The sequence below is a fragment of the Podarcis tiliguerta genome (assembly GCF_965153285.1).
Source record: "Podarcis tiliguerta genome assembly, chromosome: 17".
Classification (NCBI taxonomy): domain Eukaryota; kingdom Metazoa; phylum Chordata; class Lepidosauria; order Squamata; family Lacertidae; genus Podarcis; species Podarcis tiliguerta.
In genome coordinates, this window is record NC_139550.1 from 8,151,374 (window position 1) to 8,295,552 (window position 144,179).

The window sequence follows — 144,179 nt, forward strand, 5'->3', positions numbered from 1 at the left end:
TCCCATAAGACGCTCCGTCCCATAGGACGCACCTAGGTTTTTTTTGGGGGGGGGGGAAATAAAGAAAAAAAAAATTCCTTTATTTCCCCCCCCCCAAACCAGGTCGGGGAATCCAAACCAGGTCGGGGAACAGCGGGATGGCGGCACTGCGCCTCCCCGCTGTCCCCCGAGCTTGTGGGGCTGGCACTGGGGAGAAGCGCGCTTCTCCCCAGAGCCAGCCTCCAAACCAGGTCGGGGAACAGCGGGATGGTGGCACTGCGCCTCTCCGCTGTCCCCCGAGCTTGTGGGGCTGACCGATGTCTGCCTGAAGCGCGGGGCGCTCTGCTTCAGCGCGCCCTGCGCTCCATGTAGCAGGCTGCTATCCCCAGGCTGCGGATGTCTGCCCAGCGCGTGGGGTGCTCTGCTTCAGGGCACCCCGCGCGCCGGGCGACAGGCTGCTATCCGCAGCCTAGGGAGTTCTGCGGGAACTACCGTGGGCTCCCCAGGCTTGCTGATAGCTTCCTGAAGCCTGGAGAGCGAGAGGGGTCGGTGCACACCAACCCCTCTCGCTCTCCAAGCTTCAGCGAAAGCCTGTATTCGCCCCATAGGACGCACACAGATTTCCCCTTCATTTTTGGAGGGGAAAAAGGTGTGTCCTATAGGGCGAAAAATACGGTACATAAAAAAAAGAAACTTAACTAAAAGTAGAAATAATCAGAATATTTGAAATTGAAATGCTCTCTGAGGTCGCTTGGATGATGTGGTGCGTTCTAGTGATGCAACTGGCAACCTGACTGAGCGATAGGTGTGGCTTCCATGAGCTGACCAATCGTGTCACAGGTAGCTCAGTTCTGGAAGCTTCTCATAGTTTCTGGCATTTTCTCCTGAGAGCCTGCACCTGCAGGGCCTGTCTAGAAATGAATTGGAAGTTTCCCACAGACTATTTATACTGCAGAAAGCCCTCAGGTCTCAATCAATGATATACCGTATTTTTTGCTCTATAAGACGCACCAGACCACAAGACGCACCTAGATTTTGGAGGAGGAAAACAAGAAAAAAAATATTCTGAATCCCAGAAGCCAGAACAGCAAGAGGGATCGCTGCGCAGTGAAAGCAGCAATCCCTCTTGCTGTTCTGGCTTCTGGGATACCTGCGCAGCCTGCATTTGCTCCATAAGACGCACACACATTTCCCCTTACTTTTTAGGAGGGGAAAAGTGAGTCTTATAGAGCAAAAAATACGGTAGTTCATTGGAGGGCAAAGGAGACATTTGAGAAGAAAGTGCTGAAATGGTTTTCCGCAAATCCAATAAAACTTGTTTTAGTTTAGATTTTTTTAAAAATTAAAAAGACGTGTGCTTTATAATTTTGCAAACCATACTCGTTAAGCGCATGCAACGTTAATTTTTTTAAAATTTAACTTCCTAGTTTTCAAATGAGTGAAGATTTTGACAGATTTTCCTGAGCACTTGGGGTCGAAAGAAAACAATTTAAAATAACTGTTGTTGAGACATTTCATTCCGAATCTGCTGAACGGAGCCGGACAGAGGATGGTGACAGGTGGATGTCCTGCTGCTCCCTCATAACATAATTCCTGGCTGCGCTCATGACCTCAGAAGGTCCCACGTCCAATCTCAAGCATCTCTGGAAAAGATCTCTGTCTCAGATCCTGGAGAGCCACTGCTGGACTAGGTGGAGCCAACGTTCTGATTTCTTAGAAGGCACTTTCCTGCCTTACCTTATTCCTAAAGCCCAGGAAAAGAAGTATCACATGACCTTGCTTCTTGCACTGCTTCATTGGCTGCCAGGGCCAGGAAATTGACTGTGGTGGCATTAATTCACACGTCTTCCTTTCCTGGACATTGCTGTGGAGGTGAAGCAAGGAGACCTGGGGCTGCTGTTCGTGGCAACAGACATGCATTCCTTACGTTGTCTCATCTTGCCTTGGGCTATGTCTGAAAATTCCCAGGGCCAGTAATGTGAAGCCTTCTTCAGCAGCATCCCTGTGGGGCAGGGATGACAAACCTCTAGCCTTTGGGTGTGGTTGGACTCTATCTCCCCTGACCATTAGCCATGCTGGCTGGGGCAGAGAGCAGCTGAGCCCATTGGTGGTTGTCCCTTCCTCCCCAGCTGATGCCAGGGCTGGCCTGCCCATGAAGTGAGTTGAAGCAACAAGCTCAAGGCAAGTGGGAGGAGGTGGCACCTCTTGCCTCTCACTGCCACTGCCACCGCTGCACCACTACCTGGACCTGCCTCCTCCTCTGCATGCTGCCTGCCCACTGCTGCTGGGCGCACAGGTGGTTGCACAGTGGAAGAGGAGGAGATGGGCACTGGCAACCCAAGAAGAAGAAGAAGAGTTTGGATTTGATATCCCGCCTTTCACTCCCTTTAAGGAGTCTCAAAGCGGCTAACATTCTCCTTTCCCTTCCTCCCCCACAACAAACACTCTGTGAGGTGAGTGGGGCTGAGAGACTTCAGAGAAGTGTGACTGGCCCAAGGTCACCCAGCAGCTGCATGTGGAGGAGCAGAGACGCGAACCCGGTTCCCCAGATTATGAGACTACCGCTCTTAACCACTACACCACACTGGCTCTCCCATGCCACTGTTGACATTTCCATTCCACCTTAAGGAACAGACATGGGATTGTTAGGTGTCACATGTCTGTTTACATTCCAGCACAGCTTGCTGGGAACTTCCATTGTGTGTATAGCTTTTGCTTTTACTGTTCTCTCTGAGATGACATGAGAGAGAGACGACATGTTTCTTTGTCCTGATTTATGATTAATAAATCTGTAGTTGTAGCACGCTTCCACAAGCCTCACGCCTATTCTGTGTGCGCAGTTCGATCTGCTGATAGTGTGCCCTGGCTTTGAAGCCTGGGTCGCTGGTTTACGTCGGAGCAGTGGTGATGGTCTTCGCAGCAGGACGGCTGGAAGGGAATGGCCCAGCCGGGGCTAGCCAGCTGGCCTTCTGGCCTTCTGCATGCCGACAATAGCCAAGCCACACCACACCACACCACACTACACCACACCACACCACGCCACTGCTCCTGAATCTTCCATATAATGTGTAATTTGACCCAGAGTTGGTTTTGCTCTGAATTGCCTGCTGGATGCCTCTCCTTTCTGCCAATAAAAATGCTGGTTTAACAGCTTTGCCAATTTATTGCGCCCATTAAAATGTTGGTGTCAAATTGCAGCTCAGCAATAATCCCATGTGACTATGATGTTCGGCAGTGTGACTGATCTGGATAAGAATAGATGCTTGGAAAGTTGGAGACGTAACAGACCTGCTCTTATTGTAGGCCCTCTTGAGTCATCTTCTCCCAAAGGACACGTCTACCTGGTGACAGATTCCTCCTGAAGCACAGCCCAAGGCGGTTTTTAGCAGCACTTGTAAGACGTCGATGGCACAGATACACATAAATGAATATGTGTCGTTGTGGGTTAAACCACAGAGCCTAGGACTTGCCAATCAGAAGGTCGGTGGTTCGAATCCCCGCGATGGGGTGAACTCCCATTGCTCGGTCCCTGCTCCTGCCAACCTAGCAGTTCGAAAGCACGTCAAAGTGCAAGTAGAAGGTAAACGGCGGGAAGGTAAACGGCATTTCCGTGCGCTGCTCTGGTTTGCCAGAAGCGGCTTAGTCATGCTGGCCACATGACCTGGAAGCTGAATGCCGGCTCCCTCGGCCAATAAAGCGAGATGAGTGCCGCAACCCCAGAGTTGGTCACAATTGGAGCTAATGGTCAGGGGTCCCTTTACTAATTATTGTTACTATTATTTAAAAAGTTGGACAGCCTGCCCAATGCATTGGGCTGATGCAACTTCTTGGCAACTTATAGGGCAGGTGTTGGATTTGCAATGGAATAAACCACTGCCGGGTTGTAGTGCCACACATGTACAGTATGATAGCATCTACTTCTCTGTAGTCTCTAGGAGGCTTAGATCAACATCACTTTGCCAGATCACACATTCATTGGGTGCTATTTGTAGATATATCGTTTGCTTATATTTAACAGAAGCAGATGTACATAAGTAGCATGGGCTGAGGTGCATCACACCAGGCTTTTTGTAAATATGGTACTGTTTTCCAATGTGGAATTTGTTAGGAGCTCTAAATAGCTCGGGATAGTTCTGCAGAATTTTATGAGCAGGCTATTTATGGAAAGGCATTTTGGTCAGCCAGGGGAAGTGTTCTTAAGAGCAAAACCCAGTCAGAAGAATACCAGTGATAACAGCTGGGAATGGCATATGCTTTCTTTTGAAGCCTCTAAACTTTTTCGTGGTCTCTCCTCCTTGTTCCTGTCTCAGAACCAATCTATGCAGTCAGCTAAATCACATGATGCAGAGTTCGTTGGATGATGCCATTTCAGATTTCAAGGGGTTGAATGGCTGCCTATTTGTTTCTGGGCTAAATTTAAGATACTGGTTCCTAACCCTACATGACCTGAGCCCGGAATATCTGGTGGAGAGTGCCTTCTCGCATATATATCTCCCCATTTGTCAAGGTCTGTGAGTGAAACTTTTTAGTAGGCTCTGGTGCTACAGAGCCATGATTTTCCTCAACGATAAACAGGTCTTTCTGGGTGGTGAGAAACTCCTGCAAAGGGGCTCCTCTTTTGCCAAAGCCTAGACAGCCAAATGTTGGTGAGGGAGGGCTCCATCAAGGGTTCTGCCATCAGATCAGTTCAAATACCTTTGGCACGATCTGGTCTCCCTTTTTCTTTTTTATAGAAGCGCCTAGGACTTGCCGATCGCGTGGTCGGTGGTTCGAATCCCCGCAGCGGGGTGCGCTCCCGTTGTTCAGTCCCAGCGCCAGCCAACCTCACAGTTCGAAAGCACCCCCAGGTGCAAGTAGATAAATAGGGACTGCTTACTAGCGGGAAGGTAAACGGCGTTCCGTGTGCTGCGCTGGCTCGCCAGATGCAGCTTGTCACGCTGGCCACGTGACCCGGAAGTGTCTGCGGACAGCGCTGGCTCCCGGCCTATAGAGTGAGATGAGCGCACAACCCTAGAGTCTGGCAAGACTGGCCCGTACGGGCAGGGGTACCTTTACCTTTACCTTAAGAGGATATTTTAATGCCACCATCACAGAGGTGTCTGCAGAGGTGATATATTGATTGAAAACGTATTGTATTGTAACTGTATTGTACCTTTTGAATAAATGTTTTTTTGGCAGGAAAAAAACCTCAGTTCTTCCCCCAATGTGGCAGGAGCAGTTCTGCTCACTTGACGCAGACAGGGGTATAAATTCATTGTTGGAGGCAGTATGCCTCTGAATACTAATTACTGTGAATCGCAGTTAGGTAGAATGCTGTTACACTCCGCTCTTGCTTCTGAGCTGCCCATAAGCTTCTTAAAGGTTTTTAAACCACTTTGTTTTTCTTCTTCTTTACAATCAAGCGGTAGATAAATTTTATGGGAGGGGAAAAAGGCACCTGACTGCTCGCTCTGAGGATAGGATGTTGGAGAAGATGGGCCTTTAGCTTGGTCCAAATGGTTCTTCTTATGATCTTTCTTCCACCTCAGTGACCATTCATGAGCCATGGGCTTGGGCCTGCAACTAGAATGATCGCTTAAGCACACCTCAAAAGATGACTGATTTGCATTAAAGATTGCATATGCCAATGTATGAATATAGATGCAAATTTGGAATTAATTAGTTCAGTTTAAATCTAAATGTAATACAGTTTCACTATTGTGGGAAATACCAGGACAATTGACAACAGTTAGCCAGCTGTCCTGTGTAAAGTAGGACAGGTTGCCACCCTGCTAACAGCACTGTGCAGAAATGACAAAAGCATTAACTTTTCAGATTAGATATAAAAACAAACAACATAAAAGCAATACGTCAGCAGGATCTGAGCAAAACAGAAAAACCCAACCAGACATAAAGGCCAACATCAGCTCATGGTTGCATATCCATTTCTCATATATATATATATAACTTCCTTGAGGCTCAGGGACTGTGTTACCACATGGTTTGCCTGTCTGTGCAGATGGGTTTTCCAAGATTGTGGGAAAAGGTTATTGTACGATTATAACACACATTGCCTCATGATTGGCTTAAACTGTAATAAGCCCCTTATTTGTTTTGGAGCTGTAGCAATCAAACATTGTGGTCCCAGGCATCCTGAAAGTTCCCACTCCTGAAAAAGTCCACCCTGGATCCTTTGTTGCTTTGTGACTACCCCCCCCCCTTTATAGGGAAGTCAATTTCAAGGGTTGTGGTGCACCAACTGCAGGTGCTGTTTTGGTGAAACAGATTATCTTGACCCATTTCCATCCGGGTTCAGGCCTTGTTATTTATTTTATGGCATGAAATTTACACACCACTTGATTATAAAAGACCCCCCTCCAAGCGGTTTGTGAAAAGATAAAAACAAGAAAATCAAGGGAAAAAATTGCAACAATCCTTTAAAACACACAGAGGACCTGATGGACAAGGGGAATGTCGCCCTGTTATTCTTACTTGAATCTCTTAGCAACTTTTGGTACCTTTAACCATGATATCCTTCTGAGCTGTCTTAGTAGGATGGATATTGGAGGCCCTGTGTTACAGAAAAGTTAAGGGGCTGCAAGCCTATGCACATCTTTGAGGGCGAGTTCCATTGAGCTTAATACTTTGGATTGTGCAGTAATTTTCTCAGCCATTGTGAAACAAATCATACATGTCTTGTAATGCCAAAAATTAATTTCTAAGGGTGGAATTCAACATCACATTATGGTGAGCGTTCTGTCAGCGCTGCGTTCTACACCCCCCCCTCGCCTGCCCCCCTGCCCATGTGCTGTTCAGGGGTTTTCCAGAGCCCCCAAGCCAATCTGTGGGGTGGAGGGCAAAAGGCGGGGAGAGGAAAGCCCTATTGCTCCAGCAACAGCCCTTGCACAGGACTTGCACTGACAGGATTGATTAGATGAATCCTGCCCAATCATTCCGTTCCAGAAGATCAAGACTGTAGCCAAGAGTGTGACAGATTCTTAGGCTTAGTGCAGGATGATGGAGAAGAATGACATACCCTTGGGGGCAAATTGAAATCTTAAATCGTTTTAGACTGGCAGGTGTGAAATGCCTCACAGGAAGCCACACGTTAAGGCTGCAATCTTATGCCCACCTACCCAGGAGTAAGCCCCACTGAACTGAGCGTCACATACCGTATTTTTTGCTCTATAAGACTCACTTTTTCCCTCCTAAAAAGTAAGGGGAAATGTGTGTGCGTCTTATGGAGCGAATACAGGCTGCGCAGCTATCCCAGAAGCCAGAACAGCAAGAGGGATTGCTGCTTTCACTGTGCAGCGATCCCTCTTGCTATTCTGGCTTCTGAGATTCAGAATATTATTTTTTCTTGTTTTCCTCCTCCAAAAACTAGGTGCGTCTTATGGTCTGGTGCGTCTTATAGAGCGAAAAATACGGTACTTCTGGGTAGACATGTATAAGAAGGTAAAAGGTAAAGGACCCCTGGATGGTTAAGTCCAGTCAAACTATGGGGTGCGGTGCTCATTTCGCTTTCAGGCCGAAGGAGCTGGCGTTTGTCCACAGACAACTTTCCAGGTTGTGTGGCCAGCATGGCTAAACCACTTCTGGTGCACAGAACACCACGACGAGTGCCAGCAGCAGAGAAACAGCGTTTACCTTCCTGCCGCAGTGGGACCTATTCATCTACTCGCGCTGGTGTGCTTTCGAACTTCTAGGTTGGCAGGAGCTGGGACAGAGCAATGGGAGCTCACCCCGTCCCGCGGACTCGAACTGCTGACCTTCCGATCGCTAAGCCCAAGAGGCTCAGTGGTTTCGACCACAGCGCCACCTGCTCCCTCCTTCTTACATGTGTAAGAACCACACTGTAAAAGCGACGTTGCCATTCTCCATAATTTATTGGCTGGTGGCAGAGGGCGACGGTTGTAAATGCTTGAGAAGGGTGGGTTTAAGGTGGAGGAAAAGGTCGTTGAATGAAAAGCCATAGAGTGCACCAAAAGACAGACACCCAGACAAAGCTGGACCATTGTTTACAAATGTAGCAGGGATTCTGACATGCAGCATAAATGAAGGGAAGGGCTTGCCTGGTCTCTCACCATGCCTACACTTATGGAATGTCTCAAATTGCCAGTTCCAATATTTACCTTACTGTAATAGCCACAGGCCTCATTGTGCTACACCCTGTGTAAACACCTAGCAGGAACCAGCCCCTGCTGAGAAGCACACCCCTCTGCAGGTTGGAGTTGCTTGGCATAGAATGTGGCTCCTGTTATGAAAAGCCAGAGAGTGTTCCTCCACCGCTACACAGGAGGTGGGGAGGGAATGTGTCAGGAGGAGATCAAAAGTACAATTGCTGTGCGAAACTTGGGGGGGAAACGATTAGGGGTTAAAAAATGGTATAGAAGTCCACTGAGAAGTAGCTCAGAAAATGCACGGGAAATGAAGATCTGTGCTTAAATTCAGAACACCTCTCGGCTTTTGTTTTATTGCTTATTTACACAGCAAGGCGATCCTGCGTATCGGTGGATATTGTGTGCTGTGAATTAGAAGTTGAAAAAGCAGCTCATTGCTCATGAGTGGTCGCTGGAGATTTGGAGTTCATGGGAAAGGGAAGACCCCTCCCCGCCACGTTGAAACACAGAGGAAACCCAATGCATTGTACAAAGGGCCACTAAGCTACGGAAACAACCGTGGGCTGTGTATCATTTTCTAGTAGGTGTGATAAATTAAATTTATCTATTTATCTATCCTTCAGGATAAATTAAATCATATGGAAACAGAGATGCAGTGGATTTCCCTGTCCTCGAAAGAGGCAGCCTGCTCTAGACCTAGTCTTGACCTTTCTGGAGCATACACAAAACAGTGCAAAAACATAGGGGTAAGTCTCTCTCTCTCTCTCTCTCTCTCACACACACACACACACACACACACCCTTCACCCAAAGGTCTTGGTGACGTACACACACATATTTGAAGCCAAACTGACAATATATGAGCTAAAACCAAAATACATAAATCACGCTATGACCTCTGAGAACAATGTCCTTTAGATGGCAGCAGGAACCAGACACTGCGTGAAAGAATTTTGTGGTGCATGTGCCCCATGCTGTGGCTTCATGGAAGAGAACACATTCTGCATGCTGAAAGTTCAGGTTCTTCTCTTTATATCTCCAGCCAAAAGGCTCTCAGGTAGCAGAATTGAGGACGTTCTCTGCTGAAGACCTTGAAGAGCTGTTATGGACAGCTTAAGCTAGAGAGACGAATGGACTGATGGCATAGGAGGCAACTATATGCTTCTGCCTGGGTCCCTCTCTCTGCCCTGGTGCAGAAGACAGGACTGACTCCCAATGTTGGTGCAAGGTAGGGAATGATTCCCTTGCACTTGGGCTGGGATAAGAGACCCTTATTCCAGGTTCAGCTGCTGCAGCACAGCTAGACATAAAGACTGGACGCTTGGCAGGTTTTGCATTGGCCTGCGTTAAAGGTGAGATCAAATGCTGTTTTTAAAAAATTGCCAAAAAATCAGATGTTATGATGCCACCCTACTGGTTAAGTCAGATACTGTACTTAAGTCCATTGCAACTATGAAAACAGTCAAATATTGGTCCACATATCTACTCGGGCAAAACCACGACAGGACCTCAGATGGTAATCCACAATAAAGGTAAAGGTACCCCTGCCCGTACGGGCCAGTCTTGACAGACTCTAGGGTTGTGCGCCCATCTCACTCAAGAGGCCGGCGGCCAGCGCTGTCCGCAGACACTTCCGGGTCACGTGGCCAGCGTGACAAGCTGCATCTGGCGAGCCAGTGCAGCACACGGAAACACCGTTTACCTTCCCGCTAGTAAGCGGTCCCTATTTATCTACTTGCACTCGGGAGTGCTTTCGAACTGCTAGGTTGGCAGGCGCTGGGACCGAACAACGGGAGCGCACCCCGCCGCGGGGATTCGAACCGCCGACCTTTCGATCGGCAAGCCCTAGGCGCTGAGGCTTTTACCCACAGCGCCACCCGCGTCCCAATCCACAAGACCAAGGTCTCATTTACTTGCTCATTTTCCAATGCCAACAATGCCCTTCTGCAAAGGGCAAACAGGCTAGTTTGCGCAAAAGAGTAATTGAATGCAAATCTTTCGTCAGAAATGGAAATACTCAAAAACTAGTGTGGGAATATTTCATTCTTCTGGTCACTCAGTAAATGACCATGCTGGAGTAGTCACCCTGGAGCAATTTCAGAGGGAGACAGCAGCATGGAGTCACTGAATTACAATTCAGCAAGAGTTTTATTGATATCACTCGTGGGCTGAACAAGACAAAGGATCATTGCTCTTTGACCTCATTGTTTACAACCTCCCCCCGACCCCTGCTGCCATGTATATATGTGCCTGCAACTTGGAAAAATGCTTCATGTATCTCATACCCTCCAACATTTCTCTGGTTTCATAATGATAATTTTACTATTTATACCCCACACATCTTACTGAGTTGCCCCATCCAGTGTGGGCAGCTTCCAACATATACAAAAATATAACAAAACACTAAACATTAAAGTAGCTTCCCTATACAGGATTCCCTTCAGATGGCTTGGGGGTCGGATAACTCCATACCCTCCAACATTTCTCCAATGAAAAAAGGGACATCCTAAGGAAAAGTGGGACATTCCAGGATCAAATAAGAAACTGGGATGGCTTCTCTAAATCAGAGACGTCCCTGGAAAATAGGGACACTTGGAGGGTTGGGAGGTGGACTGTATTTATGCTGTATAAATGTGTCACTCTTTAAGGTGTCATAAGACTCTTTGTTATTTTTATCCAACAGCGATAGAAGCAAAATGTCAGATACTGAAATACAGTAATGTTTTATGGGGTGTCAGTATTCCAGAACAAAACGGAACACCAAATTATTTTGAGAGTATCTGATGAATTTTTCGCATCAAGCTTCATACTGGAGAATTTTGGGGAGCAAATTCATATACTGTACAGGGAGAGGGAGAGGACCGTTTTGCCTCAAATGACTGTTTTGTAATTTTGGAACAATTAATCTGTATGAAGGATGGAATTAATGCAAACTTCTGAGAAACCTGTTGGTTTTTTTTCCTCAGGAGAGGATAATAGTTGGGTGTTGTGTTTAGATGGTCTTTTGGGTGGGGGTCTTTCAACAGATGTGCTACTCTGAATGCTGCCGTGTTTTCTGGACAATTCAACTTAATGTATCATTTCTTTTCCTTCCCGGTTTAATGCGGCAGAGATGACTGCTGGTTTTACAAGATATCCCAGGACCTTTCGTGCTAGGAAGGTCACTTGGAATTAAAAAGGGGCCTCTGAAACCGAATTCCAGCTCCAACACTGCTAGGCAGGAGGAGAAAAGCAGCCTGTGAACATTTGAATTCTGAAGTCTCACATCTTGACTCTCTGTTATTATCCCTGCCTGTGTATATTAGCCTGACCAGAGTGGCGCTAACGTTTTGTTTTCAGAGAGAGGTATCCAATTCTCTTTTGTTGTTGGATGGCATGAGATGCTAACCCCTTGGAAATTTTCCAGACTACCCATTTCTGGGGTACATTTGACCAGTTCAAGAATGTTTCATGAGGGCACTTTAAAGTGTCTCTTACTTTCAGTTTTCTATAAATATGCCCTCTTGCGAAAGGCAAGTCCAAAGCAAAATCCTCTTGCAGTTACCGTATTTTTTGCTCTATAAGACTCACTTTTTCCCTCCTAAAAAGTAAGGGGAAATGTGTGTGCGTCTTATGGAGCGAATGCAGGCTGCACAGCTATCCCAGAAGCCAGAACAGCAAGAGGGATTGCTGCTTTCACTGCGCAGCGATCCCTCTTGCTGTTCTGGCTTCTGAGATTCAGAATATTTTTTTTCTTGTTTTCCTCCTCCAAAAACTAGGTGCGTCTTGTGGTCTGGTGCGTCTTATAGAGCAAAAAATACGGTAGTTCCCTTGGCTTGGCCAAGCTGTGTGCAACACAGGTCCTTTCAGGAGAAGGAAACACATACACTCTTGAACGTGAGCCTGGCCAGGGAGCTCTTCTAAAAATCATCACTGGCATCTTGACCGCAGATCTGTTATCACCAACTGTACCAAGGAAGTATTCAAAAACAGTTTTCTTTGGTTTTTCTCTTTCTGTTTGGGTTGCCTGTTTTTCCAGTGGTTTCTGTAGCCATTAGTGAGAGCTTGCTCTGCAGAAGTTGGTTGGTGATAATGCTGTCTACTCCAGGGGTGAGAAAGCATGTCTGAGAAATATGGGCCCTTTCAGGCTCCCAAGCTTCAATAATAATAATAATAATAATAATTTATTATTTTTTCCCCGCCCATCTGGCTGGGTTCCCCTAGCCACTCTGGGCGGCTTTCAACAGAATATTAAAATTGTTGTTGTCGTTTAGTCGTGTCCGACTCTTTGTGACCCCATGGACCACAGCACGCCAGGCACTCCTGCCTTCCACTGCCACCCGCAGTTTGGTCAAACTCATGCTGGTAGCTTCCAGAACACTATCCAACCATCTCGTCCTCTGTCGTCCCCTTCTTCTTGTGCCCTCCATCTTTCCCAACATCAGGATCTTTTCCAGGGAGTCTTCTCTTCTCATGAGGTAGCCAAAGTCTTGGAGTCCAAGCTTCAGGATCTGTCCTTCCAGTGAGCACTCAGGGCTGATTTCCTGAAGAATGGAGAGGTTTGATCTTCTTTTAGTCCATGGGACTCTCAAGAGTCTCCTCCAGCACCATAATTCAAAAGCATCAATTCTTTGGCGATCAGCTTTCTTTATGGTCCAGCTCTCACTTCCATACATCACTACTGGGAAAACCATAGCTTTAACTATATGGACCTTTGTTGGCAAGTGATGTCTCGGCTTTTTAAGATGCTGTCTGGGTTTGTCATTGCTTTTGCACCCCAATATTCCACTTCCCCAGGATCAGTACGAGGTTGAACATGGTTGCAGAAGAGGGGAAAAGGCTCTTTAAATTCTAAATAATAATAATAATTTATTTATACCCCGCCCATTGAAAGCTTCCCTAAACAGGGCTGCCTTCAGATGTCTTCTTCTTTCTCATTGTACACCCCCTTCCATCAGCCTGAGGGCCTCATTCCTTATTGCACAACCCTTTGGGAGCCACATACAGATAGTGGGTGGGGCCAGAGGCAAATGTAGACAGAGCAAGGGAGGCAACTCTTAAACACATGCGCACACACCTCCATCACAGCATGCAAGAGGCATTATCAGGAGGAGGACACAATCCACTCAAGGAAGATGTGGAGTGAGACTGGTGATGGGTGTGGGCTGGGAGAGCCATGTTTGTTCCCGGAATCTGAGCTTCCCGACCCCAGCTCTACTCCTTCAAAGTTACAAGAGCAAATAAGGCTGTTTTTTCTCTGGCCAGTGCCAGACCCTCCAAGTGTCCCTATTTTCCAGGGACAATCCTGGATATACAGAAGCCGTCCTGGTTTTTTATTTGATCCCAGAAGGTCTCACTTTCCCTTGGGACATCCCTATTTTCATCGGAGAAAGGTTGGAGGGTATGCAGTCTTTTGTAATGATAAATACTTAGTTCCTGAGCTAGGTCACAGGCTCACCCTATTCATACACAGACATACCCTTAAGACAGGATTTGTGAACAAAAAGACAATGGGGAAGCTTTTCCATTTTCCTTCAACCTTGCTGAGAAATATTTGAGGTCAATTTGGGAAGGACAAAATGGTTTCAGGGCCTTTTCTGTGGGGTTTCAGACATGTGGTTTATATATGCAGTTATGAACCTTTAATATATATATATATATATATATATATATATGCTTTCGTAGATTTTCACGGGTACAGGAATGCAGGTTTTGGAGTCCTCGGGTGTCTTCCCGTGTAAAAGTTGGGGTGTCTAGGCGACGTTTCGACGAGGTCTCACTCGTCATCTTCAGGCTGGTGCTTTCGGCTTCTTGTTACTGGAACAGAGCAGGATCTCAGTGTTTGAGTTCCTATAAATACTGTTGAGGAGGTGTGGTGTATAGCCTCCAATGTTCTGGGCAGAGAGGAGGTTCCCAGGCTAGTGTGCCTTTTCTTCTTTTGTTCCTTAATTACTTGAGGGATATCTTGGGTGATTTCTTGAGTGATTTCCTGAATCCCACTTAGGTGGGTCATTAGGTGTGGATTAGTTGCTAAAGCCTTCGTGTCTTGAACTCTTGAACTTTGTGAAGAGTTTTTCTGAGAAGATGGCTGTACTGCACTTGGTTGTGCTCTGGCTTGGCTTCGTGTATAGGGGCGAGCTGTGGTTTTGTGGCCTGTGCCAGCCAGATCTGTGTAGGGATTGTACATGGAACACTTTGAAACCAATGCTTTAGACAAGTCAGAACACAAACCCAAACTTTGGCTCAGATATGTTGACGACACCTTTGTAATTTGGCCACACGGGAAGGAAAAACTGGATAGCTTCCTCACACATCTCAACAGCCTACACCCCAAAATACAATTCACTATGGAAATAGAAGCCAACAACCAACTTCCCTTCCTTGACGTCCTAATCTACAAAAAACCTGATGGCTCCCTAGGACACACTATCTACCGGAAAAAAACACACACCAACCGCTACTTACATGCACAATCACACCACCACCCTGCACAAATAAACTCCGTAGCCAAGACTCTCATCTCCAGAACCAAACGCCTGGCTGACGAAGACCACTTGACAACTGAGTTACAGAATCTCTCAAATGTGTTAATTGCCAATGGATACCAGCAAAACAGGGTTACGAAGCTAATCCAAAAAGAAACACCCCCCAAAAACCAAGACACAGAAGAAAACAATGGCATAGCCCTCCTTCCTTATATCAAGGGCACTACAGATAAAATTAGCAAAATCCTCCATAAACACAATATCAAAACAGCCTTTTGCACCAACCAAAAAATAGCCAATATCCTCAGAAACCCCAAGGATAAAATTCAGTTGGAAAACCAAGGGGTCTATGAAATACCCTGCAAAGTCTGCCCAGCCACGTACATTGGACAAACAAACAGACGAATAAATGCACGGATCGCAGAACACAAGAATGCCGTCAAAAAAGAAGAAAAAACTTCCTCCCTTTTCCAACACATGAAAGAAACAGGACACGAAATTAATTTTGCAGATTCCAAATTGCTCTTTAACATGGAACATCACCACAAGAGAATAATCATGGAAGCCATCGAGATAGAGAAACACCCTCACAACATGAACAAGCGTGACGACACATCCCGCTTGCCAGACATCTGGAAATTAGCCCTCCCCACAAAATCTGACACCAGATCCAGAGGCACACAGAACGCCATCACCAATCAACCACACCAGACCCAAACCCAGACCCTCTCCACAGATAAATTACAGACACCATCCAGTAGCCAAACCAGGGTGGCACCTCCGGATGCTGCACCCCCCTGCAATCCCTACACAGATCTGGCTGGCACAGGCCACAAAACCACAGCTCGCCCCTATACACGAAGCCAAGCCAGAGCACAACCAAGTGCAGTACAGCCATCTTCTCAGAAAAACTCTTCACAAAGTTCAAGAGTTCAAGACACGAAGGCTTTAGCAACTAATCCACACCTAATGACCCACCTAAGTGGGATTCAGGAAATCACTCAAGAAATCACCCAAGATATCCCTCAAGTAATTAAGGAACAAAAGAAGAAAAGGCACACTAGCCTGGGAACCTCCTCTCTGCCCAGAACATTGGAGGCTATACACCACACCTCCTCAACAGTATTTATAGGAACTCAAACACTGAGATCCTGCTCTGTTCCAGTAACAAGAAGCCGAAAGCACCAGCCTGAAGATGACGAGTGAGACCTCGTCGAAACGTCGCCTAGACACCCCAACTTTTACACGGGAAGACACCCGAGGACTCCAAAACCTGCATATATATATATATATATATATATATATATAATGACCTTAAATGTTAGAGTACGCAATTGACAACCCAGCCACCTCTTTAATCTTTAATTTCTGCAGGTGCTGCCCTATCAGTTGAGTGTTATTATTCCAATGCAAGGTTGCCACTTGACTTATTGGCCCGGTGGCTCCTGAGTCTTTCATGACAGCCTGCAGTAAGGGAATCTAGTAGATGGTGCCTTTTCCAGGAATGGAGAGAGAGAACGTGGGGGCGGGGAGATTCTTTCCTTAAATCTCTGCACCTAAGACTACTGTTGAAGCACAAAGGGAAGGCTGGGGGGGGGGGGGAGGTGGGCCCCACATTCCATAACACAATTGTGGAGGTGGGGGGGGGAGGAGGACAGAGGCTTGCCAAAGGCCTCCTAGTACTTTCCACTGGCCAAGGTGGCCTTTGAACTGGGATCAGATGTGATGTGGATGCACGCTTCTGCTGGAGGCAAATAGTGCTTATTCCAGAGAATTGGAGGAAACCTTGAAAGCAAGACTGACACCTGTGATAAGTGCAGACACCCCCCCTCCCCTGAATTTTGCAACTGCGCTGGGAAAACAAGCCTGGCAACTTTCCATAGCATCTCAAAAAGCTGCAAAACGTGTTCCACCAGAAGCTGACTGTGGGACAAAAAAAATGCCCTTGTGTCCAAGCAATAACTCTCCTTCATCACCTTTCATCACCTCTCCTATAAGCTACAGTCTTGTTGCTTTCCTTTGAATGGTGGTCCGTGCAGCCGGCTAGGTGAGATGAGCTCTGGTGATGCAGATAGAATTCATAGAATAGAGTTCATAGAATCCTAGAGTTGGAAGAGACCACAAGGGCCATCGAGTCCAACCCCCTGCCAAGCAGGAAACACCATCAGAGCCCTCCTGACATATGGTTGTCAAGCCTCTGCTTAAAGACCTCCAAAGAAGGAGACTCCACCACACTCCTTGGCAGCAAATTCCACTGTCAAACAGCTCTTACTGTCAGGAAGTTCTTCCTAATGTTTAGGTGGAATCTTCTTTCTTGTAGTTTGGATCCATTGCTCCGTGTCCGCTTCTCTGGAGCAGCAGAAAACAACCTTTCTCCCTCCTCTATGTGACATCCTTTTATATATTTGAACATGGCTATCATATCACCCCTTAACCTCCTCTTCTCCGGGCTGCAGATCCAGAGGAGCACAGATCCAGAAGAGAGAACTGCTGGGTGAGGCGGCTGCAGTCACCACAAAGGGTCCAGCCTCCCCACTGGTACAAACATCCATTTGGAGCAGGAGATTGAAACCTGTCAGCTGTGCTACTCGCAGGGTGACTTTAGGCCAGTCACAGTTTCTCAGCCTTAACGTAGCTCACAGGGTCGTTGTGAGAATAAAATGGGAAAAAATAGAACCATGTGTGTTGCCTTGAGCTCCTTGGGAGACGAGAAGGGATATGAATATGGTAAATAAGTAATAAATACAAATATTTAAGCTTAGGCCCACATTGGCTCTGGGTGGACTTGTCTTCTAAGTGTAAGCGAGTACAGTGGTACCTCGGGTTAAGAACTTAATTCGTTCCGGAGGTCCGTTCTTAACCTGAAACTGTTCTTAACCTGAGGTACCACTTTAGGTAATGGGGCCTCCTGCTGCCGCTGCACGATTTCTGTTCTTATCCTGAGGTAAAGTTCTTAACCGGAGGTACTATTTCTGGGTTAGCGGAGTCTGTAACCTGAAGTGTCTGTAACCTGAAGAATATGTAACCCGAGGTATCACTGTATTTGACCAGATTGCTGGGGAGAGGGTACTTCAGTGGCGTAGCGTGGGGGGTGCCAGGGGTGCGAGCCGCACCGGGCACAACATTTGGGGGGGCGCAAGTCCAGAGGGAAGGGACAAGCAATCGAGGCTTGGTTGGGGTGAGGGATCGTCGTCTCCGTTTGGCCGGCCCCCCTCGAGGAAGCGGGAGGGAAAAGAGCCGCGCAGCAGCAGCAGGGAGGAGGAGGTGGAGGAGGAGGTGGAGCAGCAAAGCCGGGAGGAGAGCGGGCCCGTCCAGGCGGAGGCGCGGTGCTCGGGACCGATCGGGGCTCCGGTTCGACAGGCGCCGGCGGCCGGCTACAGCCTGCCGGCCCGCGTCTTCCTTCCCCCTCGGAGAACTCAGCGGAGAAGGGCAAAACTAGTTTGAGTTGGTTCTGCGGAGTCTCTTTGGCTCTGGCGCCCCCCTACCGCTTGTCTCCCTCCTGCCATACCAGTCACAGGGGGCACCGACCCCCCACATTGACCCTAACTTCCATGTGGTTTGCTCCTGAGTAGCCTCTGGTTGGGCAGAAGAGCTTGTCCACCTGGAAAGGCAGCCCACCTAGGAGAAAGAAAACTCTTATCCTAAACATCTGCTGCCTTGGGAGAGATCTCCCAGTGGTGGAGTTTCCTTCCTTGGAGATTTTTAAACAGGTCGGTTGGCCACCTGTCATGAATGCTTTAGCTGAGATTCCTGCATTGAGGGGGTTGGGCTAGATGACCCTTGGGTCCCTTCCAGCTCTGTGATTCTATGAGAGAAGAAAAGGCTCAGGAGTAAACACTACACAAATACCGAGTGGAGTCCCCAACATGGTTGGATGGCACCTGGAACACCTTCATCAGTGAGGCCGAGAGGGGGGCTGTCATCTGGGCAGCAGTCAGTGGCGTAGCGTGGGGGGTGCAGGGGGTGCCGGCCGCATCGGGCGGAACATCTGGGGGTTAGGGTTAGGGGGCGCAAATCCACGAGTTAGGGGCGCAAATTACTTTCCTTGCCCCGGGTGCTGACAACCCACGCTACGCCACTGGGGTACTTGAGTAGAGAGCAGCTAGGTGCCACACTTTGGGAAATCTCATTTGAGGTATCTGGGACATAAATGTAATGCCCTGATTTATTGGGGAACATGTACCTCCGCCTGTAGTAAGATTTTGTTACAAATCAACCTCCTCCAATCTTTGTTTGATGACTTTTTTTGCTGTAGTTAGATCTAAATTTAGTATATCGGAAGGAGAGATTCCATAAGACAATAGTTTGGAATGGATTTTTGTTGCCCATGGGCTGGTAAATTCATCTCTCCAAAGGCACTGAATAAGATGGTAATTGGGCAATTTATGCCAAAGGGACAGCCAGTAATTAAAGACATGTCTCCACATCAGGATTTCTAAGGAGGGGGTCTTAAGTTCTAAGCAAATAGCCAAGTTGCTTACACAGGAGGGTAACTTCAAAAGGCGTCTGAGAAAAAGATTTTCATTGCACTCTGCTCTGCTCCCTCTTTCTTCCCATCCAGGGCAGCCCTGCCCTCTCCCTACCCCCCAGAGCTATTGAGTCAAGAGGGGCTGAGCCTTGGCAGTGACAGACTCTCATCCTCCTCGCCTGCACTCCAGTGGCTGCTTTGAACTGCCCAAGGGAGGGAGGCAAGGAGCAGTGGCCATGGAGATGCAATGGGATGCTCCCTTTTAGCCGCCACTGGCACTGCCGCTTGAGAGGAGCGCCAGCCCATCTTCCCTGGGCCCACTGCTGGCGGGGGAAATGGGGACATTCCAGGATCAAATCAGAAGTCGGGGTGGGTTTCATAATTCTGGGACTGTCCCTGGAAAATAGGGACACTTAGAGGGTATGAGAGTAGTGTTTTCCAGTACAGTGGTACCTCAGGTTACAGGCGCTTCAGGTTACAGACTCCGCTAACCCAAAAATAGTACCTCGGGTTGTTGTAAACAAAAATTGCCCTTTTCCCTTATGGGGTATCCAAGAGCCCATAAAAAGTCCTTACATTAGGTTCCCTATTGGTAGGAGAAAATAACAGAGGCCAACCAGAGAATACTGAGAAGCAAAGCAGCTAGTAAGCTTGATCTTTATTGATCTGTTGCAACAGGGTGCTCCCCTCACCCGCAGGAAAGGAGGAGGAACCCAGAACAATGGCGCGCAAGGCCTTATGAAGACTTTTGAAATTGCTACTCTGTAGATCAAGACCACCCCCAGAAACATCATCACAGAAGGGGTGTAACCTAAGACCACCCCCCAGATACATCATACCTACGTCACAGAAAAGGCGGTCTAAAACAGAAATTTGAATGTTCTTTTTCCTCCCCCCCCCAGGTTATCTGATTGCCTTTCCTGATTGTCTTTCCTGATAGTCTGTCACCCATTAAAATGCTGATTACTCAAGTCCTGAGACAATGGGAAGGCTCCCTGACCCCCCCCCCCTTGCAGCGAGAACATTTGGTCAGTTTGGGAATCAAAATGGTTTCAGGTCGGTCTTCCTGTGCTGATCTATGTATGTGCTTGGTTGGTACACTTATGAACATTACCATGTATCTAAGACCTCAAAATTCCTACCAGGACTTTGCTTCAGGATGAGAACAGAAGTCATGCGGCAGCAGCAGGAGGCCCCATTAGCTAAAGTGATACCTCAGGTTAAGAACAGTTTCAGGTTAAGAATGGACCTCCAGAACGACTTAAGGTCTTAACCCAAGGTGCCACTGTAAAGTGCTGGGGAACCTTGCAAGGCTTATTAAAGGTAAAGGGACCCCTGACCATTAGGTCCAGTCGTGGCCAACTCTGGGGTTGCGGCGCTCATCTCGCTTTACTGGCCAAGGGAGCCGGCGTACAGCCTCCGGGTCATGTGGCCAGCATGATTAAGCCGCTTCTGGCGAACCAGAGCAGTGCACGGAAACGCCGTTTACCTTCCCGCTGGAGCGGTACCTATTTATCTACTTGCACTTTTTGTGCTTTCGAACTGCTAGGTTGGCAGGAGCAGGGACTGAACAAGGCTTATTAGATGATATCCAAAGAGAAGATCACTTTTGACAGGCATGCTTTCTTGAGGGATAACATGCCTGCTTCCACTGAACTTCTGCAATGTTTGGCGTGTCAGGGGGTCGTTCTTGGTTCATCGTGTGTTCCAAGAATCCTGGCCGGTGCCCTGCATGGGCAGAGCATGCTTTTTCCTCCCTTCCTCCCAAATATTCTCCAGGACAATCTGTAACGCACTGACAGATGTGCTCAGCAGACAAACTAATGTGGAAAGAGTTCCCTGGAAATGGAAAGTCTGAAAACCTCTCCCTTAACAAAGTTTTAACTGTATTTGGTAAGGGTTGCTGCTGGGAATTGCAACTCCGTGGGAAGTCAGCAACAGTGCTCAGAATTCTTTGAGAGGGGGAATGTGCTTTGAAGGTGGTTGTGGGTGTATGCAGCTGTAGCTCAAAAAAAGTTACTGTTGGAAAAGGTTTGGCTGAGTAAGGTGGAATAAAGTTAACTAGTAAATGCAGTAAGACTGCCTCCATGTGGTTATCTGAGTAACGTGATTAATTTTTGGTCTTGGCTGTTGACAGCAAAGATAAAAGGAAGACTTGTATCATCAGAGATCGCTGCAATTGGTTTCAACTTTGCATTTTGACCCCTGTTGAAGGCCTGAAATCTGTGAGGCTGAAATGTATCTTGTGATTTCTCTGCTCCCCTTTTTGATCCATTTTGGATGCTGAACCTTTATCATTGTTGTTGGCATATGTTTGTCTCCAGAGACAATGGAGTGTGCCTCAGGAGGTGAAGTCAAATTGCCGCATTAGCAGGACCAAAGTGACCTACCCAGGGTGCAAACCTGGGCAGTGTGCATGGACATCATGGGCTGTACAGAAGACAAATTTGGCAGGGGGCAGTTTGGGGAGATAATTAATTATATGCTATGCTCCTGAAAGGGATGCGGGTGGTGCTGTGGGTTAAATCACAGAGCCTAGGACTTGCCGATCGAAAGGTCAGCGGTTTGAATCCCTGCAACAGGGTGAGCTCCCGTTGCTCGGTCCCTGCTCCTGCCAACCTAGCAGTTCGAAAGCACATCAAGTAGATAAATAGGTACCCCTCCGGCAGGAAGGTAAACGGCATTTCCGTGCATTGCTCTGGTTCGCCAGAAGCGGCTTAGTCATGCTGGCCACATGACCCGGAAGCTGTACGCCGGCTCCCTCGGCCAATAAAGCGAGATGAGCACCACAACCCCAGAGTTGGTCACGACTGGACCTAATGGTCAGGGCTCCCTTTACCTTTTTATGTTCCTGAAAACAAACCCCTGCTTCTTCACATTTTGCAATGTATTTCTGTGCACTAGCAAAAAATTTTTAATGTAAAAAGTTGTATACAAATTTCTTTCTGGTGTATGCATCGAAAAGCATGTATTTCACATAAAGAGTGCACACAGCAGGGTGCAAGGAACCTCTGAGTTACAGTGAGACCAAAAGCACATTGGAATTCTCTGATCATCTCATCCCTAGTAGAGAACACCCCCTGGTGACCATATTTTATATCTCACACAGTTCCCCTTGCAAACGATGTGTCGGATTCCTCTGTTGGGCAACATTAAAGCTCATCTGAAAGAGAATGCTGGATACAGCCCAGCATAAGAAATACAACACAAATTCCACATGCAAAACCAAACACCATCCCTAATCTGAATAACAGTGCCACATTTTAAGTAACATAATCAAATGAAACTCTTGATTCAACTTTGGATGAAGTTGCCTCTGTTGTTTCCAAGGCTTTTGGCTGCTCAATCTGGTAGTTCTAGAATCCATCTTGCCTCAGCTAAGGTAAAGGTAAAGGTAAAGGTAAAGGTAAAGGTACCCCTGCCCGTACGGGCCAGTCTTGACAGACTCTAGGGTTGTGCGCCCATCTCACTCAAGAGGCCGGGGGCCAGCGCTGTCCGGAGACACTTCCTGGTCACGTGGCCAGCGTGACATCGCTGCTCTGGTGAGCCAGAGCCGCACACGGAAACGCCGTTTACCTTCCCGCTAGTAAGCGGTCCCTATTTATCTACTTGCACCCGGGAGTGCTTTCGAACTGCTAGGTTGGCAGGCGCTGGGACCGAACAACGGGAGCGCACCCCGCCGCGGGGATTCGAACCGCCGACCTTTTGATCGGCAAGCCCTAGGCGCTGAGGCTTTTACCCACAGCGCCACCCACGTACCTCAGCTACCAAGGGCTTAAAGAATTCTGATTGAAAGAGTCTCCCCTTAGGTGGAGATTCCTCCAGTTATTATCACAGAATGTGGAAATGGTGCATCCAAAATAATATGCAAAGAATTAATGCTATAGCACAGAATCCTGCTATGTTATTTGCCTGAGGCACCCTCCTCCCCAGTTAGTACAGTTATCTACTGTTGTTAAGTTTTAACTGTTAGAGCAGCAAGTACCGTATATTGTGTTATGCTGCTGTCTGCCTCAGAGTGAGTCTGTAAATGTCAGTCAGTCTCAGTTAATTTTGTTTTATATAGACGCAGGAGTTGGTAAACGGACAACTGAGAGATGAAGAATTTGCTTTAAAGAAATGGATGTTAATTAGAGATAAATCTGTAAAATAAGCAGAATGAAAAAGGGGAAGAAATGGAAATATCTGGGAAAGAGACTGGGAAGCCAGTTTTTTTGGGGGAAATGTATTAAATTAGCTTTAATTTGGTGCTGATGTGTTATAAATTTTAAAAATGAATAAAAATTAATTGGCAAAAGAAGAAAGTGAGGTTTGCGGCATAAACCAGCACCAAACCAGCACACCACTTTGGCACCAGTTTGCAGTCAATCAGACATGGTTGGGTTTTGGGGTATACTGACGGCCCCCGGTTTGAATGTCAATTACTCAGTTTTGGGGCAGTGCAAAAAGTGGGGCTTACAGCTCAAAATGGCACCAAACCAGCACACTACTTTGGCACCAGTTTGCAATCAGTTGGAGGTTTAGCCATTTCCTTGTGACCCCTGTTTGAGTGTGTTATAAGAATTTTAAGGTCTCAAATATAGAATATTCATAAATGCGACGTGGGTGGCACTGTGGTCTAAACCACTGAGCCTCTTGGGCTTGCCGATCAGAAGGTCGGTGGTTTGAATCCCCGTGATGGAGTGAGCTCCTGTTGCTCTGTTCCAGCTCCTGCCAACCTAGTAATTCGAAAGCACACCAGTGCAAGTAGATAAATAGGTACCGCTGCAGCGGGAAGGTAAACAGCGTTTCCATGCGCTCTGGTTTCCATCATGGTATTCCACTGTGCCAGAAGCGGTTTAGTCATCCTGGCCACATGACCCGGAAAGCTGTCTATGGACAAACGCTGGCTCCCTTGGCTTGAAAGCAAGATGAGCGCCGCAACCCCATAGTCACATTTGACTGGACTAAACCATCCAGGGGTCCTTTATTTTTACCTTTTTTATTCATAAATGCACACATATCTAAATATATGAACCATGAGTCTGAAATAGTATGGGAGAGTAATCCTGAAGCCATTTTGACTCTCCCAATGACCTCAAATATTCCTCTACAATGGGGAAAGCCTTCCCATTGTCTTTTTGATTGCAAATCCTGTCTTAAGGGCATATTTGTGTATGAATAGGTTGAGCCTTTGACCTGGAGTCAGGAACAAAAGTGTTAAGCATCACAAAAGAATGGCCAAACTGCCAGGTAATGCAACCAGTGACAATTATCAGGTATCCTGGCAGACAGGATTTCTGCTGTATACCACCTCCTTCTGTGATGTAGGTATGGGTTTTTTTTGGGGGGGGGGGATAGTTTTGGGCTACAGGGTGGTCAACTTCAAGTCTATGTAAGGGCTTGCACCCCATTCTTCAGGGTTCCCCTCCCTCCTGCTTTTGGTGAGTGGGGACCTTGCTGCAACAGTTTATTTTCCTTCAGTAAAGATCAGCCTTACTAGCCACTCTACTTCTGGTTGGCCTTTGTTATTTTTCTCGTACAGATAGGGAACTCACTTAAGGACTTTATTTGGGCTCTGGAATAGCCCAAAAGGGAAAGGGAGCAGTTTTTTCTTATAACAAGTGTAAATTACTCATTTCGGAGAGCAGCACAAAAATGAGGTCTGCAGCAAAAACTGCACAAAACTAGCACAAAACTTTGGCATCCAGAATTTCTGGGTCACACACTAATGAAGCTTGGGATAGTAAACATCCACAGGAACAAAGAGAAGCCCAGCTTTAAAAGCAGAAGAATTCGAGCAGGCAGGAAGACTCTCAAGATTGCATGTGCCTAAACTGAGATTGCAGTTATCTTGTTGTAAATTAATTAAGTTTGGAATTGGGACTGTAAATAGGTTTCCGGCATCCCCTCCAGGCCTCTGATTTTATAGCCCTTCCTATAGAAGTGGCTGATAAAGAGGTCAAACCAGCTGGGTGAGCTTAATCTAGCAGATAACCCCTTTTTGTGTGAGAAGGAGACTTTGCATAACTAAAGAATTGGCCAAGTACAGGTGAAATAGATAGCGGCAGACCCTTCTGATGTCATCAAAGTGTGCAGGAAAGAGAATAACAATAACAATAACAATAATAATTTATTATTTATACCCCAGCCATTCTGGGCGGCTTCCAACAAAACACTAAAATACAATAAAAGCACAAAGCACAAAGAAGAGAGTCTTAAGCCCTATCTGTCTGCTTCCTTGGAAGTAAGCTCCCCCGTTCAGCAAGGCTTACTCCCAAGTCAGCAGGCAAGAAAGAGCTGGCTCACTTTTAGGCCCCGCGCAGGGAACCAGTTCCCTACGCGCTTCCGTAGCCACCCCAGCGCGTGACGTCACGTCCCCCCAGCCTGGGCGCTGATTGGCTGCGAGGAGGCGGAAGCGAGGGCGGGCGCTCCGTCGCCGTTGCCGCAGTGACAGGACCGGGCCGCTCTTAAGAGCTGGGAAATGGCGGCGGCATCGTCGTCGCGTCGCTCCCAGCAGCAGCAGCAGCAGCATCACCACCCCCCGGGCGCGACTCCCGCGTCGCCGCCGCCGCCGCAGAGCCCCAGCCTTTCCCCCCTCGGAGCTTCCCCTCAGCAGAGGCCTAGCCTAGCCGGACCTGAGGGGGAGGCTCACGGGAGCAGCGGCCGGGAGGCGGCGGCGGTGGCGGCGGAGAGGCCTTTCTCCCCGGAGAGCGTCTGCGAGGCCGCCGGGCCTCCTCCCCCTCCGGGCTCGGGCGCCAGCAGCGCCGCCAACAGCAGCACCAGCAGCACCAGCACCAGCAGCAGCTCCGGCTCGTCGCCGTCGTCCTCGGCCGCTTCCAGCCCGGCCGCCGCCGAGAGCCCCGAGCCGCCCGCCCCGCCTCTGCAGCCGCCCCCCGCGCCCGTGGGAAGCGGCACTTTCCGCGAGCTGCTGGAGGCCTGTCGCAATGGGGACGTGACCCGCGTCCGGCGCCTGGTGGATGCCACCAACGTCAACGCCAAGGATATGGCGGGGAGGAAATCCACCCCCTTGCACTTCGCGGCAGGTGAGGGGGCGCCGGGGATGGGGGGGGGGCGCCGGGCAGCTGCCTGGGGCGTGTTGCTCCGAGAGGGTCCTCTGGTGCTTGCGGGGAACGGCCCCCTTGCAGTGCTTAAGTGTGCTTAATCCGGGAAGGGAATGTCGTTGTTGTTGAGTCGTTTAGTCGTGTCCGACTCTTCGTGACCCCATGGACCAGAGCACGCCAGGCACTCCTGTCTGCCACTGCCTCCCGCAGTTTGGTCAAACTCTTGCTGGTAGCTTTGAGAACACTGTCCCACCATCTCGTCCTCTGTCGTCCCCTTCTCCTTGTGCCCTCCATCTTTCCCAGCATCAGGGTCTTTTCCAGGGAGTCTTCTCTTCTCATGAGGTGGCCAAAGTCTTGGAGCCTCAGCTTCAGGATCTGTCCTTCCAGTGAGCACTCAGGGCTGATTTTCTTAAGAATGGACATGTTTGATCTTCTTACAGTCCATGGGACTCTCAAGAGTCTCCTCCAGCACCATAATTCAAAAGCATTGATTCTTCAGTGATCAGCCTTCTTTATGGTCCAGCTCTCACTTCCATACATCACTACTGGGAAAACCATAGCTTTAACTATATGGACCTTTGTTGGCAAGGTGATGTCTCTGCTTTTTAAGATGCTGTCTAGGTTTGTCATTGTTTTGCACCCCAATATTCCACTCCCCCATCTGTACGAGGTTAAACATGGTTGCAGAAGAGGCAGAAAGGCTCTTTACTTTCTTAATAATAATAATAATAATTATTATTTATTTATACTCCGCCCATCTGGCTGGGCTTCCAACCAAGTATTAAAATACAGTAGGGATGCTCCTTCCACATAGATCAGAGGCAGAGAGGGCAGAAAACTTGTCTGTTTATAATTTGACACCCTGGTGGTTGGCTTCTTGCTGGGTGGGTAGTGGGTGGGCGGGCCTCCGCCCTGCTTGTTGTGGTCCACTCTGCTTGTAGTGGCTGGATCAACAGCTCCTCCTCCAGCCCAGAGGGCTGCACAGCAATCACACACCTATCCTGTATATGTGTGTGTGTGTGTCCCACACAGGGGCAGCGAGGGAAGGGGCATGGAGGCAGTAGTTGCCCTTTCCAGGAGCAGCCTCTGCCTATTTGGCCCTTTCTTTCTGGGCTGCCCGATTGGGAGGATTGGGCCCTCTGAGAGATCCCCACTTCCCTACTGGGGGGGAAATGTGTAACTGAACCAAGGGGTAGGAGGTGGTGGTTGCTGCCTCCCTGGGGCAGCCATCCACCCCCCTGCTCTTTTTCATTCACTTTCCCCTTTTTTGTGGGTGGTAGTCTCTGGAGGATGGGGCCTAGTATATAAGTAAGCAAGCAAGCAAGGGGAGGAGTTGCTGCTGCCTCCTATTGCTCTGTTTGGGCAATCCAGCAGGGAGGAACAAATCCTTTCAGGTAAGAGTTGCCTCTGCCCAGACTCCCCCCCCCCCCTCAAAAGAATAGCAAGGAGAATTGGTGATTACTTAGCTCCCCAGAAGGAATGCCCATCTGTTCTTTCTCTCTCTCTGCTAATATTGGACTCACAGCAGGGGTGATGAGGGAAGACAAGAAGGCCTTGAAAGTTCTCTGACTGTGGGCCTGCTATAAACTAAGCCACCCTGGAGAGATGAATGGTCAATGAGCTTTTTAAGTTCTTCATTCACCACCTCTTAAAGGACAAGGGTGTAAACTAGAGGCCCATAGGCCCTTGATGTCAATTTAAGGTGAAGCATCAGATGCTTCTAAGGACCGCTTCCCATATTGCAACACCATTGCTATTAATATTTCAGGTGTATATCGTAAAATGTTGATGAGGCAAGCACTTGTATCCTGTTGGTACAGGTTTTAGCACAGGAGTAGTGAATGTGTTATCCTCAAGATATTGTTGGACTCCAGTTCCCATCAGCCCCAGCCTGCTTTGCCATTGGTCAGGGATGATGGAGGTTGTAGTCCAAAAACATCTGGAGAGCCCCCACATTGTCTACTACTGCATTCTGTGTTTGAGGTTTTTATGATACCTTAGACTGGTATAAGTTTTTGTGAATTGGAATCTGTTATTTTTCTCTGCAGGCAACTGCTACCATGAGTTGCCCACTCTGTGTGAGCAGTTTAGTGTTGGCGTGATAAACTTGTGTGAGATTGCTGCTCTTGTCTACAAAAGTACAGTGTGATTTATTGAGTTTGCGGAATATGGAGGGAGAGTTTGCATGTTACTTTATTTGTTCGTCACTTTGTAGCAAAAAAGTCTGAAAGTGACTTAACAAGATAAAATAAGAAATAAATAAATTTAAAGCCAAAAATCTAGCAAATTATGTGCAATACAAAATTCCTAAAACGCTTATCCTAAAATGCCGCAACCCCAGAGTTGGTCACGACTGGACCTAATGGTCAGGGGTCCCTTTACCTTTACCTTTATTGTGTATCTTAGTTAGAGCTGAGGACTTTAGGATTTTTCTTGAAAGTCACACTACAAGTCCACATCTGTACTGTAGTTGGAAGGGACCCTGAGGCTTATGTAGTCCAACCCCTGCAATGCAGGAATCTCAGGAAGATCATACATGGCAGGTGTATACAACTCAGTGGTATCCAGAGTAGATCCACTGAGATGAATGGACCTAAATTGGTTGTGTACATTAATTTCAAAGGGTCTAGCCTGAATATGACTTAACATTAGATACAATCCATATTTATGTAGCTTTTAGACTCAAGAGGACATCAGACCAGTATCTGGTGTTTACTTCATATAAAATGTTTACTTTAATAACCATGGTTTTAAAGGATTTATGTGAATTGAAGAAAGTGTTAAAAAAGTTGGTTTAAAAGGGTTACATGAAAAAATTGATGCAAATCCCATGGGTATTTATTAGATTTGCTGAGCTGACAAATAGGATGTGTCTGACTGCTTGGGATTTTCTAGGGTGTTTTTCTGTGCCAAGTTCATGGAGCCTTTTTTAGTATCAAGGGCAACTGACCCACAGAAAAACATCAATTTGGGGGCTGCACACAACTATTAGTCAGGTAATTAACTGTATTCTATTCTCTTATAAATATCATAGGTTCATATATTGTAATGGCTGGAAGATGATGCTGGGGTTTTGCTTAGGTTCTCAGGTGGGGATCAAGTGAATGGCCTAAATCAGGCATGGCCAAACTTGGCCGTCCAGATGTTTTCGGACTACAATTCCCATCATCCCTGACCACTGGTCCTGTTAGCTAGGGATGATGGGAGTTGTAGTCCCAAAACATCTGGAGGGCAAAGTTTGGCCATGCCTGGCCTAAACAATATAACTACCACTCCTAGAGAGAGGCGCAAGTGAAGACACTATGAATTAATACTTCTGTTGGAGCAGGAAAGACTGGTGAGGGGGGAATCTTGGAGCCCTTTCCAGTAGCAGCACTCAATTGGTTGCTGTACCCGCTGGCCCTTTCTGGAAGGAAGTGGCTCCCTAGAGGCTGGTTGAGATTAAACATGTGACAGCATCCACCTCCTAGATTAGAAGTTCCCCATCCTTGGTGCAGGTCCGTCCTCTTCGAGGAGACATATGTTCAAATCTCTACTTAGCCATGAAGCTCACTGGCTTGCCCTCTCAGCTTATTCTACTTCATGGGGTGGTTGTGAGATAGAAGGGGGGGGGGGAGAATGCCCTGAGCAATTGGAAGAAGAGTTGGGGGGGGGGGCTGTAGTGTCTCCTGCACTACACAGATGGCTGTCTTCTGGTGGGCCAATTTTTCTTTTTCCTTTTCTCTGAACAAAACTTGTAGCTCAGTCTAGTAGCTGAACAATATGAGGAGTAAGCAAGTTTTTCTTTTCCAAAAATAGCTATTTCTTCTTTCAAGTAGGTTTCTCCCAAACATAGGTGGCCCTAATCCCATACTAGTTATCAGATTTAAGAATTCCTGAAAGGCATCCTTGTTGTCACCTTCTGTCTTGCAGCTCACAGACTATCTTGACAAGAATTGGAAACTGCTGTTTATTAGGTTATATGTGATGTGTGTTTTTTCCAAATCAAATTCATATTTTTGCTTGCATTACTTACTTTTTTGTATGTAGGCACAATTCTACTCACTATTTGCAGTTATTATTTTAAAATTATTTTGTTTACACCTTTGTCTAGGACAGCAGTTTTCAAACTTGTCATGGACCCTTTGAAAATGAGTGGGGGCCTCAGTGGATGACTTAAACATTTTTCTTCAGTGCACCATCAAAAGCAGTGCAGTATTATGAAAAACATGATAGTTGGGTACCAAAGGAATAAAACTGGAAATTTGTTTGTCTCCTTTATATGCCAGTGCCAAAACCAGACAATCCCAATCAGTAACTTTTGGGCAGTTTGAGATATATGGCTTCATTGACCAATAACTAAGAAAGCTGAACATGTCTGGTACACTAAAATTACAGGTTGACTCAAAATACAGCATTGGGCACCCAGAATATGAACCCTAGGCCTTGTTATCCTACGCAATAAATTCAGTATTGGCCCTAGCAAGCTTGATCACTGTTATGTTAAAAAAAAAAAAAATCGAGTTCAGCACCAAGTACAAATATTCTTACCAATTCTCCATTCTTTCCACAGTCTACACAAATGGCATCGTAAGCCACCAAGAGCTTCTGGACTAGGACAATTTGCAAATAAAAATCTTAGTCAAATTCAGTACTAGATAATTTAATCCTGTGCTCTTGGCAGTTAATAGCTAGTTTGGTATATGTTCTGGGGTTTCAACCCTGAAGGCAGAAAAATGTGGACCTCATAACTACAGAGTAGGCCCATTTCATTTTGGGATGTTGTAGAAAGAGACAAGTAAAAGTGCCATTATTAAAGCCGTTAGCACTGTCTCATTTGGGTTACAATACCCATCCTTAGTCAATTGTGTGCAGAAATGATGAAGTCAGATTACAAGTGAACATAATAGCAACTGGAGCTACTGCTGAATGAAAAACCTTCAAGAGATGAGACTGGAAATAAAGGGGTCTCTTTATCCTTTTTTTTTTAAAAAAAAGTGGTGAACTGTGAGAAGAGAACACTAGTGCTCCACATATCTCATAGGTTTTTTTGGGTTAAATATTCTAGTGTAAGAACTATTGATTTAAAATTATAGTTTTGTACTCAGGCTGAGATTATGCAGTAAGTGATGCTGCTTGCTCATAATCTCAGATACAAAGAATCCTCAGCCTCAGAAAAAAAACACTGGGCATACTCAAAGTAAAAAAGAAGGTGCTAGTCTCATCATGAAGTTCGGTTGTGTATGGGAGGCTGATGGAATTTACCAGCACCGTGGTCAATAAGTCACCCGGATCCCATTGGAGAATACCTGTCAGGGAACTGCCATCGGAGCGAGAGGCGGAGAGGAGGCTCCAGGACGATGGTGGAGAGGGTCTCAGTAGGGGGAGAGGTAGCCCATCCGCTGGGGAAGGAAATCAGCGTAACACCAGTGGAGAAGGGGGGCAGATGGGGGAATCGGAGAGGTGGCTCCAGGACTCTTCGCAGGAGACCAGCGGAGAGGGCACGAGTACTCCGTTGCCCACACCCACTTTGCGCAGAAAACTTCCGCGCAGGCAAAGGGGGAGGAGACTGGGCGTCAAACAGCTTCTATGCTGGAAGAGGTTTAAGAAATGCCCACTGACGGATTCTGCCAGTGACCTAGGCAGCCACAGAACTTGAGGCTGTCCAGACAGAAAGGGTTCAACCAGGCAACCTAGCCAGGAGTAACGGCAGCTTACGCACGAGCAACCCCTAGAACCATTACAATACCAAAAGAACTGAGCCATCTGCAGAAGAGTTTTGCTATAGAAATAGAGAAGCAAATAGATGAAGCATTTCAGTGGACTCTTAAGCAGGGACCTTGTGTTTGCTGCCCCGTTTTCTTGAGCATTGTTAGCCTTATGGCATGGTATTTCAGGCTGTTCAGTTCTGTGCCTGTCCTCACCTGCCCTAAAATAATTACTCATATGACCCAGAGGTGTGCCTTAGAAAAGTACTTTTTCAGTGCTCTTATACCATTGATCACATTTTTGTTATTTAGACTGATCGGAAGGAGAACTTGCTAAAATGGCAGTTTCATCAGGGATTTCATTGAGGCTGTTTCATTAGAGGAAAGGGCTGAATCCCCTTCCACATGTTGTGTGATCCTAGTCCAGATTGGGACTCCCTGTGGTTACTTCTTGAAAACCACCACCAGATACACAGATGCCAATGCCAAAATGTATTTGCTGTTGTGATTTGATCCTCTGTTGGTACAAACAGGTAGGAAGGAGCTACCCTAAACTACATGAAATAGTAAGCAAGAAAATAGTATTCCATATTCATGAATGCAATCTAAGTCTTAGTTTGCACAATGTACTAGGTGGACTATATATATATTTGTTTGTTCTAAATTCTGTATATTTCAACATTTTAATGATTTTTCTTAAATTACATATTTTTGCAGGTTTTGGAAGAAAGGATGTAGTGGAACACTTATTACAGACAGGAGCCAATGTCCACGCTCGTGACGACGGTGGATTGATACCTCTTCATAATGCCTGTTCATTCGGTCACGCTGAGGTAGTCAGCCTGTTGCTGTGCCAGGGTGCAGATCCAAATGCCAGAGACAACTGGAACTATACTCCTCTGCATGAAGCTGCTATCAAAGGCAAGATAGATGTGTGTATTGGTAAGTGCATCTTTCCAAAAATATGTCTTTTTTCAGTGGTTTTCAATAGTATCATATCTTATGGGCCCATCGTTACTACCTTATTTACTCAAGTCTAATGCGCCATCGAATCTAATGCACACCTCAGTTTTCAGAACCTTGAAACCAAAAAAAGGATTTGCTGGCGAATGTAAATGTGTCACCAATTCTAATGCGCACATCAATTTTTGCAACTTAACGTATTTTTCGCTCTATAAGACGCACCAGACCATAAGGCGCACCTAGTTTTTGGAGGAGGAAAAGAAGAAAAAATATATTCTGAATCTCAGAAGCCGGAACAGGAAGAGGGATCGCTGCGCAGTGAAAGCAGTAATCCCTCTTGCTGTTCTGGCTTCTGGGATAGCTGTGCAGCCTGCATTCACTCCATAAGACGCACACACATTTCCCCTTACTTTTTAGGAGGGGAAAAAGTGAGTCTTATAGAGCAAAAAATACGGTAATTTGGCCCAAAAAGGTGAGCATTAGAATTGAGTAAATATGGTATCTTGTAACAATAATACTAATACCAAAGCAAAAATATTCAGGTGCTACAAAATGTCTCCATTATCAGCTCACAGGTATTATCCCCAGACCAACTCGCCAATCGTGCATAAACCTCTTGTGTTTATCTTTCTTTGTGCAGCTAGATTGTTAGTGGCCTCCTGTTGGAAGTCCAAATTATGTCCTTCCTGAGAGGAGTGGCTAGCAAAAGATCAGAATATCTGACACGTAAATGGAGAGTCCTTAAGTGTTCATTAAAAACATATCTTTTTTATTTATCATGGTATAAGTTTTTTCCTATGTTAACTCTGTTGAACAGCCCATTAAACCCCCTGCAGAGAGGCTTTATTGAGAGCTGAATTGACTCTCTCTCACACACCCGTTTTTAAATATGTGATAGTTGAATGCGGTATTGAATTCTCAATTGTTTTCAGGTTTTCCTTCCCATTGTATTTTTCCTTTTATTTTTTCTATTTCTGCATGCGTTTGTATTCAGGTCTCTTTTCACTTTTAAGGTATTTTTGTATTGGTTTATATCAACAAATTTCTTTTTTTTTTTTAAATGAAGGATTTTGGTCAGATAAATTATATTATTTGTTCACCCTAAAGAATAAGGGAGAAAAAAAGGAAAAGTGAGCATAATCCTTAATTATCCGGAATCCCTTTTGAAAGAAAAAGAAATTTACATGGCTGCCTGCTAGTGTAAAACACTGCACAATACTTCAGTTTATTGCTTTAGTTTCATGCTTTCATCTGTATAGGAGTGTAATAGCTAATATATGAAAAACTGAGCTGAACAAAAATCAGCATTATTAGTAATCCAAAGTCAGACAACTTGCTTTTACTGCTGTGCTACCACCACACTATTCTATGTATAGCCTGTGCAGATTTGCAGTCTAATAATTGTCTGGTAAGGCTTTGTAGCTTGCTAGCCTTCTGGAAAAAAGATAACCAGGGATGCAATTCTGTGAGCTGTTTTCTGGTAGCTAGGCCTGTTGAACTCAATGAGACTTGCATTTGAGTAGACATGTATACGATGGCACTGCAAATCTATGTAAGACAACTATACTTGATGTTCTGGAACTGCAGGGCTAACTCCATGGGCCAAATGAGACTGCTTTTTTCTTTGAACAACAACTGCCCCCTCTTCTCCCTGGATAAGATACTTTTGAAACATGTTGTGAAGTCATTTGAAATGCAAAAATGGAGGGGGAAATGCTCTCTTGATTGTGTCCTTGTGTTTGTGTGTGTGTAATATATTATATGGCTACTGGGACTATTTATGACCAATGTATTCCTTCCGCAAGTCAGTTTTCAGAGCTTTCCTCCTTCTTTGCACAGTGCTACTGCAGCATGGAGCTGATCCAAATATTCGAAACACAGATGGGAAGTCGGCCTTGGATCTTGCAGATCCCTCTGCAAAAGCTGTACTTACAGGTGAGAAGTATTCGGGTTCTTGTTACCTTACCGTGTCTAATCAGTCTCTTAAACTACTCCTTATTTTTTCTACTATAAAACAGCACAAATGTACACAGCATGTTTACAGATTTCATTGTAGTACTTAGTGAGGACCAAAAGTTATAAATATTATTTATTCCATAAAATTTCATAAAGTTGCTTGTTGTGCTTCCTTCCTTCCGGCACTCTACAACTGACTTGCAGTTAATGTATTTTGGTTGAACTGTAGTGATACCGATATCATTTTTCTATATATTTACTTCATTTACTATAAACCGTTTCAATCCTTTACAACTTATATACAGAAAGGAACTGATGATCATTTGTAGAATTAAAGATAAAGTAGCATATCTATAAGTTTACATGACCAAATATGCTGATTGAAATTAAACGAAGTCTGCAGTTTTCCATATCTGTTTAAAAGGGCTTAGGGGTTGTAGCAAGGGATGAGAAGCTAAAATCTATATTTCTATTTTGGTGATCGATCATGATGTCACCGTCTTTCCTGAGAGAGTCTCACATTTTGAGGCTGTAAAAGACAGAGTACTGAGTGAAATGTTAGGAATGTAGTTTATTTTCTCATCTGTTTCTTTATTCACTTGCAAACAAAAAGGAAGTCATTTGAGACTCATGGGGAATAGAAATGAGGGATGGTTTTTTTATTTATGTGAGGATGACACAGTAGCTTGCTAGAATTATTATGGAAAGAAGAGTTTTGAGTCTGCAAATTATGTGAATCCCTGATGACTTTTCTCATCAGAATGATTTTATTTAGAAAAAAATTATTATTTAGAATACTTATATCCCACTTTACAGCTCTCATAAGCAGCTTACAAAAGGTTCTCAAGCTAAAATCATGCTCAAATTGAGTACAGAAACAGAAATTACAAGAAGTTCATATGGAACCGACGTTATTTAAGGCAGCATTTCTTTCCCTTGCCCTTTAAGGTGTTAGCCCAGCTCCCACCAAAATCCTCTGCAGCAAGGGTGTGGAGCTGAGCACCTGGGACCCATGCAGTTAGAGCAGGTGAAATACTCCTAGAGATGTTAATTTTTTTTTTTTTTTAATGATACCAAACAAGTTAGTCAGTTTTGGTCATTCCTTGGAAAAAAAATTCTAGTTCTGTCCTGCTAGACCTGATAACCTTGGTTAGTGCTTTAAGTAAGATAGCCATGTCTTTGTTATTTGTCAGCAGCTTGTGGCTTCTGAAAAAGTTTCTCTGCACTTTGGATCTGGCAGTTTAACTCTGTAGCCTGTAGTTTTTTAAGACAATGCTTAACCAGAGTGTTCTTTTTGGCACCATATCTTCATTATATTGATACGGCACAAATACATCAGGCCAACAATTTGGGTTGCAACTAGAAACATATCAGTTACAGTACTTTTGTTAGCTTTTACTGTTTGTTAAAAGAAAAGTGCTATTGTTGATTCCTGGAGTAACAACGTTGCTTGGTCAGGAATATGGGTGAATTGCTCCATATGTATATTGCAAATTGTTTACATCGTACCTAAAAATGCATTCTGAAAAATAGAGGGTAAAAGATCACAGATAGGAAGATGAAGGAGCACCTTTCATTGCTTTCCAAGACCCCAGTGTTTCTTCCTGCCTTCTATGTTCCTGAGTAGGCAATGAGGGTTGACTTTTGTTTCACACAAGCCAGCATTCCAACACAGTTTAGGCCACTGTGTCAATTTCACAGGCAAAGTTCTATAAATGCATAGTCAGATCCTATGTCTTCAGCTACAGCTAGTGAGTTCTTTAGTCGGATGCTGCGCATCTGCCAGGAAGGTAGAGAGATTGCTGATTTTAGGCTCAGCTAGTGCTGTAGCATGTAAGACAAGCCATCAGCCTATGTCAGTTGTTAGGGAAATTCCAGAAGTTAAAACAATTTCCTATTATTTATTTAAATAGACTGCAATAATGAATTCTGTATGTTTTGTTAATAAATCAAATTATTTAAAGTGCAGTTGATATGATTTGATCAAAGGGGATTATGAACAACCTCCTATAGCATCTCAGTTCACATCCTTGCTTTGACCTTTTAGCTAAGCTATGGTAGAGTTGTACTGTACTAAATTTGGCAGATAGTGGCAGCTAACAATCCATTGGGCTATTATTTTTATCCTTACGATAAGGTGAGGCATTTAGATGTCCAGTTAAATTGGTCTTCCAAGTGACCCCTACAATGTGCTGGGGTACAGAGAAGGCTAAGAACTCACTCATAAAGACCATTAGGTACATCACACATCCAGGTGAAAGAATACATGGAACTCAAGCCACTGAGGCCTCTGATACTATGTTTGGAAGACTCAAGATATAAACCCTAAAGAGTTACATAGAAGTTAAGTCAATACTCCACCTTGCCTTGTATAGTCAAGTCTCTACTTGGGGACCTCAGACAGATCTTTCCCAGTCATTTATTCTGAGAGTAATACCTCAGCGTGCCACGAACCGACACTGCCTTATTCCTAGCTTTTGTGATGCTGGTGTAAGAGAGAATCTGCTGTGAAAGGTATATAGACCTGCACTATTTTCAGTTTTAAGTGTTTTTGTGCTGTTAATTATATCACCCTTCAGTTTAACTTCCCTCTCAGTCTTTTATCTGTTTTTAATGAAGGAGTTTATGTTTTGGCAAAGAAATGAAAATCCTGATAATGTGAATTTTTAATACTACATCTGTTCACAGGAGAAAGAAAACGTGCATTCACCAGCTTATAACAAAGGAAAAAGAAAAGCAAATGTTCCCAAGGAAGCACATTGCTAGGTACTTAAAAAGATTAAGGGCACGGGTCCATAGGCACACATTAGCATATGCTAAATTATTTGTATAGACGCAAATTGCAATTTAAATGCCACAGAAGGCAAGCCAACTAATTTCCCATCCAAATCACCCCATATAAATTATTTCATTAACATGCACCCCAGCCCAGATGATCCCAAATCATTCCTCTTCAGTGTATTTACCCCCAATTAATTTCCCAACAGATTTCAGTCCAAATGATTTTGGTTTCCCTACATATACCCCATCATCTATATTTAATCTTAATTTATTCCTCAAATTTATACATTACCCGGTAACAAAGATCACCCTGCTCGATTCAGTTTCTTCAGCTCAATTACCCACCGAGAAAAACTTTGAAAAATATTTGAGGCTGTGGACTAATTTCTGGCAATGCCGCTGTTCCCAAGGAATAAATGCTGGGGAAAGGGAGAAAGCCCTACTCAAAAACTGTTCCAGTGTTCCCTAGCTTACTTATTTCACATAAAAAGGGTGGGTGAAGTTTTTGCCACTTTCGTTAACCTTAAAATACAACCTTTAACATGTGTCACAGAAGCAACTAGTTTTATTATAGGTTGGTATTTTGTTGATGTAGTAGACTAAAATACCTATTTTTTTACGTTTGTGTTACATTGGTTGTGCTTGGGGATCTTGGAAATGTATCCCTGTCCCAATAGAGGCTACACAAAGTAGGATCATGCATTTTGAGGGGTAGAGGGAGGGTGATTCAGGGAGGGAAGATAGCATCACTTCTGGAAGCTGTACATCCCAAGGGACCCTCTGCTCACCTGTGCTCAAATGCTGTGGGTCTGCCCTTGCCAGCCTGGTGAACCTTCTGGAGGGCACCAGGATGGTGAAAGCTGTTATAGGCTAATCTATGTTCTTACAAAGGGACGCAGGTGGTGCTGTGGGTTAAACCACAGAGCCTAGGACTTGCTGATCAGAAGGTCGGCGGTTCGAATCCCCGCGACGGGGTGAGCTCCCATAGTTCGGTCCCTGCTCCTGCCAACCTCGGAGTTGGAAAGCACGTCAAACTGCAAGTAGATAAACAGGTACTGCTCCAGCAGGAAGGTAAACGGCGTTTCCATGCGCTGCCAGAAGCGGCTTAGTCATGCTGGCCACATGACCCGGAAGCTGTACGCCGGCTCCCTTGGCCAATAAAGCGAGACGAGCGCCACAACCCCAGAGTCTGCCACGACTGGACCCAATGGTCAGGGGTCCCTTTAAAGGTAAAGGTACCCCTGCCCGTACGGGCCAGTCTTGACAGACTCTAGGGTTGTGCGCCCATCTCACTCAAAGAGGCCAAGGGCCATCGCTGTCCGAAGACACTTCCGGGTCACGTGGCCAGCGTGACATCGCTGCTCTGGCGAGCCAGAGCCGCACACGGAAACGCCGTTTACCTTCCCGCTAGTAAGCGATCCCTATTTATCTACTTGCACCCAGGGGTGCTTTCGAACTGCTAGGTTGGCAGGCGCTGGGACCGAACAGCGGGAGCGCACCCCGCCGCGGGGATTCGAACTGCCGACCTTTTGATCGGCAAGCCCTAGGCACTGAGCCTTTAACCCACAGCGCCACCCTTTACCTTTACTATATTCTTACAAGTGACAAATAACTGCTAACAGCCTTCTGCTGTCCAGTTAAATACATTTTGATTTATTAATTATCAGAGTTTTAATCTACAGACCTTGGACAAAGCGTTCAGTCCCGTAGAACTTGGCAAACATGCAGTGGATTTAGTTGTGAGGAACTTGGGCTGATAGGTCATGCTCAGAGTAGACCTTTTGGGTAAAAGTTACACTTCTGAATTCTAGCAAAAAAGTTGTTTGTAACTTGATGAATACAGCAAACTATCTGTGCCAAGGGTAGGGAACCTTTGATCTTCAGATGTTGTTGGAATCTTAATATCCATCAGCTCTAGCCAGTGTGACTAATGAAGACAAATGATGAGCGCTGCACTCCAACAGGGTCACAGGTTCCTCACTCCTGTTCTCTGCCCTCCGGAATGTCCTCCCCCCAATACCCATCAAATACATGTATGTATGCATACATAATTCCTTGTGATCTTGTTCTGAAATCATGAAGTAGAAGTTTTGCTAAGAGGTATTGGCAGTATTGTTACCTAGGTAAAAATAAGGGAGGAATCACAGCTAAGGGTTTCTATATTGGCCAAGGTACGACTTACGGTTCTTGGTTTATTTTTAGCTTCCTTGGAGTAGCATTTTAAATTTGCCAAAGTGTTTTATATTATTTTATTCTCACAACAGCCCTTTAAAGTAAGGCCATAGTGCAATGTTATCAAAACATGGTTTATTCATATGCAGCCGTTCCACATCTAAGCCATGCTCAAGGTGGCTGCAATTTCCAAAAAAAATTACATAGTTCATTCTGTTACAAAAATATAAGAAAATTTTAAACAGTCATAGACAATAAAGGGTAGGTGGAAATAGGCCGGCAAAACAGGGAGCAGGTCTTGTAGGTAAGATGAAAAGAACAGTACTACCACCTTAAGGACTATCATGTAGATTATTGCATAAGCTTTCTTGGGCTAGAATTGTCTTCATCAGATGCATCATTCTTGGTATTCCTTGACGTTTATATGCAATATTACTGTTATACACTTAAAACCAATTCATCCTGGCATAGCTACCCAGGTGGTGAACAAAAGATGAGAGCTAGTCTCATCTGGAGGTGGGAAGACATGCAGACTTGACTTGCTCTATGTGTTGTGTTATGGCTTTCAGGGGTTCCCTGGAAACCTAATAGGTAATGGGGGAACAAGATCTGTTTGACTGTTTATGCTGCGAGTCCTTCCACCTTATGCTCAGCCTCTCTCTCTCTGTAAATAAAATCATATATCCACAAAGACACTGCATTCTCAATTTGTGACCTTCATTCTAAGACATCAAAACCCAAGGTAAGCACTGGCACTGGCACAACTCACATTGGTTGGAGATTGCATTACACTGGCACCCTCACACCTAAATCAGTGGGAGAGAAACGTATTTCCTCCTTCTGAAAGCATCACTAGCTAGTTGTTTCTGTGTCAGCATACATGTACTTGTGCAGATCTTTAGACATGTGCAAAGGGTGCTTAACAAAATAAACCGGTTTGACTGCTTCTTAGCAGTACCTTCTGCTGCAGAATCTCATTTGACAGATATAAAACCAGAAGCCTGGAGGGGCCCAAGATATCATTCAACCCAACCCAACCCTCCAATCCTTTATTAATACATTTGCTATAGGCTTAAAATGCCACTGGGCTATTTTTTTTTTTCATTTCTCTTGTAAGCAGTGGCTAGTAGGATATCCCTTTGAAAATGTACCACATCATTTTAAGTAATGGTACCTCACAGCTACACCATGCAATGGGTCTAATGGCAAAGAGGAGGAATGTTAAATTATGGCTCCAAATCAACACCCCCTGCTGGGATGAATTTTCTGAGTGGGTGTTTGGGTTGTAATTCTATATAATGAAATTAATAGTGAACTATAAATGAGCCCCCCCCCCCCGACATTTTATTGGAGATCAGATTATTATTTTGGTAGACTTGGTCTGCTTTTGCAGCCTGACAAGTTGGCTATCCCCCTTTGAAGAGAAAATGTTCTATGAACATGCTAGCAGCTGCTATTCAGACAGTGGAATGTGCTATAGTGACCTAGCAAATTGAATTAAAATGTTAGATGTTATCATCTGCAAAGAATTGTAGCAATAAATGGTCAATCATCCTGACTCCAACATCTTCAGCAGTAAAAGCAGTGATGTTAGGAGTGTATTACAACCGTGAACCAGAGAACTGCTGCTGATTTGCATGTAATTGCAGAAAATTGTAGCAGCTTGCATTTTTTTTAATGAGGTGATTGCGAGGACATAGCTGATGGAGAGCTTGTACTCTTTCCTGTGATATATTTATAATTCACTGTGTGAGTCTAGACGTAACAAATTTTTTAGAGACAGTAATAAAATATGGATTTACATTTAGATATCAAAATGACAGTTTGCACACTAACAAATTTTCAGCATAAATATTTGCAATGAAGTTAAAGTGGACATCTTAATGGAAATGCATAACGTAATCTGCTGAAAGACCAATGTTTCATACCAATGTTAATACTTAACCTTTTTAGCTATATGACCAGTTGAGATGAATGGGAATGAGTTTAGAAATCATGGTAGTTGGCATGATTCAGAACTTATTAACACATATGTTTGAAAGGTGCTGATGAACATGTGAATGTGAATTTTGGACTTTGCAGTGTTGTTGCCTGATCTGCCATCACTATTTCTGTTCCTCCTCCCATGGCCCTTGTTCAACTGTCTGTTTTCAGCTGTCTCTTGCTTCCTTGCAATTTCTGTATTGTTGTCTCTGGTTATAGCATATCTCTGTATATACAGGTATATTTTGAAAGCTTTTGCCTGCTTTCTTCTAACAACTCAAGGTCCTCTGGCAATTTTGAGCGTGCGAAAATCTATCACATATTCCCCCTCTTTCCTCTATAGAGTAATGAGCTGTGGATACTGGAACTGCTTGTTTATATACAGTCACAATAGTGACATCTTACAGTTGTGTTAAAAATCTCCTGGTAGCTCTAATCCACCCAACCCCAGTTGTTGGTTAACTTACTGTGATACCATGGAATGTTTACATACACAAATATTACCAAAAAAGCCTTGGGATTTTTAAAAATGCAACTGTGTACCCTTCCTCTGCTGCTGGTGTTCTGTCTCCATTGTGCTGCACTAACCCAGATGTCTAGCATCACCTGTTGACAGTCAGAGAGGCAGTTGGCATAGTGTTATAACAATTTACTGTCACAAATAGCAGAGCACCAAAGGCTTTAAAAAGTCACTGTGTTGCATTAGATTGATGGCATCACTGTCTGTTTTTCTTGTTAGATTAAGGCAGAACATAAAAACTATTCATCTTGTAATAATTTGCTGCTTCAGATTTTTTTATAGGAACTAGATCTCTGAGAGGCATTATTGAGTTTATATCTGTCCAAGTTTGACTTTTATGGTAGTTTGTTTGGTGCGGCCACAGTTCATCCACAACTTCATTGTAACGAGCTGCAGAAGGTGTGGATATAACTGATAGAGCAGTTTTGATATGATTCTTGTGCATTGTACAAAATGCATGTGGATCTATTTTAGCAGGGGTGGCGTGACAAGGCTCTCTGGGCCAGCTCAACTCCATGACAACCATAGGACTGTCCCACGTTGTCACTGGCCGAACACATGGTTAGGACATACCCTTGATTTTAGTCTGCAGCTCAGGTCATGGGGGGTAGTCTGGATTATTTTGGTGGTGGTGGTGTGTGATTTAACCCTATTGGAATGGTCAGGCCATCTGTAGCTTGGTATTGCAGCACAGATCCCCACTGCAAAGTTGAGGGGCCCATGAGGATGGCCTGCCGCTGGATACTTAGCAGAATCTGACAGATGCATGAATGCTTTGGGAGATTTTCCACAAGTCATATTTGGCAATTGTAATATATTAAGCAGTTTATAAAGGCTAATTAATTAATTAATTAATTAACAACACCTCCCAGGTTACTTATCTTTTTGCTCCCTTGCCCCCAAGACCCATAGACTTTGGCAGCAATGACAAAAACAAAAAGAATTAAATACAGCACTGGGGTGGATGGAGAGGTTTAAGACACTCTGATTAACCGGTGCTCTGATGGAGATGCAGTTTCCCCCTTCTCCTGCCGCAATACTAATAATCTGATGAGTGGAGAGGGGACTGCAGATGTCTTAACTGCATAGGGGTGGCACATGAAAAAGTGCCTATCACAATGATATTAAATGCTGACATAGATAAAGGTGGTGGTCTCTGAGGGATGGGATAAATGACAAAATACCATCTACCTCAATGCTTAGATAATGTTTCCAAAGTCTGATAAGAGCTCATCCACCTTACCATGAATCCTCATGGAGGCTTTTAGACTATGCCCTGGTCATGTTTGTTTTCAAGGGCGCATGGCATAGCCACCTTGCTGAAGCCAAGCAGGACTGCGTCTAGGAAGCAGATGTAATCAGCTTTGAGATGTATGATGGAGGCAAGATATACACGCACTAAATAAAATACAGGTACCCCATAGCAGTGCTCTTACTTTAAGAATCATTTCCTTCAGCACTCTCATTTTCAAAAGATAAAATGTCAGACAGGTTGTTTCCCTGCAGCAAAGCCACCAGTGCTGCAGGTCTCTCCTTCATTATGTTGCTGCAATTCTAACACTACTGTAGCAGCATTGGCTATCCCCAGCATTGAGCTAAGGCAGAAATCCCTCCCCATCCAGCAGCATGGTCAATGTAGCCTCCTTTGTTTGAAGGGCTGTCCAATCATCTTGTTAAGAAGGGAAGCAAGGGCCTTGACGTTGCCCATCAACAGTTAACATCTCGATTGCTTAGGCCACCTGGTCTCAGCCTTCCTTGTAATGTTGAGATTCATTGGATTTAAAAAAAAATTCTAGTAATTGCTTCTAAATGTGCATTTATAGATACATATTAGCACATGCACATTTTATTGTGTGTGTGTGTGTGTGGATGGCCATTATACTCCCCCCAATGGTTGTTGGTACAAGCCTTAAAGCCAACAACCTTGTTCTTCATTTGCCCTTCTGGAGTGATATAGCTTACAATTTCTGGGTGCATCTTCCCTTAATTCCTCGGTTCTGTTGGCAGGCTGCCAACTCATGAGCCTGGGAGACACTCCACTCCAGTACTTCCTATATGCCTCTATAGTTTTAAAAATGGCTTCAGTGATTCACTTTGCAAGAGAAGACAAGGGGGCTGCTTGAGGCCTGCCTGATGGGGAAAAGTAGTTGAAGAAGTTAAGTTGGTCATCTCAAGGGAGTGCATGTTGCAAGTCATATGTGCAGGACATGACCCTGGGCAGTACAATCCAGTTAGCCATCAGTATAACAAGTGCCCCTTCAGGTCCATTATTCCAGTTTAAAATCCAATCATGCTAATCAAGGAGTCGCCATGTCAGCTAAAGCAACAAAAGAAAACTCAATCAAGAGTAGTAGTGGGGTAGGAGAACTGAAAATAATGCCAATATATTTCACATCTGGCAAACAAAGTGTCTCTTTGGTTTCAGATAGTACATGGGTAGATGAGTTTTAAAAGCCTGGGGCACAATTTTTCAGGGCACTCTAGAGGCTATGGTGGCTCATCTACCAGAAGGAATGTATTTAGTTTTAACTCTGGAAGTGTATATGCGATTCTGACCAAACTAAGCATCCTAGAGCAAAAGATACACCAGGAGACAGGTATTGGAAAACATGACTGCCCAGGAATTATGCATTTCTTGTATCAAATCAGTTTTGGGATTTGCTCTAAAGTCTTTGTTTACAAGTGACTATAAACTCCAGGTTTCCCAGTAAAAAATGCTATGGTTGCCTAGATCCACTCTACCTGTAATCACCTGCTGAATCACTCAAACTGCCAGGCCAGAAACTGTTGTCCTCCTTTGCTTTTCCTCCACTACATCTGGTTTCTGCTCCTTTGGGCACGTTTGCTGTATGTCAGGCTTCCTCAACCTCGGCCCTGCAGATGTTTTGAGACTACAATTCCCATCATCCCTGACCACTGGTCCTGCTAGCTAGGGATCATGGGAGTTGTAGGCCAAAAACATCTGAAGGGCCGAGGTTGAGGAAGCCTGCTGTATATAGTCCTTTAAAGGACTCCATACAGTCTCCTGCCTCCTGATGGCTGAAGGAGAGTTCTCTTTTCCAGTTGCCAAGAAGCCTTTTTAAAGGGCTCCCTCTTGCTCTTGGCTTCAACATGCCCAGGTTCTCTTTCCCATTGCCCAATGGTGCTTTGATTGGTGATTCACACTCTCTATTCTGCCTTCTGGAGAACCTTTCCTTACAAATTATCTGCTCCTTCTGTCCCCTGTGTGTGTGTGTGTGTGTGTGTGTGTGAGAGAGAGAGAGAGAGAGAGGTTTTTGTATGTCACCCTCTGGTCCTCCCTTCCCAGCTGCTCATAACTGTGCCCTAGTTTGTAAAATGAGTCCACAGAGAAATGAGTCCACTACTGTTCTTCCTTAAGCAGCACTGACCTCCACCTCACCCTTCCTTCTCTTGCACCCTGTGTGCTTGCTCTTTCTTGTATGCATGTTGTTAGGTTAGTTGTGGTTAGAATCAACTGGCTAATTCCCTCACACTAAAGAACTGTGTATTGTTACTGTGTGATCATCATTGCCATAAAAGAGATGCATTGTTGCTGAGCTATTCCTCACTGAAGTATTAAATATGTATATTTTGATTCTCTCCATTTTAAGACCTGTGTGAGTGTTAAGTTGCTGGGTAAATCTGCCAGTGCATTTTGTTGCCATTGTCTACATATCCTAATTCATGACTCTTCTAGAACATGCATATGTAAAACAAGTGTCTCCTGAAAGCCTAAGTATACAAATAATTCTGCCATTCGTAGCTGTAACCATCTTTATGCTGCCCTTTCATATATGAATATATTAAGTCATGGATCCGGTTTTCTTGGCTGGCCAGGAAGAGGGTGATCTGAGAGTGGAGGATATCAACATCAGTCCCTTGTCATGACTGCATCACTTGTTGCTGAGATTTTGACTTTCAGCAGCTTACCTTCTCCGCAGAGGCAGGGGCCCTATTTGGATGGTCTGCTTTTGGAGGTTGATGGAGCAAATTGGTTTTCAGATGACCTAGAGCCGGTGGGGCAGGGGTGGGATTTTCTGATGGGTACAGTTGATGCTTTGTTAAAGCCCTGGCTGATCTGTGGAATATGCAGGAGGATTCTGTTAACGTTATCAGCCCTAAATATCCTCTCTTGCTTCATAAAGCTCTTCTAACTTCTTGGTATACACCAGAGCTTAGGGCAATGAAGCAAGGTGGGAGATGGCTTCTTTGGAGGCAAGTGGAGCAAAACTTCAGGTGAATACAGCCAAACACCCGTGAGTGCTCTTCATCGAGCCTAATCTTTGCTAGTGAAGAAGACATACATTGCTGCTTCCATTGCATCCGCACTGTGTTGTCTGGCGGAGCTTTTCCAGGTAGTATGGGGCCTTTTACATTGCCCAAAGGAGGCAATAGAATGGACAATGGCTTGCTGTGTCTTGTTTGCCAAGCAGTTTGAGGATAAAGTCTTGTGCATCTGCCCAGGATCTTGGTTCCGCTGTTACAGATGAATCTCAAGAGGTGTCCAGAGCACTTTCTAGTCCCCCTGTTCTCGATCAGTTTCAGTTTGTAAGAATGTGGACAAAGTGCTTGGTTTGCTTTGGTCATCCACTTGTGCTCTTGCTGATAGCGAATAATGGACCACCAGCTGGGCCAGGGGGGTGATTAATGCCTCATGCAAATAGGGGGTAGTCCATACCTACCTAAAGGTGATTGTAAGACCACTCCTTAAGAAATCCTCAGTGGAGTCAAAAACGTTAATTATCTAATGTCCCCTTTGAGGGGAAGGTTCTTGAGTGTTTGGTCGTGGGCCAGAGCCAAGCTCTTTTGGATGAAACCAAATTTCTAGAACCGTATCAATGGGAGTTTAGGCCTGGTTTTCACACAGAAAGTGCTTTGGTCACCCTGTATAATGACCTTTGTCAGGAAGAAGAGTTTAGATTTGATATCCCGCTTTATCACTACCCTAAGGAGTCTCAAAGCGGCTAACATTCTCCTTTCCCTTCCTCCCCCACAACAAACACTCTGTGAGATGAGTGGGCTGAGAGACTTCAAAGAAATGTGACTAGCCCAAGGTCAACCAGCAGCTGCATGTGGAGGAGCAGAGACGCGAACCCGGTTCCCCAGATTACGAGACTACCGCTCTTAACCACTACACCACACTGGCTCTTAAGAGAAAGAGAAGGGTGTGTGTATGCCTGTTAATTCTCTTTGAACTCTCAAGATGTGTTATGGTATAGTATGTTATTATTCTGGAGTCAATGCCCTAGTTGGGGTGGGCAGCACCACTCACATCTACATGAAACCACTGAGTAAGGTCATCGGGAGTTTGGGAGTGGTTGTCAGCAATGTGTTGATAATAGGCAGATCTGTTTCTCCTTTTGATGTCGCAATGGACTAGATGAGAACCCATAAACTGAAGCTTAATCCAAATAAGTATTGGTGGGTTCTCTAGATTGGCTGGGTGGGCCCTTGCCTGTTCAGGATGGGGGTTGCACTCACTTGGAATGAATAGTTGCACAGCTCGTGGGTGCTTTTGGAACCACTACGCTTGTCTGAGACTGACATGGACTTAGTGGTCAAAGTGCTTTCCATCAGCTTTGGTTGCTGGCCCAGCTAGACCCCTATGAGGATAAGGACAGCCTAACTTCTGTGGTCTTTGTCCTGGCAATAGGTTAGATTACTGCAATGTGTCATATGTGGGGTTACATTTGGAGACTGTTTGGAAACTGCAGCTGGTGTAGAATTCAGTAGACTGATGGCTGACCTGAGCAAGATGGACTGATCATATAGCACCAATCTTGGCACAAGTGCATTGTGTACTAGTAGGTTTGTGGACTCAATTCAGGATGCTGTTGGTGACCTATAAAGCTTTATGTGGTTCAGGGCCTCGGTATACCAAGATACACCTCTTCCACATAAATCAGTCTGGACTCAACATTCATCATCTGAGGTTCATGTCTGTGTGCCCCCTCTGAGGGCCTTCTCAGTGGTGGCTTTCTTTTTGTGGAATGCTTTTTACTCTTGTAGGGGAAAGGCTCTTCTGCTCATTTTTTGAGTGGCGTGGGTTGATTTAGATCCACCCATTTATGTACTGTGTACAGTATTATGGATGAACATTTTAGGTATTTATTTTATTCCTGTTCTTATACTTGGCTTTATTTAATGTTTTGTTTTTATATTGCAAGTTGCTTTGCGTCACTTTTGTGAAAAAGCAACCAGCAAATAATAATGTAGTTCTTTGAAATCATTCTGCAGATTGAACAAAGACGCTTGTGCACTTTCCAATTTATTCATGCTTCGGCAGGATATGGTAAAGTCTGAAACATGCTTGTAAGCTCGTTTTGTGTTGTGGTACTAGCAAGGTTGTTGAATGTAAAGCAAGAATGCCAATGATCCTCAAAATGCGTAAGTGTTTTTCACCTAGAGATAATAGGTTATCTGCTTCGAATAAAATAATTATATCTCTCTAGCATTTTTAGCAGTTTGTATTTGCATGTGAATAGTAATGTTTAGTGTTTCCACTTAGGTGCTGCATACAAGGTTGTAACTGATGGCCAGGATCCAAAGGAACAGCTGGACTAGTTCCACGTGCCTAAGGGGAATTTATTGAACAGCAGAACCTTGTCTAGTTTATGATATGGTATTATCCATTATTCAGAAGAATAAAAAATCCTACTCGTTGCACAGAAGTCCTTGGACACACCCAATAGTCCCTCTAGCACTCAGGCAGCATGTTCTGAATTTCTTTTTTCTTTTGAAAGACCAAGGAACAAAAATACAGTGTAAGGGGGAGTGAATAAAACCGTATTTCCCTCTAGTCCTTATGGTGATATTACAGTATGAGAAGGATTAGACAACATACATTGGACGCACAAGGTCTCTGGTACTTCCAGCTAAAGCAGGCATGTCCAAAGTCTGTTTCAGGGGCCTAATCTGGCCCCCGTGGCAGTCCTGGGGTAAAATCCTTTTTAAAAAGCTCAGCAACTTTGGGGTAAAATTGTAAAAAAAGCTCAGCAAACTTTGATCGGCCCTCACATATGTTCACTTCATCAAATCTGGCCCTCTTTGAAAAAAGTTTGGTCACCCCTGAGCTACAGGATCTTGGCTAGCAGGGTTGGGAAACATCTCTGCCTGAGGCCTTGAAAAACCATTGATATAGTCAATGTAGACGATGATGGGCTAGCTAGGCCAATGCGCTGACACTGTAAGGCCACTTCATAGGTTGAATCCTATGAAGGCAAGTCTGTATTTATTCTTCACAGATATAAGTTGCATTTGCATGTAACACTGAGCCCAAACTGCATGGTTTCTTTTAACTATAATATGTATGAGGTGTATTACCAGTGAATACTCCTGTTTCCTCCTCCGTTGAGCTGGCAAACAAACCATAGAGTTACTTCTGAGCAAGGATTTGTGCTTTGTTTCTCTCACACTGCAACAAAGGAGCCCATGTTTTGTTTTTGGTTTGTTTGAGAGAAACAAATCATGAATTCTGATTAAGATGTGATGTTAAGCCAGCCACTTCGGGGCTTGTTTCCCCACCAACTAAGGAAGGAGTAAAATGGGATCTCTTGACAAATTACACAGTGTGGCTTAGTGTTGTGTATCTGTGGCCATTGAATAGAAAATTATGTGTGTGCTCTCCAAATATCCCCACATTGATTTAACATTCATTCAGTAGTTGTGTCTGTGTGTGTGGATTTGTGCAAGTGTCCCTGGTAGGTGATTTTAATGGACATGTTGCTAGCCATAATTGTAAAGTGCAATGGTTTTTAATTGTAATATTTCTGTGAGCGAAAGGGCAATGTTAAGATGGCTTGGATACCGTAGCTGCTATTGTGAGGATTATTTTAGTTGTAATTTCCTGACTTTATGGCTCTTAAATTGAGGTGTACTCAGCATTTCCCAGTTCAGGTTTTTGCAACTTTTGAAATTTGAAGACCCGAGGATTCAAATAATACTCTTCAAATCAAAAAGCTTCAGATATTTCATGGAACCCTTGGCACTGGGAGTTTAGCTAGAGTTCAGGACGTGCATTTAGAATTTTGCCCTAAGATACGAAAACAGCCAAATAACCTTTTAATGGTAGGTTTTAAGTGCAGCTTTCTGAACGCTTTCGCCCTTCCCCGTCCCTTTTGATGCATTGCTTTCCTTAAGGCCAGAAGTGTGCTCTTATGAGGCCGTGGCTTAGGAAGTTCTGACGTAAAATAATTGTTTTGCAAGATACCGTCAAGCTAGAAAGGCATTCAGGGGGTTGTGGCTTTACTTTTTTCCCTTACGTTTTCACGCTATGTGATACAGTGAATAGGAAAAGTGGGGGAGGAGACATTGTATTCAGCTGCCATGCTGTTATCGGAGGGATTGTTTCTAGATACAGGTTCAGCATTCATTGGTTGTCTGAAGAAAGCCATTTCATCCGAGGATTGGACAAGAAGCTGCGTCAGTTTGCTGCCCGTCTCCAAGGCACTGGCGATGCTGCCTCCACAAGCTGGCTAACGTCACAGCTCCATCACCCAGCGGGGTGTGGGCTCACTCTCCCCCCCCCCGTTCTGTTTAATTCTGTATTTGCTTCCTGCTGCATTTCTTAATCTGTCTTCTGCCAAATGCTAACAGCATGATATTTTGCAATCATTTAGGTGAATACAAGAAAGACGAACTCCTGGAAGCTGCTAGGTAAGTGCTGCTCAGAATACAAATGGTTTTTGAAGGGAGGACGTAGAAAGCCGGGATGAAAAATGGGCTTTTATGATCGCTGTCATTCTGTCATTACCCTATTATGAAATTATGCAGATAAACAAGGCTTGTTAGCATGGGTTGCTTTGGATTTTAGCCACTTTTGCAAAAAGCAAAAGAATGTGTTTATTTGTAATCATGCAGTATGATGGGGGTGCTTGCATTTTGACATAATGGGCTCCAAATTTCATTTATGTTTAGAGTGATCATTTTAGAAAGAAACAGTATATTAGGACATTTTCTCTTTATTTTATACCTGAAAGGCATATTTCGCGTTTTCTTATTAAAGCCCATCATAAGAAACCTTCAGCAAGAGCTCTGAAGCTATTTATAGTGTCTTGGGGAATGTAACAAAAATAGGTGTTTGGGAAACGTCTTTTCGGCAGATACATAAAACCAAGTAAAATATAAATTAAACATTAAATTGATGTTAATCTTTTACATGGTGTATTCTTAAAGGAACTGTTTCAAGTGTCTGTTTTTTACAATTTGAAATGCATATTAGGTGGTTCTTTGAACATGCCAGGATATAGAACAGTATATAATGTGAAACTCCATTTCAAATATTTTATAAGGGGCTCTCCCTCTTTCTTACTTCTCTATCATGCAGGAGTGGTAATGAAGAAAAACTAATGGCTTTGTTGACACCTTTAAATGTGAACTGCCATGCAAGTGATGGGCGAAAAGTAAGTCTGTGCATATTTAACACATTTTGTCATTTCCCCCCCCTGACAGCTAACCTGCATGCCTTGTCAATTTGAAAATATTTTTAACCCATCACTTATGTGGAAGTGTTTTAATTCGTGTCTGTTAACTATGAAATTAAATGATGCTATGCCTAATATTGATGGTTTGTGACAGATTGACAGAGGCAGTGGAGCGTGCACTCGAAATCATGCTATTTGTTTCAAATGTCAGCTATTGGGCTGTGCTTCAGATAGTTCGGCTACAAAAATAAACTGCATGTTTGGGTTGTTAATAGCTGTAAAATAACAGTCTGTCTAGTATTTTCTTTTCTGTGGTATTGTTCAGTTAAGAAAGGTAGGAGTCCAAGCCCCTACTTCTATGCTTAGCATAGCTAATTCCATATCGGTATGATTTGTGCCTATTGAATTCTCTTAACTTTTGATATTTTTATGCTTTTGATGTCTGGCTGCAGCTTTATATAACGGGGATGTTGAATGAAATGGATTGGGTTAGAAGGGGAAGGGAAGAACCTACAATGACAGGCTACCAGCCAGACTTCATGACAATGTTCTCTTAAATTACATAATGTGCATTTGACCATTTAATTTCGCTGCTTAGCTTTGAAATTTTGTAATTGGTATACTAGAATTTGCTCTTGGGACTGACCCAGGTCCACACAGATTAGGAATCTTCTCCTTCAGTGGCTATTTTTAGGGTTTGCCAAAATCTTCATAGCATAGTCTCAAACAGGGATGACCAGCTGCTTTGGCCTGCAAGGCTGGATCATTCCTGCCCAAGCTGAGCTGAAGAGGGAAGACTCATAAAAACTGGGGCATGTTGTGGCCCTTGGTCTCCCAGTTGTCTGTTTTGGAGCTAAATCTTTTTAAAAATAAGTTTATTCATTTGCAATGCAAAAAGGGCCAGTTTAAATATTTTTTGACACAAACACTACAGAGCAAGGCTCATGTAATTGCCATTTATTTCAATGTTTATAACTGCTTATATTTTATGGGACCATGCACTTTCTTTTTAATAATGTTGTGTGTATAATCTGTAACTGAGCTAAAATTATACCCACCAGATTCTTGATTAGTTGTACTGATTTAAAACTTGGCGGCATGCATTGCTTGTGTGTGTGATTATATATATTGTTTTGTTTTTATTTATATGTTAGAATGACCATCAGTTGGTTTTACTGTCACAATGAACTATATGCACTACCCTCACCCCCATTTGTCCGCAACTAAGTACTTCTGAATCTCCTTAGAACTGTCTGTGCAAGCAACTTACATTTAGGAATTATTCAGATGATTTGTAGTACTGTATTCTTAGTCTGATAGCATGGGGAAGTCTTTTAAGTGATGATATGCAACTGTGTGTGTTTATTTAAAGAGTTTTCTTTTATAATCAGTGTTCTTAATATAGAAGTCCTGAGCAGAACTTTTTTGTGTAGCTAAATCCCCACAGATAGTTAAATGAGGCCCAAAACAATATGCCATCAAGTATAGTATTAATGGTTCAGGAATATAATGTATCTGAATGTTCTGAAAGGGAATACAAAGGAAAGAAATTCAGTGTATTTAAAACAATTGAGATGCAGTAGCAGATAAATTGATCAAAACCAACAGATTTCTATTCAAGACAAAAATAAAATTATTATTAACAACAAAACATTTATATAATGAGTATATTTGGTAGCTACTGTTGAGCTCCTCTGTTGAGAACTGTTCCTACCATGTGATGGATCTTGGGGTATCCCTACAGGTCAGCAAATGCTTATTTCTTTTTAATCTATTACTGTACCTGTGGAGGCACCATTCAGTTCTCTCCCCTATCAAAATAGCTCATGTCTTCTTTGTTGAAAGCATACTCTCCAATATTCAAAACTCTGCAGGACTCTGACCTGTTCACAGATATCCACCTGTGCAGCGATTGCCCTTGCTTCTGTCAGGGAATAAGTCACATATCGCATAGGGAACAGTGCATACGTAATGCTTTTGAACCTTGAACCTTGATTGGGGTTGGGGAATGCTGCTGGCTTCTGCATTGACCAAAGGAATGCAATTTTGAGACTCTTGCCTTTCAATATGTTTCATTCTGTGATACTGCTGAAGCCTTTTGCTCCTTTCCTTCATCTGGCATCCCAAGGTTCAGTAGTGTACCAAATTGGATAAGTGTCTCGTTGCTCTGGTTTCACCATTAGTATTAAATCCACCCTAAAAGCCACCAGAATCAACAGCTGGCTTCAGGTAGAATTCAGCATGCAAGCATATCAGCTTGCCAGATGACTCCCCATGTGCTGTTCGGGGTTTGTGTGTTCTCCCCCCCCATGCCATTGGGGGGGCACATTGGGATGGTGGTGATACAGAGAGGAAAGCCTCATTGTGCAAGTTGAAGTCCTTGTGCAAGACTTCGTTGAGGTTCGTTGGGTGAATCCCACCCTTCATCTATGGGTTTCAAGACCACTATATTAGGCAGGAAATACCTAAGTTGAGTACCAGGTTACATTCTGCCATCTTTCCATGTCTAAGCATCCAATTAGGCTGAAAGGAGTTAACCAGGGGTGTGACCTTTTAGTTGGCCTAGTAAAGATTGCCCTCATGTGGATTTGGAATTTATCTGGGAAATTCCCTTTATTCTCATTCTCTCTCTCTCTCTCTCTCTCTCTCTCTCTCTCTCTCTCTCTCACACACACACACACACACACGTACACACACACGTACTCCCTTTACCTCTCTATTATGTTCAGATAAATGAGTAAAATGGTTTGAGCTTCAAATACTTGACATCGTTGATATAGGAAGATAGGCTATGCATGCCTAAATAAGAGACCATGGAGCAAGCCTTAATTTTGGGTTAGGAAATCCCAGCAGTCAGAGTAATGACTGCTGGCTGTGAAAGATTCATGCGCACAGCAGTCATTACTTAAAACACTAGTGTTTGTGCAACACAAACTGGTTCTAGGCACCAACATTAATTGCTTAGCTGAAATGTGAGGATGCACTTTTTTGTTTACAGTTATAAGAGGCTGTAATTCTTCAATAAAATCTTCAACACTGTATATTGTATAGAATTTTGAGGAAACATGTATACTGTTGAATTCCATCATTCAAGCTCGTATTCTACTGAAGTTTTAGTACCTAATAGTCTCTGCTTATTAATAACAGCTAGAGGTTGGGGTTTTGCGTGGGGAAAAATGACTCCAAGATACTATAAATAATCCTATCAGTCATCCTATATATTTTTAGAATCCATTTGTGCAGTTTTTTGTATTTCTAATGAACCCATGACCCTATTATCTGTCAATGAATTGAATTGTAAATGAAGAATTGGCTAGTATCTGTGTTTGAATTCAGAATGCCAAGTGATGATACATATTGGCAGGAAATCAATGGCAAATATGCTCATCAAAGATTAAAAAATTAAACAGTAACACCAGGAAAAATAAATTCAGTTAGCTAATTCAGTTAGACAAACTAAGTATATTGTGTTGACACAATACAGAAGAAAATGATACAAACTCAATTTCACATTACCAAACAACTTTTACAATATTGCATTAAAATAAATTGCCTCTGCATTACTCTCCAAAAAAGATCTTGCAAAGCTTAGCTCTGCATAAATGCTTCTGTGTGACACAAGGGAAGTTTTTATAGTGGGCAGCAATGGAACCGCAGTTATCCCTTTGGAAGCAGTCATATACAGCAAGGCTAGGAAACAAGTTACTGAACTCCTTCTTCCACCAGTCAAAGCCTGCAAGGCCAATGGTCTGGGATAATGTTGTTGTAGTCTGACAGCATCAGGAGGGCTGCAGGTTCCATATCATTGCAGTGATGTCCAGAGTCCTTCTACCTCAGCAGCCCTCGTGGTTACTGATTGTTGTTTAGTCGTTCAGTCATGTCCGACTCTTCGTGACCCCATGGACCAGAGCACGCCAGGCACTCCTGTCTTCCACTGCCACCCGCAGTTTGGTCAAACTCATGTTCGTAGCTTCGAGAACACTGTCTAACCATCTCGTCCTCTGTTGTCCCCTTCTCCTTGTGCCCTCCATCTTTCCCAAAATCAGGGTCTTTTCCAGTGAGTCTTCTCTTCTCATGAGGTGGCCAAAGTATTGGAGCCTCAGCTTCACGATCTGTCCTTCCAGTGAACACCCAGGGCTGATTTCCTTAAGAATGGATGCGTTTGATCTTCTTGCAGTCCATGGGACTCTCAAGAGTTTCCTCCAGCACCATAATTCAAAAGCGTCAATTCTTCGGTGATCAGCCTTCTTTATGGTCCAGCTCTCACTTCCATACATCACTACTGGGAAAACCATAGCTTTTACTATACGGACCTTTGTTGGCAAGGTGATGTCTCTACTGATGTGGTTACTGATACACCGTTTAAAATGGCAGTTACTTATTCCAGCTTTACTGCTGGTGCCCAAACCATCATAAAACACATTATAACAACATCTGCTAATTTATTTACTTCAAAGCAGTGGGATTCTGAGGGTTGTCATCAGTGTTTGTTTACACTGGATGAGAGTTTAAACCAGAAAAAGGTTTCAATGTGCGATCTGCTTGTGTAGACTGGCCCTTAGTGAGCTGCAGTTCTCCAGACTGCTAATTCTTTTAAAAGTTCTGCCCCTCACCCCATTAAACCTTTATAGTGCAAGTTTGGATCTCTGGACTCTCTTAACTGTTTGCTTTCTGTCATGTTAAAGTGTGTTTCTGGAACTTTCTGCAGTGTTGTTTCATGGTGCTGGAAACTGGAGAATAAAAGCAGCTTGATACAGAAATTAACTTCCTTTTCATGCTGTGCATACTTAACAACAAGGCCCCTAAACATAAATGGAGGCCCATAGGGAGATGCAAGACCAATGCAGAGCCAAAAAATAACTCATCATGCTTTCTGCAGATACAAATGAGCCAACTGAGTGCATCTTATTTCAGAAGACAGAGCCTTTATAGTATTTCACTACTTTTCTTAACTATCACCTAGGGAGAGGGAGCCATTTCATCTTCTTGCCGTTGCCTTGTATGCAATGTGGGAAAATGACTAGCACGGGAAGTCTTAAAAGCCTTCTCAATTCTGCATGTGAGAGGAAACAGGGCAAGTGTTTCCTTTCACGCTTTGCTGTTATAAATCCATATAATTACAGTGATGTATCATACCCAGGCAATCTTTTGTATAAACTTGAAAAGAAAACTAGGCACATCTGTATTTGGAGTGGTTTTGGACACTTCATGTGGGGGGAAAAAGAAAGTTCTTACCTTCTGTTCTTGGTTTATTCATATATCCTACCCTACTTGGGTATCATATATTGTTCTTCGTCCAAACCCTGTACCCCTTTTATCCTTCAGCAGCCCTGTAATGGTACATGTAGTTTGAGAGACATCAACTGGCCCAAGGTCACCCTTCTTCGTCCAACAGCGACTGCACCATACTAGTTAGTTCAAGTTCAAATTCAGATATTAGAAGTCACTTGTTTTTCCTATTCACCATTTTATATATTGTACAAAGCCATTCTTTGTTGACAGGCCGTAAGTCTTAATTCTTGAGGGAAACAAACTCAAGTCCTCATTTTGGATTAGTTTCCCATTGTGTTTACATTTAACTACCACAAACAGGATTCTGGAAGACAATTTTGCTTTTATTTGGCTTTTAAATGATGATGCAATTAGAAAAGTTAATGGATTTTCACAAGAAGATTTTCTGTTTTCCAAGCATTGTGTGTTTCTTACCCTTAAATACAAAGTAATTTGAGAAAGTTCACTCTTACTGGTTACCTACTGAAATGCAAACTGGAAGATTTTCGTCAAACCCAGCAATCGCATTCTGTATAACCACCCCAAATAACTTGCGCCAAGACTGCTCCCATTAGTCCCCAGATGACATCAATACACTATTCTACAGTCAGGAAGGAATCTTCATTTGTTTACACAAAGATATTAAAGAGGATCATTCACAATGCTGGAATACCTGTGGAAGTGATAGGCTCATTGTGGTATCAGCAGAGGTGACATAATGGTTAGACTGAGTGTTCAACTAATACAAGGAAGATGCCACTGAGCCATTCAGCTTGCTGAGTGATCTTAGCCAGTCACCACCACACTGACATATATATATATATGGTGCCCCGCAAGACGAATGCCTCGCAAGATACAAAACCCGCTAGATGAAAGGGTTTTCCGTTTTGGAGGTGCTTCGCAAAACGAATTTGCTATGGGCTTGCTTCGCAAGATGAAAATGTCTTGCGAGTTCTGCGGGGTTTTTTCCCCTCCCCCCCTTTTCCCCAGCCCCTAAGCCGCTTATCAGCTGTTCTCTAAGCCGCTTAACAGCTGATGCTAAGCCGCTTAACAGCTGATCTAAGCTGGTTATCAGCTGATCCACTAAGCCGCTAATCCCTTAATAGCCGCTAATAGCCGCTAAACCGCTAATAGCGCTAATAGCGCTAATCCGCTAATGGGCTTGCTTCGCAAGACGAAAAAAACCGCAAGACGAAGAGACTCGCAGAACGGATTCTTTTCGTCTTGCGAGGCACCACTGTATATATATATAGATAGATAGATAGATAGATAGATAGATATAGGCACTGTTTACCACCCTTCTTCAGTTCCATGAAAGAAAGATGGCATATACATGTAAGACATACTAATACAAAAACAAAAAACAGCCTTTCAGTTTGAGCAAGGAAAAAGGTTTCTTTTCTCATTCTTGTGATGTTTAAGCCCTTCATTGTTTGTCTCATCTGTAAAGTAAAAAAACTTGCTAATGTACACATTCTTACAAAAGAGTGCCAATTTCTTACACTTTTCTTCAAAAGAGGAACCGTGATGTCAGTAAAATTCTAATCATTAAAGTTTGTTAAGTAACCAAAAAAATAGTTAAATGTCTTCAAAGTCACCCTTTTTTCTTTTTGGGGGGGGGGGATATGTTAACAGGATTGTAAAGTAGGGTGGTCCATTTTCCTTTTGAAAATGCAGGGTGGGAAAGCTGTTTTGCAAGGCTTGTGATGATGATTTTTCACTACTAGGTAGTAAATTATTTTAGACATAAGAATTTGAAAACTCAAGTAATGCAATGTTTCACTTTGGAATGTTTTAAGTGTTCAATATTTGGAAGGAAGAGTTAGAGGATTCCGTAAATGGAAAGAAAGCAGTTTGTTTTCAGCTTTAACAATGTTTGTTTACCTATGGGCAGTCACCTCATGTTTACCCTCAAATGAAATAATGCTTAAGGCATTATATTTATTATTTTAAAAGGGCTGTGTTTAGGACAAAAACACTGTCCTTTTGCATTACACTGGTACTAGTTTCTTTGTACTGCAGGGGTCACCAACCTTTTTTGAGCCCCTGAGGTTGATGAGCAATTTGTGTTCTTGAACATAGGTGTAATATATTTGGTTGCTTCTCTTATGGAGCTCCTGCCAGAATGTTTTTTTTGCATCTCATTCTGATCCAGATTAGATGTGCTAGGATACCCAGTTTGCATCTATTAGAAACTGACTGGTGGTGTCGTGGTATAAACTCTTTACAATCAAAATACTTTCTCCCTTCTGCAGTTCTCTTTCCATAGGCAGAGCACTGTTTTCAACACCAAAGCTAAAAAGGCTACGATCGCCATATTTCCCTCCACAGAAGATGTCCACTCCAGGTTTTCTGGTGACCTGCTATTCCCTAAGAGCACCTCAGTTTTCCTGCATGAAACCGGCAGGGAATCTTCATCCTCCCTGGTGTTTATCTTTAAACAATTTGCTTAAAACTGTTTCCCCCTTTCTGGAGTGAGAAGTGAGGTTTGAGGGAGAGTCCTGCTCTGAGTGTACCTCTGCTGTAGATGCTGCCAAAGAGACTGGAGAAAAATTATGCTGAGATGAAGTCACAGGGAAGAGTGGCAGATGAAGGCAAATACAGAAATGGGAAATTAAAAAATTTAGGGAAGTAAAAAAAGAGGTTTTAAAATGCTGCTCCCAGAAGCAGGAGCTGGCGTGGAAATGTAACACAGCTGCCGGCAGGGAGAATGCTGACAATTTAAAGAAAAATAAATACCGTATTTTGTGCTCTATAAGACTCAGTTTTTCCCTCCTAAAAAGTAAGGGGAAATGGAGCGAATGCAGGCTGCGTAGCTATCCCAGAAGCCAGAACAGCAAGAGGGATTGCTGCTTTCACTGCACAGTGATCCTTCTTGCTGTTCTGGCTTCTGAGATTCAGAATATTTTTTTTTCTTGTTTTCCTCCTCCAGAAACTAGGTGCGTCATGGTCTGGTGCATCTTATAGAGCAAAAAATACGGTAAATGCCAAAGGCTAGCACTGGTCACACTACAGAGCTTGCCCCAGGCATGCATGTGTTAGGGGGCACAGAAGGAGCTTAACCATGGCAGCTGCTCATTTTTAATTTCTTCAGTGCAGACATGCTAATCACATGATGCACCTTCAGGGAGTGAAGAAGACTCCTGGGACTTAAGCTGCCCAGAAACTACACCCTAATTCTGTTCACCAGATATAAACTCTTGCTTGCCATGGCAACTGTAATTGTACTTCCTGGTTGCTGAGAGGACCATGAGGGGACAGCAGGGTCACTTAAACAGTCTGGGCTAATTTCCCCAAAGCTGGAATGCAAGAAGCGTTTTTCATTAATTTGGGGGAAGCTAGACTGATTTAACCTAGAGAATGATAATTAAGTTGAGACTTGGATTTGGTATTTGCAGTCAGTGAGAGAAGTTGAAAGTAGGGCAACCACTTTTAATCAATTGATCTGTTCAACAGATTAAATACCTTTTACATCAGTTTTTAAAAACTTGATCTCTTGGGTAGTGGTAGCTAGATATGTCACTGGAAATATTCAGTCTGTTGATAAAATGCATATAATGTTATATATAATGATGTTATAACAGGATCTGTGATGTAGCCTTTTAAACTAAACGTATAAACCGATCGTACATTTGTAAATGTTTTTTTCTGTCTAAGATGAAAGTAGCCAGTTTCTCTTTTGTTGTGAAAGAAAGCAAATGAACACACTCAAAATGGAGACCGTATTTTAATGGTTAAATAGTGGGTAGAGGATGCACTTTTGATAGATTAATAGGGAGCTACAGAGAAGGCAGTAGCCAGAAGAATTTTTTTAATCGACTGGGAAGAGAAAACAGAGGAGAGGGGTATATTATTGATGATACGTTTATCTCTATGCCCACCTCAAGTAGCTTATGCATGCCAGCTGTTCTGGTGTTTTGAGGCTGCTGCTCATGTGAGGTGGTTCCCATAGGAAACCTGTGCAGAACATAGAAGGTGCTTTGTAATTGCTCCCCAGCCAGAGTTGCCATTTCTGCCTGCAAGTATCTGTCTGTGTGGAAACTTGCCTTACCCAAGGAAAGTGTCTTAATTTCATTCTTTTTGTTTCTGCCTTTTCTTACAGTCTACTCCGTTACATTTGGCTGCAGGATACAACAGAGTCCGAATAGTCCAGCTTTTGCTCCAGCATGGTGCTGATGTTCATGCAAAGGATAAGGGGTATGTAAGACATTATAATGAACTCACTGGCTTTTTTAGCACTCATAAAGCAGGGTGGATACTAGTGAAAGGGCCTCTTAAATAGTGGTACCTAACAAAGGCTTGGAGGGACACAGGTGGCACTGTGGGTTAAACCAATATCATACCATTATAGTCAAGGGATGCAGGTGGCACTGTGGGTTAAAACACAGAGCCTAGGACTTGCCGATCAGAAGGTCGGCGGTTCGAATCCCCGCGACGGGGTGAGCTCCTGTTGCTCGGTCCCTGATCCTGCAACCCTAGCAGTTTGAAAGCACGTCAAAGTGCAAGTAGATAAATAGGTACCGCTCTGGCGGGAAGGTAAACGGTGTTTCCGTGCGCTGCTCTGGTTCGCCAGAAGCGGCTTAGTCATGCTGGCCACATGACCCGGAAGCTGTACGCCGGCTCCCTCGGCCAATAAAGTGAGATGAGCGCCGCAACCCCAGAGTCGGTCACGACTGGACCTAATGGTCAGGGGTCCCTTTACCTTTTTAACAAAGGCTTATCCTTTGGGAAATAGTAAAACCTTGATTATTCTCCCAAGCATTTCAAATCTTGTAGATGTTACAATGATGTACATTTGGAGTTTGAGATCACAGAATTGATTAAGTATCACATGCTGCAGCTCCCCCCCCCCCCCCCAGTGGCTTAGAGCAGTGGTTTTCAAACTGCATTCTGGGGGAGATATAGTGGTTCCTCGACAGATATGTCTGTGTGGAAAGTGAAGGGAGATAAACAGCAATGCTGTAGAGTAATTCAGAAATATCTTAAGACTTTTTCATATTTCCTACTGCATTTTTTTCTAGTCTGGTCGGGGTGTTTCCACGCCATATTTTTTTTGTCACACCTTTACAAATTAGTCTGTTAGATTATTGTAACAATTTTCTGTTCTTCTAAAGCTTTCCTTTGTGCTCTGACCTCATTTTTGCATTCAGGGATTTTTTTTTTTTTTTTAAAAAAGCTCCTCTTCCCTTGCTTGTAAAGTTGCTGGAACCTTTGTACAAAGGCAAGGAAGAGGCACATTTCAAATGCTGGAATAAGATATAGCAAAGTGCTTTAAAAAGTGGCTTGCGCCTAGGGCTCAGAAAGGATTTAAAAAGTTGGTCGTGTGGAACAGCTGCTGTGCTGCCTCTCTGGATGAGTTCAAGCAATCTTCTCATCTGTGCACCAGAATTCCCATTTGTGCAGGCCTGAATCATGTGACTGATACCCTGCATGAAACTGGGCAGTGCAGTGTTGCTTTTGTTACATGCTCAGATTTTCATAAAATCCTACATCTGGCTAGAATCTATGACCAAGCATCTGTTTGAATAATAATGTTATTGAGGTTAAACTACATTTTACATCTTTAAATGTCTCTCTTGCTGCAGCCAATTTGGTTCTAAGTTGCCTAATTATTGCTTTTTAGGTAATGTAGTTTTAATGCTTTATTTATTGCAGTGGACTTGTGCCCCTCCACAATGCATGTTCCTACGGACATTATGAAGTTACAGAACTGCTGTTGAAGGTAACGTTAAAGAGAAGTAATTCCTTAATGTTATGTAATTAATTGAAGGAAGTAATTAACATGTAGTGTGCTGTCGTGTTTACTATTTGTGTGTTGTTCTTTATTGTATGGTTATTTGTATTTTTAAGTTAAATTGTGTAAGCAGCCTTGCAGACCCCGTGAACTAAACATGGCAATAGCAATATAAATGTCCTTAGCTGCTGTGTACAGCATATGTATGGAAATACGGTATGGCTTGTGGGGGTCTTTCTGTGTGGTCAAACAAATGAAAGAACAATGTTTGAGGGACACACATTTCTCATCAATGAGGCCATTTTTCAAACAGTAGCATATGACTAACTGAATTTGTGTGTGATTGTGACATATTTGTGATTGAAATGTCACACCTCTGAAGAATACGCTGTAAAAATTAGGAGTTATGCCATCCATAACACGTAAATTTGCTAAATCAACGGGGCCGCTTTAGCTGAAGTCCATAATATTTTCTATTATGCCATCTTATTAAAAACTAAGGGAAAATAACAGACCTGGTCCACATTCCACACATAGGAGAGTATTTTCCCTGTATTACAGAAACTGGGTTACATCTAGCTAAATTATTACGTGATTGGAGTGACTCTGCTCACACAATTGAACTATTCCTTCTATGCCTCACTGCCCCATATGTATGTGTTCCAGAGGGTTTGGGAAACACCCCAAACAGATTTGGAGGGTTGGAGCAGGAAGTTCTGTTGTGTAAGTGGAAGTCATGCAATAATTTAAGTTAGATACAACCTATTACTTGCCCCAAGCAAACCACTGTTTGTGGCTGATTCGAGATTCAAAATACTGACTTATTTTTTTAAAAAAAAAAAAAAACCTCCGTAATCTCATATTCTGAGAGACTCTGGGCTTTCATTAAACATTTGTAAGCAGCAAACCTGGAGCACATTCTTTCTATCAAGTGCATATTATTTGAACATGTATTAAAATATCAATTCATTATAATCAAAGTTTTCATTAGATAACACCTATTCTGTTTAGCACTGAAAGTTAACTGTGGTACTGACACTACATACAGGTACTGACCTGTACAATTTAACTCTTATTCTTTCCTTACTTAGCATGGTGCCTGTGTTAATGCGATGGATCTTTGGCAGTTTACTCCATTACATGAAGCCGCTTCTAAGAATCGTGTGGAAGTTTGTTCTTTGTTACTCAGCCATGGTGCAGATCCAACGTTGGTCAACTGTCATGGAAAGAGTGCTGTTGACATGGCCCCAACGCCTGAGCTGAAAGAGAGGCTTACCTGTAGGTATCGCTAGGGTGCAAAATACTGTATTTCACATCTAGAAAGGGCACTTTGTGCTCTACGGAGTGTGATATTGATCACAGAATTCAGCTCCCTGTAAACCTCAACTTTTGTTTTTTTTATTAAAGCAAAGATGGTTGCAAAGATCATTTTGATGTGGGCATTTCTGGTGAAATCTCAGAGGGATTGCTTTGTAACATTTTGAGCAGTCATAGGGTAGGGTTTCAATGCCTGGGGTTCCTTCGCATCCCTCATCATGACCAGCAGAAGCAGAATACATTGTTCGAAATAATGAAAATTACATAATAAATTATGCAAACTGAGAATAATCATGCCTAGTTGCTTGTGTAATATTTACTTAATTACTTAATTACTGCCCTGATAATATCTGCTTCATATGTGTTAATATATATATCACTATTGTCAAAAAATTTGGGTCACTTTGGGACAACATTCTAATTTATTTCAGGCATTAAAAGTCAGTTCAGAAACCTTTCCCTGCAACCTTTTTCTTGTTAATCTTCTCTTATCAACATATTTGGCAGATCAGAAGTGTGTGTGTGTGTGTGTGTGTGTGTGTGTGTGTAAAGTCCTTTAGGCAGCATTTATACAAGTCACTGAGCATCTAAACTAATTTTGCATTTAGGCTGAGTAGCATTGAAATAGAAACCCCCCCCCCTTACCTCTCAGCCCAAGAATGTTATTTTGTCTTCACAATCTTCACTTGAGAGAACGCAATAGGACAGTTCTTTGTGAACTATGTGGAATTATATTGTCCCTCTTAACTGTTGTTTGGCTTTTCTAAGCTAATGCTGTATAATTCTGACAGTCATGAATATTGTTTATTCCCCTGCAGATGAATTCAAAGGACATTCCTTACTACAAGCAGCAAGAGAAGCCGACTTAGCCAAAGTAAAGAAGACACTTGCCTTGGAGGTCATTAATTTCAAGCAGCCACAGTCCCATGAGACAGCACTGGTGAGATCATAAGAGTCCCTCTGCTTGCTTTAGGCAGCATCTAAGGTTTTGTATACATAATTGTGGCTGAAGTTATCCCATAGTTAAGACTGGCGTTTTCAAGGTAAATCTAGTTCAGCCCATCACATATCTAATGATGCTTGACCTGCCAGTGACTTAATGCTGAGCTAAGGAAGAACCTGTAGTAAGCATCTTCTTTCATGTTTACACCATTTTAGCGGGGATCTGAGAATTCTGCCATTCAAAATTATTTGAAATGAATAGTTTGATCCTTCAGTACACCGTGTGTTTTTGCAACTGTAATTGCTTCAGCAGCATTCAAAATCTGCTAGAGTAAAAAAAAAAAAAGGGTTGCGTATCTGTAGGCGCGATGGCACAAGCTGTAGCCTGTGCTGTGAGAGGCAAGGGAGGCAAGCAAACCAACTAATTTAGCTCCTCCCTTTATCCTCACTGCTGCCACCAAGTGTGGATAGCCTGTCTGCCTCCACTAAACAGTCCTTAACGTCTGGAATTTATTTAGTGGCCCAGCCATATCAAGTAGTGTGGTAAGGCAATTAGTGTGGTGTGAACTACAAAGCCTCTTACACATTTAACCCAAATTTAGATTTTGTAAAAGGTTTTGTAAGGCGGCAATGTAAAAAATAATCATGAAGGTCTTTATTCAACAGTAATGATTTGAAACAGTTTGAGCAAAGAAGATAAAATGAAAATAAATAGGAAAACATGTTCATCTAAACCTAGTCTAGATTGTTTCCCTACCCAAGTTGATACTTTCATCAGGCAGTGTCCATCTCTCTCATTGTTCAGCATCTTCTGTTCCTGGAATCTGGATGCGTAGCTGTCCTTTAGCTTCCTTCTTTTGAGTCCAGCTCTTTCCTATTTCACCAGCACTGTGTCTTTCTAAACTACATTTGCTAGCTTTACTTACACGCATTATTTCAGGTGACCAATCAGAAGGGCAGTAGAATTCTGCTTGAGATTCTCTTTTCCATAATTTCATCTTATTCATGTTTAGGTTTCATTTGCACCTCACGTCTTTGCTTCATGCAGTGAACTTCTGACCTGCCTGGTTATAGAACAGAGAGCGAAAAGCAGCCATTTTATAACCCAAAAACAATAGACAAAATGGTTGAAACAGTTTCATACTTCCACAGAAATAGAAGTGTAGAGCGCCAGTTCAAATATATCATAGTACGTCCTCTAACAGTGATCATGCTGAGGTTAAGATGAGGGATCATACTGTCCCGCTCACCAGCCCCTCCTCATTGGTGCTCGAATTCCCTTGCTACTGTTTGCTGTGATTAAGGGCTACGTTTGCATCACCAAAGAAGTGTGTGATCTTATAACCTAGGGGTAATGAACCTGTAGCCCTCCCGATAAAGTTAGACTTCCACCAGCCACAGCCAGCATGGCCAGTGGTCAGGAATGATGGAGTTGCGGTTCAGGTGGTAGAACTCAAGGTGCACCCTCCCTCAATATCAGAGAAGTACCTGCGAAGGCTTCCGCGTTCTGATAAGATCTTGCAAGATCTTGCTGGAAGCCACAGCCACACAACCCTTCCTGTTTTGGCTCAGGTGGCAAAACGCAGTGGGCCGCCCCTGCCAATCTCTGGGATACGTAAAACCTTTCCCAGAACATCTTGTGCTTTCTATTATAGTTTTGTACTAAATACATATGGAGTAGAAGCAACAGTTCATGTTTACTCCAGGGAAATGGAAAACGATTGATGCCCCCAAATTATTGCATTACACCTCAGCAACCCCCCCCCCAAAGCTGTTAGAGGTTCTAAGTGCACTTTTTGCACTTATACTAAGATTTTCACATGAGAACAAGTTCAAAATATGATAGTACAGTATGTGCACAGTATTTTATATATTACCTGGTGTCCACAGAAAGGATACATGCATATGGAACTATGGACATTTCTGGAGCTCTGCTTGTCAATTTGTCGTGGCGGTTCCTACAGAAGAAGCAAGCCGTGACTCCATTTAAGTAGCAGATTGCATCTTCGGCACAGGGAATTACTCTGGCGCATGAAGGGCTACTTGAACTTCAATCACTTGCATACATTTCCATTTTGAATCCCTGACCCAGTCCTGCATCCTAAGAAGCAAATTCCTTGTTGTACACTATTACAATTTATACAGGTTAATTGCAGCCTTCTCATCTTGTATTTCCAGCATGTCCTTCAGTTTTGATTTCCAACCCTTGGCTTAAGTTTTCCTACGTTGCCTTTTTTGCAGCACTGTGCTGTGGCTTCTCTTCACCCCAAACGGAAACAAGTCACTGAGTTATTGCTTCGGAAAGGAGCGAACGTCAATGAGAAGAATAAAGAGTACGTTTTCTTCTTTAAAACAGCAACATTTGTGTTTAGATGAAATGGACGCATTCTGAAACTTATTTATTTGTATCTTTCTTTTCCAAACTAGTTTCATGACCCCTTTGCATTTTGCTGCTGAACGAGCTCACAACGATGTTATGGAAGTTCTTCATAAACATGGAGCAAAGGTAAATACTGGACTATTCCTAATTTTCCACACACTGTATTATACCTGTGGTCTTGTGTGCTAGTCCTACAAATGTGAAAAATTAGGGAAACATTTACTCTGATATTTATTATTTGTGGTTCTCTGGAAACAGTGGGGGTTCAACTTTTTGCCTCTTTTCACACAAACAAATGTACTCGTTACATTTTCATTGATACTAACTTTGATAGTTGGAAGTAATTATTTGCACACGTTTCCTTTCCAGACATCTGAACAGAAGTCTGGGTCCGCTAGCATGAGGTTTTGGAAGAAGCTTGTTTGTCATAAGTTATTTGACTTTGTAATCTCTGCTTGATACGATCCTGGTAAAAGTCTGCCTTGGCTTTGAAGAATTTACCGGGATAAAATGTTCTCCTTGTATAATTTCCTGCCAAGCTTTTAAAGATTCAATTTGGATGAGAGCTTTGATATTAGACAGGAAATCATAGGGTGCTTTCACATCTGAAGTCTGCAGCTCAGACCATGATAATACTGAGCATTATGGAATAAGAAGAGCTGCAAAATGCCTTTTTTCCAGCACACCTGTTAACTATCTCTGTACTGAACCATCACAGCTACATTTTGCCCATTTAATTGTTTGGCACTAATGTCCTAGCTGCAGCTGGGCCACAAAACTCGCAATCTACCCACTTTTGTCTAAATTTACATCTTTTTGTTCCAACCAACCAGTGTATAATCAAATAAAAATGCTAATTCAAATTGCTCCTGATATCCAGAGTGCTTGGGCGCATGTAATGTTTACATATTTTTCAAAGATAAAATAATGTTTTTCAAAGCCTATTGGGTAAATTGTTGTCACTGAGGCTCTTTCATTAGCTGTCCTTTTCAAGTTCCTTTTTCTGTTTCTTTAAAACACAGAGGTGCAGTTTCATAAATTAATGTATAAATGTTGTTACATATACTTCTTTCTTACTTGTTAGTTTAACTTGTTTTATGCCTTCTTTAAAGTGCAAGTTTCAAGATGGCTTATAAAGTGAGGATTTCGTATATGTTGCCAGGGGTCCCCAACCTGTGGCTCATGAGATTCGTTCAATTGACACGCTGCATGTCCGCATTCATATTGATTTTTAATTGTATTCTATTTCTTCTTTTATTTCTTGTATTGTACCACATTTTGAATTTCTACGGCATTCAGAATGTAATACAATGTAGGAAATAAAAGAAGCCATAAAAATACAAATAAAGATCATACAGCATCTAGCATCGTGCATTACAATTTCTATAACAGGTAAAAAAAAAACCTTTAAGTTGCCCACCAAGACAATCAGTAATTTTCAAGTGGTCCATCCTGGGAATCAGTGAACTCCTGAATGGTGAATTATACTTCTGATTCTGTGTGTTTGGGGTTCTTCAGAGTCTTTTCTGGAATTATGGTGACACAAGCCATACTTTTGGCTGAGATATGGTCAGTTTATTATTTGAGAGTATTAAATAGAGAAGTTCAGATAAAGAGATCTTGGGTGCAGTTCTCAAGTGGTTGTCTTGCTGGCACAGGCGAATGAAGCCTCTAGGGCCTAAGGGTACCAAGGCTTCAGGAAGCTGGAAAGCCCCATAGCTTTGCAATAAGTACCAGGCCTTGCAATAGTAGCAATAGTGACTCCTATTCTTAAATGGGTGGGTCCAGATTTGCAGTTCTTAAGTGCAACCTTTGAGGTTTCTTGGCGGCTGTTGTATGGCCTGGATTGAGGGCACCTTGAGTGTGGAGGAGGGGAAGAGAAGAGAGTTTGTGGTTTGCATTCAAACCCCCAAACAGTTAAGTATATCTTCTTTATTATATCTTATTAGAGCGATATAACATATATCAACAATTCTTCAATTATGTCAGACAGATGCGTTTTAATTTAGGAATCTATTATATAGAAGTGCTATTCTCCAGACCTCTGTTTCTGTATTTGTTCCAAGCAGGTTTAATAGGATCATAAAATAGAGTGATATACAGAATTGTGAATGTGTAGTGTGTTATGTTCCAGAATTTTGAACCAGCTGTTACCTTTTTTCTGTGGGGAAACATTTTAGAGAAGAGCCTTTGCGCTCACTGAAATGGCAAAATTGTTTACTCAGGCTGCTAATTAAATGACTTCCCCAAATTGCTGTCTAATAAAATTTCAGAAGTGGGGATCCTGTTTCTTGATTAAAATAATGTATCTGGCCAATGGGTTACAGGAAAATGAGATTATTTGAGTAACAGTGTCTTTTGAACCCAGTAAAGAAGCCTTCACCCACAGCTCCTAACAATACACTGGAGAGAATAGATGAGAAATGTACGTCCAAATGTTCTACCTTTCCATCCTCTACCTCTAGAAAGTAAGGATTTAGGAAACACTGAGAATTCAAAACGGGAAGGAAATCAGTAATAAGAAGCCCTGTCAAAATAGTCTTCAGTTGCTGAGCTATTACAGATGATTGGCAGAACATAGGACAGTTATAGATGCGAGTGCTGCATTGCCACACAGGAGCAGTAAGAAGTGCTGAAGTAAAAAATAATTGCTCGTTGAACAATGACATCCATCCATTTTGACTTTCAGTAACATTTCACATAGGGAAGGGACTTGGATGTAGTGAAAATAATTCATTCCAATGGCAAACTCTTGCTTGATAGACCTGGGCAACATGACTTTGAAAGTGATGTTAGCATTGCTTATTTTAGCAGGTTTAAAACATGTGACTATCAGGTCTGCGCTGATGTCTGTCTGGTGGAGCTGATAGACCTGTCACTTTGTAAGCTGAAAGAGCTCTTCACAGTCTGCAGCGCAATTCATCACTGCATCAACATAATGTGCACAACAACAATCAACGTGACTGCCACAGTTTTTTGGGGAGGGGTTGGTGTAGCTTTAGCGAGCAGTGTAACTTTTAAGTGTATATATCCTTGGGAAACCAGCAGTGGGCTGATGAATGAAGCTTTCATTCCATACCAGGCAAAACAGTAGTTTTGGTATGTTAGCTCTCAGCCAGTTTACTTAAGTCAGTTGGAATTTTGGTGAACTACAGATTTTGAAATTTGCAGGGTGCTGAATTGATATGTTTTTTTGTTTTGCTTGATATAAATTTAATATGGAGGAACCATATACTTCATGCAAGAAAATTGGGTCTGCATGGTGAGGGCCTTCTGGCCAGGGTCTCTAAGAAGCCACCTCTACCTACACCTGGGGAACTTGGAGCTATCAATTTAGCTCTCATTATCCATAAATGAGGAACGCAGTGTGTGCTGGTTAGGACAGACAGTATGGCAGCTATAATGCGTATGTCACAGGCAGAGAGGTAGTTGATCAAAATCAGTCCTGAAGGAAGGAAACTCTTATGTAAACACCCATCTGCCCACAAGGGCAAAAACACTGGAAAAGGTTCATTTTTAACCTTCATCCAGATTGGCTTGGTTAACCCCAGTGGAGTAAGCCTTTAACCCAAAGATATTTGATCAGATCTGATTCAGTTCTGAGGACTGATCATGTGTCTTTTTACCTCTTCTTCCAACAAGAAGTTGTTGAGGTTCAGCATAAGTTTTCAGGTAGGAGGAGAACCAGTTGATGCCCTAAAGGCAGATTAGCTATGCTGTTAACTTTGTACTTCCCTGCCATAGCCTCTTCTTCCAAGACTAATCTGGAAAATCAGGTATAAGTGTTAATTGGCCCAAGATTGCTAGCTATAACACCTCCGATACCATGAGAGAGCTTGACAACTCAAAGGCAGTTTTGCAGGATGTGTCCTTATTCACATAGCTGGGATGATTTCAAATGGTTCATGGCTGTTTGATTTCTGACCCTGGATGCACGGCAATTTCACATTCTTGTGCTTGTTGCCCTCCCCTTGAGAAATTCTGAATTTACCTGTGAAGTTCGGCTCTTCTCAAGGGAAGCAGGCTAGCCAAACTCACCCTTAGTAAATCTGTTCCTACATACAGAGGTCCGTATATTACAGCCAGACGTGTATGCCTAGAGGGGAGAATCAATTATCTACAGGGATCCCCTTTCTGACCCTGTGCTTAAGTTCCCTTGATATCTGGGCAAATTGTTCATCCTAAGTGGTAGGAGAGCTGAGAGTTGGGTTATGTGTGTTGATTGAAGAATATTCAGCAACTCGAGTTAGTGTTTTGCTGTGTACTACTGTATGTACTGGGAGGCGGGTGGCGCTGTGGGTAAAAGCCTCAGCGTCTAGGGCTTGCCGATCGAAAGGTCAGCGGTTCGAATCCCCGTGGCGGGGTGCGCTCCCGTTGCTCGGTCCCAGCGCCTGCCAACCTAGAAGTTCGAAAGCACTCTCGGGTGCAAGCAGATAAATAGGGACCGCTTACTAGCGGGAAGGTAAACGGCGTTTCCGTGTGCTGCGCTGACTCGCCAGATGCAGCTTTGTCACGCTGGTCACGTGACCCGAAAGTGACTCCGGACAGCGCTGGCCCCCGGCCTCTTGAGTGAGATGGGCGCACAACCCTAGAGTCTGGCAAGACTGGCCCATACGGGCAGGGGTACCTTTACCTTTTACTGTATGTACTATGCTTTGATCTGCTCTTCAGTCCCCCCCCCCCTTTTCTCAGCCAGACAGGTTCTTGTACTCTCAGATTGATTATTTTGACTACAGGGGGAGAGTCCTTCCTCTAGGCACAAAAATGGAGACTTGGTCTGCCAGAGCAAAACCCTATTTAAATGCTAGCTGCCCCCTTTCTCTCCCAAAACACATTTTCACATACAAACCCAGCATTTATGTTTCCATTTGTTACAGTAACTGGATATTATTTAATTTGTCAGCAGAATTGGAAAGCATGTATTTATTTTACAGCTAAATAAATGTGCTTATTGTACATTTAAATTTATGGTAGCCCCATTAATTTTTTTTTTACCTTGGTAACAATTTCTGTTAATCACCTACTTCATATGAAATAAATGTGCCTTCAAAGTAATGTGGAAGGACTTAATTGATTCTTTATTGTCCTGCTGTGTTACTGTTTAAACACAGCAGGAGGGGTAATGAAATTAGTGTCTTGTAGTCTTGGTTAACTTTTTCCCTTCCATCCATAGATTGTGAGGTAAGCTAGATTGTAAAGCATTTATAAGCTCTGTTTGGGTTAAGCACACCTATATATATGTATTTCCCCCCTCAGATGAATGCACTGGACACACTTGGGCAAACGGCTTTGCATAGGGCTGCTATGGCAGGTCACCTGCAGACATGTCGCCTCCTGCTGAATTACGGTTCGGACCCCTCCATCATCTCCCTACAAGGTTTTACAGCAGCGCAGATGGGCAACGAAGCAGTGCAGCAGATACTGAATGGTGGGTGTTCTTTCAGACGATAATGATAACCAATGGATGTGCATTTGTAATTTGCAGGAAAGGCTGATTGGTTCTTATTTTAATTAAAATAAAATTGCTTTGCAAATGAGGCTCAAGGCAGCGACTGAAAAGGATAAACAAAATGACACACTGAAACAATGCGACTCGATTTACAATGGCTGTTAAAAAGTCACTGTAAACAGGATGACAAGCTCTACATGAGCTAATTTCAGACCTGGGAACTCTTTCCAGTGTTTAATTATGTCAATTCTCTTGATACTTTAGTCACCCACTCCCTCTCCCCCCCCTCCTCCTACTGCCTCCCAGACTCTTTTTTATGATTTCCTTTACTAAGCTTGTTTTGAATCTTTCACATGCATCTTGTACCTACTTGCCCTTGGGCTAGGCAAATGGGAAACTTCCCAGTTAGTTAACTCATTAGGTGAATTTTTGAGAGCTGCTTTTGATGTTCCAAAGCCAAAGTGATTCTAAGACCACAGATCATATGGAACTGGGATTATTTAACAGCTGGAAATATGAATGACCAATCTTGGGGTTTTAGCTTTTATAACAACAAAGAATCTTCATATGCAGAGTTCTGGCTGGGGGATCAGAGAGAGGAATGGTAAATGCAACAACCCTGCCCAGCTGTTCAGATCTGGACATAAATGCTTTAAAATCATAGCTTCTAATAATAAAAGCTGCAGCTCCACTTGAATGCTTTATCATTCTTTTCAGAGAAACATATCCCTTTAAGAAAATAAGTATGTTATAAGAAATATCCAGTTTACTACACCAAAAGCCAATTAGCTTTTTTTATCCATATATTTAGAATTCCAGTCAGCACATTATTTTGTGCAATGTCCACAATCATGCAGTCAGACTTAAGTTCACGCAGTGGAACTTTCTTTCCTCTTCCCTCCCCTTCATCCTCCTGAAATTTGTGGAAGGGGAATCTGTATGTTCCAGTAATGTCCAGCCTGCCAGAATACAGACACCATTTCTTGGGTTTTCTTTTGTTTGTGTTTTTATATGTAGTATATTTATTATGTGAACCGTTCTGAGTTCTACGGATTGAAGGTGGTAAACAAAACAAACATCTCCCTTTGTCACTTCCATGAAATAATTAGTATTAGTTACCTGAACTTCACCAGCAGATGCAATGATGGGTTGCAACAATTTGAAATTCAATATCAAAAACAGTGAACACATTAGACGTTACAAAGTGCTTTACTGTTGCTAATTCTTACAGCTCCATAAGATCAGCTAGGCTGGATCAGGCCCTGGTTGAGCCCATCTGGTTGAGCATCCTGTTTTCACAGTGGCCAACTAGATGCCTACAAGAAGCCCTCAGGCAAGACTTGAGCACAACTGTGTTCTGCCAGTAGCTGGGAAGCATAAATGAGGCATGGAGAGTGCATGAACTCAACAGTGCTTAGCTTATTTTGTTGTTATTGCTATTTTGTTAATGTTTTTAATGTTTTATAGATTATAAATGCCATATTGATTGGTTATTCATAAAATATTATGCTGTAATTGTGATGTTCGGCTTCTTTTTTAGTTGCTGTTTTGTTAATAGTGTTATATATATTATAATTGTTTTATTGATAAACTGTTGATGATTTGTAGATTATTTTAGATACCGTATTTTTCGCCCTATAGGATGCACTTTTCCCCCTCCAAAAATGAAGGGGAAATGTGTGTGCGTCCTATGGGGCGAATGCAGGCTTTCGCTGAAGCCTGGAGAGCGAGAGGCGTCGGTGCGCACCGACCCCTCTCGCTCTCCAGGCTTCAGGAAGCTATCCACAAGCTTCGTGCTTCGGGCAGATGTCCGCAAGCCTCATGCGCCCGGCGGGCTCGCAAGGCTTGCAGGCAGCAACCTGTTCTGGGGGCTGGGGTCGGGGGAAGCTCGGGTTTCCCCCGCTCCTGGGGGAAAATAATTTTTTTTTCTTTATTCCCCCCCCCCCCAAAGAAAACAAAACTAGGTGCGTCCTATGGGGCGAAGAATACGGTATTTTATGCTGTATTTGCGGTGTTCTGTTCTGTTATTGTTCTGTATTGTTTGTAAGCCGCTTTGAGATTCATTTGAATGAAAAGCAACATAGAAATTCAATCCATCATTCAGACATTGCTCACTTTCCCCCCTAAGCTAGAAATCCTCAAATGTTATAATATTTCCTAACTGGAGAGTCGCTCCAGCCCCATGGTATGCCCCAGTAGGTTCCTCTTATGGGGACTGCAGCTGACATGTAATTACTTGTCTAAGTTGATCCATTGAACTCATGGGGAAGGTGGGATGTATAGAATTGCAAAGTTGGAATGTACCTTGGGGGTCATTTAGTTCAACCCCCTGCAATGCCCAATGTGGGGTTTGAACCCATTGAGATCAAGAGTCTCGTGCTCTGCCAACTGAATTGGGAACGTCCTGGTTTGTAGTTCATATTTTTGCTTAAAAGTTGTTTCTATAAATTCAACCTGTTTATAATTTTTTTGTCTCTTGTGTAGAGAGCACTCCTGTACATACATCTGATGTGGATTACAGACTGTTGGAAGCCTCTAAAGCTGGAGACTTGGAAACTGTGAAGGTAGGTTGGCGCAAATAACATCCAGTGTGTGCCTGTATACAGTGGTACCTTGGTTTAAGAACAGTCCTGTTTACGAACGATTCGGTTTACGAACTCTGCAAAACCGGAAGTAGTCTCCCGGTTTGTGAACTTTACCTTGGTCTAAGGAACGGAATCTGAACGGTGGAAGGGCGGTGGGAGGCCTCATTAGGGAAGGTTTAAGAATGGACTTCCATTCTTCGTAAACCAAGGTACCACTGTATTACTGTCATCGCTTGTGTGATCTGCCTAAAAAGATAGGAGGAAGTATTTGGCACCATCAAAATCAGCCCTACCTTTTGTGTGTGATGATTCCATTTTGGGTGCATTATAATGCAGCTAGTTGGTGGGCAGGTGCGTTTGACTGCTTTAGAATCAGTGGGATTAAATCGATCACAATTGCAAATAGAGCACAGTAAGACAATCATGACTCACAGACCAGCTTGGATGTCACGATAAACCCATGGCTTATTGTGAGTAGACTTAAAAACCCTGTCTTACTCAAAAACATTTTGAATTGGTGTTCTTTATTGCAAGAGAGTCACTTCATGGTTTAAAATTTAAATAAGCAATTCAAGAATTTGCATGTGTAAGGCAGGACATGGCAGTAGCCACTGAGGCAAAAAAAAAGAAAAGAAAAAAAGAAGCAGCAGCAATGAAACCTCCTCTCATTTTTACACTTTGAGAAGGTGGTAACTGCTTGAAAAGGTCTCTTTCACGAGTTCCTTTATGGATGTTTTTCTCTTTCGATTTTCATTTCACAGCAACTTTGCAGTCCTCAGAATGTGAACTGCAGGGATTTGGAGGGGCGTCATTCAACCCCATTGCACTTCGCGGCAGGTTATAACCGAGTGTCAGTCGTGGAGTACTTGCTTCATCACGGAGCGGATGTGCATGCAAAGGATAAAGGGTAACCTGGAATTCAATTTACGGTTTTGTGTCTGAATAGAATAGCTTCTTGCTTTCCAAGTCCCTTTTGCTTCTGTGCTTTTCAGTACCTTATTCTTCAGCTGTATGGCCACAGTCCAGGGGTTCTATTTTTATCCTCTGGTTTTGCAGCCAACAAAGGCAAACTCTTGATTAAATTTCAACCTGTTCCACTACTGCCAGATGCTGGTTTTTTTGGAACAAGATTTCTGCTTCTGGATCTCATGAGGAAAAGGGGTTGCGTTTCATCAATGTTCTGATGATACCTGTCTGTTGACAAATGCCGGCTCCCTCAACCTGAAAAGCGAGATGAGCGGCGTACCACATAGTCGCCTTTGACTGGACTTAACCGACCAGGGGCCATTTACCTATGTTACCTTTACCTTTTTACTAAATGTATATAATTTTTAAGGTTTGGAGGTCCGTCACTTGTCAGAGACAGTTGATGTCATCATTTGGAATGTTGATTTATCTTGAAGGATAACTACAATTTTTACTTACTTCTAGATGTTAAAAGCTGACATGTTTCTTTTTTTGATTAGTGGCTTAGTGCCCCTCCACAATGCCTGTTCATATGGACACTACGAAGTGGCAGAGTTATTGGTGAGACACGGGGCATCTGTCAACGTCGCAGATCTGTGGAAGTTCACACCGCTACATGAAGCAGCAGCAAAGGGAAAATATGAAATCTGCAAGCTCCTTTTAAAAGTATGCAACTTACAATTTCTTTAGACTTTTGAAGACGTGAGAAAGGGCTGAGTAACAGCAGGGCTTTATTTTTTAAGAAATGGGGATCAGCTTCAGCATCTAGCCTGACAATGAGTACTAGAGAACGTGCTTACCAGTTGTGACATTTTGTCTGTTCTAATCAAATTTCAAAATCCAACTGGATTTTGAAATTTTCCGACTATTGAATTTTCTTCTACTAAAGAGCCTTCATCTAATGGAACCTGTGGCACGTGGTACCGCATGCAACCTTTCTGAGCTAGACAATAGTTCAGTTGGTAGAACATGAGCCTCTTAATCTGAGGGTTGCCCACATGTTGGGCAAAAGATTCCTGCATTGCAGGGGGTAGGGCTGGGTGATACCAACTTTGCAACATTGCGGTGTGTTGCGAGCCAAACATTGTGGTTTGGCGATATACCGCAACGTTGAAAAAACTAGATGCATTGCCCTCTGCCCGCGAGACACTGGGTGAAACCGCCCCAGCTCTCACCTTGAAAGCTGAGGCGGTTTCATCCAGGCTCGTGGGCTGGGACAATGCAGCTTGTTTGCGCAGCTAAGCTGGGAGGAGGGAACATTCCCCACCCCAGCGGAGACAGCCCCAGTGCTCTCCCCGCTTGCTCGTGAGTGGGCAGAGCACCAGAGCTCCTTTAACTGCTTGCTGCGGGGAGTGGCAACTGTGTTCCTCTCAGCCAATCAGTTTCACAGAGCCCCCACCCCACCGCCAAATTGCGGGAGCCAGCGCAGGACTAAGGGCTCCTTTAACTGCTCAACTGCGGCAAGGGCAGCTGCACACTCTTTAGCTGAGCAGTTTAAAGATGCAGAAGTAGGAACAAGGTGTATCGGTACCTCACCGATACAGCTTGTTTCTCCCTCTCCATCGTATGAGGCCAGAGTGGGATGGCGGTTTCACCTGTGATATATCGCCGGTGAAACCGCCGCCACTCCTGAGTCCCTCTGCTAGCAGTGACCGTTGAAGGAAGGAATTCTTGACTCCCTCCAGTGGATGCTGCTAGCAGAGGGACTTGGGAGCAGTGGCGGTTTCACCAGCGATATACCACTGAGTGAAACCAGTTCCTCATACTGCTCCTGGGTGGTACATTGATAAATCACCCAGGCCTAGCAGGGGGTTGGACTAGATGACCCTTGTGGTCCCTTCCAACTTTAGGATTTTATGATTTCATGATTCTATGAAAATAAGATCAGAAATGATAATTAAAATTAAAATTACATAATGAATACAATTGTATTTTTACTTATAGGTTAGACATGGTACTCTTTTTCAGATTTACAGGCAGCCCCCCCCCCGCCCCCGTTTATGCGGGGGTTACGTTCCAAGGCCCTGTGTGCATTGATGAAATCGAGCATAATACATACCCATTGAAAAAGCCTGCAAACACCCCAATTCACCCTGGTCCTCTACCATTTCACTCATTTAGTGATGGTTCAGTGGTGTCTTTATGACCTTTCCGGGTCACTTCTGGGTTTGGCGCAATGCGTGTATATACACAGTCACACGCACATGGGGCTGCAGGTATAGTATCTCTGCAAACTGGCATGCCTTTGCAAATAAAATCAGTAGTTTGTATGTGCAGCATGCCATGGAAAAATCTGAACTCATAATTCCTGGTTTCTAATTCATTGAATGTTAGCTGCAATAATTAGGACAAGTTTTTGAAGTAAATCTGTTGGGGTCGGAGAGGCAGTGCATTAAATTTCTAAATGTAGTATCTGTGTTTATACTCTTAACAGAAGTGGTTCCTTCTACAACTTAGTTGCATTTTTCTCCCTTTCTTCCCCATCACCCTCCTTTATCTGATAAAGGTCATGTATCACTCAAATTGCCACCATTGTGAAAACAATTTGATTCCCTAACTGGTGTTTCATAGGTTTGACTCTGGACTTAAAAGGAAATTGCTCTTTATGTCTGCCGAAAGATATGCATTGCATCAAAACCTTCCCTCCAGACTCCATAAATTGTTAAAATTTCCTTTTGGTAAACTTACTGTCACAACTTCACTGTATTAAAGTGAGCATGTGCAAGTCCACCATTTTGCTTCAAATGGTTTCCAAGATAAGCATCGCTTTTCTCCCACTTGTCTCTTGTGGGAAGCCATTTGAAGCTTGTCCAAGCATTTTTAAAATTTTCAGAGGATAGACTCTCTATTTGCTGGATTCTCTGCCTTGAGAACAATTGGAACAATTGTTTAATCCAGACCACCATTTTGATTCCAACAGTGGTCATCCATATTATTCTGGGGAGCTTAAAGGAGGGCACCAATACCCCTTCTCTAGTCTTTTTCTGAGCAAAGAAAGGGGTGTCACCCACCCTTCACCAGTTATATAGTATTGCTGGATTGCTGACCATGTGAATGGGTTCTACAACTTTCTGTTACCCCCACAGCTTATGGAAGAGCAGACTTAGGTGCTTGTAATGGAGATCTGTCTGGGGCTATTTTTGCAGGAGGAACCAGCTTAGTGGGGGAGGGAGTGTCCCTTCCTGGTCCTCCTCCATAAAATTATCAAGATAATTACTTACAATTTGAAGTTGTGCCTTCAGCTGTCAACATCTAGTTCTGCACTGCTGTGAAGCAATTTCAGGGCAAGGGCAGGATTTTCTCTTTGAAAAATCACAACACCTGTAGTCAGACTTGTGGCTGACTGATTAATATTCTTTCATGGGCTTCTCACAGTTTCCATGGTATCAGCATTTCTGTTCCGGAAAGCCTCTACCCACAAGCCATTCTTTTTTTGTATTTTTAAAGGAACGTCTTCAGGAAGGTAGTATGAAAATTATAAAATCTGCTTTTACTACTGGGCCTATTTGAGTAGAATTGATAATTTTAAAGAAGAAGCAATCAAAATAATTACGAAACCTTTTCTTCTTTTCTCTTTCCTCCTTCCTTTTCTTTGAGTTATATGTGGAACAAACCATTTAGTGAAGATATTCATCTTGTAAGGACTCATAGCATAATGCTATTTTCCTGAAATGGTGGGGGGATATCCCTGTTTGGATTGCACCTCCCACTCGCTTCAGAAGGCAGGGCTATGTAATTTACCTTGCATGAGAGAGAGAGAGAGAGAGAGAGAGAGAGCACCCTTCCCAGTTTTCAGTCCTTCCTACTCATGGAGACAGGCTCAGGCAATGTTTGTACCTTCCGCCATTTTCTATTTCTGATTTTATTCTGTTTGCCCTGCCTTCCTCCCAGGTAGTCTGACTTACCCTGAAAAGAGGGATTGGGGGGGGGGTCTTGGCTTGGAGATCTCCCTGAGAGGCAATATAGAAAGACATCAGGGCATCTTATCACCAGAAAGATGATAAAAGGTAAAGGGACCCCTGACCATTAGGTTCAGTCGTGGCCGACTCTGGGGTTGCAGCGCTCATCTCACTTTATTGGCCGATGGAGCCGGCGTACAGCTTCCGGGTCATGTGGCCAGCATGACTAAGCTGCTTCTGGCGAACCAGAGCAGCACACGGAAACGCCGTTTACCTTCCCGCCGGAGCAGTACCTATTTATCTACTTGCACTTTGACGTGCTTTCGAACTGCTAGGTTGGCAGGAGCAGGGACCGAGCAACGGGAGCTTATCCCGTCGCGGGGATTCGAACTGCCGACCTTCTGATCGGCAAGTCCTAGGCTCTGTGGTTTAACCCACAGCGCCACCCGCCTCCCTGTAGAAAGATGATAGACCAGTGCTATTGTTAGATTTGTCCAAAGATCGATTTGAAAGAGCATTATCAAGTTGCTGCCAGAGCTTTGGCTTGTCATCAACCTCTCAGGGGACAAAGTTCTCCGAACTGGACATTTTGCTTGGTTCTTGATGCCCACCTTCATTTGGGGGTGACTAGTCACATGCAATGAAGTATAACTAGAGCTGCAGCCTGGAACAATTCATTTTCATCCTAATGAGCTATTTAATCTGGTTAAAAGATGTAAAATAAGTAAATGGATTAAGGAAGAGAAAGCAGATTTAGTTCTGTTGCAGTGAACACATTTCAAGCCACCAGAATCTCACGGTTTAAGTAGGTTTAAAGGAGATTGTCTTCGCTTGTGCTGTGATAAAACACAAGGAAGTGAATACTTAGATCGTCCAACAAAGGGTATTTGGGTGTTTATAAGGATATGTGTTTGTAAGAGGGAATATTGAGAAGATAAAAAGAACAGTAGTGAATTGAGTTTTGGATTTTAAGATTTTCCTATGGTACTTCTGAAAGAGAGAGAGGTGTGTTGGATAATTATTGATTGGAGATTTCACAGAGTTTATGAGCTTCAAGGCAGAATAACGTAACACTCAAACACAGTGCTAATCTTAGGCTTAAGAAATGAATAACAGAATAATTTATTGAGTAGTGAGGGAAAATGCATCTCTTTATCTTGAATGTGTGGTATATGTTAAAATACTTTTGCCCACATATTCTCTACTGGCATATACTATTAAATACATTAGGGTCTGTTTTAAGTAACACCTGCTGGTATTTATATATTCTTTCTGCATTACTTTAATATAGTATTAGAGGGGTATACACTGAGTTGCACTCTTGAGTAGACCCATTTTAGTTTTACTTATCTAGAAATATTAAACTGTAAACAGTATATACTATTCTGTTTTGGGGTCCTGTGGGGAGGGTGAAGGAATTGGAATCGTAGCCACCCTGCATTTTATTTCTGTTAGTAAACAGTAGAAATGTTGTTTATAGCATGGAGCAGATCCAACAAAAAAGAACAGAGATGGCAACACACCTCTAGACCTCGTGAAGGAGGGAGACACAGATATACAGGACCTGCTGCGAGGTGACGCAGCTCTGTTGGATGCCGCCAAGAAGGGCTGCCTGGCGCGAGTTCAGAAATTGTGTTCTCCAGAAAACATCAATTGCCGAGATACCCAGGGACGAAACTCAACTCCGCTGCATCTTGCTGGTAAGTGGTTTGTCAAGCTTTCTTTATCACAGCCACATAATTTATTCACCCAAAAATTGTCTTGGAAACAGTCCCAGCTATTTAAAGAATCATACATGAATGCAGCAGGAAGTGAGAGGGTCTCCATTAAAAAATACAAGTGATTTTTCTATTAACCGCTGGATGTTCCGTTGATGCTTTGTTTTTCTTCCTAAAGCCGGTTACAATAATTTGGAAGTTGCTGAGTATCTTCTGGAGCATGGTGCTGATGTCAACGCTCAAGATAAAGGAGGATTAATTCCACTACATAACGCAGCATCCTATGGGGTAAGCATTATTCATTAATGTATAGATTTTCAAGACTCTTATTCCCCCTTTCTGTAGAATTATCAAGGCACCTTACAATGCAAAACAAAGAAAGAAAAAAAAAACCCAGCAAGTAATAATAACAGCAATAAATAATGAAGAAAACAATCTATACCCCCAAAGAAGGTGCAGCAGCAATATACTATAAAAGCTTGCTAAAACTGGTATAAGGTGTAGAGTATATTGGTAGCTTCTAATTACTGCAGTTTTCCCTTTAAGTGGAAAGCCTGTCAGATGGGAAACAGAAACGTCTTTCCAGGACTTTTAATTGAAATAGGGTGAATAGATCATTTTTACCGAAACTGTTCCCTGCGTGCATATAGCTATTTGATAAGCTGGGGGTGAGAATTTTGCACCTGGGCAAAAATCTGAGCAGCAGGGGAATGATGATTCTTTGCACGACGTGGCAGAAAAAGGCACATGACTGTTTCTAGTGGTTACATGACTACCATGCTAAGTTACCCCTTGATAAATAGTCATCGTTATTTACCAGTGGACTGGTGAAATCCAGATCAAAGTATTAGGGGAGTTCTACCTTATCCTGCGCCCTTTGTTTCATATTTGCAATCAATAAGCAAGCCTTTTTCAATTTCTTCTGCTCCCATCTTCCTATGTAGAAATGGGAAAAGGCTTGCTTATTGATTGCAGCGAAGAAAAGCCCACTTTAGGGAAACTCCAGGTAACTGAAGAACTGCAGGAGCCTCAGTATACTCCAAGTATGTAAAGGAGCTTCCAGCACTTAATACGTCCATCCATCCAAGACTTATAAATGCATAACCCATCATTTAAGAATGCTTTCTTTTGCACTTCCTTTATGGGTAATGCCTGCTTGCTATTCTACTCTCTTTTTTTATCTCTCTCTCTCTCTCTCTCTCGCCCCGCCGGCAGCATGTGGATATAGCTGCTTTGCTGATTAAGTACAATACCTGTGTAAATGCCACAGATAAATGGGCATTTACACCATTGCACGAAGCAGCACAAAAAGGAAGGACGCAGCTGTGTGCCCTACTTCTAGCTCACGGAGCAGATCCAACGATGAAGAACCAAGAAGGCCAGACACCTTTGGATTTAGCTACAGTAAGTCCATTCTGAAAAAGAAACAGCAGCTATTTCTATGCTGCAGATCACTAACTAGTACAGTAGCATGCTTTTTACTTAATCAGCCACATTTATGTCCTGACCTTTCTGTTAAGGAGCTCAGGGTGGCATATGTAAAGTGGGCCCAATTTTATCCCCTCTAAAGAACCTTGCGAGGTCAGGTAAACCTCATAGTGAGTTTCAGGCTAAGTAGGGACATGAGCCTACTTCTCTACAGCACATGATTCATTATACTACATTGACCATTGTATCAGAATTCTCTTTTTTACATCAAGAGCAGGCAGAACTATGAATCTTGTATAGATTGTGTATCTTTGTTTGTAAACCCAACATTTCGTCCAGGCAAATTCACAATGTGTTCATTCATTTGGTTACTATTGAACGATTGCTTTCCACCTTAAATTAGATTTTGACCCTGCTCCTTGAACTTTAAAAACCAAGTGATGGTACCTGAAATGTGAACATGCGTAAAAATAATCTCAAAACAGCAGAACTTAATGCTTCCAATTTTGGGTTCCAAGGCTGATGGTATTTAACATTCACAAGCGATGCCAGTTTAAAGAACAGCTCAAAAATTGAAATGAAAATTACCTAATCAGGTTACATCTTCAAGAAACAATTGAACACTGGTTCTAATTATTACTTTTTGTATATGTGATTTTCTTGTTTTCAGGCTGATGATATTCGAGCCTTGCTGATAGATGCGATGCCCCCAGAGGCCTTGCCAACCTGCTTTAAACCTCAGGCTACGGTTGTTAGTGCCTCTATCATTTCGCCAGCATCAACTCCATCCTGCCTCTCTGCTGCCAGCAGCATAGACAACCTTGCAGGACCTCTGGCAGAAATAGCGGTGGGAGGGGCATCCAATGCTGGTGATGGAGCAGCAGGAACAGAAAGAAAAGAAGGAGAAGGTAAGTTTGCCGACAGCGCAAAACACCCAGGCTACAATCCTGTGCACACTGACTAGGGTGTGAGCCCCCTGGTACCTAGTGGGACTTATTTATATTTATTCATAAAAATATTTATATATCGCTGTATCACAAATGTACCAAAGCGGTTTACAACAGTAAAAACAAATATATGTAGGATTGCACTGTGACTACTGTAATCTCTCACATTATCCTAATAAGTTTGCTTCGTTATTTTGCCCAGCTGTAAAACAAATGACAGAGTCCTGGGATTTGCTTTAATCAAATGAAATTTCATTTTGAATCAATAATCTTCCTGACTTTTTGTTAGCAATTGATTCCTGGGGGCTTTTATATTTCTAATTAGTGAAAGATGTGTTCTGTTTGTTTGTTTGTTTCTTTCTTTTCTGCCTATAGTGGAAGTTTGACTTGTAGAAAGGAATACATGAAAATATAACCGAAGTTGTAAGGCTTTAGAAATAGTGATGATCCTTAAGAAGGGGATTAATACGTTTGTGTAATTTAACTACTGACAGTTATGAGTGGCCTCCTCATGCAAGTAATGCAACATCATAGGGTGATACTGATAGAAAAGCAGGCAGGAAGCATTGAACATGCAATTCCTTATAAAAGAAGCAGTTGCTTAGTTTTCTTTGAGAAGTATTCTGTAGCATTAACCTATACCTAACAGTTTAAATGTCACAAACTGTGAATCAAAGTTTCTGAACCTGCTTTTGGAATCCACTTTGTAGAAAAAAAGCACCTCAGCAGAAATACACTTAGTCTTCATCTGAATTCCTTAATAATTCTTCATATTTAGATTCCTCCCCCTCAATCTACTTTCAATGAAAGTATCCCAAAAATGGATTAGTTTTTGCATTTAAAAATTGCATTTTGCAATTGATGTTTGGTAGATTGTTCAAAATATGTTTGCATCCTTTTGTGAAAAACATACTGCTGTGTCTCTTATCGTAGTTGTTGGACTCGACATGAACATCAGTCAGTTCCTGAAGAGTCTTGGTCTGGAACATCTTCGGGATATCTTTGAAACAGAACAGGTAAGATCCTGCTCGCTCCAAAGTAGTGTTCCACTATTTTTTAGTCTTATAATACACCTAGAATAGTAGGAGATATTGTCTAAGATTGGAGGAACTTTGCAGCTAGTTTTGTGCGTCCAGGGGCCTTTGGACTTTAGTTTCCAATCAGCATAGGCATTGGTAGTTTTACTTTCCCATTCATTTCAGTAGGGGTAAATCAGTAAAAAAGATAGATCCCTGTCCTAACGTAAAATACTTATTTTTGTTCTTTTCTGTGCTTCTCAGATTACCTTGGATGTACTGGCAGACATGGGACATGAGGAGCTGAAAGAAATTGGCATCAATGCCTATGGGCATCGTCATAAGTTGATAAAAGGTGTAGAGAGACTTCTAGGTGGGCAGCAAGGTGAGTCTGCTAAAGCATCCTGCATCGAAAACAATTGGAGCTTTGTCTACAAACAGTAAGCTCCATCCTTCGTATACTATAGAAATCTTTCAGGAAGGTCCTTAGGTAATGAGCGATCTAGGAACTTTATCTGTTCATTTTTGTAGCCTAATCTGTTAGAGAACCTCAGGCTTGGGCACAGCAGTTTTGCCTGATGGACTTGAAGGCAACAAGGAAAAGAGCACCAGAATAAAATATAAACCTCTTTTAAAAGATGCAAATGAAATGAGATGGTTTTATTTTCATGCCTAAGTCATGACCCGAATCTCACACAAAATCAAGCTATTCCTATTGCCACAGTGTCAGAAGCGCCGCATGTCACCAACCCTTCCCATGCGCCTTCCAAAGAGCAGTTCCTCCTATGCTCCTGCCCAAGGAACCGCCATGCCAACCTATTTCCAAAGCCCTTTCTCTTAACGGTGGTCAGGGAGTCAGCATGTTACATGCATTGGCTAAGGTCTTGTGTATTATCAAGAGAATTGAGGGCTGTGGAATATAAATTACTTGTAGAATGGATGCAGTATTTCAGTGTGCATGTTCTGTATTTCAGGCACCAATCCTTATTTGACTTTTCACTGTGTCAGCCAGGGAACTATCCTGATAGACCTTGCTCCTGACGACAAAGAGTATCAATCTGTGGAAGAAGAGGTAATTACACCTGTAAAGACATTTGGGACTGACTCATTTGTGAATGTATTAAACTTCTTAAGGGTGCTTCCACACCATATAGAGAGCTGAAAGTTGGCGATCACCTGATCGTTCAGTAGAGGGACTAGTAATTTAATTTACTAATTACCTAAACCTTCTGAAATAGGTACTTTATACCTGTCTGTTGCAATGTGGGACGCAAAATAATTTCCTGAAAGACACAAGTAGTCTAACACAGAGCAACACATGGGGATGGAAGGTTGTGGTGTGAAATTTTGTTTCTCCCTTTATACGCTTGAATCCATCTTTTCCTGGAGGAAAATTCCATTGGCAGACAGGAGCCTATCTGTGTTTGTAAATACAGTTTGTATTGTGCTGTGATAGAGTTGCAAAATATCCTAGGGTTAATTTTGTACCTCTTGTTTCCAAAACCTGTGTAGTTGTACTTGAAACATGCCATGGCTTAGGGCTATGTTGAATGCTTTGTGTTTCTCACCCTCTAGAGATAAAATGAGCATTCCTAATTGCTATGTCTTATGTTTTAAATGCTCCAAATGCTAAGGCTGCTGGATAACTTCTTGTACTTGTAGCTGGAGTTATTCAGGGCCCTGCCCTCCTAGGCCAGGTAGAAAAAGCCCTGCCAGGCAGGACGCAGGTCTTCCAGGACTCACAGCCAAGATGGTCTCTAGATATGAAAAAGAAAGAATTCCTTCAGTGAATAAAAGTTTATCTACCCGCTCTCAACAAGGTTAAAAAGGTAAAGGTACCCCTGCCCGTACGGGCCAGTCGTGTCCGACGCTAGGGTTGCGTGCTCATCTCGCTCTAGAGGCCGTGAGCCGGCGCTGTCCAAAGACACTTCCGGGTCACGTGGAAAGCGTGACGAAGCTGCAGCTGGCGAGCCAGCACCAGCGCAGCACACGGAAACGCCGTTTACCTTCCTGCTATAAAGCGGTCCCTATTTATCTACTTGCACTTAAGAGTGCTTTCGAACTGCTAGGTGGGCAGGAGCTGGGACCGAACGATGGGAGCTCACCCCGCCGCGGGGATTCGAACCGCCGACCATACAATCAGCAAGTCCTAGGCACTGAGGTTTTACCCACAACGCCACAGGGGAGCAAGTAGTGGTAAGCCTGATAGGTTTCTCAGTGCCCATAACTCAGTTCAAGTTCTCATTCACTAAAGGGAAACAGTATTCAACCCTTTATCTGCTGTGCTCATCTGGTTAGATGCCCTTACAGCCCCACGAGGGGTTGAACCTTGTTGGGAGCAGATAGGAGCTTATATTAATTGAAGGAGGTGCATGAAATGAGGATGGGAGCAACTCAGAAACATGCCTCTTTCCAGATTATACTGGGCATGGAGCAGGTGAATGGGAAAGTTCCTTCTCTGTAACAAACAAGACTGCGGGCATCACTATCTCTTATTCATTCTTTCACTGAAGAAAGAAAAAAAATTGCAGAAATACCTACCTTTCTCTTTTCCATTTCTGCCTCCTTCCTCAGAAGGACAGGAAGAAGAGCAAGAATGGTTTATTCACAGCTTGCCTCTCTCGGCTGGGAAGATAAACACTGCTTCTGTATTTGTTTCCCCCTCCACACAGTCGCAGAACGTAAAAGGCAATAGATGTAAACACCAGATTAAGATGCGGGCAGTATTTCTGAGATGTCCCCTTCTGGGTGTCTTACCACTTGACTGTTTTACAGATGCAGAGTACCATCAGGGAACACAGAGATGGTGGCAATGCTGGGGGGATCTTCAACAGGTATAATGTCATCAGGGTAAGTGTCAATGACTTTGAAAGCCTTCGTATGAAACAGCTACCAATTTTGCTGATAAAGAAATCCTTGCCTAGCAGGATAGAGGACCCTTAGGTCCTCTAAATAAAGCGATCGTAGGAATGGATGGAGTACTGTTGAGAATTCGAACAGCAGCTTTGAACAGAAAGCCTTTACATTACTGTTTATACTGACCTTTTAGACCGGGGGCCATAATTAAGGAAGCAGGTGAAAAGGGAGCACAAGCAGGTGGTTTAGTTTAGCCATATATTCACGAGGCTAATGTATTTCCAGTTCAGGATCTTCATAAGTAATCACACCCAGTGCTCCTCCTGAGCTTATTTCAGTTGCGTCTTATGACCAGGCACCCCAAACCTTCGGCCCTCCAGATGTTTTGGACTACAATTCCCATCATCCCGGACTACTGGTCCTGTTAGCTAGGGATCATGGGAGTTGTAGGCCAAAACTTTTGGAGGGCCGCAGGTTGGGGATGCTACTTATGACCCTTCAAGGTTGGGAGAAACCAGTTCAGTGGTGCTCATTTTCCATCTCAGAGTGCTTGTTGCCCCTGCCTTTAAAGGTAAGAGACCTGCAGCAGCACCCACTGCTTTTCCAGTTTAGAAAGAGTGCCACAGCAGCCTTTGAAACCTGCTGGAATAATGTTGCCATATGCCTTTTGGTCCAAGCCATTTCTTCTCTGAATTATACTACATTGTACTTAATCTACTAACATATATTCTCCAGAGAGTGTTAAGTCTTCCTATTCTGGAGGAATCGTGGGTGAAGCTGCAGCTTGCTATGCAAGGCTACAAAAGGGGATAATTATTATAATGCCTCCCATTGTTTGTGCACATGACCCAAATTCAACAGAGGCTCCCACTGGAGGAGGGATGGGGGGGTGCAGTTTTCACCAGTTCCTGCTGCAGCTCTGAGTACCACTTCCCCTTCCTTTTCTGAAGGATCCCCCAATTCTCTGGAGCGCCTTTTCATGGGATTGCAGGAAAAATTACCTCTCCTCTCTTTCATTCAGTGGAGTGTCTTACAAAGAGAGTTAGCCCTAGGATCTCCCTTATATTTAGTAATACTGTTTTCTTTTATTTAAGGTAATCCCACCTATTTTTAAAATGTCAGTTTATATGGAAATAGTTTATCTGGAGTTCTGTTTCTCTGGTTCAGTTATTGCTTATCTTTTATCCTTTTAAAGATTCAAAAAGTGGTGAATAAGAAGCTGAGGGAGAGATTCTGTCATAGACAGAAAGAAGTCTCAGAAGAAAACCATAACCACCACAATGAACGCATGTTATTTCATGGTGAGTAGCCTTGCCTCATCTAGTCATCTAGTCCAGGCTTCCTCAAACTCGGCCCTCCAGATGTTTTTGGCCTACAACTCCCATGATCCCTAGCTAGCAGGACTAGTGGTCAGGGATGATGGGAATTGTAGTCTCAAAACATCTGGCCGGCTGAGTTTGAGGAAGCCTGATCTAGTCCACCCCCCTGAAATGCAGGAATCTGAGCTACTTCATATATGACAGGTGGTCATCTAACCTCTGCTTAAAAACCTCCAAGGAAGGAGAGTCCGTCACCTCTCGCGGGAGTCTGTTCCGCTGTCAAACAGCTCTTATTGCAGAAAGTTCTTCCTGGTGTTTCATCAGAATTTCCTTTCTTGTAACTTCAATCCATAAATTGTGTTTTTTGTTCCCTTTGGGTTGTATCCCGTGTTAGTCACACACACAGCAGGCCCATTGGAATTAATGGGCATTAGTTTCCTGTTTCGACATCATTTCTTCACCCCCAGTTCTTTCTCTGTTAGTTAAAAGTAGGGTGCTAGGAAAAATGATGGAAGAGGCACCCTACCACTGGAGTCAAAGGAGCCTGCCAAAGATTCTGGAGAGTTTAACAAATGTTATTGCTCATTGGTGGCAGATGTTGAAAAGGATCAGAAGTCCATGTTGGTGCTGGCGGTGTTCAGAGATTTCCTATACGCCCCTGGCAGTCTCTATCAGAGAAAGGGATTGGTTGAGCCTTAGTATTAGCCATGTAGTATGAATGACTATATTTCTATTGTACAAGTGTGGGGGGAGGGGGAGAAGAGCCTTCCTTCTTTCTTTGCAAACAAGCCCAAACTCTTTCCAACACTGGTGGTTTGTCCAACAACTTAATCAGTAGAAATTCAGAACTCTGGCTGTAAGTGACAGTGCTATCTAATCCCAGAGAATGACTTACAAAGCTAGACGGCGTTGTTTTTGTGTATATTCAGCAAAATTTGAAGTAGGGAGCTTGCCGTTTCCTCATATATATGGAAATCATAAATATGTACTTGAAAATCTCCAGTGCAGTTTCTTACCCATTTGTACGTTGCTTCCGAATTTGATTTAATTAATTTGCATTTGAACATGGAAACTGTATACCACATGCATAAGCAACGTGTTTTGCGTTCTGTTCCAGGGTCCCCTTTTATTAACGCTATTATTCACAAAGGATTTGATGAAAGGCACGCATACATTGGAGGCATGTTTGGAGCTGGGATTTACTTTGCAGAAAATTCCTCTAAAAGTAACCAATACGTATATGGAATTGGGGGAGGCACAGGTTGCCCCACGCATAAAGACAGATCGTGCTACATCTGCCACAGGTGGGTTTCTGGTGACCTGTATTACCCCGTCAGCCAAATGTAATGTTTTTTTTTTCCTTTAAGAGTTCTTGGGAGGAAAAGTGCTGGTTGAGCATCAAACTGGAAATAGAAGGAAATGCTTTAAACTTGTCAGGTCTTTCACCCGGAGAAATGTTTCTGTTGTGCACACTGACAAATTCTGTGTACTAAATAAAACCGCTGATAACAAAGTTTTGGCTTCACTGCCACTTTGGCCGTAGTCCAACATGCAAGCAGACACAGCTTGGGGAGCTAGTTATTGACACAGGACTTTCATCAGATCTGCTCCTTAGCCATGCCTGCTTTCCTAGGTTAGCCATCTTATTTCTCCCTTCAGTCATGAATCCTGAAACAGGGGAAATCTGAATTCTTTTTCACCTCAGTAAAAATTTAGTCATGATGTGTCGTTGGCTAACCACTCTGAAGCCATGGATTATTGTTAGCTTGCTGGTTGTGGCTTTTCACGCAAAGCAGTTGGGCAGCATGTGAGAGCATGTTGCCATTTCTAGATAACCTATAGTAAGCCAGAAAGCCTGTACAAATGCAGCCTAAAATACAACTTTTGACTGCTCTAAGAACTTTGGGCATTCAAAGTAAATAGCTTAAGAAGTTTCAGGTAGCTGCACACTGGAGCCAGTGTGGTGTAGTGGTTAAGAGCAGTAGACTCGTAATCTGGTGAACCGGGTTCCTATCTCCGCTCCTCCACATGCAGCTGCTGGGTGACCTTGAGCCAGTCACACTTCTTTGAAGTCTCTCAGCCCACTCACCTCACAGAGTGTTTGTTGTGGGGGAGGAAGGGAAAGGAGAATGTTAGCCGCTTTGAGACTCCTTAAGGGGAGTGAAAGGTGGGATATCAAATCCAAACTCCTCCTCCTCCTCTTCTTCTTCTCATCCCAAGCATTCCTTCTTTCCTGCTAGTGACATTGCTTTGTTCATCTTGTTTTCCTCCCCCTTTCAGGCAAATGCTCTTTTGTCGTGTGACGCTGGGGAAATCCTTCTTGCAGTTTAGCACCATGAAAATGGCCCATGCCCCTCCTGGGCATCATTCAGTCATTGGCCGGCCAAGCGTCAATGGACTTGCATATGCTGAGTATGTTATCTATAGAGGAGAACAGGTAAGCAGTGTACATGGTGCTTCTGTACAGCTGGGTGATTGATGTGCTAATTGACTGTACCAGTCAACCGATGCGCACTGCCTGTGTGTCACTAAAGTCCATCTGGGCTGCCTCATGCTTTGCGCAGCAAGCTCATCCACTGAGTGTACTGTCAGAGTGACAATGCTGTTTCCTGCAGCACATTTATAGTTTGCTGTCTTGGTGGGCCAGGATATATATATATATATATATTTGCTTTCGTAGATTTTCACGGGTACAGGAATGCAGGTTTTGGTGTCCTCGGGTGTCTTCCCGTGTAAAAGTTGGGGTGTCTAGGCGACGTTTCGACGAGGTCTCACTCGTCATCTTCAGGCTGGTGCTTTCGGCTTCTTGTTACTGGAACAGAGCAGGATCTCAGTGTTTGAGTTCCTATAAATACTGTTGAGGAGGTGTGGTGTATAGCCTCCAATGTTCTGGGCAGAGAGGAGGTTCCCAGGCTAGTGTGCCTTTTCTTCTTTTGTTCCTTAATTACTTGAGGGATATCTTGAGTGATTTCTTGAGTGATTTCCTGAATCCCACTTAGGTGGGTCATTAGGTGTGGATTAGTTGCTAAAGCCTTCGTGTCTTGAACTCTTGAACTTTGTGAAGAGTTTTTCTGAGAAGATGGCTGTACTGCACTTGGTTGTGCTCTGGCTTGGCTTCGTGTATAGGGGCGAGCTGTGGTTTTGTGGCCTGTGCCAGCCAGATCTGTGTAGGGATTGCAGGGGGGTGCAGCATCCGGAGGTGCCACCCTGGTTTGGCTACTGGATGGTGTCTGTAATTTATCTGTGGAGAGGGTCTGGGTTTGGGTCTGGTGTGGTTGATTGGTGATGGCGTTCTGTGTGCCTCTGGATCTGGTGTCAGATTTTGTGGGGAGGGCTAATTTCCAGATGTCTGGCAAGCGGGATGTGTCGTCACGCTTGTTCATGTTGTGAGGGTGTTTCTCTATCTCGATGGCTTCCATGATTATTCTCTTGTGGTGATGTTCCATGTTAAAGAGCAATTTGGAATCTGCAAAATTAATTTCGTGTCCTGTTTCTTTCATGTGTTGGAAAAGAGAGGAAGTTTTTTCTTCTTTTTTGACGGCATTCTTGTGTTCTGCGATCCGTGCATTTATTCGTCTGTTTGTTTGTCCAATGTACGTGGCTGGGCAGACTTTGCAGGGTATTTCATAGACCCCTTGGTTTTCCAACTGAATTTTATCCTTGGGGTTTCTGAGGATATTGGCTATTTTTTGGTTGGTGCAAAAGGCTGTTTTGATATTGTGTTTATGGAGGATTTTGCTAATTTTATCTGTAGTGCCCTTGATATAAGGAAGGAGGGCTATGCCATTGTTTTCTTCTGTGTCTTGGATTTTGGGGGGTGTTTCTTTTTGGATTAGCTTCGTAACCCTGTTTTGCTGGTATCCATTGGCAATTAACACATTTGAGAGATTCTGTAACTCAGTTGTCAAGTGGTCTTCGTCAGCCAGGCGTTTGGTTCTGGAGATGAGAGTCTTGGCTACGGAGTTTATTTGTGCAGGGTGGTGGTGTGATTGTGCATGTAAGTAGCGGTTGGTGTGTGTTTTTTTCCGGTAGATAGTGTGTCCTAGGGAGCCATCAGGTTTTTTGTAGATTAGGACGTCAAGGAAGGGAAGTTGGTTGTTGGCTTCTATTTCCATAGTGAATTGTATTTTGGGGTGTAGGCTGTTGAGATGTGTGAGGAAGCTATCCAGTTTTTCCTTCCCGTGTGGCCAAATTACAAAGGTGTCGTCAACATATCTGAGCCAAAGTTTGGGTTTGTGTTCTGACTTGTCTAAAGCATTGGTTTCAAAGTGTTCCATGTACAGGTTAGCGATGACCGGTGAGAGGGGTGATCCCATAGGTGCTCCTTCTATCTGTTTGTATCTTTGTCCATTGTGGATGAAGTACGTGTTGGTTAGGCAGTGGTTGGTCAGGTCCAAGATGTATTCGGGGGGATTGTATTTGTTTTGAATGGCTGTCAAGGCTTCATTAATGGGCACTTGTGTGAAGAGAGATACAACATCGAAGCTCACAAGTAGGTCATTGGGTTGTAGGTTTTGCTTCTTTATTGTTTCTATGAACTGGAAGGAGTTTGGAACGTGTGAAGAGATGGATTCTGCATAGGGCTGAAGTTGCTTGGCGAGAAATTTAGCGAGATTTTGTAGAGGTGAGCCTATGGAGCTGACTATTGGTCTGAGTGGTGTTCCTTCTTTGTGTATCTTGGGGAGGCCGTAGAGTTTGGGGCATCTGGATGATTTTTCTCTGGGGATGATTCTTAGCTGGATTTCTTCACTGATAGGAGAGGCTTTTATTTTGGATTTGGTGGTTTTTTCCAGATAGGTGGTGGGATCTGTTTTTATAGGTTGGTAGGTAGGGTCTTGGAGTAGATTTGATAGTTTTGCTTGGTAGTCCGATGTGTTCATCACAACAGTGGCATTACCTTTGTCTGCTGGGAGAATGATTATGTTGTTGTCTTTCTTCAGGTTGGTGAGTGCTTTCTGTTCTTCTTTGTGTAAATTGCTTCTGGGTGGTTTGCTGGAGCAGAGGATGTTGGTGACTTCAAGTCTGATTTTATTGGCTTCATCTGGATTGATTTTGGTTAGGCTAGCTTCGACTCCGCATATGATGTTTTCCGTGGGGATGCGTCTCGGGGCGACTGCAAAGTTGAAACCTTTGGAGAGTACTTTGGTTTCAGTTGAGGTGAGGATCCTGTCTGATATGTTATGTACTGTTTGTTTCATGGGTTGTTGTGGAGGGTGGCTGGGCTTCTGGCGTTTCTCTAGTTTGTGGAGTTTGTTGGTGTGTGTGTCTGTCTTGTGTGAGGTCTCCGTTTCAGCTCTCCAGACGGCTAGTTGTTTGCATTTGTCCCAGAGTGCAGGGTGGATTTTGTTACAGAGTTTGAGGTGAAGAGTGAGTAGATCTTTGTTGGTTTGGTTTAGTAGGTATCTTTTCTTGTGTAGTTCGTTTCTGATTAGAGATAGTTCAGTTCGTTTCAGGATCCTTTCGGTAGCTGGGGTTTTAGAGTGGAATTTAAGTTGGAAGCATGTGGGAATTAAGTTGTTGTCTCGGCAGTTGCGTAGGAACAAGAGATCACATAAGATGGTGGCTCTTCGGATTTCTAGTTTCTCGTAGGTTCTTGTCAGCTGGAAGGTTTCCTCCCCGTAGAGGTGAGATATTTGCTTTCGTAGATTTTCACGGGTACAGGAATGCAGGTTTTGGTGTCCTCGGGTGTCTTCCCGTGTAAAAGTTGGGGTGTCTAGGCGACGTTTCGACGAGGTCTCACTCGTCATCTTCAGGCTGGTGCTTTCGGCTTCTTGTTACTGGAACAGAGCAGGATCTCAGTGTTTGAGTTCCTATAAATACTGTTGAGGAGGTGTGGTGTATAGCCTCCAATGTTCTGGGCAGAGAGGAGGTTCCCAGGCTAGTGTGCCTTTTCTTCTTTTGTTCCTTAATTACTTGAGGGATATCTTGAGTGATTTCTTGAGTGATTTCCTGAATCCCACTTAGGTGGGTCATTAGGTGTGGATTAGTTGCTAAAGCCTTCGTGTCTTGAACTCTTGAACTTTGTGAAGAGTTTTTCTGAGAAGATGGCTGTACTGCACTTGGTTGTGCTCTGGCTTGGCTTCGTGTATAGGGGCGAGCTGTGGTTTTGTGGCCTGTGCCAGCCAGATCTGTGTAGGGATTGCAGGGGGGTGCAGCATCCGGAGGTGCCACCCTGGTTTGGCTACTGGATGGTGTCTGTAATTTATCTGTGGAGAGGGTCTGGGTTTGGGTCTGGTGTGGTTGATTGGTGATGGCGTTCTGTGTGCCTCTGGATCTGGTGTCAGATTTTGTGGGGAGGGCTAATTTCCAGATGTCTGGCAAGCGGGATGTGTCGTCACGCTTGTTCATGTTGTGAGGGTGTTTCTCTATCTCGATGGCTTCCATGATTATTCTCTTGTGGTGATGTTCCATGTTAAAGAGCAATTTGGAATCTGCAAAATTAATTTCGTGTCCTGTTTCTTTCATGTGTTGGAAAAGAGAGGAAGTTTTTTCTTCTTTTTTGACGGCATTCTTGTGTTCTGCGATCCGTGCATTTATTCGTCTGTTTGTTTGTCCAATGTACGTGGCTGGGCAGACTTTGCAGGGTATTTCATAGACCCCTTGGTTTTCCAACTGAATTTTATCCTTGGGGTTTCTGAGGATATTGGCTATTTTTTGGTTGGTGCAAAAGGCTGTTTTGATATTGTGTTTATGGAGGATTTTGCTAATTTTATCTGTAGTGCCCTTGATATAAGGAAGGAGGGCTATGCCATTGTTTTCTTCTGTGTCTTGGATTTTGGGGGGTGTTTCTTTTTGGATTAGCTTCGTAACCCTGTTTTGCTGGTATCCATTGGCAATTAACACATTTGAGAGATTCTGTAACTCAGTTGTCAAGTGGTCTTCGTCAGCCAGGCGTTTGGTTCTGGAGATGAGAGTCTTGGCTACGGAGTTTATTTGTGCAGGGTGGTGGTGTGATTGTGCATGTAAGTAGCGGTTGGTGTGTGTTTTTTTCCGGTAGATAGTGTGTCCTAGGGAGCCATCAGGTTTTTTGTAGATTAGGACGTCAAGGAAGGGAAGTTGGTTGTTGGCTTCTATTTCCATAGTGAATTGTATTTTGGGGTGTAGGCTGTTGAGATGTGTGAGGAAGCTATCCAGTTTTTCCTTCCCGTGTGGCCAAATTACAAAGGTGTCGTCAACATATCTGAGCCAAAGTTTGGGTTTGTGTTCTGACTTGTCTAAAGCATTGGTTTCAAAGTGTTCCATGTACAGGTTAGCGATGACCGGTGAGAGGGGTGATCCCATAGGTGCTCCTTCTATCTGTTTGTATCTTTGTCCATTGTGGATGAAGTACGTGTTGGTTAGGCAGTGGTTGGTCAGGTCCAAGATGTATTCGGGGGGATTGTATTTGTTTTGAATGGCTGTCAAGGCTTCATTAATGGGCACTTGTGTGAAGAGAGATACAACATCGAAGCTCACAAGTAGGTCATTGGGTTGTAGGTTTTGCTTCTTTATTGTTTCTATGAACTGGAAGGAGTTTGGAACGTGTGAAGAGATGGATTCTGCATAGGGCTGAAGTTGCTTGGCGAGAAATTTAGCGAGATTTTGTAGAGGTGAGCCTATGGAGCTGACTATTGGTCTGAGTGGTGTTCCTTCTTTGTGTATCTTGGGGAGGCCGTAGAGTTTGGGGCATCTGGATGATTTTTCTCTGGGGATGATTCTTAGCTGGATTTCTTCACTGATAGGAGAGGCTTTTATTTTGGATTTGGTGGTTTTTTCCAGATAGGTGGTGGGATCTGTTTTTATAGGTTGGTAGGTAGGGTCTTGGAGTAGATTTGATAGTTTTGCTTGGTAGTCCGATGTGTTCATCACAACAGTGGCATTACCTTTGTCTGCTGGGAGAATGATTATGTTGTTGTCTTTCTTCAGGTTGGTGAGTGCTTTCTGTTCTTCTTTGTGTAAATTGCTTCTGGGTGGTTTGCTGGAGCAGAGGATGTTGGTGACTTCAAGTCTGATTTTATTGGCTTCATCTGGATTGATTTTGGTTAGGCTAGCTTCGACTCCGCATATGATGTTTTCCGTGGGGATGCGTCTCGGGGCGACTGCAAAGTTGAAACCTTTGGAGAGTACTTTGGTTTCAGTTGAGGTGAGGATCCTGTCTGATATGTTATGTACTGTTTGTTTCATGGGTTGTTGTGGAGGGTGGCTGGGCTTCTGGCGTTTCTCTAGTTTGTGGAGTTTGTTGGTGTGTGTGTCTGTCTTGTGTGAGGTCTCCGTTTCAGCTCTCCAGACGGCTAGTTGTTTGCATTTGTCCCAGAGTGCAGGGTGGATTTTGTTACAGAGTTTGAGGTGAAGAGTGAGTAGATCTTTGTTGGTTTGGTTTAGTAGGTATCTTTTCTTGTGTAGTTCGTTTCTGATTAGAGATAGTTCAGTTCGTTTCAGGATCCTTTCGGTAGCTGGGGTTTTACATAACATATAACATAACAAACAGTACATAACATATCAGACAGGATCCTCACCTCAACTGAAACCAAAGTACTCTCCAAAGGTTTCAACTTTGCAGTCGCCCCGAGACGCATCCCCACGGAAAACATCATATGCGGAGTCGAAGCTAGCCTAACCAAAATCAATCCAGATGAAGCCAATAAAATCAGACTTGAAGTCACCAACATCCTCTGCTCCAGCAAACCACCCAGAAGCAATTTACACAAAGAAGAACAGAAAGCACTCACCAACCTGAAGAAAGACAACAACATAATCATTCTCCCAGCAGACAAAGGTAATGCCACTGTTGTGATGAACACATCGGACTACCAAGCAAAACTATCAAATCTACTCCAAGACCCTACCTACCAACCTATAAAAACAGATCCCACCACCTATCTGGAAAAAACCACCAAATCCAAAATAAAAGCCTCTCCTATCAGTGAAGAAATCCAGCTAAGAATCATCCCCAGAGAAAAATCATCCAGATGCCCCAAACTCTACGGCCTCCCCAAGATACACAAAGAAGGAACACCACTCAGACCAATAGTCAGCTCCATAGGCTCACCTCTACAAAATCTCGCTAAATTTCTCGCCAAGCAACTTCAGCCCTATGCAGAATCCATCTCTTCACACGTTCCAAACTCCTTCCAGTTCATAGAAACAATAAAGAAGCAAAACCTACAACCCAATGACCTACTTGTGAGCTTCGATGTTGTATCTCTCTTCACACAAGTGCCCATTAATGAAGCCTTGACAGCCATTCAAAACAAATACAATCCCCCCGAATACATCTTGGACCTGACCAACCACTGCCTAACCAACACGTACTTCATCCACAATGGACAAAGATACAAACAGATAGAAGGAGCACCTATGGGATCACCCCTCTCACCGGTCATCGCTAACCTGTACATGGAACACTTTGAAACCAATGCTTTAGACAAGTCAGAACACAAACCCAAACTTTGGCTCAGATATGTTGACGACACCTTTGTAATTTGGCCACACGGGAAGGAAAAACTGGATAGCTTCCTCACACATCTCAACAGCCTACACCCCAAAATACAATTCACTATGGAAATAGAAGCCAACAACCAACTTCCCTTCCTTGACGTCCTAATCTACAAAAAACCTGATGGCTCCCTAGGACACACTATCTACCGGAAAAAAACACACACCAACCGCTACTTACATGCACAATCACACCACCACCCTGCACAAATAAACTCCGTAGCCAAGACTCTCATCTCCAGAACCAAACGCCTGGCTGACGAAGACCACTTGACAACTGAGTTACAGAATCTCTCAAATGTGTTAATTGCCAATGGATACCAGCAAAACAGGGTTACGAAGCTAATCCAAAAAGAAACACCCCCCAAAATCCAAGACACAGAAGAAAACAATGGCATAGCCCTCCTTCCTTATATCAAGGGCACTACAGATAAAATTAGCAAAATCCTCCATAAACACAATATCAAAACAGCCTTTTGCACCAACCAAAAAATAGCCAATATCCTCAGAAACCCCAAGGATAAAATTCAGTTGGAAAACCAAGGGGTCTATGAAATACCCTGCAAAGTCTGCCCAGCCACGTACATTGGACAAACAAACAGACGAATAAATGCACGGATCGCAGAACACAAGAATGCCGTCAAAAAAGAAGAAAAAACTTCCTCTCTTTTCCAACACATGAAAGAAACAGGACACGAAATTAATTTTGCAGATTCCAAATTGCTCTTTAACATGGAACATCACCACAAGAGAATAATCATGGAAGCCATCGAGATAGAGAAACACCCTCACAACATGAACAAGCGTGACGACACATCCCGCTTGCCAGACATCTGGAAATTAGCCCTCCCCACAAAATCTGACACCAGATCCAGAGGCACACAGAACGCCATCACCAATCAACCACACCAGACCCAAACCCAGACCCTCTCCACAGATAAATTACAGACACCATCCAGTAGCCAAACCAGGGTGGCACCTCCGGATGCTGCACCCCCCTGCAATCCCTACACAGATCTGGCTGGCACAGGCCACAAAACCACAGCTCGCCCCTATACACGAAGCCAAGCCAGAGCACAACCAAGTGCAGTACAGCCATCTTCTCAGAAAAACTCTTCACAAAGTTCAAGAGTTCAAGACACGAAGGCTTTAGCAACTAATCCACACCTAATGACCCACCTAAGTGGGATTCAGGAAATCACTCAAGAAATCACTCAAGATATCCCTCAAGTAATTAAGGAACAAAAGAAGAAAAGGCACACTAGCCTGGGAACCTCCTCTCTGCCCAGAACATTGGAGGCTATACACCACACCTCCTCAACAGTATTTATAGGAACTCAAACACTGAGATCCTGCTCTGTTCCAGTAACAAGAAGCCGAAAGCACCAGCCTGAAGATGACGAGTGAGACCTCGTCGAAACGTCGCCTAGACACCCCAACTTTTACACGGGAAGACACCCGAGGACACCAAAACCTGCATATATATATATATATATATATGGATGTTTAAAGACACATGTGCCTTTCATGCTTCACAAAGCAGACGTGATTGCTACATGTTTCCTGCCACAAATGCGTAAAGCATGGGTAGGCAGACTAAGGCCCGGGGGCCAGATACGGCCCAATCGCCTTCTCAGTCTGGCCCGCGGACTGTTCAGGAATCAGCCTGCTTTTACATGAGTAGAATGTGTCCTTTTATTTAAAATGCATCTCTGCTGTATTTGTGGGGCATAGGAATTTGTTCAATTCCCACCCCCCAAAAAAATATAGTCAACCCTGCCTGGTAACCCTAAAGGCTCCTAAAAGATCCAAATTGTTTTATAATACATGCAACAAGAGATATCTCTTTGCCACTGGAACATTTGAGCATTTACCTGTGGTAAAACAAAAGCATTTCATTGGGTTTCATTCCATCTGTTTCACTGATTCATATTCAGTGTCATTTTTAAAAGCCCACCCCCCAAAAAAAACCCTCTCTCTGTTAGTCCTTGGGCCAGACACTCCCCCTCTGTCTTATGATGCAATGTTGAAATTGGGTAACTTCCCTGTATTACCACCCTGAGCTTCTCAGAGGAAGGCAGGGGTATGAATGTGATAAATAAGTCCCAGCGTGCTGCTTGCAGGAGGCAAAATAGTGTCGCTCGCCTACCAGCTCTGAACATTGGGCAGAAAAAAGACTCCAAGCGGCTTCCTGGACCAGCAGCTGCCATTGTGGAGGATGCTTTAGAAAGCCTAATGTCTAAAACGTAGCTTTCAACCTCCCGTGCCCTTTTGACATTCAGTTCTTAATGCTCTCCCCTTTCTCTTTAGTAGCCCTTGTTCAGATGGTAGTTTCTTTCTGAAGAAAAGGAAGAGCTTAGGAACTGGCCGTGGGTGAGAGGGCTCCTGCGGCCTTTTGCAGGAGGGGGAAATGAGCATCAGATAACTATGGTGGGCAGCATGGAGGGAATATCTTCCAGATAGAGGATGAAATGTCTGGAGGGGTGATGGATACCCTATGAACGTGGACATAGTGTTGCATAGTGCTGTACCCTGGAAAAGGGTTGTATTCTGTTGGAAGCCACCTAGAGTGGCTGAGGCAACCCAGCCAGATGTGCAGGTTGGAAGTAATACATCATCATCATCATCATCATCATTATCATCATCATCATTATCATCATCAGCATCATAGGGAGGGGTGGCATAAGTGGGCTGAAATGTGATTTCTTTCTGAACCTCTGAAATGCATAATTTATTTGTATTTGTATTTATCTTCTTGTTCTTAGGCTTACCCTGAGTATCTGATTACATACCAAATTGTAAAGCCAGATACTCCCTCACAGACAGCAACGGCCGCAGAGCAGAAGACCTAGTAAATGCTGTTTTGGTGAAACAAATCAGATGACTTTAATAACTTACGGACTGGATGGATGACATTAGTTTCAAAACATCAACGTTTTATGAAATGCTTGTCACCCTGGAACTAAGCTGTATGTGTTTTATAAAGCATTGCTCTATAAACAGATGTGAGTAGCGGATACGTACTCAATTGCTACTATTCCTTTTGAGGAAATGTTTACAAAGGTTTGCCTTTTAACAACATATCTCAGGCTCACTTTCCCTGCAGTTGCCATGTGTGTGACGACATCATTGCTTCAATCTGGGTGTTTGGGAACATTATTTAACAAGCAGGACTAGGTCAAGACCATATTTTTAAAAATAAATTCTGACGCCACTGCTCTGGTTGTGTGATGTGTGCATAGCTTGTATTGAACCCATGCCGCCTTTTCAGAGTTGGTTGTCTTTTCGAAAAGTCCTTAGTTGGCTATTTATTTTACTCCCCCCACCCCCCTGCCCCCACTGTGTTACGAAAATGAGCCAGGCCCTTCTTGAGGATATTTTTTGCACAAAGTCAAATTGACTAAAATCAATGAACAATGCAATAGGAATTTCTTGTCCAAGAAGGTGTTAGAGATCTAGTTCTTTGGTTTGGGATTCTTTTTGCACTTTTTATGAACTCTTCTTTTTTTTTTATGTTACTAGAAGCGTAGTTTCAGGGTAGAAACCTGCCCTTCTGACCTTCTTGAGTTCCTCTTTCGATAAGAGGAGTTCATACTAGTATTCATGTAGCAACCTCATTTTAAAAACACCCCTGTCCTTGAAATGTATGAGTTACTTTGCTAGGATGAACACAAACGGATAAATCTGCCAGAGGAACCTGTGTTTAATGGCATGTTTCAGTCATCGCTTTCTCTCTGGAAAGAGATGAAGCACTGGGCCTTGATACGGCTCCTTCTGCCCGTCCCAGCCCTCTCCATCCCAGCGCTTAACAACACAGGGAGAAATGAGCACGTGAACAAAAGCCCCGGTGGTTGTTTGAACTGGACATCTCATGTAGTTCTCTCCATGAAAACAAGCCAGTGGGGGGGGGGAGGGGTGAGCCAGGAGCCCGCCATTGGTACAATCCAAGAGAAAAAAAATCTTTCCCACACAGGGGCTGTGAGAAAGTGAAAATTGTCCTTAAGCTTACAACCAGAATAAATTCTAAACTGTTACATTGCCGACGGTCTCAGTCATGTGCTGTATCAGCAACTGTCTTCTGACGTGCAAATTGTGCGGGGGTTTTTTTTTTTTTAAAGCACCAATTGATCAAGGAGCGTATTTGCATTTATCTAATCCCAGAAGCCTGACAGTTATTTTCCCTCCATTAAATTTGTCCCCATAAATCTTGTTTGTATGTGAAGAAGCCTCTTTGTGACCCACCCGTCTATTTTCAGAGGTCTAGCCACAAAAAAAAATAATTTTTCCAAGAGAAGCAACTTTTTTTAAAAAAACAACAATGCAAAATAGCTTTAGGGGAGAAAGGAAGAAGTTGAAAATTAAGTAGCAATAGAGGTTTATAAATAGGATATGTAACAGAGAGATTGCAGTGCTTGTTGTAGAAATATAACCTTGTAAAATCTTTAGTCTGAGGAGGTCAACAGCCAAAGAAGGTTGAATTGCTCAAATTACAGTTCTTCCATTAAAGGTTTTTATTCTTATTATTCCTTTAGAGTAACAACAGCAGACTGTTGCAATTATTTTACAACATATACTGGCATCTGCTTGGAAATGGTGGCAAAAATCTTACCTGCTGACACAGCAAGCACAAGAACAAAACCCCAAAAAACCTTTTGGAAAAAATGTCTTTGCCAATAATAATCATGTAGACTTTGACATTGGTCAAGATCAGTACTTGATTCAGGCTGGCGAAATGACTCCTAATATTAAGAGAGACCAGATGAAACAAGCTTTGACAACTGTGAACCTTTCCTTTTCCTTCTGTTGTTCATGGCCACTTAAGTCTCGTTGGGTTTGTTGGCTTACAATGTAGGACTTTGAAGGCCAAAGCTGACCAAAATAGTTTTTCTTTTAATTAAGAAGGCGTGTTGGGGCTTCACCGTTAGAATTCTGATTACCATTCATGTTGGGATTTATGTTTTTAAGCATAGCTGGGGGGATATGGCAACTGCATTGCAAGCTAAAAGACTTTTCCGCCAGCTTCACATAGTTGTTAGTCGTAACCCAGCCGTACTTCATAGTTAAGTTAAATGGTTAACTTGGATGTGGAAGTTCAGTGTTCCTTTCTCCTGGGAGAGAGAAGTCCCGGTTCTGTGGTTGTCTTTCTCCTCCAGTGTGCTAGTTCACCTAATGGATGTTTTAGATTTCATCTTGAGTCCTAACAGCCAGATTCTCAAACTATGGCCCCGATCTTTTAAACTGCCCGTGTTTTGTAACTGATGTTTTGTGCAGAGTAAAAAAAGGTGCTGTACGAGGAATTCCATTTGCAGTGGCTTTTGTCTTGTAGTTATGTGATTCTGTTAACCCTTTCTTGGCCGGACTTTGAAAAATACGCATTGCATGTTTGCTCTAAGTCTTCAGAGATCTCAAAGTCTAACATGGATAGTCTTAGAAAAATGAAATGCACACCTGGTGTTTACTGTCCTTCAGAATAAAATGATAGCCACCTTTCTCTCATGCAGGAGCTGGTATTTCCCCAAAGAACTCACAAACTGGATTCCTAAACCCTCTTATTTCAGAATAAATTCCATAGTAATTATTTCAGTACAACTTCTTACTTGCTCTGGGGAGAAGGCCTGGTAAGAGCTTTGGGGATAAGCGCACCCCTTCCTTCTAACTGTGAAGTCGAAGTAACAAGAATTGTGTTATCTTTAAATGAATGCAGTAAGAAGATGCTATAAACATTGTACAATTTATTAGTTTCATCCTGCCCTGGGAACGAGGGCTACTAGTGCGTGAGAGTGAGGGCTGACTCACTGGGTTGAGAGACCTCAGAATTTAGTTAACAGACCTCAGTCACAACATTATAGAAACACAACATTATATAATGCCATTGCATTATCTTCAGATCCCTGACAGATGTACTTGTATGATGCATGTCTTGGCAAACGAGACATTTATCACACTGCATTATACATTTTTTAGTATATAGCTGCAGATGTAAATGTGTGACAAAGCCCATGGTGATTATTTTTTGGATGCCCCAAGTCACACCATTTCTGTGACTGGTATGTTGCTGCTATAGCAGCAAGGTTAATTTGTTTGCCGAAAATGGGGTTTGCAAGAAACAAAAGGTTATTTGCAGAATTTGCCTTTTCTTAATGTCATGTTGAATACTTGGTAGAAAAGGGATCTGCACCATAAAAAAAGTGTTTTCAATGAACTCTCTAAGAACAGCTGTTTCCTTTTTTCCAGGGAACCCTGACAAATTGTAGCAGGTTTTTGTGTTTTTGAAGAGGGTGGGATAATAAAAGATGGCAAGTCCCTCTTTTCTGGCTAAATTGTCTGGGCCTCATAATCTTGGGGCAAAACATGAATATTCCACGAGCTATGATTTGAACTCCCGGAGTGGTGAGGATGTGTATGCATTTTTTGTTTGCTTTAAACCAGGCATAGGAGACTCTGATTTTGATAGAAGCAACGGTGCTGCAGGGAACTGTGCTGTGCTGTTCTCTAAATTGTGCCTCTCCCCAGCTGCTGTAAGCCCAGCAGCAGGAATAAAGCAGCATGTGCCTCTGTTGTAGGGGTTGTGTTTTTTATTGCGGGTCCACAGGACAGTTTAGAGCAATGCAAAGACCCAAAAAGAAGGATGGGGGGAAATCCTCCTTTAAAGCAAAAGAAGAAGAGGAGTAGATCAGTTACTGGATCTTCTTTATACAGGTGACTCCCCACTTACACAGGGGTTACATTCCGGGGCCCAATACGCATAAGTGAAATTAGGTGAAGTGGGGAGCGCCCTCTAAACACCCTTTAAATGCCCTCTCTGCTGCTGTCTCTTCAATCCATGCCAAAAATACTGTATCCAAAAATATCCACAAACTAGAATTGAAGCTCTGGCGCTGGCAAGAAGCTTGAGGATGCAAGGGAAAGCTCCTGCGTCTGCTGTGCTAACCTGCGCGGCTGAGCAGCGTAAACAAAGCCCCGCCGGGTCTCCAGTCTCTTCAGGGCTTCCTCTGCTTTCACTGACGTCCTCTTCAGGCTCCGGGGAGAGTCTCCTTGCGAGCCGTGAGGTCTCTCCTACTCCCTCCCATCATTCCCAGGTTTGAATTGAATTATTAAATTAATTGACTTACTTAAAGAGCCTGGGCAGCTCAGTTGGTTCGATTGTGGTGCCGATAACACCAAGGTTGCAGGTTCGGTCGCCCTTTTGGGACAGCTGAATATTCTTGCATTCCAGGGGGTTGGAATAGATGATCCTCAGGGTCCCTTCCATCTCTAGAATTCTACGATTGTATTTAATTATTACCCAGCGCTGCACGTATACATGGCCACTTGCAAGTAGGACATGCATTAAGTAGTGGGATGCCTGTATATGTTCCAGCTCTTAAGAGATTGGCAGGAGGATCTGCTAGCAGGGCTACCATTAGGCGGAGGAGATTTTGGCGTACCACTTAAAGGCTAGCGAATCACCAGCTAGTCAATATTTTTATCACCGTGGATGGGGAGGGTGTTGAATTTTCGGCCTTGCACATCAAAGCGTCTGCCGGGATACTGAATCACAGCCCGTCACGGGGGGAACTTTGGATGCTGTTTTCAGTGCTGTTAATCTGCTTAATTTAGTAGTATACTTGGCAGCATTTTAATAACGTATTAAATAACGACTGGAAAAATTAAAATGCCATGTTTGTGTGGCTGATGGATAAAATGGAGCTGGCTTGTTCCCTTAGTTCACATTTACAGTAGCCTTCTCAGCATGGGCAGAGGCTGCGGTCAGGTTCTGTCACATGGAAGTCTTCGTATTTGAATGTGAGAGCTGTATCCATGGCCGCTGAAGTTCGCATTGCAAACAAAATTGCTGCGAGAGAAGCCTAGCCTTCCCTGCTCCCCAGGCGATGGTGTGTGGGCTGCTGTGAATGTGAATAGAGCCCGTGAAATTGGTGGCTGAAGACTGATGCATTTTATGCTGCGTTTGCTTGCAGCAATCCTGGTCTCAAATGTTAAAATGTCCATAGGAATATGAGCTCTAATGTTTCCACCCACCATAAATCTGATTATTGGGCATCCTAATACCAATACCACTTCTGGTGGTTTCTGACACTCCCAAGTATAAATCTCCCATTCTTAGCTGGCTTCATGCATGCAAGTGGAACTAGATTTGTCGTTGTTGCTGCAACACCCTGTGTCAGCGACAGAAGCCTTCAACTGTTCTCAAAGGAATTCTCCTAAAGTTGGGTTCCTCGCATATGTAGAAATGGCTCCCCAGGATTGTACCCAGTAGGAGCAAAGCTGCATGTATTCTGTGATTCTTCAGTAGCACTGAAAAAAGTTGCAGGATAGTATTGGGTGTGGGACTCCTGCTAACCTCACCTGCACCAAAACACAGTTTTCTGGTGCTTTATACTGTGTGGGCAATTACCGTATTTTTTTGCTCTACAAGACTCACTTTTTCCCTCCTAAAAAGTAAGGGGAAATGTGTGTGCGTCTTATGGAGCGAATGCAGGCTGCGCAGCTATCCCAGAAGCCAGAACAGCAAGAGGGATTGCTGCTTTCACTGCGCAGCGATCCTTCTTGCTGTTCTGGCTTCTGAGATGCAGAATATTTTTTTTCTTGTTTTCCTCCTCCAAAAACTAGGTGCGTCTTGTGGTCTGGTGCGCCTTATAGAGCGAAAAATACGGTAGTCTGCTGAAGTCAGAGGGCTGGTTGAATAAAATTTCCATAAATTGAGGCTAAGACTTCAGTATCCTTCATAGCTCCTTGCTATTCCCTAATACAACAATAGAACAAATAATGGAAAATTGTAGAATTACATGAAATAGTTAACACATGGGAAATAAGATCATGCATATTTGCTTAGTACATACCGTATATACTCGAGTATAAGCCGACCCGAATATAAGCCGAGGCACCTAATTTTACCACAAAAAACTGGGAAAACTTGTTGACTCGAGTATTAGCCAGTTCACACCACAAACCTGGTGGTGGCGGCAGCGGCGGAGGAAGAACAAGCAGCCCGAAAGGACCCTCATTCGAGTATAAGCCGTGGGGGGCTTTTTCAGCATTAAAAAATGTACTGAAAAAGTCAGCTTATACTTGAGTATATACGGTAATTTAGACAAGCTGCAGAAACTGGATGCAGAATTTTAATTTTTTTAGAATGGAATCTCGCCCGGGTTACCACCATGTCTGCTTAGAGGTTTTGTGAAGCACAGAGTTGGGTTTTCTTCATATTAATAAAAAGAACGTTTTTATTGGAGGAAAATATGGCTGTGATCACAGAGGACGGCAATATTTTCACCTTCACTTCCTATCATGGTCCTTGTGGTTTGTTGCTGTGAAGGTGGAGAAAGAAGACTAATTATGCATCGAAGTTGAAATGTGTCTATGGCGGTGAATACTCATTTGTGTTTGTAGCTTACTGATCGACCAGAAGGTAGATTTGTGTGTGTGCTGGTTCAGTTCAAAGTATTACTGGTAAAGGGTTTAAAAGCTTGTCTGTTACAATGCAATCTCAACTTTCTTTTCCTTTTTTTTGCAATTGGCAACTTTGCAGTAGCCATCAACCTGTGTATACAACCCTCCTAACAATTTTAACACCTAGTTATTTCCATAGGCACTACCAACTACTAGCTTTGCATTAAAAAACGAAACAAAAAAAAAACCCCTTGTATAACTTGCTTGCATAGCTAGCCTTGTGTTCTTGATACCTGTTGGCCATAGAAGAACATATGAAATCCCAAAATGGCCTTTCATTGTTTGTGACCTGGAACTGGGATGTTTTATTTCCCCCCCTCTTGCTCAAAGAGGATATTAGAGTCTCTTAACTTAACCAATGTGATGGAATTTTGCATAAAGCCAATGTAACAACTTAGATCTTACTGTGCTTTAACTTAATGTCTGACCTATAAGTACTTGTGACAGATTAAGATTCAATAAACACACTTTTTAAAAACGTTTTTGGCGGTTTTTATCATGTGTTAGGAGGCACCAAAGGTTGCACCACTTTCTTCAATTGCTTACTCCAAAGGCTGGTTGTTGCCAGAGCTGTGTGTACCTCGCTATTCTTTCCACATTGCCGCAATGTTTGGCATGGGATGCACAAGCTCACGTTATTTCTTTTAAACTTTCTGGTTCTTACAGCTTATTCTACAGCGTGAGCAACACTTTCTGAAATCTCAGAAGACAGGAAGAGATAAATCTGTAAGAAGCTAGTGGGAGGGTTAGTCTTGTGTGGCTCCTTGCCTCTCCCTAAAGGTAAAGGTACCCCTGCCCGTACGGGCCAGTCTTGACAGACTCTAGGGTTGTGCGCTCATCTCACTCTAGAGGCCGGGGGCCAGCGCTGTCCGCAGACACTTCCGGGTCACGTGGCCAGCGTGACAAGCTGCATCTGGCGAGCCAGCGCAGCACACGGAACGCCGTTTACCTTCCCGCTGGTAAGCGGTCCCTATTTATCTACTTGCACTTTGACGTGCTTTCGAACTGCTATGTTGGCAGGCACTGGGACCGAACAACGGGAGCGCACCCCGCCACGGGGATTCGAACCGCCGACCTTTCGATCGGCAAGCCCTAGGTGCTGAGGCTTTTACCCACAGCGCCACCCGCGTCCCTTTGCCTCTCCCTAGGACTAGCCAAAAAACAAAACCAGAATAAAGTAGTAAAATATTGCAGGGGGAATTGCTGATATAATAATGCAGTCATCCAAATTCAAGGATCTTTAATCTGCAATAGTGACTGTGAGGGAATTATGACAGGTGCAGCTATTTTTAGTGAAAATTACATATGCAGTAAAGCAGATATCTAAAAGGTACAGGAGTTCTAAAGCTGATAGGGTTGATCCACCCCGTTGTAGTTTAGTCAGTGCCTGGTTTTCCTGACACTCAAATGGCATTCTGCAGCATAGCTCAGCTTTGTACTATCTGGGTAAATGGTCTTTCTATTTATACATTAAGTGCAGAAGAAATAATGTAAGGGCCTTTTGTTTTATGGTGCAAATTTTTACACCTCTCCACTTTAGCCTCATTCCATCCCCCTTAAACTGTGTTCCGGTGTCGGCTAGGGTTCATTGATAAAATGAGGAATAGCAAATTCCTTTCAAATAAACCAGCTTGTTCACTATTGCCATTTTCCCTCTCCAAGACCATACCCAAGCAGGACCAAAGAGCCTCTTATTACTTTGTATGAAAGGAGACCATTACTGGAAATTTATTTCGAATGATCATTGTCAGACAATAAATTAAACACTTGATAACCTAAAACACACACACATGCATTTGAGACAGCCTATACATAAAAATATGGAGGTGGGAGTTTGGGCTATTGCACTGGTGGGAGGTGTATCAAAAGCTCATTCATAAAGGTGAGTGGACTAAGCCACCTGCTTTCAAGGAGGTATCTTTGCTTCCTATCCTTTGGCCACGGAGAGAACAACAAGCTCGGCAGTGCCTGTGCAAGTCACATAACTAGGAGGTGTGGGTGTAAGTCTGATTTAAAGCGTTGGGACTGAAAATTGAAGACTTCAGTGTAATCATTCCATACTTAGATGAGCTGAGAAGAGAGGGCACAGACCAATTTGCTTTCTCGCTTAAGGCTTGCTTGCAGGGGTACACACGTGGTTGGGGGCTGTAAATTGGCTTTTGCACTTGGGGTGAAGCATTCGTAGCAGCAGAATGTACGAGGAACCGAGGGAAGCCCAGCAGGTTTTATTTGAGCCATCACACAATCTGCAGGGGAGCATTTCCACCCCTTTCTAACATTGCCTAAATCCCATTGGGGGGGAAAAAGCCTTTCCCCTCACCCCACCCCACTTTAAGCAACAGATTGGAGTTGTACATGGTGTAGTATTTTGAAGAGAATGGACACCATGCATCACAGTAGCTTCTTCCTATGCGTCCATTTCCTCCTGTGACACCACAAGAGCCTGCCATCACCTCCTCCTCTGCCTGGACTTTTGTCTTATGAACAAGAAGAACAGAGTCACACAAATTCCAGAGTCCTGTGCACTGGGACTGAAGTTAACTTTGTCCTCTCCTCTTTGGTCTGCTATACTAGGATATAGAAAGTGAGCTTTCTGCTAGGCTTGTGCAAAAGGGAAGCAGCAGCAGATTCTTTCAGAGCGCCCCCCAGGGAGGGAGTTCCTTGTTTGACGGCCTCCACACTCTAGTGGTCAAGGGCAGCAGCTGGCTACCACATCTGAAACAACAAAACAGCTACGGATCCGGCCTACTTCCGGTTGCCGCCTCCTCTGGAATACAGAGGAGGCTGCTTTTTAGGTGATGTGGTAGAACAACAAACACCCCACAGTGTACTAGATTTTTGCACGAAAGTCCCATTGAAATAAAAAACAATTGGTGGAATTGAAGTATAAAATTGCGGCACAAGAAAAATAAGCGGTTCGGGAAATGAAAACGGGAATAGGATATTTAAAGGGGGGAGGGGAGGGAAAAAAGGGAGATGTAGGCCGATGTTTATCAACTCTCAGAAATAAATGACTTAATTGCAAGTATTACTGAAAGCCTTTGTGCAGTTGAAATTGATCAGGGGCAGGTTCCGGACTGACGAAAAGAAGCACTCCTGGACACAATGCTGGAGCCATGAGTGAGTGACGGGTGAAACAGCCGTCCCCATGTTTAGGGAGTGGATATATTGAGGGCAAAGAAGGGCTGGTCTGAATCCTTATGACCCACTTCAGAGAATCACAATGAGCACAGCTAACCCCTGATCAAGCCGTGCTTCCTGCCTTTTACACCCTGCAGTATACAAATTTGGTGAAGTTCAGCCTTAGGGTAATAGACATATTTGACATGTTTCTTTGTTCGATTAGTAGCTTAGTGCACCTCCACCATGCCTGTTGATATGAACACTATGAAGTGGCAGAGTTATTGGTGAGACACAGGGCATCTGTCAGCGTCGCAGATCCTTTCTCCTATGCCCTTTTAAAATGTGGGGTTTTTGGGGGGCGTTGTTGGATTGTTTTTATTTTGATGATGGATTTTGTGGCTTTATATTTTGATTCTATTCTGTAAACCACCTGAGACCTGCAGGTATAGGGCGGTATATTAAATCAATAAATAAATCACCATCATCTGTGGATGTTCCCACCACAACATGAAGCAGCAGCAATGGAAAAATATGTAATCTGCAAGCTCCTTTTAAAAGTATGCAACATATTTTTTTTAGAATTTTGAAGACACAAGAAAGAGCTGAGTAACAGTGGGGCTTTATGGTGTGTGTGTTTTTTAAAAAGGGGGGGATCAACGTCAGCATCCAGCCTGACAATGACTTCTATAGAACTTGCTTACCAGCTGTGACGTTTTGTTCGTTCCAGTAAAATTTCAAAATCCAACTGGATTTTGAAATTTTCAACTACTGAATTTTCTTCTACCAAACAGCCTCGAACCCGGTAGAGCATGAGACTCTTAATCTGAGGGTTGTGGATTCGAGCCCCACATTGAGCCAGATTCCTGCACTGCCAGGGATTGAACGATTCTGTGCCCTAGGAGTTTTCACTGCAGGATATTCCTTCTCAGCACAGCTTCTACCAACACTACCATGTGGTCAGATATAGAAGTTCCTTGCTATTTTATCCAATTAAACCAACACATCCACACTGTCCTCCTGCCCCACATAATAAAATAGTGCCTCAATATTTGAAGTTGCAACATGCAAACCTCAGAGACAAATCTCCAGCTCTCCAGATGCTGGATTCCCACTGGCCCCAGCCAGCATGCCTAATGGTCAGGGGTGATGGGAGTCACACAGTCCCCACCTTTACCCTACCTGATGCATGCCAGTGGATGAACTGTGTTTGTGAATAAAGCTTTGTCCATGTTTTGGGGGGTGGGGGAAGCATTCACCATTAGGCTAGACATTCCAACGAAAGAAAGGTCAGGACAAAAACCACCCTAAGAGTATGGAGGCTGAACCCATCAAACTTAAAAAACACATCTTGCTTGAGAAAGGCCCAGTAGTAGAAAGGATCAGGCTTAAAGCTGCGGGAGATCTTTGTGTGACTCTCCCCTCTATGGACAGAAGGTAACTAAATGGTACAGCACAATACTCGGTCCATCTGTACCAAGTGTGGAAACGTTGGTCTTTGGACATTGCTGAACCACAATTTCCAACATCCCTCCCCAATGCAGCAACATCTGTACCAAGGTTCTCTGTGAATCGGCTCTTCCCTGTTCCTCTTGTAAAGGGGTGGTTCCATATTTGTACCCCACAGAAGGTAAACATCAAGAAATCCGAGAGCCAAAGAATCAACGTGAAGTTGCCTTTTTATTGTCTGCCTACCCCTCCAAGAAGTGGTCTTCCTCTCCATCTCTACTGGAGGGCTACTCTGATGCACACAGGTATTGCTTAATTTCGCTGCTGCTTACGTGTAGCAGATTACAATATAGCTGATTAGAATGTTTCGCTTCTAGACCAACTGCTTTTTTGAAAAACTGCATTTTTTCAGGGCACAGATTTCAGGTTGCGGGAGACCCTAGATGCTGGTGAAACCAATATTGGATCGGGCCATGCAGTACCCAGGGAGAAGAGGCTACATAAGCTAGCTGAGCCTTCACCAAGTTGTCACTCTCCAGGTGTTGCTGAACTACAACTCCCATCATCCCTGACTAACGGCCACATTGGCTGGGGATGATGGGGAGTGAAGTCCAACATCTGGAGGGACCAGGTTTGCCACGGCTGGTAGCTTATTCCTCTCTAGAACCACAGAAAGCGGTCCGTATAAACAGGACGCCCAAAATCAAACCAGGGGTTAAGTCATTTTCCTTCCAATGCATGCAGGAAGGGCACTGCTTAGGCAAGTAACTGAAAGTGCCAACCATGAGGAAATTCCACACTGAAATTCCACACCAACATTTCCTAAACAAGTGTGTTTGTTACTCTCAGCCAAAACAGAAGCCATTTTCGATCTGATTATTTTTACACAGAGCTGCTTCGGTGGAATCCAAGAACGGCTTTGTGAGGTAATACAGTGGTGCCTCGCAAGACGAAAAGAATCCGTTCCGTGAGTCTCTTCGTCTAGCGGTTTTTTTGTCTTGCAAAGCAAGCCCATTAGCGGATTAGCGCTATTAGCGGCTATTAGCGGCTATTAAAGGTTTAAGGGATTAGCGGATTAGCTGCTAAAAGGCTATTAGCAGCTTAGTGCCTTAGAAAAAGGGGGTGAGGAGCGGGGGGAAAACCCCAGGAATCGCAAGACATTTTCATCTTGCGAAGCAAGCCCATAGCAAATTCGTTTTGCGAAGCACCTCCAAAACAGAAAACCCTTTCGTCTAGCGGGTTTTCCGTCTTGCGAGGCATTCGTCTTGCGGGGCACCACTGTAGCCACCCCTTTCTCCTATTTCAAAACCACCCCGGGCTTCTTAATAAATAATAATAAGAAGAAATAATAGCAGCAGCAACCAAAAACCAGGCACTTTGAGAAGCTGTGGCTTCAAACCCCATGCTGTAGGCCTCATACACACATCAGGAACCAGCTGGGGAAAAACGCCAAGAGGAACATTGGCAACACAGTGAAGTCCCACTTCCTGTCTCAAGGCGTGCGTCTCCCTCACTCTTCCCCACACACCAGACCGTGACGATTTCACAATTTCAAACGTTTTTATATATTATATATATATACTTTAAAAAATGAGGTAAGTCATCTTGCCACAAAAAGACATGCTGCAGCCGCCTCCCTCTCCCCACCCGAATATTCCAGCTGCAAGGGTAGCTGTTATTGCTCTGTCTCTGGGTGGACTCTGATTGGCTGCTGGGTGGGCAGAGTACGTTATTGCCATGATCGGTGGCCAACGGGGCTGCCCGGCTTTCTGTCCTTGGGTCACCCCCGGGCGCAACCCACAGAGGCCTCCTCTAGCAAGTGGGAGACGTGGTGATGGGGCTGTGCAGGTAAGGGAGGCTGCCGGCAGTGGAGTGCACAGCCACCGAGACCGGGAAACTGAAGACGAACTGGGAGGTGGGCGTGGAGGAGCTCTTCCCCCTTTCCCTCAGCGTCCCCGACGGGCTGGCGGCCTCGGCGGCGCACGACGTAGCCAGAACCTGGGACTCAAACTGGAGGAGCTGTCCCATGAAGCTGAAGTTGGGGGAGATGATACTCCGGCGTTGCTTGACAAACTCAAAGGCTTCCTCAAGCTTCACCCGCTTCTTCATGATCAGGTAGGCCAAGCAGATGGTCGCCGATCGGGAAATGCCTGCTTGGCAGTGCACTAGGACGCGGCCGTGACAGGCCTTCACGGAGTCTGGGGGGAGCAAAGGAGAAAGGTCAGAATAGGGAGGAAGAAATGTCGACAGGCAAGAATCCTTCGACAGCCAGGACTGTGCAAGGATATACAGTGGTATCTCGGGTTTCATACGCTTCAGGTTACAGACTCCGCTAACCAAGAAATAGTGTTTCAGGTTAAGAACTTTGCTTCAGGATGAGAACAGAAATCGTGCTTCGGCAGCACAGCGGCTGCAGGAGACCCCATTAGCTAAAGTGGTGCTTCAGGTTAAGAACAGACCTCCGGAACGAATTAAATGCTTAACCCGAGGTACCACTCTATAAGTTTTTAACATATTACAGTGGCACCTCGGGTTACATACGCTTCAGGTTACAGACTCCGCTAACCCAGAAATATTACCTCAGGTTAAGAACTTTGCTTCAGGATGAGAACAGGAATCGTGCTCCGGCAGCACAGCGGCAGCAGGAGGCCCCATTAGCTAAAGTGGTGCTTCAGGTTAAGTACAGACCTCCAAAATGAATTCAGTACTTAACCTGAGGTACCACTGTAATTATCATTCATACAACAAAACTTCTCATCTTATACAATGTTTTCTTTGGACTTCCGTAAACACCTCTGATGATTTTCCGTTCTTATCACTTCTTATGCATTTCTTAATTTCGTATTACCTTTAATTATATTTAACTAATAATTCTCCTCATTGTCTTTTTTTGCAATATTTCAAATAATTCACCTTACTAAACTTCTTGCAAACCTACTAGCGTAATCTGTTCGTCACAATTATTTTTCAAATAGTCCCTAAATTTACTCTAGTTTACTCTAGTAGCTAAAGACCTGAACATTTGCTCCACCGTTTGGAGCTGGACCCACAAGCTTCGGTTTTGAAGCCTGTGTCCCACTATCTCTGCCTCACCCACCCAACCTGCCAGGATGAACATACCTATGTATTCAATCGCTTCCATGAACCAGGAACTGATGTCGGTTTTGTGGTTGTCTTCCACTGGGATGCATTTGTATTGAAAATGTCCTTCAAAGTGGTTTGGGCAGTCCGAGGAAACATTCAACAAGGCCGTGATCCTCAAGGCGTCTAGCATGTCTCTCCGGGCGGCGTGATGTGCGCTGCCAAGGAAAAGGAACGGAAGGATTTCCACGGGGCCACCCTACTCTCCGGAAGGGGAAGCAAGAAAGGAGAAAAGAGAAGGATCACTATGACTGAGAGAGGGAGAAGAGAAGTCCCAACAGGAAAAGGAACAGGCAGAGATGCGTGATGCTCACAGAATTCATGAGCTCCACAAAACACATCTGGCGAATGCCAGTGACATTACAGTGGTGCCCCGCAAGACGGAAAACCCGCTAGACGAAAGGGTTTTCCGTTTTGGAGGTGCTTCGCAAAACGAATTTCCTATGGGCTTGCTTCGCAAGATGAAAATGTCTTGCGAGTTCCTGCGATTTTTTTTCCGCTCCCCACCCCCTTTTTCTAAGGCACTAAGCTGCTAATAGCCTTTTAGCAGCTAATCCCTTAAGCCTTTAATAGCCGCTAAACCGCTAATAGGGTTGCTTCGCAAGACGAAAAAACCGCTAGACGGAAAGACTCGCGGAACAGATTCTTTTCGTCTTGCGAGGCACCACTGTACTGGACTCACAACAGGGACAAATAAGCAGCTGTCCCCATTCACAATTCTCTAGCGATTCTCAATCGCCGCCAGAGATTCACAATAGCATTACGTTTGAAGCTTTCTGATCTTAAAGCTGTGGGACCCCAGCTTTACCCCTCAAACCTGTGGAGGGCCTGGTTTGAAATGGAGTTGGCTATACCATGTGGTGTTATATATTCTGTAGGCTTACGGTGACTGAGCAAAAACACAAAACAAAAAGGGTGCAGCAGGAATATCACTCTGAATTGCATTTAGTGATGCAATTTAGCTTGCTGAGTAATGGTGAGTGCACAATTTCTAATCAGGTCTTGGGCATCTGTCTCTCTTGAGAGCATTATGCCGCTATCCCAAACAAGACTCCGTGTCGCTGGCTGACAGCACACCTGCAGCAAGGTTAACTGGCTTTAAAGGTAAAGGTAAAGGTACCCCTGCCCGTACGGGCCAGTCTTGACAGACTCTAGGGTTGTGCGCCCATCTCACTTAAGAGGCCGGAGGCCAGCGCTGTCCGGAGACACTTCTGGGTCACGTGGCCAGCGTGACAAAGCCGCATCTGGCGAGCCAGCGCAGCACACGGAAACGCCGTTTACCTTCCCGCCAGTAAGCGGTCCATATTTATCTACTTGCACTTTGATGTGCTTTCGAACTGCTAGGTTGGCAGGCGCTGGGACCGAGCAACGGGAGCGCACCCCGCCGCGGGGATTCGAACCACCAACCTTTCGATCAGCAAGCCCTAGGCGCTGAGGCTTTTACCCACAGCGCCACCCGCGTCCCCAGACTGGCTTTAGAGTCACTTAAAAATAGTTTTGCCAAGCTGTCCATTCTGAAACTTTTTAACATCGCTCTTCATTGAAAATCTGAACTCTCCTAATAAAACCTAGCCCTTTTGATTCATGCAACTACACTTGCGGGTTCTTTGTTCATTTCCACAAAATTTTAGTTCCGGAAGGCCTGGGAGATTCCACTCCAAAGATCTCCAGATGTTGTGAACTGCATTTTCCATCATCTGTCCTTTGACGACTGGGGATGCTGGCTGGAGCTGATGAGAGGTGTAACCTACAATATCTGGAGGGTGTTGGCTAGACTATCCCTGCTCTACTCCTAAGCAAAGGAAGGCCACCAAGTTCAAATCCCTACACCATGCGCTCTTGAATTACGACTGTGTGTCAGCCAGCATGACAGTACCACCCACACAAGAAATAACAATCGCTATTGACTGTCTCCCACGTTAGTCACCCTCGGGAGCTAGAAATTAATGGACATGACTAACTCAGGCTCCCTAATTATAGTAGGTCTACGCCAAGTATAACTTGGTTGGTTGGATGCAACCTTATGGCTCCATGGCTAGACTAGAAGCCACTGCATCCAAACAGTGTACCAAAACATCTTCATTGTTCAGCAGACAACAATAGGTGCACACCTCCTCCCAGCAAGGGAGATCTATATACAGAAGCAGGTTCCTGGACATTCTCCTTGCTGGATTGAAAGACACATGGCCACATGCACATCTGCATTACTTGGACACCACCACATTAGAGGGGCATCTTTTTACAAGGTAAGAATGGGAAGAACTAGTACAGCCACACACAACGTATCGTCGGGAACTGCTTGCTGGTTTCTCACTGGCATCCAACTGGCCACTGTGAGAACCGGGGGCTGGACTGCATGGGCCTGATCCATGTTCTTATACTATCCAAATTAGTAAGGTAAAGGGACCCCTGACCATTAGGTCCAGTCGTGACCGACTCTGGGGTTGCGGCGCTCATCTCGCTTTATTGGCCGAGGGAGCCGGCGTACAGCTTCCGGTTCATGTGGCCAGCATGACTAAGCCGCTTCTGGTGAACCAGAGCAGCGCACGGAAACACTGTTTACCTTCCCGCCAGAGCAGTACCTATTTATCTACTTGCACTTTTTGTGCTTTTGAACTGCTAGGTTGGCAGGAGCAGGGACCAAACAACGGGAGCTCACCCGTCACGGGAATTTGAACCGCCGACCTTCTGATCGGCAAGTCCTAGGCTCTGGTTTAACCCACAGCGCCACCCGCGTCCCCACTATCCAAATTAGGCCAGGCCATTTCGCCACTTCTAAAATATTCCGACAGAGAACATATTCTCCAGGGCTCGGAGACCCTGTTCAAAGTGCAAAACCAGACCTCTGTTGTTTTAAGGACAGACAGGTTGTCTTTGATTCTTACGGATAATACACCAACCAGGAGACTGAATTCATAGTGCCAATTCAGACAAGGGTCTCTGACAAGAACGAGGGTTTAAACGGATATAAGCCCCGGAAAGCCAACCTGATCGTGTTGCGGTGTCCCACAGGAGCTACAGCTGTGCTCAAGGTACTCTGCAGTCGCCACCACGGACGCAGCAGTCGGAGATTTTGTCTTTGCACAGAATTCCGGATATTCCGAGTGAAACCTCTCATAGCCGCCTGAAAGATAAGCAACATCACAGTGTTAAGAGTGTCGGACCTGGGAGATCAGGGTTCAAACCCCCAATCGGTCGTGAAGCTCATTGGGTGACCTTGCGCCAATCGCAGCCTCTTAACCTTCCTCACAGGGTTGTTTTAGGGCTTAACTGAGGAGGTGGGTAAACCATGTACTTCCTGGAGGCAAAGGTTGCCTATAAATGCAATAATTAACCTCTTCTGCTTACCTGCTTCAGAAAGCAGGAGGAGATGGAGATGCCAGAGATCTCCACGCGCTTGCAATGGGACCCACGGCAGTCGCAAAACGCGCCTGGCACCTGGCTAATTTCTAACACTGAATCCGATGTTGCATTTTCAAATATTGTCCAAGCTCTATTTACTACGGATGACTTCACAGTTTCCCACCAACCAGGCTGCTTATAGCTGAGGTCTCGAACGCTATCCATCTTTTAACAAAAAGTGCTTTTTCTCCACATCCACAGGTCACCTGCTGAGAGGCCCACAAATCCAGCTGCCAGGTGGCCAACAGCTCCTCTCTCCCCTCTGGGGACTGATCCTGCTGCATTCAAAGGGCTTGGCCCCAAAGGCAAAGCAACCTGCTCCGGTACCTGGAGCGGCACTCATCCCAGGGGGCATGGCGCGCGTCCCAGGGGGCGTGGTGTTTTATTTTATTTTTTGTCAAAAGAGTGTGTTGGTAATACAGTGGTACCTCGGGTTACAGATGCTTCAGGTTACAGACGCTTCAGGTTACAGACTCCGCTAGCCCAGAAATAGTGCCTCGGGTTAAGAATTTTGCTTCAGGATGAGAACAGAAATTGCGCAGCAGCAGCAGGAGGCCCCATTAGCTAAAGTGGTGCTTCAGGTTAAGAACAGTTTCAGGTTAAGAACGGACCTCCGGAACAAATTAAGTACTTAACCTGAGGTACCACTCTATAGTCAAAAGTAAAATTCCGTTCTGGTTGCTGTTGCTAATTCCTTCTTTCCCAATCGGCTACGTGTGATTGCCAAAGAAGAAGGATGCAAGAGAAATTGGGAGGAGGGAGGCCATTGTCTCACTCACCCATTTTCAGAGTTCTCTACAGCTGCCAGAGGACTTGAGGAAGGCAATGGGGCTCAGTGACAAGCACAAAGGCTGGCTGGCTAGCATGCCAACTCGCCATCTGTCAATCCGAACCTTTTTAGCACACTCACAAACCTAGCCTTCGGGCAAAAATGCTCACATTCCTTGATTAGTATCACCGCTGGATATTTTTGGAGCGGGGCAGAAGGCCCACTTCGATCACAGTGCAAGACAGTCACGATATGTGACTTCATAAGCTCATCAGCCCAGTATCACAAGAGCTGCGTAGCATGATTGACGGAGTGCTGCGGAATCTCTCTATTCTTGCCATATCAAACAGGTACAAACACTGCACTTATCAGGGTCCTATCTGGCTGGCATGCTGCATCCAGCTGACTCACAAACCACACGAGGCCCTTTCAAGTATCTACACTTTTTCCTTCAGGGACTTCCCTTTTGCTCGTTTGTTTTTCTATGTTCTGAAGTTTTATTTATTTTTAATAGGCATTTTAAATTTTCATTCTGTAAACTGCTTTAAGCTTCGTTGTTGAAGAGCGGTATACAAATATTGCATGCACAAACACACAAGTTCCCTATCCAAATTTGGGGGTTCCCAAATCATTGTTTGAAGTCCCCCGCCCTTTTTAAAATGTTGAGGTCCCATTCAAAAGATGTCCTGGTCTGCCTTGCTCCAACACACCTCCCACTATTGGTGTGGAGGGTTGGGGAACTGGATCCAACCAACACACCCCAAAGAATCCTGCAAATTCCATTCAACACTTCCACCTTTCTTGCAGCCCTTGACCCTCAATACAGCGGTACCTCAGGTTAAGTACTTAATTCGTTCCGGAGGTCCATTCTTAACCTGAAGCACCACTTTAGCTAATGGGGCCTCCTGCTGCCGCTGCACTGCCGAAGCACGATTTTTGTTCTCATCCTGAAGCGAAGTTCTTAACCTGAAGCACTATTTCTGGGTTAGTGGAGGCTGTAACCTGAAGCATATATAACCTGAAGTGTATGTAACCTGAGGTACCAGGTTACTTCTACCACAGAAATGTCTTCTTACAGTCTGTCTCCACTCTTCACGCATTCCTCTTTTACCAAACCCTCAACATCATTCCCACAAAGATCAGAAACTTTGTTCTGGGGAAACCGCTCACCTTCCCAAGGGGCCGGAGTTGCAGGCTGGCCACAAGCCCTCCCCATGTACAGCGGGGTGTGTGGCGATGCTGCCCACATCACGCCCCATGGCCGACCAATCGGGTAGACCATGGGGCGTGGCTTACCGGATTTAAACCATCACAAGGCTCCTGCATCGAATCTCCCACCCTCCCACCCTATTTTCATGCATTCACCATCTTGGTCTTGCTATGGACTACGGTTGGTCGCCGGTTGAGGGGGCCCAGTAGGAATTTTCCCACTTGGCAAATTGGCACCAGCCATGTGGTTTTCGCCTGCCTTGTAGCGATTGTCACAATTTTGTAAGGTTTGGCAGTTAAAGGTAAAGGGACCCCTGACCATTAGGTCCAGTTGTGGCTGACTCTGGGTTTGCGGCGCTCATCTCGCTTTATTGGCCGAGGGAGCCGGCGTGCAGCTTCCGGGTCATGTGGCCAGCATGACTAAGCCGCTTCTGGCAAACCAGAGCAGCGCACAGAAACGCCGTTTACCTTCTCGCCAGAGTGGTACCTATTTATCTACTTGTACTTGATGTGCTTTCGAACTGCTAGGTTGGCAGGAGCAGGGACTGAGCAACGGGAGCTCACCCCGTCACGGGGATTCGAACCGCCGACCTTCTGATCGGCAAGCCCTAGGCTCTGTGGTTTAACCCACAGTGCCACCCGTGTCAGGTGGCTAGGCATTGCTAAACCTGGTTGATGGGAGGGGAGGTTGTGGCCTTCACCTGTCCCTGCTCCTTAAGGGTATTCCCTTAAAGGGATTCAGGGGTGTGGATCTTGTCCAAAGCCCGGGTATGGGCTAGGGCCATGCCACGACCCCATCGGGGACCCTGGGGGAGCTCGCAGTTGACGTACATCAACAGGGCTCCCCCTACTGATGGTTGACCCTTAGGAGACTACCTGCATGATGGGCAGGAGTCAGATACAGCCGGTTTAGTTCCAGTGCCTAAGCCAATACCACTCACATCTGTAACCAATAAAGTTGTGGCCTTATTTATCCCATTAACCCAAAATATTGGTGTCTGTATGTTTCATTATCAAAGACATGGGGTGGTGCTCAGGGCCTCGCCATGCAAAACCTAACCATCAATTTCTTGCTTGGCATTCTGCATGCAAATGAGCGCACTCAGTACTTCGGTTACATGAACCTTTCTGTGTAGAGAACAGCAATCCAATGGTCTCATGACTCTCATGATTCTCCAAAGGTAGTATTATCCTAAACCACATACCAACAAAGTGAGGTTTGACAGCAGCCAAAAGACTGATATCGATTCATTGGAGATAATACTACGGTCTCCTTTAATCAACGGATAGAAGATACGATAACTCTCTCAACATACGAAGAAGATTGCTTTTAGATGCAAATTGTGCATGGATAAATATAATGATATTTGGAATGCATTTATAAAAATGAGCATGACTTGTTAATAATTTTACATTCCTTGGAATAGTCGTACTACTTATATACCCATTTATTGTATTGTTATCAGCTGCAAGCACTTTTTTCTTTTGGGTTTTCCCCCTTCGTTTTATTTCTCCACTGAATTTTTAAATTAAATAATTTTTTGGGGGCGGGGAGGGATGATTCTCCAAGGGTGATCTAACTAGGTACCAAACATACAAAGGATTGCATGACTGCAAACAGAAGTACTTGTGTGACTGTTGAACTGGCTAACCAACTAACAAACAAAATGCACCAGCCTGAGTAAGGAAGATTTATTCAGTAAAATGTTCAAGAGACTCTAAAGGTAAAGGGACCCCTGACCATTAGGTCCAGTCGTGACCGACTCTGGGGTTGCGGCGCTCATCTCGCTTTATTGGCCGAGGGAGCCGACGTACAGCTTCCGGGTCATGTGGCCAGCATGACTAAGCCACTTCTGGCGAAGCAGAGCAGCATACGGAAACGCCGTTTACCTTCCCGCTGGAGCGGTACCTATTTATCTACTTGCACTTTGACGTGCTTTCGAACTGCTAGGTTGGCAGGAGCAGGGACCGAGCAACGGGAGCTCACCCCGTCGTGGGGATTCGAACCGCCGACCTTCTGATCGGCAAGTCCTAGGCTCTGTGGTTTAACCCACAGCACCACCCGCGTCCCTTAACAAGAGACTCTATTTGCTCCATTTACTACTCTCCAATTAAAAAAAACAAAAACCCTTTAACTTGGGCAGATATAAACAGGGTTGTGTGTACTGTTGCATACTTAAAGATCAAATTCTGTACCCAGGCAAGCTGAACCAATTTCAGTGTCCTGAATAAATTATGTGAACTGTGCAAATTTGAACATTACTGTATTTCCAATGCTGTTAGTCCCAGCCCACAAGATGCAAAGTTTCTGAAGAAACCACTCAGACTCTTATTCATGCACCTCTCTAGTTTCCAAGATTTTAAACTGGGTGGCAACCATATTTTTTTAAAAAAAAATAATCTCAGTTGATTCTTGGTTTATTCTTAGCTTCAAAATGCACGACAGCATTTAAGATTGGGACCTGTCACTAGAGCATCATTGCCAAACTACAGATAATGATAGCTGAAGAAGCTGAAATACATACCTTGTGATGTGTATCAAATTTTTTAAGACTCATTTAATTATCTGCTTCGGTTGAGAGAACACTGAGTTTAAACTTTATACCGCTGTGAAGCATGAATAGTGCGGGGGCAGGCCTCCGTGTGCTGCTGTTAATATAAATGACTCTGAAATATTTGGGGATTTTCAAACCACTCTGCACTTGATCTATCCCAGATCTGGCCTTATCAACACCCAAAACGTTTTAATTGCACTTGCGTACGACTGTTGCAATCACAAGCGTTTCCATTATTTTTCACCCATTCGTGGTGGTGTCACAATTTTCCAGCAATCGCAGGCACATGGTGCACTCTGTAAGACTTTGTTTCCTACTGAGTCAAAGGAAAGACAGACAGGAATTCCATGGAGCTTCAGAGCAACAGCCCCTCAGCTGATTCACGGGTTAAGTGACAAATCCATCGCCCTAAGACACCAAAACTTAAACAGCGATCTGGATGATCACCCGAGATTTGCGCACTGGTCACTTGGCTGATCAAATATTGTCCGCTGATTATTACTTGACGGTCAAATATCCAAAGGAGCCATCATGCTTGAAAAATTAATCTCCGCAATTAATCTGCCTTTCAAAGCTGACTTTTGTTTGTCTCTGTATAATATAACTTATATTTCTACCTCTTTCCCTACTTTTGTAACTCTAGTCTGACCGTAATTTTTAAGCATAAAAGCAAAAGGCAAACTGAATAAGCGAATCATTCACAGAAACAGCCGCTAACATGGCTAAAAATTGGGATAATTCATTGTATTTGTTGGAATATGGTTTATTGTTACTTGCCGTGACAGGCAAGTTTGTTTTTGCACTTAAATATATACGATATCTTTATTGTCATTGTCCCATGCAGAACAATGAAACTGAAAAACTACATAAAACATTCAACCCCCCCTAAAAACTCTGAAACCCCATTTTAAAATACACTATACTATAGAGACTCCTTATGCTGCATTTACAACCAGAATTGCATTTGCGTAGAAACTATTTCTCAGGCGGCTAGTCCTGGCCTTTATAACCCTATACCTTCTTCCAGAAGGCAGAAGCTGAAAGAGATAATTTCCAGGGTGCGTACTATCCTGCGCTATCTCTGCCGCTTTCTTATGGCACCTGGCAGCATAGATTTGATCTAAGGTGGGAAGAGTGCACCCAATTATTCTCTCTGCAGTTTTTACAACCCTGGACAGCATTGGTTTTTTTTTGCCTCTGTACCAAACCAATTGGGGTTGCCAATGGGGAATCTGTGAACACAAGGGCAGCTTTAAAGTCTCCCACCAGCAAAGTCTCAGAGCCCCCCCCCCTCCCCACTTGGTGATAGGTGGTTATCTCTTTCTCCTTTGAAAAGTACGTAGAGCTGAAAGAGGAAGTCAGAATAGTGGCCTTCTTTCCCACTTCCTCTCTCCGTTCTTCCTGCTTTTCAAGACTCAGATTAAGCTACCAGATCAGATATTTACCAAGATCGCTTGGAATTGCAAAGAAAGAAAAGTTATGTGTGTGAGCCTGAGTTTTCCGGGAGAGGAGGGGAGGTGATAACAGAGGGAAGGAGACACTCAAAATCCAACTGTGTCCTTGAGCCCAATTGAAATTGCAAAGGATCTTTTGTTATTTTGTTTGACCCAATCTTTCGGAGCAGTCAATTACCCAATCTAGGACCACCTCTAGCCCCCAGTATACACTGAGGCAGTCCCCAACACAGCAATTAAAACAACTGGAGAAAAACGCTAGGTTTGTTTGGTTTTACCACGTGCTAAAGCAGGAAGCCCACTAATCATTTTTAAATGCTAAAATATAAAACGGAACAGCAGCTTGCCTCTTCAGCAGTAAAAGTTGGTGCAGTGAAAGCCCCGAAAGAAACCAATAATCTGGATATATGGCATCATAGTTTGAAATCGGAATCTTCTTTTTCATGTATTTTTTATTCATTTTCAAATTATTATGGAACCACAGAGACAGGTAAACAAGAGCAAAAGTTCAATAACGTCTCCAACTAAAAGCATTGCATACCAAACCTAAACATATTAAATAGCAACACTCAATCGAAAATCATGACAGCCATATTTCTCTAGATGTCACGTGGCGAGACACATGTAAATCTAAAACGAAACTATATGAAATAAAATCCCACCATACTGGATAGAAATTATGTGGCTCTCCCTGTCCCACAGACCTGTAACTTACGTGCTATGTTTTCTGCAACAACTAAATTCCAGAAATATTTAGACCAGGCATAGGCAAACTCAGGGCCTCCAGATGTTTTGAGACTACAACTCCCATCATCCCTAGCTAACAGGACCAGTGGTCAGGGATGATGGGAATTATAGTTCCAAAACATCTGGAGGGCCAGATGTAGTCAGAATTTTTTCAAGCATCATGGGGTATAGGCGAAAAGGAAGAAGATATGTACTGCTTGTTCTTCGCAGACTGCCAGAGCAGCAACGTTCAGCACAACCTTTGCAAACCACTGGCTTAAGATCTCAACCAGGTATTTGTTTATTTCTGAGCCAACCTCACTCTCAAAAGTGACTTGAAACACAGAGAGAGACCATAGCTCATACCTTTCCAGGAAATACCTGGGCCCAAGGCCTGGTCAAAAGGCAACAATATTCGGCTGAATGGACCACACTGTATCTGACAGAACAGATCAGGGATAGGCACAAGGAGGCCAGATCACCCGCCCTCCAGCATAGCTCCTGCCTGCAAATCCATCTTAGTCCCCAAACCATGCCGCATGTGAGTAAGCAGCAGAGGTCCCCAAGGCACAGGCAACTGGGAGGGAGCAGCTGAGATGCCCCAAGGGGAGAAGATGAGCTGGTCCCTCTGTCTCTGTTGTAGGAAGAGGAGGCAAAAGACTCATCAGCCATAGACAACCTAGGCTATCTATGGATGCTTCTCAGCCCTTGCGGAATTCAAAACACGGCCTCCATTAAAAGGTTAGGCCCTGACCAGGGTTATCAACGCAGCTTCACACGTTTGCAAAATAAGAAAAATCCTCCACTAGCTTGCAATGCTTCCTCTACATCGTTCTCAGGAGCTGGTGCGATTTTTCTACAGAAACTGGTGCAAATATCCTTCCAGGGCACATGAATGCATATACCCAGGCATGGCATCAAGGCTGTGTGTTGCTTTGTTCCTTTTTTTTATCCTTGAGGATGCATTCCTAAGTCCCGAAGGGAGAGGCCGTTCCCGGGACAATAAAGCAGGATCTTTCCACCCACCCAGAGCTTTTGCAGTTCAAAAGGTCACCAGCAGCCTTCACACACACACACACACAGCCCAGATGACAGGTCAGATGGGCAGGAAACAATCTCCGGATACAATTCAGTCTACTATTTCCAAAGACCACACCAGGAGGGACCGTGAAGGAGACTCCCGCTACCCGGAATCCCTGGCTGGGACGGATGTGAAGGAGGTTGCAAGAGGGTGATAAAAACTCCCTCTTTTTTCTGAGTATTGCATAGTATTTAAGAAACACATCTGAGGGAGGGAGAAATGGGTGCGAAACCTCACGCTGACGGAGCCTGCGCCACTAATGCATGGCCCACGCAGAGTGCACGGCGCTGCACAAAGGACAGAATTCAAGGCTGTCTCTTGCCGAAAGAAATCTCTTCCTACTAGGTGGAGCTGCCTGCATGGGGAAGGGATCGCCCGCGCAGTTTGGCGGCGAGGGAAGGGAGTAGGCGAGGGTTGGGGAGCCAATCTGAGCCCTACCTCCAATAACTTAACGAAAGAGTGTTGTTCTCGGGGTTCAAGCCAGGTCGGGAAGCTCCCACTCTCAGGGCTTGAAATGGGAGTCGCAAGTGGTGGGAGACACACATTGCCCTAAGAGGCGCTCCCGTCTGAACGCTACACGACCGGGCAACACGGAAGTGCGCAGGCACGATTCACAGAATCGTAGCGTTGGAAGGGACCCCGAGGGTCATCTAGTCCGACCCCCTGCAATGAAGGAATCCTGCTCACAGCCACCCCTGGGTAGTCTCGAACCACCAACCTTCTGGTTAACAGCCGTGACCCATCCTTGCGCGCCCTCGGCTGGGTCCGCGCAACTCCTTCTCCCTGAAGGTCTTGGGCCACCCCCCACTCACCTTTCATTTTTTTCCAATTTCTTTTATTGGTTTTCACAACATTATAAACAAAGAAACACATAAGACAAACATAAATGATAGCCTTATTTAAAAAGTACACTTATTAACATTGTTAAGTGACTTCCTCGCTTCCCCTTGGTTGGATTTTAACGGTTTTCCAAATCACAGTTCTTCTAAAATTTAACTTAAACATTAGCATCCTTAGATCTCCCCATTATGAAATTAAACCTATTAATTCACCACTTAACATAAATAAAACCCTGAGCCAATTAAGGAAGGTGCCCGCTCACCTTTCAGCAGGCAGATGTCGGCGTGCTGCGCGTCCCGGCGCAGCGCCCGCACCACCAGCGCCACGGTGCTGTCTTCCCGCAGCGCGTCCGCCCGCCCGCTGCGCTCGTCGTACACCACCACGGCCGAGTAGAGCCCCGAGCGGAGGCGGGCGCGCGCCTCGTCGTCGGCCGGCAGGATCTGCTCCAGGCTGACGGAGCCCTTGGCCCTGCGCCGGACGATGGTGTTGCAGCGCACGTTGAGCGCGCCGCGGATGTGGCCCGCGCTGTGCGCCAGGAAAGGCCTGCAGTCCAAGAGGAGGCACTTGCCGCCCTGGCCGGAGCCCCCGCCGCCGTGCAGGAGGCGCTGCAGCCCCACGCACTCCATCTCGCGCAGCTCCGCCATGGCCGCCTTCGCCGCCGCGCAACCTCCCTCCCTCTCCCTCCTGCTGCTGCGGGACACGGGCCTTAGCGCGCTCCTCTTGCGCGCAGCCCTAGCGCGGCCGCGGAAAAGGAAGCGCAGCTGCTGCTGCTGCTGCCGCTGGTGGCGACGGCGGTGCTGGCCGCGCGCCCTCCGGAGCGCGTGGGAGGGTCGCTTTTACTACCTCGCCCCGCCCTCCCGGCTCGGCTTTCCCTCTCCCCGCCGCCGGGCCCCATTCTTGCCTCCGCTCGCCTTGAATGGAACGCGCGACGTCACAATGGGAGGAATCGAACGCGGCCCCGGCGCTTGTGCGCGCGTTCCATTCATAATAATAATAAAGGAGGAGGAGGAGGAGGGGCGGGAGGGAAAGGAAGGAGGCGCGTTCTACTGGCGGCGGCCCCAGGCTTTGTGAATGGGAAGCCGAGCGCGGAGGGGCGGCGGCGATAGGGAACCACCCGAGCAACTCAAGGGGCCGCTTCCTGGCGCGATCCGAGAAGCACTTGGTTCGTTTGTTTGCTGCTGCGTCAGGTTTCTTAGGAAAGCCCTTCTGTTTGCTGTGGAAAGCAGCGCCGGGTCGCGGCCTCAGCTGCGCGCACATCCTGGCGCCGGGTTTGGGGTTATTTCTGGCTTTCTAAGGGGCGCGCGCGCTTGGCGGGGCGCTTCTCCGGTAGAAATGAGAGGCCCGAATTGGTACATCGTCACCCTTTTTAAACAGGAAAAAGCCGCTTCCAGTGAAGTGGGAAGCGGGTGAGGCGGGGAGGACTTGGCCCTTTCATCAGTCGAGTAACTTCCGCCCTGACATCAGTCATGTGTCGCCAATCTTTACTTTTCGATGCACGTTTCTAAAATTCTCAGCATTCCTGGGTTAGATACTACAGTCCAAACGCCACTTACCTGGGATTAAAAGCAACTGAATTCCATGGGGCATGGTTAGGATAGTAGCTCGACTTTTCCCAGTCTATTCTAGTCGTATTAAATAGTATTTATAATACTTTACTGATTGGCAGGGTGGTGTCCCCCCCCCCCCGCCAGAACTGAGTTCCGCCACCTCTTTGTAGCTGTAGTGTCGGGCTTCGGGCAGCACGATGGAGGCGACGTTGTAATGGGGCCGCAGCCATGCCGGCGGCGGGGCAATTGGGGGGAGAAGCGTTCCCCTCCCCCAAAAAAGTTTTTGTTTCCCTCCCCCTAAAACATCTTTGGCTCCCCCCTAAAAAAAGCACAACGACTTAGGGTTGTCCATAAAAAACCCCCACTGCTGACTGGTTATATTTGTTGGTCTTGCATTTTATTGTTTACCACTTAATCATTAATATTTTAAAGTACTGTCCTATAAAATAATAAGATGATTTGAACCTGAGACTGAATAAATCTTATTATTGTTTATTTCATTGATTTCTCATGATGCCAAATTTTGCCTATTCCACATCCAGCCAAATTTAGATTTGCGTCCCAATAGTAGATTTTGTCCCAATTTCTTTCTTTAAAAAAAATTATTCAAAATTAAAACAAAACATATTATCCAAAAACATATCATCCTTATTCCCCCCCCCCCATTTTTCCTCCCTCCCCCCACCCTACCACACAAACCCCCCCAACCCCAACCCCCCCGGCTTCCCTCAGTTCCAGTCTTTGATTTCTCTAAAAATGCTGTTTTCTGCATGTTACAAAGTTGTATGGATCCTCAAACTATTTAGCTGATTATTATCAATAAAAAGTTTGTGAATGTTTATTCAAAGCCAGCCAAGGAGTCCAATTCGCTTTGTTGCGTCTTCAGATACTTTGTAAAGGGTTCCCATTCATCCTTAAAGTCACAGTTATCCTTGTCCCGTAGCTTATATGTCAGTTTTGCCAGTTCTGCATAGTCCATCAATTTTTCTTGCCATGATTCTTTAGTTGGGGTTTCTTCAGTCTTCCATCCTTGTGCTACCAGAACTCTCGCGGCTGGATTGCATCCCAATTTCTTGCCAGAATGGGGCCAATGACAACTCACTCCTGGAGAAGACAGGCTTTCACCAGGACCACCACACTCTAGGAAAGAGTTGCCCACCACTATCCGTTTCCCCCACTCAATTGTCCTGATTTGCTGCTATTTAACAATATATATATGCACAAAATACACACATTTCCTGTTATCTTTAATTTGGACCTAAGCTGAGACACAGTAATCGTTCGAAACAAAACAAAACACCCCAGAGGTCTCCTCGCTTTCAGAGTTTGTCAGAAGAGAGACTTGAAAAGATTTGAACGTGGGACTGAATAATCTGTACTCCTGGCTTCTCACCAAAAACTCCCTGGATAAGATGACCTTCCTATTGCATTATTTAATTAAGATGTCATGTTGCCCAATACATTTTTAATACCTTAATTTCACTTTAAAGGCACACTCAGTCCTAGGCGGCACTTCGTTCATGAATGAGGAGACTGAATCACAGGAGCACACGAAAGTCCATGTGAACAGACCTTCCAGAGGATTTTGACATCTTGAAAGGGCATGGCTTCCTGGCAGGCTTCTGAAGTGGCACATCTTTTTGTAGAAAGTAACGATGGATAGAGGCCAAACAGGGACACATTCCAAATACTTAGATGTCTCCCCGTAAAATCACTGGTCCTTAAAAACACTTAATGTTGGCTGCATTCAAGCACTCAGTGTTGAGCTTCACGACCCTTGTTTCTGCAGCTGCTACAAACGGAGATATTTCTCAGATGTCTGGCTAGAGACTATAGTGAGGAAGCCAGTAAAAGAATTCTTCCAGGTACTTATTTGGGGAGCTGCCTGGCTAGGTGCGTGCAAGCCAAACATCAAGAGCTAAATAACTCTTTGCCTTTGGCTCAAAGCCTGAAACACTGAAAAAACAGAATTAGGCGTGTGCGGATGAAGACATAATTTAGTAAATATTTTCACAGAAATGAAGCAGTCAGGATTTCTGAGGAGCAGAGAATCTATGCTTATCTGACAGTATAGATAATATTACATTACTTAACATTTAATTGCCAGGTTAGATTTAAGTGAAACCTGAAATTGCTGGGTGTCTGTGCATTTTTTTATCGTCCTTGCTATTCCTGACCTAAACCCACAATATATATGTCTTCGTTTGGAGAGCAGAACAAACACATAAACAAACAAACCTTACAGAAATGTCAGCTATCGCTTTGAAGAAAGCCTGCTCTCATGCTGAGGCCTTGTCTTATTAACCTCGGAATGCGTGAGAATGTTTCCAGCACCTGTTCTGCAACTTCTGTCATAAGCTAGCTTGCGTTCTTTTTCCCCGAGGGAGTGACTTTGACTATTGAGGCGATGGGAAAGTTCAGGTCGATTCATAGCAGTTACGTTTTAGGAAGTCACGTGGTTTGCCACAGTGATGTGTTACTCTCTCGTACACCATAATAGTAATTACCTCGGGGATTCGTACTGAAATTTCACAAAGCGAGGAGGTTCCTTTCCGCACCTAGTAATTATAGTGTGCACAGAGTTCTCATCAGTCTCTCAGGGAAAGTAAAGAAAGGTGCTTATGAGAAGGGAGAGCCACATCGCTCACAAATCTATAATGAAGAGGAACCTGTTGAACTTCCAGTCTGAAGCGAAAGCATATAAATGTATATAGATTTAATATGTACCACGATAGCTTTTATATACAGTGGTACCTTGGTTCTCAAACTTAATCCGTTCCAGAAGTCCATTCCAAAACCAAAACGTTCCAAAAGCAAGGCATGCTTTCCCATAGAAAGTAATACAAAATGGTTTAATCCGTTCCAGACTTTTAAAAACGACCCTTAAAACAGCAATTTAACTTGAATTTTACTATCTAACGAGACCATTGATCCATAAAACGAAAGCAATAAACAATGTACTGCAGTCACACAATCAATCAATAGCTGAACTGGGTTCCACACAGTCACAAAAGAAAAAGCCACAAAAACAAAAATGCAAAATAAATAGCAAAAACAGACAGACCTCAGCGTAACACTCAGATCATCAGTGTAACACTCAAAACGGAGCACATTCAACTTCCAGAATACAGTGGCGCCTCGCAAGATGAAATTAATTCGTTCTGCGAGTTTTTTCGTCTTGTGAATTTTTCGTCTTGTGAAGCACGGTTTCCCATAGGAAATGCATTGACGGTTTCCCATAGGAATGCATTGACGGTTTTAAGAAAAAGGCGCAAGACGTTTTCGTCTAGCGAAGCAAGCCCATAGGGAAATTCGTCTTGCGAAGCAACTCAAAAAACAAAAAACTCTTTCGTCTTGCGAGTTTTTCGTCTTGCGAGGTACCACTGTAGTTCGCAAACTGGAACACTTCCAGGTTTGCAGTGTTTGGGTTCCAAGTTTTTGAGTATCAAGGCGTTTGAGAACCAAGGTACCGCTGTGTGTGTGTAATTGTTATGATATAAATGCATGCATCTTATGTGAGCACTTTTAAATTCTGAAGGGTAGTATTCAACTAATGCTGTGTACATACTACTACCCTTTTAAAACACCTTTGAAGTACATTCCCCCCCCCCTCAAAGAATTATGAGTACTGGAGTTTGTTAAGGATTGCTGGGAATTGTAACTCCATGAAGGGTAAACTACATTGCCCAGAATTCTTTGAAAGAAAGCATGTGCTCCAAAGGTATTATGGGTACACAGCCTAAATTTCACTCAGAGTGGACCTATTGAAATAAAGAACTCTTAGTCATATTCATTAACTTTTGTGTGTCTGCTCTGAGCAAAACTTAATTGAATACCACCCATTGGTTTCAACCAGGGAAAGTTACAAAATGTGTGTTTAATTCCCCCCACTGAAATAAAAGAGATATAGAAGTCTTCAAGGACAGCTAGAAACAGCTTGGAATAGAACAGCATACAGTGGTACCTCGGGTTACATACGCTTCAGGTTACATGCGCTTCAGGTTACAGACTCCGCTAACCCAGAAATAGTACCTCGGGTTAAGAACTTTGCTTCAGGATGAGAACAAAAATCGTGCTCCGGTGGCACGGCGGCAGCAGGAGGCCCCATTAGCTAAAGTGGTGCTTCAGGTTAAGCACAGTTTCAGGTTAAGAACGGACCTCCGGAAGGAATTAAGTTTGTAACCAGAGGTACCACTGTATTTAAAATCAAGCTCTTGAATGTCTGTGTTACTTTCCACAATCCATTTCAGGAAAGGACCTTCTGTGCCCCATGCAGCACAAAATCCAACAATGTGGAAGAGCCCACAGTCTTGAGAGCCAACCAGGAAAATATATTCTGTTTTGGTTTTTTTAAAGTAATATTTATTAGATGTTTTATAGTTACAAAAAGAAAAAAAGGTAAAGAAAAACAATACAAAAATTCAACAAACAATACATCAAAAATAAAAAAGAAACAGTACAACAAAATAACAAGAAAAAAAAACATTTAAAAGCACATCCAAATTTCATATCTTTATCTTTCATTTGCTTGTTTCCTCGACTTCCTCACACCTTCCTTTTTTGTATTCTAATTCAAATTAACTGGTTCAGCAAATCCTTTCCCTCTTTCTCAGTTTTTTGATCTATAATTTATCTTAACACAGTCTTGCTTTCAATTTTCCACTTTTACCCATTAACAATCAGTTTTTACCTAATCCTTCCAGGAAAATATATTCTGTCACTGAGTTCACTTTTGGAGCTACCCGATTCACGATCCTCAGCCGTGATCTGCCCATATTCTGCCCACTTCTGTTCTTGAGTGGACCAATACAACCTAATCCATCCTGTCTCTGCCTTTGGCCAACATTTGATCTAAAAAAGCCTCTGTAGTTGTGATAGCTACTGCAGCAGCACCCAGCATGGATGGGAGGAGATAAGACCCTCCGACGGTCTCTATTTTCCAGGGACAAGTCTCAGATTTACAGAAGACCTTCCGGTTTCTGATCTGATCCTGGAATGCCCCGTTTTGTCTTAGGACGTCCCTATTGTCATTGGAGAAATGTTGGAGGGTTTGGAGTTATCCAGTACCCAAGGCATCTGAGGGCTGAAGTTTTTTAATGTTTTATTATGTTTTTGTATATGTTGGAAGCTGCCCAGAGTGGCTGAGCCAACCCAGCCTGATGGGCGGGATATGAAGAAGAAGAAGAAGAAGAAGAAGAAGAAGAAGAAGAAGAAGAAGAAGAAGAAGAAGAAGAAGAAGAAGAAGGTCCTTATTTTCATCACATAAATGGTGGAGGGTATGGGAGATGTTAGTGGTAGAACAAGGAGCTTTTTGCCAGTTCCTAGAAGCCACATCACTCTGACATTAACCAAAATTTAATAATAAACAAACAAGGGAGTCGCTGCACTCTGGGAGCGCGTTGCCCCACTTTCAACAGACATACCTAATTCTGTTCAGACTTGAGCTCTGGGAAAACTGGTTCTGCTTGTCTGCTGCAGAAGCTGACTCTGAGCCATAGTGACCAGCTAAGTTCTCACATCTCACCACCAGCTCATATCACTTTTCAATTTCATTTCAATTTTTTAAAAAAGAATGATCCCAATATTGTTGTTTTCAGATATAAGGCAACAAGGGACATGGTTGCAGAAACCTACCAAATTCCTTTCAAGATACATTTGTGAAAAGGTGGAGGCATGTGGGGCATGTGGAGAAAGACCAGATTGTCCGTCAAACTTTCTCTGGAAGTGTGGAAGGAGGCCAGCTCAAGCTGCAAATGTGGGGCAGGAGTGGGTGGGCCGTGAGCTCTGATCTCTGCGTATGCACTCCTACCTTCACTTTGGCAGATCCTTTGAGTAGATTTAGTTTTGCCGTAGGAGTTGGGGGGGGGGAGAAAAGATATTCCTGATGCATTTTCCCAAAACAGACATCTCAAGAACAACGAAGGAGCTGGTAGCAAAGTTCATCGCTCTTTTCTTTTCTTCTTACAAACCTGATCGCCTCTGCCATCATTTTGCCATGTGCTTGGTGAATTTGTGAAATTGTCCTGCTGCCTGCTGTTTATCCCAGGGCAGTTTGATGACACCCAAAAGCATCCTGCCTCAATCAATATTACACAAGTCATGCAAACACTTGCATTTTTCTCATCCCAAACTTGACTCCGCTGAGGTTGGACCAGCAGTCCTTGCCTGGACTTTACCCTTTTAGGCCTTTGACACGCAGATAGTGAACTCCCAGAGGAGGGAATAGAATCATAGAATCATAGAGTTGGAAGAGACCACAAGGGCCATCGAGTCCAACCCCCTGCCAAGCAGGAAACACCATCAGAACACTCCTGACATATGGTTGTCAAGCCTCTGCTTAAAGACCTCCAAAGAAGGAGACTCCACCACACTCCTTGGCAGCAAATTCCACTGTCGAACAGCTCTTACTGTCAGGAAGGTCTTCCTAATGTTTAGGTGGAATCTTCTTTCTTGTAGTTTGGATCCATTGCTCCGTGTCCGCTTCTCTGGAGCAGCAGAAAACAACCTTTCTCCCTCCTCTATAAATGGGGCTGTGCCTGTTGTGGGCAGCAAGAGGTAAAAGAAGGCAGAGTAACCAATGCAAATCTTAACTTTGGACGCTGGGATAGTTTGTGTACACACACACACACACACACACACACACACACACACACCTTTCATTCAGGCAAGCAGGAGGCATGAACAAAATTCAGCAACCCACTCCAGCCAGGCAAAAACTCTGGATGCAAAGCAAAGACAATGATTGGTGTGGCCTGAGGACAGTTCTAAGGGCCAGACGGAAAGGCCTCGAGGGCCACATTGAGCTCCCTGACCTGAGGTTCCCCACCCCTAGGTTCATATAAACTTGGTTACTGAAGAAGGCTTCCTTGCCAAGGCTGCAAGGCTAACTGTATCTACTCAGCAGCAAATCCTACTGAATTCAATGGGGCTTACTCCCAGGTAAGTGGGGTTAGGATTGCAGGCTAGGTTGGGCAAGACAGATCAAGCTTGCTTCTCACTCCCTGTCAGAACTCTGCTCCAAATGGCCACATGCCCTGGGAATGTGGAAACAAGCGAAAGGGCACAATGGCATCTGCCAGCTGACAGAGCCACCAAGGAATTGCACCATTTCTTTATTGTTATTATTTTAATGAAATATCTCACCCTAAGGAATTGCACAGTTTCTGTCTGACCCAGAATCTTAGCCAGGGGAGATCAGCCTCACCACATTATTCTGGCACTGTCATATTGGATCTTCCTCTAGTCCACACTTTCACTCACATGATTTGTGTGGTTTTTTAAAAAAATTAAGACCTTTGTATTATTTTTTTAGCCACTCTGGCATATGGTCCTTTGTCTGTACAATAAAAATATAATACAAGAAATAAAAGAACAGCACAATTCTGAAATTACTTCCTCCTCCTCCTTTTTGCCCACCATAACTTTTTATAAAGTAGGGCTGCCATATGTCCAGATTTTCCTGGACATTACCAGGATTTCAAAGGTGGAATTGACATCCAGGGGGAATTTCTGATAGGCGGCACGTTGTCCTGGATCTTTCGCAAGTCAAAGCTCAACAGCTTTCGGGGTGTCCTGGTTTTTACTTTTTGAAATCTGGCAACCCTATATAAGGTAGAGGGACCCCTGACCATTAGGTCCAGTCGTGACCGACTCTGGGGTTGTGGCGCTCATCTTGCTTTATTCGCCGAGGGAGCCGGAGTACAGCTTCCGGGTCATGTGGCCAGCATGACTAAGCCGCTTCTGGCGAACCAGAGCAGCGCAAGGAAACGCCGTTTACCTTCCCGCCGGAGCGGTACCTATTTATCTACTTGCACTTTGACGTGCTTTCAAACTGCTAGGTTAGCAGGAGCAGGGGCCGAGCAACGGGAGCTCACCCTGTCGCGGGGATTCGAACCGCCGACCTTCTGATCGGCAAGTCTTAGGCTCTGTGGTTTAACCCACAGCGCCACCTGCGTCCCTATATAGATGTTCATAAATGTACCAAGCAAACACATACAAATATGTGAACCGCATGTCTGAAACCCACAGAAAAGTCCTGAAACCGTTTTCTCTCTCCCAAAATGACCTCAAATATTTCTCTGCAAGGTCGAAGGAAATGGGAAATCTCCCCTTTGTCTCTTTCACAAATCCTGTCTTAAGGGCACATTTAATAGGGCGTGCCTGTGACCTGGACTCAGGAACTGAGTATTTACCATTACAAAGGAATCGCCAGGCTGCCCAAATAATGTAATCAGTTATCATTCTCAGGTAACAGTAACCAATTCCAAGTAACTACCCAATTGGTGAAAGCAACTCTCAATCCTTCATTTGCATACTGGTGGCCCAGAGTGAGAACTGCAGCCAGTCTGAATACATAACAACAACAAAAAAAAAAATCCCTGCTTCCTTCTTTCTTTTTACTTTTCCAGGGGCTTCTTCCTGATGTGCTCACCTGTGACATGCAAGGAGTTCTCTGGAGGAATGATAGTGATACAGGCATCCTGATGCCCAGCCAGAAGTCTGAAGGTGGAGTCCATCATTCTACCACCTCCTCCTGCCTCAGGTGCAGAAAGGCTCCTAGAGTGGGACCCCTGGGAGACACACTCTCTACAGCTGCCCCCCCACCCCGCTCCACCAACAGGATTTTGTGAGGAATTCCCTTGGATACCAAAGGCTGAGAAAAAAGCCTTCGAAAGGTCATCCTGCTCAAAAGGCTGTAAAACCCTGAGCAGCAAAGGAAGCAGAAGGTTAGCAGTCTTTGGAGTTCAGGCGGTAATTTGTGCAAAGGAAATGCCTTTTTTTTACTTTGTCTGCAAAAGTGCTGAAGTGCCACAAAAAAGGTCCAGCTACAGAGATCAGGGGGCTTTAACTACCACAGACCCTAAAGTGTCCCTATTTTCCAGGGACGTCCCTAATTCAGAGAAGTCATCCCTGTTTCCGATTTGATCCCAGAATGTCCCTCTTTTCCTTAGGATGTCCCTATTTTCATTGGCCTGTTGTCTTTGTCCATGGAGTTTTCTTGGCAGGGATACTGGAGTGGCTTGCCGGTTATGGTGCTGGAGGAGAAGAGAAGAAGAAGAAGAAGAGTTTGGATTTGATATCCCGCTTTATCACTACCCGAAGGAGTCTCAAAGCGGCTGACATTCTCCTTTCCCTTCCTCCCCCACAACAAACACTCTGTGAGGTGAGTGGGGCTGAGAGACTTCAGAGAAGTGTGATTAGCCCAAGGTCACCCAGCAGCTGCATGTGGAGGAGTGGAGACGCGAACCCGGTTCACCAGATTATGAGTCCACCACTCTTAACCACTACACCACACTGGCTCTCTTGAGAGTCCCATGGACTGCAAGATCAAACCTATCCATTCTTAAGGAAATCAGCCCTGAGTGCTCACTGGAAGGACAGATCCTGAAGCTGAGGCTCCAATACTTTGGCCCCCTCATGAGAAGAGAAGACTCCCTGGAAAAGACCCTGATGTTGGGAAAGATGGAGGGCACAAGGAGAAGGGGGGTCAGAGGACGAGATGGTTGGATAGTGTTCTCGAAGCTACAAACATGAGTTTGACCAAACTGCAGGAGGCAGTGGAAGACAGGAGGGCCTGGCGTGCTCTGGTCCATGGGGTCACGAAGAGTCGGACACGACTAAACGACTAAACAATAACAACATTTTCATTGGAGAAATGTTGGAGGGTATGGAGTTATCCAACCCCTGAGCTGTCCGAAGGCAATCCTGTACAGGGAAGGGTTTTTTTAAATGTTTAATTTTTTTATTATGTTTTTATTTATGTTGGAAGCTGCCCAGAGTGGCTGGGGCAACCCATTAAGATGTATGGGGTTTAAATATTGTGGAATGGGACATCCCTATTTTCATCAGAGAAATGTTTCAGGTTATGCTACCCTAAGCGTATGTCCCTAAATACTCTTCCTGGCTTTGCCCACAGTCTTAAAAAAGCAGGAAGAGGGGTTTTTGTTTGCCCTGAAGGAACCCTCTATAAGGGACGGAAAGCTACTCTTAAGGGCAATTCATTTCCTTCGCAGCTAATCCAAAGAGCTGCCTATTATATCGCTGCCGCCAGGGAGGCAATCAAGGAAGGGATTCCGGGGGAAATGAATTGTCAAGGCTGGCAAAGATTTGTATGATGAAATGTCAATAGATCCCTTGAATTAAGGCAGAGAAATGTACGCCGTTTGTAATTGTCAACCTGATTCACAGTCAAGGGCTCGGATCTCGGCTGACTGGCAGCTCAGCCCAAATGCATTTACTTGGGCACCATCCTGCCCCCCCCCCCCCGCAAATTCAGTAGAATTTATTACTGAGCACTAGAAGTGCAGCTCCAATTTTACAGCTTCAGCTCCAGTCAAATTAGAGGCTGGTTGTAAATTCCAGAGCCACTCGAGAATTGATAGACGTGGTTCTTTTGCCCTCAGCCTACATTTGGAAATGTGATCTGAATTAATATCTGCACGCCAAGAGAACTGCTGTAGCGTTGCCAAGTATGCTGGGGGGGGAGCCCCCATCCATTCAAATCTCGCTTTAACCTTGAACTCACTCGATGGCCTAAGACCAGCTTCCATCCTATCTCAGCCTCACTGCCTGTCCACCATTTGAAACGTGATGGTGCTTCTATTGCAGCTGTTGAAAGATGGCTGAGTTCGCAAATGTGAAGGGGCTTTCAACTCCTAAACTGTGTTAGATCCTCTACACACATTACAGTTGGGTTGGCAACCTCAGTCCCCTCTCTCCACCTAGGGCTTGCTCCCTGGCTTCTGCACACAGGAAGTAGTAGTTGTTGTCATGACTATGCCCTCTGGATTTCATCTGCCTGAATTATTCGAGACTCGCATTATCACAACCACCAGCAAAGCCCTCTAAGACATTGAGCAGCCTAGCGAAATTCTCCTGTGACTACGGAAGCAACTGTTAAATAAAACTCAAGTCCCCAAGCAAGCCGGGATTGTTAATAGCATCTCTGCAGGGTACACCGATAGTAATTGAGGGAGATGCTAATGAAGTCTGTCTGGGAAAGCAAAGGGGGAAATTATGCAAGGAAGAGAATTAAAAAGAGGGTGGGGGTGTGTTGTGGGGGGATAAATTGCAGCCCTTCTGTTTTACAATTTCTTCACAAGTCACGTTAAATTTAAATCATGCTCACAAGTCGCTCTTAAATTGGTTTTTGCCTTTTCCATGCAGATTATTTGTGCAGAAACTCTACATCACTTTGTCAATAAGACTTGGAATGGTTGGCCGTGTTTTGGAGCATTAAAACATCTTTAAAACATATTTTTCCATCTGTAATGGAATTAGGACAGGGAGGAAAGATATGGAGGGAGGGCTTGCACTGCAAGGACCTGTGTGTGTGTGTGTGTGTGTGTGTGTGCGCGCACACTCTTTACCAGAGACAGATCACATAAGCATGCTCACACACTGGGGACCCCTCAATGAGGGGCAGGTCGCCAGGGGTCATAAGAAACTGCCTCATGCCATCTTAGATTATATATCCATCCAGCTCAGAATATTGTCTCCTCTGACTGACTACGACACTGTTGCGATCAGATCCACGCCACATACCGTATTGCCTCGAATGTAATATGCACATTTTATGGGCAAATTACGTCACGAAAATTAGGATGCACATTATATTTTATGGTGCATTAGATGCGATTGGAAGCTTGAAAAGCATAGGAAATACATTTTTGGTTTCAAGGCTTTGAAAATTGAGGTGCATATAAGATTCGATGGCACATTAGATTCGTGTAAATACGTGTTTAAAGCACATCCAACGCACACATGATTTCCCTCAAAGAATCCTGGGAGCTGTAGCTTTTATCTCTGTGAGGGGAAGACTACAGCTCTCAGAACTCTTTGGGGAAGGTATGTGTACAGGAAGTACTTCAAATGTATGGTGTGGATCTGCGTCTCAGGCACAGCATATTGATCCACGGAGCAATGGATCCAAACTACAAGAAAGAAGATTCCACCTAAACATTAGGAAGAACTTCCTGACAGTAAGAGCTGTTCGACAGTGGAATTTGCTGCCAAGGAGTGCGGTGGAGTCTCCTTCTTTGGAGGTCTTTAAGCAGAGGCTTGACAACCATATGTCAGGAGTGCTCTGATGGTGTTTCCTGCTTGGCAGGGGGTTGGACTCGATGGCCCTTGTGGTCTCTTCCAACTCTATGATTCTATGATTCGTCGTCCCCATCATCTACTCCAGGGGTAGCCTAGGTGTTGTTGGACTCTGACTCCCATCAGCCCTAGCAAGCACAGCCAATGATCAGGGACGATGGTCCTTGTAGTCAAACAACATCTGGAGGAAACCAGACCGATCTCCTAAGGAGGTGTATTCTGAAGTTCCAGCGTCTTGACTGGAAAAGCCCTGCTCTCTGAGGAGATATTAACCACTGAAAATGATGGAAGCCAGAGCATCACATTGGGTTATAAAATGTCTCGCTTCTGCTTCATTGTCTAATATATCAAAAGCAATGAAGGCCAGAACGAAAAGTGCTTCCGCCGTCATTTGTACGGGGGTGGGTGAGTGACTTGAACCTTTCCTCGACAGAGACCTGGAAGTGCAAATAATTTGATTGTCAATGAGCTCAGGCAACAATTGCGGGCCATCTGCAGTCGATGCCCAAGACTGTGGCTGCTAATTATATATAGCAGCTTATATGATCTAAACTGATAATTGGGTTACTCACGGAAATGCCTCTTTGCATCTCTAAAGCTGATGGATGTACCGCCATCGTGAGCTTCAGTCCTTCATTTTTATGGCTTCTCACAGCATGAGGAATAAAGCTGTTCAGATCTAATGACAAGCATACATTACAACAGAAGAACAGAGTCTACAGGCTTGGCCCCAAGGCCCCGGTCCTCCGTCTAAGACAGGGGTCTGCAACCCGCGGCTCCGGAGCCGCATGTGGCTCTTTTACACCTTTGCCGCGGCTCCGGGGCGGATACTAGCGAGGGGAGGAGGCGCATTGTGCGTCCCGGCACTCCCCACTGTGGCGGGCGCTGTACTGGCTGTGACGTCGCATGGGGGCGGGGCGTGCGTTAGTCACGCACCGTCCTGATGTCACCTTCCCGCCCGCCTGCTACATTGTAAGGGGCATGTATGCTGGTCACTGCATTGAAAGGGGGCATATACGCTGGTCACTGTTTTGAAGGGGAGTGAAGAACACACACACACACAAAGGTAACTTGTTAATTTAGCGTTTATTTCTATGAGGAGGAGTAATTCTGAGGGGTCAAACAAAGAAATAAAAAAAAGTGACAAAAAAGTTATTTTTATAATGACGAGTTTTGCGGCTCCCAGTTTTTTTTTCTTCGGAAACGGGTCCAAGTGGCTCTTTTTGTCTTAAAGGTTGCAGACCCCTGGTCTAAGATCATAGAATCATAGAATGGTAGCGTTGGAAGGGATCCCATGGCTTATCTTGTCCAATCCCCTGCAATGCAGGGATCTCAGCGAAAGCATCCATGACTAGGTAGTCTAGTTCTTCAGTTTGCTCCCAAGCAGTGATATCCATCACACAATGCTCTTATAGGGTGGCCTTCAAAGACCAGGCACACAGGTGCAGGTGTGATGTTTTGATCACAAGGCAGAGACTCCCAATTGGTACCCAGGGGCCCAGTTCAAAATCCTAGCGTTGATTGTTTACTTCCTGGTCCAGAATAACTGGAGGAATGTATTACACCTCAGGCTAAATGTAGGAAGGTACCTTAGAAGGTGCAGACAGTGGGGATAAAGACACAGGCTAAAGCACAAGGTGACCTCTCTCAGCAACTGGCTGATCAGAGGAAAGAACGTCCATGAGAATGGTCCTCCAGCATCACCTGACTTCCCAGACCAGGTAGGGCATGGACAGCTACAGAACACAGGAAAGGCCTGGTACTTCCCTACTTTGATTAGCAGCCCAAGTGGAACAAGGAGCTTAGCCAGTGCCTGTTTCCCAGACCAAGTCTCGGAATCCCTGAGATAAGAGTCCCTTTGTATGCTAAGCCCTACTACTTCCAGCAGTGGTAAACCTGTATCTGGACTATAACGCTGTTGTGGACTAGGTGTCCACAGGGCACCAGACAGAGGGAATTCTCAGTAGTCGTGCCCACCCTGTGGAACATCTTCCTGTCAGATGTTACGGAAATAACTACTATCTGATTTTTAGAAGACATCTGAAGGCAACCCTTTATAGGGAAGTTTTTTAATCTTACTGTGTTTTAATTTGTTGGGAGTCACCTAGAGTGGTTGGGGCAACCCAGTCAGGTGGGCAGCATATCGATCAATCAATAACCCAGATGGGCTGAAGTGGACGCAGCCACTTCAGAATGCATGTTGTAGCTTATGTGACTGGATGTTTCGCCACATAGAAAACTCAGTATCTGCTGAATGATTCTTACCAGCCATCTCCCTGACACTAGAGTGGTACCTCGGGTTACATACGCTTCAGGTTACATACGCTTCAGGTTACAGACTCCGCTAACCCAGAAATAGTACCTCGGGTTAAGAACTTTGCTTCAGGATGAGAACAGGAATCGAGCTCCAGCGGCGCGGCGGCAGCAGGAGGCCCCATTAGCTAAAGTGGTGCTTCAGGTTAAGAACAGTTTCAGGTTAACAACAGACCTCCGGAAC

The 144,179-nt window shown here is 44.2% G+C and overlaps 2 protein-coding genes across 2 annotated transcripts; one reads left to right on the plus strand and one right to left on the minus strand.

Annotated features, from left to right (window-relative positions):
* The first annotated feature begins 25,379 nt into the window (after positions 1-25,379).
* Positions 25,380-108,768, plus strand: TNKS (tankyrase). Its single transcript, XM_083419516.1, has 28 exons — positions 25,380-26,037; positions 32,460-32,684; positions 34,545-34,640; positions 50,736-50,772; positions 51,443-51,518; positions 60,913-61,007; positions 62,466-62,532; positions 63,636-63,822; positions 64,680-64,801; positions 67,045-67,136; positions 67,231-67,309; positions 72,440-72,611; positions 75,117-75,196; positions 75,979-76,124; positions 76,684-76,849; positions 81,563-81,782; positions 81,979-82,088; positions 83,016-83,204; positions 83,899-84,136; positions 85,109-85,191; positions 85,456-85,576; positions 86,166-86,263; positions 87,967-88,041; positions 89,243-89,348; positions 90,484-90,670; positions 91,647-91,803; positions 101,606-107,236; positions 107,498-108,768. The coding sequence occupies exons 1-27, from the start codon at positions 25,476-25,478 to the stop codon at positions 101,690-101,692; spliced, it is 3,873 nt and encodes a 1,290-aa protein (XP_083275642.1). The 5' UTR covers positions 25,380-25,475; the 3' UTR covers positions 101,693-107,236; positions 107,498-108,768.
* Positions 108,769-114,400: 5,632 nt separating this feature from the next.
* Positions 114,401-128,964, minus strand: DUSP4 (dual specificity phosphatase 4). Its single transcript, XM_083420443.1, has 4 exons — positions 128,299-128,964; positions 118,988-119,124; positions 115,980-116,199; positions 114,401-115,057 (listed from the first exon to the last, which is right to left on the minus strand). The coding sequence occupies exons 1-4, from the start codon at positions 128,678-128,680 to the stop codon at positions 114,672-114,674; spliced, it is 1,125 nt and encodes a 374-aa protein (XP_083276569.1). The 5' UTR covers positions 128,681-128,964; the 3' UTR covers positions 114,401-114,671.
* Between the last annotated feature and the right edge of the window lie 15,215 nt (positions 128,965-144,179).

What these genes read in the sequence shown, in the direction of transcription:
- DUSP4 (XM_083420443.1), bottom strand. Translation starts at nt 128,680, where the DNA reads ATGGCGGAGCTGCGCGAGATGGAGTGCGTGGGGCTGCAGCGCCTCCTG. An exon ending in CGACATCTGCCTGCTGAAAG is followed by an intron (nt 119,125 to 128,298) that starts GTGAGCGGGCAC and finishes CTTATCTTTCAG; the next exon opens with GCGGCTATGAGAGGTTTCAC. An exon ending in GGAAGCGATTGAATACATAG is followed by an intron (nt 115,058 to 115,979) that starts GTATGTTCATCC and finishes TGCTCCCCCCAG; the next exon opens with ACTCCGTGAAGGCCTGTCAC.
- TNKS (XM_083419516.1), top strand. Translation starts at nt 25,476, where the DNA reads ATGGCGGCGGCATCGTCGTCGCGTCGCTCCCAGCAGCAGCAGCAGCAG. An exon ending in GCTGAAAGAGAGGCTTACCT is followed by an intron (nt 63,823 to 64,679) that starts GTAGGTATCGCT and finishes ATTCCCCTGCAG; the next exon opens with ATGAATTCAAAGGACATTCC. An exon ending in TCTGCAAGCTCCTTTTAAAA is followed by an intron (nt 76,850 to 81,562) that starts GTATGCAACTTA and finishes TGTTGTTTATAG; the next exon opens with CATGGAGCAGATCCAACAAA.